The sequence below is a fragment of the Chrysemys picta genome, chromosome 3, assembly GCF_011386835.1.
Source record: "Chrysemys picta bellii isolate R12L10 chromosome 3, ASM1138683v2, whole genome shotgun sequence".
NCBI classification, from domain to species: domain Eukaryota; kingdom Metazoa; phylum Chordata; order Testudines; family Emydidae; genus Chrysemys; species Chrysemys picta.
The window spans coordinates 61,749,819-61,893,997 of NC_088793.1; the positions used below are offsets into that span (position 1 = coordinate 61,749,819).

General features: G+C 40.3%; 1 protein-coding gene across 1 annotated transcript; it reads right to left on the reverse strand.

Moving 5' to 3' along the window:
* Positions 1-1,028: 1,028 nt before the first annotated feature.
* On the reverse strand, positions 1,029-87,341 carry IMPG1 (interphotoreceptor matrix proteoglycan 1). Its single transcript, XM_065588058.1, has 15 exons — positions 87,080-87,341; positions 68,335-68,553; positions 64,077-64,243; positions 63,811-63,839; positions 59,149-59,216; positions 56,699-56,793; positions 52,344-52,490; positions 48,270-48,328; positions 45,324-45,344; positions 43,572-43,825; positions 42,564-42,640; positions 41,552-42,068; positions 9,683-10,239; positions 8,514-8,733; positions 1,029-1,243 (listed from the first exon to the last, which is right to left on the reverse strand). The coding sequence occupies exons 1-15, from the start codon at positions 87,144-87,146 to the stop codon at positions 1,029-1,031; spliced, it is 2,712 nt and encodes a 903-aa protein (XP_065444130.1). The 5' UTR covers positions 87,147-87,341.
* Between the last annotated feature and the right edge of the window lie 56,838 nt (positions 87,342-144,179).

Here is a 144,179-nt window from a genome sequence, read left to right on the forward strand (position 1 = left end):
ATACAATGTAGTGGATAATTCCTCTACAGTCATGATATGCAGAAGTTGTTCAATGTTCTTATTGTTTGTAGCTGATATTGAATGCTCTAATTAGCATATAATGACCTCTTGAGGTCAGTACTAAGAATGATTGATTGGGCTAATCAGATCTGTACTTGGCTTGTTACAATGGCAGTCAATCAACTGCTGGGTAACACTCAAGGTTCTGGACATCCTGTGTAAGAGCCTCATCGTCTTCGACCTACTGTACAATCTACACTCCTTTTGAACACTAAGGGGAAGTTTGTGTGTCTGGATTGCATGACATTCTCAGTAATTGACCCACACTCCTGAATTTGCTCCTTGTGAAAATATGGTGTCTGGTCACATTTACAAAGAGTTGCAAGAAACATCATACCTTCCCAACCAATGGAATCCCGGCTCGCTTGATTACTTTGAAAGCTGTGGGCAGCAGGGTGTCTGATCATAAAAAGATCTTGACTGTCTCAACATATGCTTTGTAAGGTGGCCAGCTATTACAGTGGTGGATACCGTGTGTATATATGTATGTTTACAATAGTATTTTAAAATGTATTTTATACAACCCAGCCAAAAGTTAATTCCTCACAGATGCACCTATTTTACCAATGGCCAAAAACGTGAACAAATGTTATTTGATTTTCCAAAATGTCAGAATAGTTGCATTTTGAAAATCAAGAAGAACCAAGAAGAATATCATTTCAAGTTACTTGTAACCTAGGTCAATGATGTTTCCTTTCTAATAAAGAACTAGATTGTGATGCCCTTACTGATATTGTGCAGTACTTGACTGCTTAAAAAGTCCCATTGACTTCAGTGGAAATATTCCTTGTGCAAGGTACTTTGTCAATGGAACAATACCTCAATCTAGATCAAAATGTCTATATAATTTTACACGCATCGGCTTGCACTTGATACTCCTGAAAAAGGGTAATCCCAATTGCAACTCTTCATATAACTGATTTTTCAGGAACTATTGTTCAGCAGAATTAATGAGAAATATAATTTGCCTACCTGCAGACAGCTCCTTTTCCTGGAACTAAGTCACATTTTCCGCCGTTAACACAAAGATGTGGCTGCATCTCACATAGACTCCGACATGGCAGTCCATCTCGGCTTGCGTAACCAGGTTTACAAAGGCAGTCTGCCTCTTTTGTCCATTCGTTTGTAATGCACTCTGAAAATTCATCACATGCCATGAATTTGCATGGGTCTGCTCGATCAGCTGTAATAAGATAGAGACATTATTAGTGGATGCGTTGAGGCATTATCCCAGTGTACTTGGCAGAACTTGAGGCTGCTACAGAGAACAAAAGAGATTCACTACAGCCAGGCTCCTTCTATATCAATTGGTGGGACTATATCTCAGCATAAAAGGAAGCTGTACGTTTTTCTTTCCTCAGATAGCACAGAAAATTGCTGTTATATTTTTCTTGCACAATCTGTTTCCTTCCCACATATTCAGAGTCATGTTTTTATGTTTGAACTGTAGAGACTTTTTTGCATGTGGGTGTTCTGATTCTATCATCTTTTACTTTTGGGGAGTGCTAGTACTATATTTGCACATACATACAAAAAATGTGATTCTTGTCACAAGTAGCTTGCAATCTGATTAAGGACAAGTTAAAAACAGCACCATCCCTGTGTATAGTACAGAGTGACACTGCTAGCTAGAAATGGTGGCATTCTCTAGGGGAGAGCCATGTGTGAATGTCTTTGTGGAAGTAAGGTGGTTTACCTTTTAGGACAATCTTCTTTCATGAGGTGTATGAAACCATCATAACTTGCTGGTTTTCTGGGTTTGGGAAGGAGGCTGCTATGAGACACTGTATTGGGGAAGTTGAAGGTCTATTGATGCTAGAAGAAAGGACCAAGCCAGGACTGCAGCCTGAAGCCATATTTCCTCCTCCCAAGCACCTCTAATTCTCCTGTGGACTGCCTTACCCTGCTTCCTCCTCTTGCCAGGTTTCAGTCCCCGCCTCACACCAAAAATCAGCAGGGGACTCGGCATGAGTCTTCCTAGCATGATGAGGCTGTTAGATGGAAGCAGTGGGGAGGAAGGCTATATCCAATGTACATGTTTTTTGGTAGGAGTATCATTTGGTACCTGGACGGAAGTATGGGAGAGGATGAGGGAGATGAGAGCCATGCTAAATCCTTAGGCCTGAGGATACAATTAATGAGTAGCAAATTATTTCAACCGTGCGCATTAGTGTGGGAAAGGCCTGGGGATAAGTGTGCAGAGAATGTTGGGAGGGGCAAAAGGAGGAAATGAGAGCAGAGATATAGGCATGGGTGGAGTGACAGGGCCTCAAAGGTGCATATGAGAAGCCTGAACTGTTAAACGGAGCTGAGAAAATGCAGCCTTTACCATAGCTGTAGAGATAAGCATGGGTCTATTATATAAAGATTAACTATCAACAGCTCTTAAAATGTCAAAATGATGTTATCTCTGCAATAATGGGCCTTAAGATTTGCCTTTCTAGGGAAAATAAACATTAGTTTCAAAAGCGGATTCATGTTGGACATCCTACCTATTAACTATAAACCCGCTGGCTGAGATTTTCAAAGCCTTTAGAGGATATGGATGACCAGTGCCATCAATTGCAATGAGAACTGAACACTGAGTCCTCCCTGGTGGCACTGAAAATCTCAGCCATGCTTGAGGGTGCTCATATCTGCCTATACAAAGAGTGAAATGGATTGAATGATCAATAGGTCTCTTTCAGCTCTAACCTTCTATACAATTCCATGATTAGCTTCTCCTTCAAATTTAAAGACTAGGGAGGCTGTTTTAAATCTATCTTTGGTACTCATAAGATGATGTCACTTTGGCATCCACTTTGTTATTGGAATGAAGAACTTTGAATTTTACTAAGTTTGAAGCCACAAAAAAAAAAAATTGTGTCAGCAATAATAAAGTAAATATCTGTAATGGCTGACTGACAAATCCCTGTCTAAATGTAATAGAAAAAATTCTTTACTGTATTAATAATTATTTTTGAATGAAAATTAAAAAAAACATTCTGTAGCAAAGCAATAAGTTTGTAAATCAAAAATTGTTAGCTCTTATTTTACAGAAAGGAAGTGAAATAACTTAAACAGGTTTTAGCCCGGAGTGGTATTCTATATCAATGTTCACAGAGAAACAGTTTCTCTTTAAAAAAACCACCACCACCACAACAATAAAAAGCCTATTAGCTACAGAATCATACATAGAAACAAAAAATATTAGCTGGATCCACTGAAATGTGTCATCCTGCCTCCCCCCAGCATTTTACAAGGCTAGTTATTGCCTAGATGACTCTCACTAGTGTCTATCTTCGCTTGCTTATAAGTAAAAATAAAGTAAATCAGTACATACAATTGTCAAGATAAATTGAAACTTTGATTACATATTTTTGGGAAAAAAGTGTGTGTGTAATAGAAATAGAATTAGAATTATGCTTAGATTCATAGATTTTAGGGCCAGAAAGACCATTAGATTATCTTGTTTGACCTCTTGTGCATTGCAGGCCTTTGAACTTCATCCAGTTACTCCTGTAGTGTGCCCAATAACTTGCATTTGATTAAAGCATATCTTCCACAACGGCATCCAGTCTTAATCTGAAGACTGCAAGAAATGGAGAATCCACCACTGCCATTAAAATCATTCCCAATGACACTGTACCGCTGCTGTGAAATTTATTCACTCTTCTACACAAAAGGTGGGGCATGTATTCAGTATGCTTTTTTAAACCATTAAAATTGACTTTTACAATGTGCAAGAAGATTGCTTTTTGTGCTCATGTAATGAATACCAGTCATGAAATCTGTTCACTAGCCATGAAATAAGGATTTACCATTCTTTCTGTTGGCTAAGGACAAAGTAGAGTTGATAATTTTAAAAGTAGTAAGTGAACCTATCTTTCAAGGTGGTGATCAGACTCTCGACTGATTCAGGTTGGAATCATGTTGATGCTACTTGGGCCTTAGAAGAACATTCTTTACAGATAGTGGGTGGTCCATTTCCATGGCTAATGAGTTGGGGAATCTGTTTATGTACAACTTATGAATTCTGCTTGTTATGAAAGTGTTGTATCTTGGAATGCCTCTATCTGGATGTGGGATCCCTTATTTTCTGACAGACCTGTAGCACATACCTACCACATAAGGGACAATGGTTGGTTACTAAAATAGTTGCCTATTCAGGTGGAAACCTTGAGACAAAAGATTGGCTTTTACCGAGGAGAACTTCTTTATCAGTTTTCAGAGTGGTATCCATGTTAGTCTATATCAGCAAAAAGAATGAGGAGTACTTGTGGCACCTTAGAGACTAACCAATTTATTTGAGCATAAGCTTTCGTGGGCTAAAATCCACTTCATTGGATGCATGCAGTAGAAAATACAGTAGGAAGATATATATATACACAGAGAACATGAAAAAATGGATGTTGCCATACCAACTCTAACAAGACTAATTAAGGTGGGCTATTATCAGCAGGAGAAAAAAAAACTTTTGTAGTGATAATCAGGATGGCCCATTTTCCAACAGTTGACAAGGTGATGTGAGTAGCAGTAGGGGAAAAATAAACATGGGGAAATAGTTTTTACTTTGTGTAATGACCCATCCACTCCCAGTCTTTATTCAAGCCTAATTTAATGGTGTCCAGTTTGCAAATTAATTCCAATTCTGCAGTTTCTCATTGGAGTAATTTTTTTGAAGTTTTTTTGTTGGAGAATTGCGACTTTTAGGTCTGTAATTGAGTGACCAGGGAGGTTGAAGTGTTCTTTGACTGGTTTTTTAAGTTATAATTTTTGACATCTGATTTGTGTCCATTTATTCTTTTGTGTAGAGACTGTCCAGTTTGGCCAATGTACATGGCAGAGGGGCATTGCTTGCACATAATGGCATATATCACATTGGTAGAAGTACAGGTGAATGAGCCTCTCATGGTGTGGCTGATGTGATTAGGTCCTATGATGGTGTCCCTTGAATAGATATGAGGACAGAGTTGGCAACAGGCTTTGTTGCAAGGATAGGTTCCTGGGTTAACGTTATTGTTGTGTGGTGTGTGGTTGCTGGTGAGTATTTGCTTCATGTTTGGGGGCTGTCTGTAAGCAAGGACTGACCTGTCTCCCAAGACCTGTGAGAGTGATGGATCGTCCTTCAGGATAGGTTGTAGATCCTTGATGATGCGCTGGAGAGGTTTTAGTTGGGGGCTGAAGGGGATGACTAGTGGGGTTCTGTTACTTACTCCAGGACAGGCCCAACTAAGAATGTGACTTCTGGGTATTCTTCTGGCTCTGTCAATCTGTTTCTTCACTTCAGAAGGTGGGTATTGAAGTTTTAAGAATACTTGATAGAGATCTTGTAGGTGTTTGCCTCTGTCTGATGGATTGTAGCAAACACAGTTGTATCTTAGAGCTTGGCTGTAGACAATGGATCGTGTGATGTGGTCCGGATGAAAGCTGGAGGCATGTATAGGTGAGTATAGCGGTCAGTAGGTTACCAGAAACAAATACTCACCAGCAACCACATACCACACAACAAAAACACTACAGACGTCAAGAATTATAACATTCAAAAACCAGTCAGAGAACATTTCAGCCTCCCTGGTCACTGAATTACAGACCTAAAAGTCGCAATTCTCCAACAAAAAAACTTCAAAAACTGATTTCAACGAGAAACTGCAGAATTGGAATTAATTTGCAAACCGGACATCATTAAATTAGGCTTGAATAAAGACTGGAGTGGATGGGTCATTACACAAAGTAAAAACTATTTCCCCATGTTTATTTTTCCCTACTACTACTTACACCACCTTGTCAACTGTTGGAAAATGGGCCATCCTGATTATCACTACAAAAGTTTTTTTCTCCTGCTGATAATAGCCCACCTTAATTGATTAGTCTAATTTATAGTTGGTATGGCAACACCCATTTTTTCATGTTCTCTGTGTGTGTGTGTGTGTATATATATGTGTGTGTATATACATCTTCCTACTGTATTTTCCACTGCATGCATCCGATGAAGTGGATTTTAGCCCACGAAAGCTTATGCTCAAATAAATTGGTTAGTCTCTAAGGTGCCACAAGTACTCATTCTTTTTGGTTTATCAGAGGAGAGGTTGCTTGGCAGCATTGTGTCTTGGTAAGGATGTATTATCAGCTGTTAAGGCGAATCAGGAAGTCACCTGAAAAATAGTGCTGGAGTTTATAAAAGAAAGGTCCATTTTAGAGAGAGAGAGAGAGAGATGGAACACAGGAAGTTTGAAGCAGAAAAGAAGGAAATGGGAAGCAGTGGGATCTAATTTAACTGTGGATCAACCAAGATAAGGGAAAGTTAGCTAATCTAGAGAGGGAAAGAGGCTCCATGTTTCTAAACTGAGCTTCAGGAGAAGGATTCCAGGCATCCCAGAGGTCTCTGTCCAAGCCCAAAGAACTCTCCAGAATGGTGAGGTAACTGAGGGAGGGAAAATGCATGCCTTTTGTCTAGAGCTGTGTATTTCTCATGCTGTTAAGTAAAGGGTAAATTGTGTTTAGAGTCCTGTGCAAAGTCTGTGTGCTTTCACTGTCATGTACCCTTGAAGAGGAAGACCAGAAGACGAACCAGAAAGCAAACAACTTCAGTGGGATTCTGGGGAATGTGCAAGAGCTGCTGGGGATGTGTGGGGGATATGGCACTAGTTTCAGGGCCTAGGCAATTGGGCTGCGGGGTTCACATTGTCAAGAGGGGTGTCAGATTTGAAGGCCACACGTGGAGTGAGTGCCTAGAGGCCCAAAGCCAGGGACAATACCTGAACTCTGTCGAGCCCCAGCAAACTAAGGGTTCGTGGAGTTGTTTGGATCCCCTCACAGCAGTCTGGTGAATGTTAAGCAGAGGGAACCTGACATCATGCATTTAAATATTTGTGCAATCCTGTTTTTGCTTTCTTGCTGGAATCAGTACCACTTTGTGATTTATACATGGAAATGGTGAGTACTGCAGGTAATTCATTTCCCTCAGCTGCATCTCTTTGCAGTCTTTAAAGTCAATATTTACTCTTACCTTGCCTTTTCCATATCTCCATGGAGAGCTTTCCCTTTCTCATTTTATTTCCCTACATGTTCATCTCTTGGGCTCAGATGCATGTGCTTGAAAAGATACAATTTGTATTAGCATCGCTTTTGTAATTGTTGTAGTGAGAACGGGCTGACTGCATTGTGTTGGGCATTCATGTTGGATTACATTTGACTGTCTCCCTAGTTATCAGTTCACATTGCTGTTTCCGCATTATTAAAGGAATGCATTCTTTAAAGTGTAAATGATGCCGTATGGAGAATCCTGGGAGAACATTCGGTTAGAGACAATTCTGCTTTCTGAGTCAGATACTGTCTTTTTCTTCTCTTGTTCTTTACCATTAAGGCTAGTGTCATGAAAGCAGGCTACAGCTGAGGTCTTCTGCGCCTCCTACTTATTCCCCTGTTTATTTTAGCTTGTTAAATGAACCTATTTTTCCTGAGGCATCAGTGGATATTTTAACTAAAAAATTTTCAGTGGGGGTTCTGAGAGATCGTGATAGAGCTGTTCATTTAATTAGTTCATTGATTAAAATATTAATTTCTACATCAGTTTCATGTCCTCTTGTAAGTTCCCCATTTTAGCTATAACATTTTAGTTTAATGGAAGTGATTTTTTATTGTGATGTCAAAGGCCAGCATGTCAAAGGCCAAGGGAACGAGGCTATAGCTAAGTTTTACTCAGTGTGTACATCAGCGCTGTAATTTTCAGGAGTTTGAAGCTATCACTTTTTAGCTGTTAGAGTTAGTCATAAAGCATTCTTCTGAGTTATACTGGGTCATTATTTTCCTGTAATGCTGTGTCATTTTCCTTAATATCATTCTGACTGGACAATGTGACCATTGCAATTTGTTGCCATATTTTCACTTTGGTTTGATGATTTAAAAATACTTGCAGGTATTTGTCAGGTGTTTTGGCTGCCTTTTGCAGAAGGCTGAGATTTCTTTTAATATTTAGTTGTGGTACACCATTGTTTCCACTAGATGGGTCTCATTTTCACAAATGAAAGGGGATTTACTTCAAAAAGATTTAAACATGTTTCAAACCTGTAGATTTTTTGAGGTGATTTCAATTTCTATGGGAAAGTAGTAGAGAATTATGATGCTAAATGAGGAATGAATATGTCAGGAAACAGCGTCAGGGAGAGAGCTAGTTTATGAGATGGAATGTGTTCCAATCACTGCTGATGACTTTAAAAGTGTGTTGATAGCCTGATAAACATTATCATAATTGGGAAAGTTTCTAAGTATCCCCAAGTTATTTCTGGTTGCCATAATTTCCTACTAAAATGAAAGATCAAGGGCAGTCTGATTACTGGAAGCCCAATATTAATAATCTTTAAAATAGAATTTTTTTTTTTCAGTTGTGTTGGGTAACCATCAATTGTATCAATGCTCTGAAAGGTCAGCTGTATATATTTTTTGTTTTTACATTTTTAGTAACATAATCTTACCTGGCTCAATATCAAGAGAGTAGCTGTCAATTTCCAAATTCAGGCGCTGGGCTGCAGCATCACAAAAGTCTTCCAAAACACAGTGCACAGCTTCTGTGATATTGTATGGAACTGTCTTAGCAAACTTCATTTTGCTATTGACAATCACACTTCCATTTCTGAAGTTAAGTATTTCCAATTGCTTAAATCCTGTAAGGTTGGATTGAAGATATGGAAGCAGCTGCAAAACAGGAAGTTGTTTTACTTTAATTCCCCTATCAATGCCTACCTGCTATTAATTTCACTTATACTCACTTTTCATTATCAAGTACCTGAATCACCCACTTATTTCTCTGGCTTTAATACTAGTGCTTAACTACCAAGTCCAGTTTTCGATTTGCCTTGATTAGTCTCTCTATTTGCATCTTTCTCAATAGTGTACTGAGATGGATGGACGCTAGTTTTCCGGTAATGAAACAGTGTTTGGGGAATTTATGGGTCTGAATAAAGAAAAATCACCTCACTAAAAAGCCAACTTCAATTATTTTCAAAGGGTTCCATCCAGGCAAGTGAGAGCACGATATAATAAGCATGTTACTGTTGTCCAATGGTCCAACAGTATCTCTGGGGAAAATCTATATCTAATCACCTTCTCTTTGATAACTCATGATGTATTTTAAAAGGATTGATAATAAATCCAGCATAAGGATTAAATTCTTAGATATAATCAGTGTTACCATACCACTGAAGTGGAGCTAAGAAAAATCTAATTAAAATTACTTGCCAAGAATGTGTGTGGTTTCTTGCATAGGTAAATATTTCTCTCTCTCTTTCTTTTTTTTTTACATGTATACTCCTTCATAAATCACTGCTACCTGTTACACAGCCAGCATCTCAGACTAAAAAAAAAAAAAAAGTTACTTGTTATAGTAGTTCAAGGTGTTTTATTAAACTGGAGGACGGGGCCCTATACTGTGCTCTACTTCATACAGTTGTGTTTTCCAGCTTCTCCTTAGCTTACTGATCTGGTCAGAATAAATCAGTTTTCTAGATGAATGCCCCTAGTAGCTTGTCTCTTTTTATTGCTTCTGCTAATCTGGGGAGCAATAATATAAGCTAACAAGGAAAATATTTTTTTCTTTAATCTGTGCTCAAATTCTGTACGTCACAGACAATCTGTTTTTACTCACCAGCTGCATGAATTGTTGCTCTAGTGCCCTGTATTCCAGAGAACTCCTGTTGAAGAGGTCATCAGAAAAATGCATGTTGGTTACTCTCAGGCTGAAGAAAACCACTAGCTCTTTGCCTTTGGTTGCAGTTGTCATGGAGCTAGTGGTTACATACTTCAATGTAGGAGCTGGGGTGGCTTCTGCTGGCTGGCTCTCCGACCCAGAAATATATCCACTGCCATACTCCACTTCATCCATCGTTACTGTGGTCATCGTGTTGACTCTATCCAGTTCTGCAGCAATATCCTGCACTCCTGTTTCGAAGCCAGTAGGGATGCTGCTCTCAGCTGCTGGTGAACCTGTTACTTCAAAGGTCTGGTCTATAATAATGGAGTGGCTGTGAGGTGGACTAGTCACTGCTGGCAGTAGTTTGATTTGGTCAATGGGTAATGTGGCTATGATGACTTCTTCAGGCAGGGAGGTGGAGTGGTCACTTGAATCAATAAAGAAAGGTAAAGTTCTGTCTGTCGATAAAATATCATCACCTGACGATTCTGGTGGATCTATGATCTTTACAGCTGCAAAGGGTGGGGGGGAGGCAAGTATTTAATTTTGAAAAATATACATAATGAAATATTTATATAGCATTTCAAGTGAGACATTTTTAAGGAGAATATACTCATCATCAGAACATGACAGTCTTATTATGACCGCTTTCTGATGAATCAGGCCTGGTCTACACTGTGGGGGAGGATCGATCTAAGTTATGCAACTTCAGCTACGTGAATAACATAGCTAAAGTCGACGTACTTAGATCTACTTAGCGCGTGTCTTCACTGTGGTAAGTCGACGGCTGACGCTCCCCCATCGACTCCGCCTGTGCCTCTCGCCCTTGTGGAGAACCGGAGTTGACGGGAGAGCGCTCGGCGGTTGATTTATCGCATCTAGATTAGATGCGATAAATCAACCCCCGCTGGATCGATAGCTGCCCCTCGATCCAGCCGGTAATGTAGACAAGCCCTTAGTAAGAAAATGGAGGAAAATGCTCAGTCCACATGGTTACGTGCTGAGCTTTGTGTGTGCTTTAAGTTATAATTACACTTTATAAGTCTTTCCCTAACTTTTGCTAAAGTGCCGTGTGGTTTTGATGTACATAATCACACTGTCAGTTTATATTGACTGAAAGTGTAGGTTGCAGCTTTGACTTGTCTGCTTGGATCAGTGCAGGGGTTGAGTCATTCCTGGCCACTCCCCCTTTGTGAAAGATTAAAGATGGTATTTGCCACTGACCTCAAAATGTGGTTGTACAAACCTGTGCAGCCTCCTCAGATACAATCAGATACAAAAGATTGTCGACTTTGGTAAATATACTATTTAAAAAACAAACAAAACCCTCCTAAAGAATCATTTGCTACATTTAAAACACCCATTTGCCCCAGATTATAGGATTCCTTCAGAGGCCTGCTGGAGCTCAGAGGCAGTCTAGGAATGTACACCTCTACCCCGATATAATGCTGTCCTCAGGAGCCAAAAAATCTTACTGCGTTATAGGTGAAACTGTGTTATATTGAACTTGCTGTGATCCGCCGGAGTGCGCAGCCCCGCCCCCTCCCCCCTGAGCACTGCTTTACTGCGTTATATCCAAATTCGTGTTATATCGGGTCACGTTATATCAGAGTAGAGGTGTAGTTGAAATTCAAATCTTTAGCATGGAGAAATGAGACTGTTTGAATTCAGACAATCAGCTAACTTACTATAGTAAGATAACAGAAAATGACAGATTTCAACTTCAGACTAAAGAGGGCAACTTCTCTCTTTTCCAGTGATGTCCTCGTTAGGGGGCTGTAAGGGGCTCCTAGTCAAAACTCCTGACTTAACTTGGCAGGAAAGTCCATCTTTGGACACTACTTTATTATCCCTGCCAGACATCACTTACCCTGGCAGTTTATAAAAATACTTCTGAAGAGCAAATATTTCCCCTTAGAATGGACTGGATTGGGGGTAGAGGAAAAAAAGAGGTATTTTCAAAATATTACCTAGTACAGTTATCCATAAACCCTCCATACTATCTCTCCTCTCTTCAAATAACACAAGTCGTAAGTCTGTGCTTATCCGATCTGTATGGTTAGGAGCAAATATGCATTTCCAGCAGTGAGAACCTTAGTATAAATTAGTTGCCTCATCTCTTGATAATGGCTACAGCAGACCTTTTCTGTTAAATGGGAAAGTAAAGAAATATGCTAATCCCTCACCCGTCCTATCTGCAGATAAATCCTGTCAATCAGAGTCTCTCCAAGTCTAAAGGGAATGCTTTTTCCTTTAGTGAGCCCATTGTTAAAATATTGCTGCCACTCACAGTTCTTTTAATTACCAATGAGAATTCTTTCAGACATTAGCTTAAAGCTAGTTTGCCTTGGTGGGGAGATACAAAAATGTCCAAGTCCTCTTTCCTTTAGGATGATCAGACATTCAAAATAGATGCCCTGTACCAAAATCTGCCCTCAACTTTTTGTGCAGTTCAAAACTTCAGAATTAGGCCCTGGAAAAAAAAGATTAATCTTCCTGTCATAGTTGCCACCTTGTACAAGGTTGGGAAACTAACTGGTACAGATTTTCTTTCATTCATCATTTTGAGAGTGCAATGGTGTACAGTTCCTTCTTGGGTAGAGCAGAGTCTGTTAACAGCCTTATGGCAGCTGCTTCTGCCTACACAGTCACTACATCAGCTTACTCCACTGCAAACTGCTTGAATACCAGTATGAAAGGCACTATGCAAAAATCGTATTCCAATATTGCTTTAGGCAGGCATTGAGTAACAGGACTGTATATTATATTTCTGTAATTTGCTGATGATTACCTTGGAAAATACAAATACTAGACAAATGTTTGTTAAATATTTGAGTTTACTATGACAGTAACATTGTATCCCAAAGCATATCACAGTGCCCTGGTAGCTTTGCAAGAAACAGTCACTCAGAAACAAACACTTGGCTTGCTACAGCAAAGGCAATTGGAGAGAGGCCACACACATACTATAATTTACTCCCCTTCTAGAAGTAGCAGAATCAGAAGTTTGGGGAGGAAGCAACAACAGATAGCAAGGGCATTGGAAGGTGGCTGAATGTATCTCTTGCCCTTCTGAAGATGGGGTTATTAGTTTTATACTACAGTGGTGGGCATTCTATAAATAGGACACATAGAGGGTGATAGGAGGCTGCTTGTGGCTCATTCGTCTCTTTCTTCCCTGTTACAAGCCCGGCAAACCTTCCCGATCAATTCTGCTGCCTTCTCCCGCATAAGTGCAGAGCCCTTTTCTTTGAGCACCTTATTATTTTGGACAGAAGCACCCTTAGTCACAACAGCATTTTAGATAAGGTGATTTTCCTAATTAATAGGTAAACATTGATTCTGTTTGCTGGTTGAATGATTAGGGACAGGTTCTGATCTCATTTACTTCAGGAGTGAACTCATAGAAAACAGTGGAGCTACCTGGGTATAAAACCTGGCCAAGTGAGGTGAGGTTAACTGGATCTGAATTGAGCATTAAAAGCTCAGCGCAATGATTCTAGGAAGCTGAACAGGTTGTATGGAAAGCAGCATTATATCCTGGTGACATTGTATAGCTAGATATTAAAATCAGTCAGAACACCAGTTTGCTTACATTACACAACTGCATTTTGACATATCACCCACCCAATGGCTTCTTCGGAGTGACTTTTATATAAAATACACACTATGCAATGTTCAACACTAAAAGGAAGTCAGAGCATTGGCACTTGGGGAAAAGAAAACAGTGCTGTTAAATCCGTGAGTGACACTACTGGATTGCTGGATTCTATGAAGCTATAAAAACACCACTGAATGAAATGTAGAGGCGGAGGGCCTATTTACTCTAAGGCCACTTTACAGATCCCTGAAAGTGCAAAGGGGCTGTAAAATGAGTCAATTTATATTTTCTTCCACACAGGAGTGTGGTCATGAGATACAATTTGCACTGCTGAAAATGAAGGATCTATCGTCCTATTAGGGCCAAAAGAGAAATATCACGACACTGGATGAAACTGAAGCCATTCAGTTACATTAATGGTGTATGCGATGTCCACAGTAAATGCTGTACTACAGTATGGGGCCTTAACACTTGATTAAAATCCTCAAGTGCTGCCACAATAGAAACAATGAACAACACTACAGTTGCATACACAATTAGTTTGTCAGTACAAAGATTTCCTCCTATGCCATTCAGCATTAAAACTGGGGTCTATACTGCAAATACCATCAAATCAGAAACTGAGTATGTATCTCTCATAAACTGAAGTTGCAGAAATGTTTGTAAATACAAACATAATGAACTCCCTCTGCCCTTATCCAAGTAAATTGGTTTTTGATTAGCACAAACAAGTAGAGCTGTGTATCTGACAGTCAATAGGCACATATGGTAAAAGACTCTTCTTAGTTGTAATATATGTGTGTGTATAAATTTAATAAAATTGAATTACAGGAGCTTTAAACTCTATATCCCCATTTTATTGACAGCTGTAGCAATAAATCATTCCTATCTCCTCACTTTTATGCTTTGTTGTGACACTGGTCAATCAGGGAATGGGCAGAGTTTTATATAAAATAAACCTAACCATGTCCTGTGATAAATAAGTCCTCTCTTTTATTGAGGGCACAAACAGCTGTTAGATTGACAGTGAGTAAGACAAGATTGCAGTGAGGTACAAGTGTGCTCAGAAATGGGTTTTAGTTTGGTGGAGATTAGTGTTTGATGAACAATTTTTTTAGGAAAATCACCAACCCTCTGGAGCATCCCTGTCCCAAAATGATAAATTAAAATGGAATATTTATGAGCTTGAGTTTGGCAGATTGTGAAATTGTGATGGTATTTGTAAGACAGATAGTTTTAAGTGACTAATCTGAATTCACACAGTGAATTTTAGGTAGCGCCTTGAACACAATACAATTCTGATGCCCAGCTCTGTGTGTTAGCAACAATGCATCTATATTGCTATAGTAATAACTCAAACACTACTACTTGTGAAGATGAGTACTATTTCTTTATATCAGGAATCTAGGCAGAAGAGGGTTTGGGAGAAATGCTAAGCAGAAACTCTGCAGTGAAGCAGAGGGAGAATGAGTAGATTTAGGGATAATATTGCTTACCTTATTCTAATAAAGTACCTTATTCAGCGTGAGAAGAAAGTGACTCTGTTATTCTCAAACATTGTCCCACGACAGCATATTGTTGTTGTCAGACTGTTATTGTGGAAGACTATAGTATTTTTAAAAGCACTTCCTGTGACGTCGGTGATTCCATCTGCCCTCTAACTGTAACAATAACACTCCCTAACAATTGGTGCTGTACTGATAAAATAGTTTGATATTATGACTCCAGAGTTCTATCCTGTGCAACTACTCTCCTTATAACCCTCATTAACCAAAATGTGCTAGGTGCTATACATACATATAGAAAGACCCTGCTTTGAAGAACCTATGTTCTGAAAGATATAAAGCAGATGAAAGGTGAGGAGGAAATGGGACGCAACACCCAAGCAAAGCAATCAGGGTGATAGCTGGCAGATGTATTGCTAGTTCTCCATCTCTCTTGGTTTTAACTGGGCTTTCCAGATTTGTAGGATACTTTCGTACCTTAAATGCATGTTGAGCCGAAGGACATAGGCCAAAGGTGTTGGGTCTAGTTTTCAAAGATGCTGAGCTCCCACATTTCCAACTGAAATCAGTGGGAGCTGCAGATCACCAGTACACACATCTGAAAAGTCAGAGCCAAGATTCAATCTTAAGAGGGTCTGGGTTACTATTATGTCCTTATTATTGGAAATAGTTTTCTAGCTTATATGAACATTTATTCCAATATTACAAACATCTTTAAAAGTCACTCTCCAGGTGAATTTACCAGGTACCTACAAAGAGAAGTTGTAACCGTTGTCAGCATCAGAGTAATCAATTTACATGATAAACTAGGGTCTAGGGAACAGAGGCCTCAGTTCTCAGCTAGTCCATCCGTGGCTGAGAGCCTGAATAGAGGGCAGCAGGGAGGCAAAGTTGGGTTTGAGACGACATTGTGCTTCCTGTGGTCTGGGGACATTTGGGGCTGGTGCACAACCACCAGTGTAGGTTAGCAGAGCCTCAGGTCTACTCTAACCCCCCTAAGCCTCGATACATAGACCATTTTTGTGCCCTTTACACTAGCAGACCGATATAAAGGGTCCTTACTGCAACGGAGAAGCAGTCCCAGAATCTTTGAATTGTGCTGAGCCTTGTGACTAAGTCTTTATTTTCTTTTGTGTTTTGAATAAGCATGAGTCCTATAACACAAGATAGCGTTCCAAAAGACCCTCCATTAAAATCGGTAGAAAAATGAGCTTCAACCATTTTATGGCAAGCTGTATGGCTCAGCTTCTGTTTGCTCACTGTTCATAACTGATTTTTGATCAAATGATCCTTCTGAGTTAATAATGCATGAATGAAATAGGTAGATGTTTTGGATCCAAAAACCTTTGCCTTTGGAAATTTCCCATTGTTTTTCTGTGTTTTTACTAGACTGGTGAACTATTTACTAGATAAATGATCAAGGATACAGAACCATGCTGATAACATTTTTTCAAAAACACTGTTTCTAAAGCTTTGGCAGTGTATGAAAAAGTGAAACTTTTGCATTTTATTTTGGGTTTTCCCAGATGAAGAATGGAAACCACCACCATGCAATCATTTTGAGACCTTTAAAAGCATAAAAGCATATGGAGACATAGGGCTTGTCTATATGAGGGGTTAGTGCACGGCAAGCTAGGGTTTGAATCTACATTGCACTAGCTTGCTGCATAGTCCTGCCTGGGAGGAAGTCAAAGTACACTATGGAACTTTTAGTGCTGTAGCAATGTCCACCTGGGATGTCACCGTGTGGCAAGCTAGTGCGGCTGCAGATTCAGACCCTGGCTTGCTGCTCACTAATATCCTGTGTAGACAAGCCCACAGATGTTCTTAGTTCCAGCATGCTACTGCATTTCAACAATTAACAACACAGGCTGTAATGTTGGCAGCTGGGTAGTGCAGCACTGCCAACTTCAAGAGATCAAAAATCATGTCCGGTCCTAACATATCCTGAGATTTAAAAAATATCAAATCTGTCTTTTGACCCTTTTAACCCCCCTCTACTCTCCTGGTAAGGGCAGTGTGACAATTTTAGGCTGGATGTCCCCTCAAAAGTATTACTTCAAAAATGGAGAGGTGGGTGGAGGGAAGACATCCCTGCTAGTGGGGAAAAGGAAGAGTAGTTGTGTTACATTCTTGTACATAAGTACAAGTACTTAGCTGCAGGGCCGGCTCTGGCCTTTTGGCCGCCCTAAGCCAAAAAAAAAAAAAAAAAAAAAAAAAAAAAACACAGGGCGGCCACAACGGAAAAGCAAAAACAAAAAACCTGTGGCGCGGCCAGAGCGCAGGTGCAGGGGAACCAGCTGGGGGAGGGAGTGGGGAGCAGGGGAGGGAGCGGGCGGGAGAGAGAGAGAGAAGGGGGCGGCCAGGGCTACAGCAGGGGCGCTGCCATGCGGCACCTCCCACTGCGCCGCCTCCTGCCGCGAGGGCTCCGCTCCGGTCGGCGGGGAGGGAAGGAAGAGGACTGCCCTGCAGGGCACTCTGGTTCTCCGCGGCGCCGCCCCCTACAGGGCGGCCGGAGCGGGACAAGAACTATAAATAAATAAATAAAGCGGCCGTGCCATCCTAGGATTGGGCAGAATGCCGCCTCGAACAATCTGCCACCCCAAGCACCAGCTTGCTCAGCTGGTGCCTGGAGCCGGCCCTGCTTAGCTGAGAGATCTATAATTTGATAAAATTAAAATATGATGGAAAAACCTAATTCACACACACATTAAGTAGATTTGGAACGTGAACAATGAACGTTAAAGAAACACAAAGCACGCTATGTACCAAGCTTTCCAATTATTTTTCAATAAAGATTTATGTAAGCTGCAAAGATCTTTACATGCAAGAATATCTTTACAACATCAATCACCTTTCAGTGCAGTAATTATTTATAATCCCTAAATATTTTTAAATAATCAATGCAGTCACATTCAAAGTGTTTCAAACATAATTTTAAATCATTCATCTTTATATATTTTGAGAACTACATAATTATATATATTATCTAGTAATTACAAGACATTTAGGGTTTTTTTTTAAAAACCCTCAATTGTTGAAATAACTAAAAATAATTCATTTGTTTTAAATTTTAATTATTTTTCCCTCTTGCAGCCCTCTGACTTCTCTCCTTCCCAGAACCTGGCAGCACCCACCAACAGTTCAGTGTCCCACACCCCATCAGTCTCCGGCCACCCCTGCTTCATCTTGGTATCTCCTAGGTTTCTTCATCTCCCCTCTCCCAGGCCTGGGGGGCTGCATTGGGGTTCCCTCTCATCTCCTTTTCCAAGGTTGAGGGGACACTGGGAGAGCCAAAGGCACTGCCCTGTTTGCCTTTCTCACAGGAAAGTAGGGTGAGGAAGGAGCGGAGCTCCGTTGGGTTGCTGGGTGCTTTGCACCGCCTGTAAAAACACCGCAAAGGGAAGGGAGGGATTCTGCCGGCAGGGCTGAACTCTGCAAGGGGGCTGGAGCGTCTCACATCATGGGGAGAGGGGCTCCAAAACCCTCCAAAATTCCATGAGAGCTGGCAATACTGCTATTGGAAATGGAAAACTAAATAGCAGGAAACAAGATTCGATTTTTAAAAAATGCTCCCAAACTAACCCTCAGGCTAAAGGGTTGAACAATAGCATAGAATCAAAAGTGCTACCAGTCCAAAAAAACAGCTCCAGGTTTCAATCACTATTTAATCTCCCAAGATATTCATGGAGGTCTGCAAATGTTTGTTGTACTGTTACATGGACAAAATCAGACTGTCTGACACTTAATGTGTGTGGGGATAATATTATGTCTAAAGCTAAACTGCTGTTGGCATACATGTCTAAACATTACATTAAAAGAGGCCATTTCCTGAACACTCTGCAATATTAAATCGCTGTAAGAGTGATTTTCTAGACAGAGGGTTTATTCCTCAACAGGGAAAACAAATCATGTGGGTTTGAGTCACCAAAAAGAATCCTGGCTGTGATCGTAAGGTGTTTATTTTAGTTATAAAATGAGACGATCTTTTTGTAATTATTAAAAAAAAAAAATCAACCCCCCAACCTCATTCTCTAAGAACAAGGAATTATTTTCCTTACAGGATATAATAGTCTTGGAAAGCTCTTCCAGTGTTACCTCATCTGCATTTTTTTGCTAGAAAAAACGTTTTAGCTGAAAAATTTTACACAGCTCTAATCTCGAATCTTAAACAATCTTAGGTCTCCTGGCCTTTCCTACTAGGGTTACCACTTGTCCTGAAATTTTCAGGGCAGTCCCAATTTTCACAGGTCTGTTTTGCATTCTACAACCCTAGCCCAGGACTATTCAATGGTATGTAGTTGCTAACTGTTATTTAACAAGGCCTGAATTTATTTTGGGAGTCCTCATGCATTGCAGTTGTGCGCTGTCATTATGTTACCTGTGCAGATGCAAGTGACAGTGTTACACTGCCTTGGCCAAATGTGTGGGTGAATTTTAGATACACAAGCCTCCTCTGCCAAATTTCAAGTCAATGTTTCAAAGCGTGGAGGTGGGAGAGCTTTTCAAAGAAAAGGCTGTTAGAATTTTTTAATGTGGGCAAAACAACATTTTCTTCTAGCCCTGTTCTCAGGAATGGCTGAACAATTTGCGCTGATTCCCCCCCCCCCCCAAAATGTAGCCTGAGGCAACACTCAATACAGAAAATGTCAGCCCAAATTGTTAAAATCTGTCAAAGTTATAAGCCCTTGAAAACTGGGTCTTTTAATGGGAAGTGCCAGCAACCTTAATAATTGGTGATGCTACTAGTACAGTCTATAATACATACTACAGACTAGAGAAAATTTACTCTCTAAGGGTATGTCTTCACTGGAGTGGGAGAATTAATTTCCATCTCAAGGAGACATACAGTAGGTCTGATTGACCTAGCGTGCTAAAAGTATAAGTGTAGCTGCAGCAGTAGGGCTGGCTAGCTACCTTGTGTACATACCTAGTGTTTTGAATGGATATGTATTTGGGGAAGCTAGCCACTTCTGTAGCTCGTGCTGACATGGCTACACGTATACTTTTAGCATGCTAGCTTGATCTGAGCTAGCATGGCTATATCTCCTTGACCTAGGAATTACTTGTCCAGCTTGAAATGTAGCCACACCTTAGCTAGGAGGGCTATTTTCGTCACATACATGAAGCAATACGACATCTAAATTCAAACCACAAGATCTTTAGTTGTATTTATTAAAGCCCCATATTCAGTGTGCTGACCAGTGAGCACCCCAGTACTGGGATGCAGCTCCTTGGGTAACCATAAGCTCAAATGCACACTGCAGTACTTGGGTATGCCATAATTTTCATGGAAATAACACACGTTAATTTCATGTGACCCTCCTTCCATTGTGTGCTCCTGCCCCATAGCATTTCTAACTGTTCCTTCAGTAACCCCTGTTGTGTCTGTCTTGGCAATCTTGTCCACTTAGAAATTCTAGTCACTACAGTTTTCTGAAGGACTTGGTTCCTGTGATCTTTATTCTGAATTCATTTTTCTTCAATTTGCATTCTCACATGCCTTGTCTCATAATTTCTTATGGTCTAAAAATACTAATTCAACTTTGTATTTTCTATTTCATTAAGGACTTTATATACCTCAATTAGATATTTGCCTGTGGCTTTTTCCTTCAAGGCATTTGACGCTTCTGTTTATATATAAAAGCCCTGCTCTTTTCACTTATAGTTCCTTACCTCCTTCTCCACTGCCTTCTTTTATGCTGAATTCTTTCAAGTGCTACTACTAAGAACATGTTTTTTTAAATGAGGGTTTGGTGAAGAAATAGTGTCTTTAAGATAAAAACACAGACAAGGGACTGTGTAGGACATTTTATGTATCTGATTGTGTCATACTATATATAAAATATCTTTATGCACCTTTACTAACTTCATACATTTGTGGGACTTGCAGGTTGAATTTTAGGTCTTGCAGGTCTTTGGCACTATCAAGTTTCTTCAATGTAAGCACAGTTCTATGGAGTAACCTGTTTGAAAATATGTACATATCCCTGAATGAGGTGGAAAAGAGGTTTGTGGGGGTCACTATTTATGAGGAGGTGTTCAAAGGTCTCCCCAATGTCTCTGTGCAGTGCTGCTTGACTCCATTTCACAATTAATCTCTTCAATGGGGGAAGACACTGCAGGGTAAAAAATGCCAAGGGGTTGACACTGGGCCTGATCCAGCATCCATTAAAATCAACAGGAATCTTTCCATTAACTTCAAAGGGCTTTAAATCAGGCCGGCTGTGATGATATTTCCAGAAATGCTGCATTTTGAAGGCAGGACTCTCAAAATGAATTCACTAACCCAGCTGTTTGGTACTACCCATTTGCCAGAGTATATTCTGAGCATAGTGATGAGAAAGACATCACTTCCCTTCCCTCCCACCTGTCTTATTAACTAATACTATAAACTGCCTAAAATAGTTACCTCTAATTAGAGGATCATCAAGCAAGTGCAGTGTGGGGCTATTGTCCCTGCGTTTTATGAGAATACCAAAATGGGATGAGCCTAATTAGAAACCCGACATGACAGGAAGTCAGTGGTGGGTCATGAAACCTACAGTATAGTCATGTGAAAAAAGGTCAGGGTTATTGTTCAGTGAACCCATAACTCACTTATTATTCAACTCTCAAAATAAAATAAGACCTTAGTTTTCAAGTGTTGTAAAACTCAGTCCTACAGGTAACATGTCAGCAGGTTGTTAGAAGGGATGAACTGCTTGAGTCCAGAATAATCCTGAGGGTACGGAGTCAGTAAGGATATGTACAATGAAAACAGATTGTAAAATTACTTTGATAGCTGCATTAGGTGCTACTTTCAGTGGTTTATTAAAACCATAATTTTGTATTCAAATTCTGCATTAAAGAGAACAATGTGCTATTTGTATTTATCAGTATTAAATTCCATCTCAAACAAGCCACAAACATGTCAAACAAGAAGGTCTGGATGACATCAGTGTTTAAATGAATGAAGGCAATGGAGAGACAGAAAAATTGAGACGCATTTTCAATATGAAGGTACTTTAAAAAAGAAACTGAATCAATGATGAGCAATGAGAAGCTTACTCATAACCATAATATCGGGTGTAGGACTCACCACTCCAATTCCCATTGAAGACTGATATGCAATCAAAGCTGGAAAGTTCAAATATGTTGACATGCCAAAGTGTTTAAAATGAAGGATGTTCTCAATATAACCAAAAACTTTTCTTTAAAATTTCAGGTGTTCTGTAATGTGTAGCTAAGTACACTAAATGCTGCTGAATTGTGACTGTGGATACTATATTTTATTCTGGAGCTTTCTAAAGCATGGCATAAGTAAGGGATTGGAGTATCATTTTTGTGTGGATTAGGTGGGAACAATTTTAAATTAAATTCTGAAAAGCCTCATAAACAATGCATATACTCTAGAACTGAGGAAGTGATTTGAAATGAAACTCTAAGTAGGAAGCTTAAAACCCTAGAATCCTTTTCTTCTTTTCTCTACTAATAGAGCAACATGACAAATCCTCTTGCAGATAATGGTAAAGACCAACATAATACTCGGACACGCAGCTCTTTGGTATCAGAGTTTATTAGTCTGTGCAATGACAAAAACAATGCAAAAGTCCCATGCGATAAAATATTCTTGTAAGAATATGGTGCCTCATTTCCTAAAACCAAAACCAAACATAAAATTGAAGATTTTAAAAAGGAAAACTGAATATGATCAACTCTGAGGTGCCCCAACCTCTCCAGCATTTCTGTACTTACAAGGGAAAATAATGGAAATAGACTAAACATAGGTTCTCAGCTCAAGCAGATGCCTATATTTGGAAAGCACTGAAAGAACATATATTTTATATTCCTAACCTAATATGCCTCTGAAATGATGGATGCAATCATCTTATTTTTCATATTCCTGACACTACTAGAAAGTGTGTAAGAGAGAAATTGAAGGGTCTGTCAAACGTGGGGGCCCTACTGTTTTGGGGAAATATCTGTTGTGTGTGGATACCAAATACTTCAATTTGGCCAGCTTGATAAACATTATAGCCCAGATCCTCAAAGGTATTTAGGAGTCTATTAATTCCTCAAAGGTATTTAGGACTGGGGCACCTAAATACCTTTGATGATTTGGGCCAAGGTGGGCAAATTACTGGTAAACTCCAAATGCTTTTTGCCACTCTTGCAAAGCAAAGCAACACAGATATTTTTGGCCTTAACTGGCCAGTTAAATTAGGTTTATGGATGCTTTGCATCACCAGAGCAGTTTAAAATAGTCAAGGCATAACAGGTGAATCTGGCCCTAAATGCCAGGACTCAGGCAGGTCAGATGCTGGTAAAAATGGCTACAATCAAACACGGTACAAGTAGGCACAGTATGAGTTCCTCACATTTCTGCCAATTAATCCATATCCTTCTTGACCTACATAGCTCCACTTTTGAGCATGTCCTTCAAAGGGACAGCTAGTCATATTGAATTATGTCTGATTCTGAGATGCGGATCAATTTGTCTAATGGGGAGAATAGAATGAGACCATCAAACTCACTTTTCTAGTGATCCAAGCCAGGTTAGGCCAAGGTCTACACAGATGAAAGGCTCATAAATAGGGCTGTCAAATGATTTAAAAAATCAATCACAATTAAAAAAAATCATGATTAATTGCACAATTAAAAAATGAACTGTGATTAATTGTACTGTTAAACAGTAACAAAATACCATTTATTTAAATATTTTGGATGTTTTCAACATTTTCAAATACATTGATTTCAATTACAACACAGAACACAAAGTGTACACTGCTCACTTCATATTTATTTTTTATTACAAATATTTGCACTGAAAAAAACGAGAGAGTATTTTTCAATTCACCTAATAAAGCTACTGTAGTGCAATATCTTTATAATGCAAGTTGAACTTATAAATGTAGAATTATGTACCAAAAAACTGCATTCAAAAATAAAACAATGTAAAACTATAGAACCTACAAGTCCACTCAGTCCTGCTTCTTGTTTAGCCAATTGCGCGAACAAGTTTATTTACTTTTGCAGGAGATAATGCTGCCTGCTTCTTGTTCACAATGTCATCCAAAAGTGAGAACATGTGTTCAAATGGCACTTCTGTAGCAGGCATTGCAAGATATTGACGTGCCAGATACACTAAAGATTCATAGTCCCTTCATGCTTCAACCACCATTCCAGAGAACAAGCATCCATGCTGATGACGGGTTCTGCTTGATTACTATCCAAAGCAGTATGGACCGACGCATGTTCATTTTCATCATCTGTGTTAGATGCCACTAGCAGAAGGTTGATTTCTTTTTTGGTGGTTCGGGTTCTGTAGTTTCCGCATTGGAGTATTGCTCTTTTAAGACTTCTGAAAGCATGCTCCAAACCTCGTCCCTCTCAGATTTTGGAAGGCACTTCGACCTTGGGTTGAGTACTGTCGCTATCTTTAAAAATCTCAGATTGGTGCCCTCTTTGTGTTTGTCAAATCTGCAGTGCAAGTGTTCTTAAAACGAACAACATGTGCTGGGTCATCATCGGAGACTACCATAACATGAAATGTATGGCAGAATGTGGGTAAAACAGAAGAGGAGACATACAATTCTCCCCCAAGGAGTTCAATCAGAAATTTAATTAACGCTTTTTTTTTTTAACGAGCATCATCAGGATGGAAGCACATCCTCTGGCACGGTGGCCAAAGCATGAAGGTGCATATGGTAAACATTCGTATCTGGCACATAAATACTTTGCAATGCCGGCTACAAAAGTGCCATGTGAACACCTGTTCTCACTTTCAGGTGATATTGTAAATAAGAAGCAGGCAGCATTATGTCCTTTATGCATTATATAAACAAACTTGTTTGTCTTAGTCAGGGCCGGCTCCAGGCACCAGCCCACCAAGCTTGTGCTTGGGGCGGCACCTGGAGGGGGGTGGCGCGGCGCTCCGGCCCCCGGGGAGAGTGGGGCCACGGCCGGGCTCGCGGCCCTCCCCCCGGCGCTCTGGCCGCCCTCCCCCCCGGCGCCCTCCCCCCGGCCGCCGGGGGGAGAGCGGCGAGCCCTGGCCGGGGCTCGCCGCCCTGCCCCCTGTGCTCTGGCCGCCGGGGGGAGAGCGGAGCCCCGGCCGGGGAGAGCGGAGCCCCGGCCGGGGCTCGCCGCCCTCCTCCCAGGGCTCCGGCCGCCCTCCCCGCCGGCGCTCTCCCCCCGGCCGGGGCTCACCGCCCTCCTCCCAGGGCTCCGGCCGCCCAACCCCCCCCCCCCCCCCCCCCCCCCCCCCCCGGGACGGCAAAAAAGCCAGAGCCGGCCCTGGTCTTAGTGATTGGCTGAACAAGACCTAGGACTGAGTAGACTTGTAGGCTCTAAAGTTTTACATTGTTTTGTTTTTGAGCGCAGTTATGTAACAAAACTAAATTTATAAGTTGCATTTTCATGATAAAAAGATTGCATTACAGTACTTGTATGAGGTGAATTGAAAAATACTATTTTTATCATTTTTACAGTGCAAATATTTGTAATAAAAATGATATAAAGTGAGCAGTGTACACTTTGTATTCTGTGTTGTAATTGAAATCAATATATTTGAAAATGTAGAGAAACATCCAAAAATATTTAATAAATGTCAATTAGTATTCTATGGTTTAACAGTGCAATTAAAGCTGCGATTAACCATGATTAATTTTTTAATCGTGATTAATTTTTTGAGTTAATTGCATGAGTTAACTGCGATCAATTGACAGTCCTACTCACAAACCAAGTCCTGTACAGCTACATTCTTTGCTCCCCCAAGCTACATAAACAGCTAGTATAAAGTATTGGATTCCAAGATGAAATTTCTGGTGGAAACATTTTCAGTTCCTAAAAATCTTTTCATTAGGAGGGCAAAATTGAGGAACTGAATTCCTCTAGTCTGCTCACAAATATGAGATAGTTTGACTTGGTTACAAACTAGAAAACGAATAGCCAACTGCATAATAATATTCCCCATTTACTTAATTACCCATTCAGTTTCCAGTTATAGCCATGCCAACAGTCAGAAGCATCCTCTGTTTGAAACTCCTGTTGGTGCAATTTGCATGGCAGCTTCCAATTACTTACAGAGTACGTGGTAATGAAGAAAATATATTCTTTTCTGTCACCAACTCAGTTACTGGTCAATGGCTCCAATGTTCCAGTCTGCAAAGGAATAGCATAGCTTTAATCAGACAAAAAATCCTTTGAATGAAGGGGGGAAATTGAAATGAAAGTTAAATCTGTTAATGCAACTAAGTGAGCAAGAAACTAATTTTTATAATGATTTCTGCAGAAAGGCTTCCATTAATCAAATGCCATACTGACACACAAAATGATGTCATTGCTTTAGGGGGCTAAAAAGTTAGACTTCTACCTGCTAGGAGAAAAGCCCTGAAGAATAATAGACCAGAGCATTAGAAAGGGAATTATCTCTTTCTTGTAGACCATTGGCATCATTACTTGTAATAGTGCTTAATCCTTTCATGAATTTACTTTTCCATGAACTACTGGAAATTGAACAGTGTCACACTGAGAAGTAGTGTTAAGAATTTAATAGAATAACCTGCAGTATGTTCAAACAATAGTCAGGGCCAATTTTTTTAATGTGCATGAACAGACTCAGATGTGCAAGAACAAATGTCTATATGTATATGCATCAAGAGTTGCACGTGTATTTTGGATTTTTCATAAGTGCAAATGAGTCCACACAATTTAGTATAAACACTATTGAAAATTTGGCCCTGTGTGTCTGTTTAAATTGACTGATGCCATAATATTTAAAACAACAGTGTCAATACTATCCTTAAAGGATACAGCTATGCCAATCCACTCTTAAAAATGTCTGGCTTTATCTTATAAATCTAACCCCTACTATTGAAAGGACAATGAACCCTCTAAAAAGTGAGGTGCAGTAATTTTTAAAATCAAATTTTCAGTTCCATACACATTCCTGCAAGCCAGAATTTCTAACAAAGATAGCACATAGGACAGGATATTTTTACTGGAAGAGGGAAGAGTAATCTTCGAGGTCCCTTAACAGTGTCCCTTTAACCAGTAAGTAACTATAAGTGTTGTAGGGATCTCTGAGCAGTTTGTTACTATATACTGTGTGAGCTTCAATAACCAGACAAATACAGGCTGGTGAGGGACACAATTTCATCCGCAACTCTTTCATTTTCAGACTTAAAATAAATCTTAACCATTTCTTTCAAGGTATCATTTTAATGTTACTACTTTGTTTCCTAACTCTTTAATTAAAAGAAATCTTGCAGTATGGGCTATTGTGAAAATGGCTTTTTGGGGGCAATTTTTAAAATATGTAGTGTTAGTCTATTCTATAAAGATGAGTGGGCAAACCTTTTGGCCCGAGGGCCACATTGGGGTATGGAAATTGTATGGCAGGCCTTGAATGTTCATGAAATTGGGAGTTGGGGTGCGGGCTCTGGGGTGGGGCCAGATATTAGGAGTTCAGGGTGCAGGAGGGGGCTCTGGGCTGAGGCAGGGGGTTGGGGTGTGTGTGGGGGGTGAGGGCTCCAGCTGGGGGATCGGGCTCTGGGGTGGGACTGGGGATGAGGAGTTGGGCGTGCAGGACGGTGCTCTGGACTGGGCCGAGGGGTTTGGAGGGCAGTAGGGGGATCAGGGCTGGGGCAGGGGGTTGGGACACGTGTGGGGGTCAGGGGTGCAGGCTCTGGGTGGCGTTTACCTCAAGCAGCTCCCAGAAGCAGCGGCATGTCTCCCCTCCAGCTCCTACGTGGAGACCCACAGCCAGGCAGCTCTGCACGCTGCCCTGTCCGCAGGCGCTTGGGGCAGGGTCAGCTGCAAAGCCCTCTGACTGCCCCTAAGCATAGGAGCTGGAGAGGGGGCATGCTGCTGCTTCCGGGAGCCGCGTGGAGTGGGGCAAGCACCTGACCTCCCCCCCCGGCTGGCGTGCCAAAGCGGGGCAAGCCCCACGCCCCAGCAGGAACTGGAGGGCCGAATGCGGCCCCTGGGCCATAGTTTGCCCATGCCTGTATAAAGACATTCTGAAAGAATTTCTCTTTTATTTTTAACTTTCTTATGTCCCTAAGGACAGCTTGTTAATAGTTAGTTTATAAATACATTTTTGGGTGTGTCACATATTAAACATTTGCTTTTGAAATAGGTTTTTAAACTATCAAACAGGTTTTTGCATTTTCAGATTCCATTTGGCACATTTTGGGCTCAAACATGTGGAACTGCATGTGATGTTTATGGTAACGGTGGACTAGCAGATTTTTTGTCTGGGCAGGTAACTTTTCTTGATATGTGTTGAACAGTTTTTTATGCTGCATAGAGTAATATCAACAAGTCTATTTTCACAATAGCCCATGCTGCTATTATTCTAATATGTATTCTCCAACATGAGTTACATCTAAAGTATAATATTTTACCTGCTTTGATAACATATATGTGTTGAATATTTTTGACACACATGCACAAAAAAGGTGATGAATCATATTTGAAAGAAGTAAAGCTTAATCTTACATTAATGTAACCCTTAATTGGAGAGAGTGGGTAATTTAAATCTTGAAATGTGTCTATGCAGCTCTCTCTGTCCCCCTCATACTTCTTGTGAAGAATGCCCAAATGCAACTGACTTTCTTCATGTTGATTTTTAGTTTAACACTTTAAGCATGATTTGAAGATGTGATATTGATTATTTTATTATATCTTTGTTTTTCTATTTAGGTTCTTCTAGTGTGCCCATCATAGTCATAGCTGAGCACCAGATTAAATTACATTTGTCCATATGCTATTCACATAGATACTGTAATATCTACGGTGCTTTCTGATTTTGAGTCCTCCTTTTTGACTTCTGCCAAAACAATAATCTTAGTATGTATTTTCCACCCAGCCCCCTTTAAAACATTTCTGGTCAAGAAGTATAGAGCATCCTGTCCTCAGCCTTTTTTGTGGAATTTCTGTGGTCATATTACAGGCCTGCTGGTCACTTTACATCCACTCTCACTATCAGTTTAAAGATAATTGTCAGACTAATCAAAGTCATAGATAATGCTTGAAAAAGTTACATAGCTAGACTTACCTTTTTACTCCTTGGAGTACTGGATGAGGTAATGCCCACATAACGAGTGTTCTTAGAACTTCTGAAGCAGCCAGTGATAATGAGAAACAGTAAAAGGGTGTGCAGAGAATTTGATGGAAAAAACATTAAGAGAAGCTTGTCAGTTTCTGATCAAAGAGAATTCATGAAAACCAAAAGAGAGAGTAATGAAAATAGAAGAATTCTTACCCTTTAAAACTGGTGCTCTGGGGAAAGGAAAAAATGTCCTCGGTGTCAAGTACATAATATGGACTGAATTCCAATCCCTGTGAAACATCTGGAGCAGTTCTTGTAAGAAATAAAAAATGGGGTTTTCTTTGCAATTTGAGTTTAAGATCCGGCCAAGTGGAATGTCATGTTAAAGGTGACATTTTACAATAATGGACCTTCGGGCCACCGGGAATGAACATGAGGCAGAAAGAATATCAGAAATACAGTAATGCCCAGCTCTTCCAGACATCCAGCATCTGATCACTGTCAAATATTAGCTCAAAAGGATGAGCAGGAGATTGTTTTAACTGCAGCAGGAATGTGGTGTGCAAAGGATCCATGCTGCCTTACCTGAGTGCAGGGTTGGGAGAGCACCAGAGCAGGCTTGGAGGCACAGAACCTATAAAAAGAACTTATAACAGAAGGGTGTTTTGAGTTGGATCCAACAAGGTACTTAAGCATACCTAACTTTAGATCAAAATAGGATTACTCCGGTGCCCGAGTCCCTTGCTGAACCAGGACTATATCGGTAAGAGACTGGATGGAAGTAGAGAAGTTGTGGTGTGTCCTAAGTAATAGTGAATGTCAGATTCATAACTATAATAAAAGTTGAACCAAAAAGGGGGAAAACCAGAGTGTTAAATTGCAGGAGAGCCAGTTATGAGAAAATGTTGTTGTGTCAATGGATTTAAAGGGAGGAATACAGAAATTCAAAGGGAAAGGAAGTTTAATAGAACTAGTTAACAGATGACACAGCAGCCTTACCTCCAAAAACTCCTACAGGGCTTATCAAACTTTACCAAGTATTTCCATTACTTGCAGGGTGGAAAGCCAGCAGCTTATATATATCCGACTCAGCAATTTTATATGTCTTTCAAACTTTCTATCATCAACAACATACTCTTTAATAATATCCATGGGATAAAATTAAATAGACATTTTAATCTTTGAAATGTAAGTACACTCCTATAAGAACTGTGTAATTCACAGAAGAGAAGAATCCCGAGAACACTGGGAATTTTGCTGTAACTGGTAGCAGCTGTCAAAAAGGAGAAAGCTTTTTAAATGTGCCCACTAGGAAATCTCTCAACAACCTCAATGGAAATACTTTCAAAATCTGTGTTCTCTGAAGCATCCAGCACACTTTGGGGTATTTTAATAAATAAGTGATAATATATACCACCATGTATTGCCACTAACATAGGCCTAGTCTACTCTGAAAAATTAGACTGACCTAACCAAGTTGCACAGGGCTAACCCCCATTGTAGATGCAGCTATGTTGATGGGAGAATTATTCTGTTGCCCTAGATATTGCCTCTCGGAGAGGTGGATTAACTACATTGATGGAAAAAACCCATCGCTGCTGTAGTGTAGGCATACAGATAGTGTGTCTACTTCCTTAGCCATCACCATTCCATAAATACTGTATTTCTCATATATTACTCCATTACACAATTGATTATGAAGTCTTTTTGTACAGTCTTGCAATGGGCATGACTATGTGCCCCTGTATACACCTGGATACAAGCAAGTGCTAAAGTAATGGATCTTGTGTTTGGGGGAAATGACTTTGTCAGTTTAATAAGGTTATTTGATTTTTGAGAACTGTTAGGATCTAACACATCTGCCCAATAAATAACTTCCTTTAGCATACTATGGATAAAGAGCTCACTTCCACAGGGTGTTGAGCACCTCCAAATACCACTGAACACTGTACCTCACAGGATCAGACCCACAGAGAATATTGCTGTAGAGATGGCAAAAACCACATCTGTCCTCAATTAACAATCAGTGCTATGTTTGCCTGCAGAAAATAACATAAGTAGTTAAAAATCAACTGAATGAAAAATTTAGCAGCGTTCCAAGTAATCTGGGAAGAATTTGTGAGAGAAAATTACATTGGAAATTAAACAATTTCCTTTTCTGTTGTTCTTCCTTAACCTCATAGTCATTATGATGTTGAAAGACACTATAGACATAGTGGATTATAATGGAATAGGTATGTAATGTTCCTTAGCAATATTTAAAAGTATGGAATCAAAATTCCCATTGAGTTCACAAGGACAAGCCTAATGAGAATAAAAACAAATGACTAACGTATTTTTTAAAGATATAATGGAAAAGAATTCAGTGAAGTAGATTGAAGGCCCTCTAAGGGATAGCAAGAATAATTACAGATAGAAGAAAATTAAACATTCTTTGCATATTTTCACAGTGGAGTAGTAGAAATGATCATACGTTTCCATGGGAGGAAGAAAGGGATAAATGAAGGCCAGTGGAATCCCACTTCAATTTATAAAGGAAGTGGAGGGGAGGAGAGGGAAGGGGAAGAGAAAAGTATGTTTTAACTTCCTTAAAGGAAGGTAAATTCCATATAGCATACATAGAAGAATCTATCCATCCAGGGATGTTACATAATATGTACTTACCCCTGCCTCAATTTTGGGCCTAAAACAATTTTATGCCATGTCTTGTTTAAGAAGAAGTCTAAGGAAGGACTAGAAAACAGCAGATTTCTAAGCATGAATGGTAACACTAATTGGGAACAAGATATGGGAACACTAACTGTAGCATATTACAGATAGTTAGCCTGAATTTTTATGAAAAGAAACATGCCAAATTGCTTGAGAGGAAGGAATTCCCCCCAGGTCAGACTAGCAATGACCTTCAGGGTTTTTTGCCTTCCTCTGCAGCATGTGGGTGCCAGTCACTTGCCAGGATTACCTGGGTATATTTCATTTAATAAATTCTCTGCCATTTCAGGGCCCCGAGTACTGGTCCCTCCCATTCTCTGTGTGTGGTACACAGTAGTTTAGTCTTCTATGGGCTGTAATACTTTGGTCTAATTTTGGTTGTTAGGTTTAGTGTGCGGGTGCTGGAGGTCTGTGATATACAGGAGGTCAGATTAGATGATTAGGTGATCCGTTCTGGCTGTAAACTCTGACTTTATAATGCTACAGAATGTTTTTTTTGTTTTTTTGTTTTTAGGAATTCTGAGAGTTAAGGGTAGAAAGAAGTATGTACTTAGACTTTAGCAATGCTTTTGATAGATTGCTACAGAAACCAAATCAGCTTCAATTTTTCCCCATTATCCTCTGATATCAGTGAGTGATTTTCAGTAGTTGGAGAGTGATCTGTCATTTTTAGTCCTTTTCCAGTAAGCTACTGCATTCTAGTTTCAAAAACTACACACCGCTAATAAAGACTGTTGTATATTGCAGCTCTAGCAGACTGAGTTTGCACATGTGCAAAAAAAGTACACATCTGCACATCTCCAAGTGGAGCAAAAAGTAAACTAGCTCCTCCCAGCAAACTCCTTATGGCAAGCTACAGCCCCTCCTCTTTTTGGAGCCATCATGAAGAAAAGGAATATTCTCCCTACTCTTTTCCTCCTCTCTGATTGAGTTGTGGGGTTTGAGGGACTCCTTTCTCCCTATATTTCCCTTAGGTTGTAATGAGGTGATTCTTAAGTCCCTCTCCTTCACCTGGCAGCTAGAAGGGATAGCTCATCTTTCTTGCTCCTTTTTCTCTTCTGACAGCAGGGAAGAAGGAGTTGTCTTTCTCCCTTTCCAAAAAGCTGGTAGCCCTTGTCTCTTAACTTGGTGACTCTCACATCTCTGGGTGGATTCATTAGATACTTTGTTCCTCAGTCTGCCTCATGCATGAGTATCAGGCAGGTATGGCACTGCCTAGTTTCAGACAGAACACCAAATATCAGAGTGCTGAGGTAGAAGATCCTGTACTGAGAGAAGAACAGGAGTACTTGTGGCACCTTAGAGACTAACAAATTTATTAGAGCATAAGCTTTTGTGGACTACAGCCCACTTCTTCGGATGCATATACTGAGAGAGCCATTTCATCCTACACTGTAATTGGGGGGCTGGGGATTCAGCCAAACAAATGGTACTCTGGGGCGAGAAACAGGTCCCTTGGTGAAACTCAGTTAGGTGATAACTGTGATTAAGCATAATTAACACATTCTTCATGGTCTGTGATCTGGAAATGACTGAAGTGAAACAAATAAATAATGCCCTTCTGCTGAGGTAGCCAATAGAGAGGTAACCAAGAGGGAGCTGTGTGGCTACAGTATTTTTCATTTATTTAGAAAAATGCAATGTTCAGCAATCATGTGGCTTGGTGACACCACGTCTACAACCAGTGAGTGAATGACAATGAGATAAATGGAGCATTTTCATCTATGAAAGGTATAATTTCATGCCAATGCTTGTTTATTAAAGGGAAACTGTACTGTTTTTGATCAGCCCTGCAATCTGAAAGATGTGATGTGCTACTCTGCATTAATAAGATGTGCAAATGTATTTGAAAATAAAGTTATTAATGACAATTGTCATCAAAAACATTATTTTCAAGTACAATGCACAGATCATTCAGGCAGAGAAGTGTTTCTTATTCCTTAAAATTTTCAGACTGCTGTGCTGATCAAAAAGTGTGTGGTTTTCTTTTGTTTCAGAACTCCATGTGTGAGAAAGAAGACTGCAGAATGAGAATAAAGTGTACAATATGTGAGAGAGACTTGCAGCAGTTCACAGCATGTAGCATGCCTGCCAATGAAATTAAAAGCATAATACAATTTTTGACTGTGGCAAGAAATTACCATTTCAGTCAACAATTATTTTCATTTGCAGCTACATTATCTACAAATAAATAAACCCTCATGCTTCAGAACATAAGCCAACAATTAACCACCTGCAACTCGAGGGACTGATCATGTTATTGCATTCTACAACTATCTAGTATGATACTTTCCTTTGCAACATCTGGTTCTGATTGCAGTACTTGATCTGTTAGTCTAATCTTGAATGGCAGTCACTCTGGTCCTATTCCTCTCCTAATGCTAGTCTCATTTTCTATGTGGTTCTTTAGTGTGTCCAGAAAGGAAATGGCAGGGAAGGCCATTTTGGATTAGGCGATTAGGAAGAGGGAAATGTAGACACCACATACTATACATGGATATGTCCTCACACAAATCTCTACCGTGGATTCTTTTCATCTGAGAGGCCCATAGACATGAAATTTATTTTTTTTAAAGTAAAAATAACGTATTAACCACTCTTCTAAGTCCCCTGGTGTAACTTATTATTTTTGTTTTATAATGACCAAACATGCGCTAGGTGGTTTAGGTAAAAAGACAAAGTCACTGCTCTGAAAACTTAACAATCACATCTTATCATACTTGTCTTTTAGTTCCTCAGGACAGGGAATGTATCTGTAGCTCATCCTGTAGAGCAGGTGTCAGGGTCCCCCCCACTCTGAACTCTGGGGTACAGATGTGGGGACCCACATAAAAGACCCCCTAAGCTTATATTTTAGCAGCTTAGGTTAAAACTTCTCTATTTCTAAGGCACTAATTTCTTAGCCCTGGTCTACACTACGAGTTTAGGTCAAATTTAGCAGTGTTAGATCGATTTAACCCTGCATCCTCCACACAATGAAGCCATTTTTGTCGACTTAAAGTGCTCTTAAAATTGATTTCTGTACTTCTCCCCTGACGAGGGGATTAGTGCTGAAATTGACCCTGCTGGGTCCAATTTGGGGTAGTGGCTCTGGATAGCACTCTCAACTCAGATGCACTGGCCAGGTAGACAGGAAAAGCCCCGTGAACTTTTGAATTTCATTTCCTGTTTGGCCAGCGTAGTGAGCTGATCAGCACAGGTGACCATGCAGAGCTCATCAGCACATGTGACCATGGAGTCCCAGAATCGCAAAAGAGCTCCAGCATGGACCGAATGGGAGGTTCCTGTATGGGGAGACGAATCCGTGCTATCCGAACTCCATTCCAAAAGACGAAATGCCGGAATATTTGAAAAAAACTCCAAGGGCATGAAGGACAGAGGTTATACCAGGGACCTGCAGCAGTGCCGCGTGAAGCCTACCAAAGAACCAGAGAGGCAAACGGCCACTCCGGGTCAGAGCCCCAGACATGCCGCTTCTATGATGTGTTGTCAGATGCTACCGGTGTGGTGCTCTGCTTTCTCCTGTGTTGATATCACTCGGCTGCGTGCGTGTGTTCCCTCTGTGTGCTGTCCCAGCTCTGCAGATAGCTGACACAGCAAACCCGACGAGAACCCCCAATGACCACAGACTCTAGTAAGGTACGAAGGCACCTCGTCCAGGTTTATTGCGACCTTGGACACAATTGCAGTTCCCTGTAGGTTTCTTAGCCTAATTCAGGGCATACTCTGAGAAAGTGCCTCTTGGCAATGGACTCAGCTCAGTCGGTGGCAGGACTTTCCACTGCCTCCTTGGCTGGACAAAGACACCACCCCAGGGATACATTCTTATACACAGGTACAAACAAGTTACACATCACTCCTGACGTATTGAGGTGCAACCCCTCTACGTAGCAAGGTACAACCCCTCTATGTAGCAAGGTGCCGCCTCTCACCTTGTACATGTTGGTTCGATCAAAACAACTCTATCCATCATTTTACCCTTTTGCCCCTGTCATTGGGATGGGTCGGCCTGTTCCATGTTATCTGTGGAATGTTCCAGTATAGTGTATGTTCTGATATCTGGTGTCCAGTACCTTTTAGGTAGGTCTCTTTTTGCAGCATCAGCCCTTTCCTTGCCAGCTTCTGTGAGCAGGGCCTGCCTCTGGCTCACAGCTTAACTTTGCTTTATGTTAGCAAAGTCTTGACCATTACTTTAGTTCAGGCCTTAGGCCTCATACCAGGCCTCTGATACCAAGGTTTATATCTCAGGGCCTCCTCTTACTACATGATGGAGCTGTATGCCATTCTAGGGGGTGCCCCTACAACTACCCACCCCTGTGCTTCCCTCCTCGCCCACCCCTCCTGGGCTACCTTGGCAGTTATCCCCCCATTTGTGTGATGAATTAATAAAGAATGCATGAATTTGAAACAATGACTTTATTGCCTCTGCAAGTGGAGATCAAAGGGGGAGGGGAAGATGGTTGGCTTACAGGGAAGTAGAGTGAACCAAGGGGTGCGGGTTTTCATGAAGAAGAAACAAACAGAACTTTCACACCGTAGCCTGGCCAGTCATGAAACTGGTTTTCAAAGCTTCTCTGATGCACAGCGCGCCCTGCTGTGCTCTTCTAACCGCCCTGGTGTCTGGCTGTGCATAATCAGTGGCCAGGCGATTTGCCTCAACCTCCCACCCCACCATAAAGGTCTCCCCATTACTCTCTTAGATATTTGTGGATCACACAGCAAGCAGTAATAACGATGGAAATATTGGTTTCGCTGAGGTCTAACCAAGTCAGTAAACTGCGCCAGCGAGCTTTTAAACGTCCAAAGGCACATTCTACCACCATTATGCACTTGCTCAGCCTATAGTTGAACTGCTCCTTACTACTGTCCAGGCTTCATGAGCCATGGGAGCAAGGGGTAGGCTGGGGTAGGTGCGATAGCGCGGTGCTGCTGACAGGGAGAGCAGCCTGAGGCAGAAGCCTCCAGCTGGCATGATATTCCAGGCAGGACTGAATCTCCATTAGATGAAACTTAAAGAAGAGAATGACCTGGAGTCATTCCCATTTTTGTCCAGGTGTCCCCAACCAACCTAACTGAGGTCGGCCAGGCGCACCCATGGGACGACGACGACGACGGCTAGCAGTTGTATTGTATTGTCTGCCGTCAGCAAGGCAAGGCAAGGGGATGCTGCTGTGTAGCACTGCCAGCAGCCCCCAGAAGACATATGGTGACAGTGAGCTGAGCGGGCTCCATGCTTGCCATGGTATGTCTTCAGCATGGCTAACCCAGGAAAAAAAGGCGAGAAACAATTTTTTGCTGTTGCTTTCATGGAGGGAGGGGGGCCTGACGACATGTACCCAGAACCACCCGCAACGATGGTTTTGCCCCATCAGGCATTGAGAGCTCAACCCAGAATTCCAATGGGCAGTGGAGACTGCAGGAACTGTGGGATAGCTACCACAGTGCAACGCTCCAAAAGTCGATGCTAGCCTCGGTACTGTGGACGCGCTCAGCCGACTTAATGCGCTTAGTGGGGACACACACAATCGACTGTATGAAATCGATTTCTAAAAAATCGACTTCTATTAAATTGACCTAATTTCGTAGTATAGACATACCCTTAGAATGATATTGCTGTCACCACAAAGTGATTTACACAAAATATTCAGGGAAGGGTCACTTGGAATCCCTATCCCCCCAAAATATCCCCCCAAGCCCCTTCACCCCCTTTCCTGGGGAGGCTTGAGAATAAACTACCAACCAGTTGCCTTAGCAATGTGAGCACAGACCAGACCCTTTGTCTTCAGGACACTGAAATCAATCAGGTTCTTAAAAGAAGAACTTTAGTTATAAAGAAAAAAGTAATAGAATCACACCTGCAAAACCAGGATGGAAGGTAACTCTCAGTTTCTGTGGTTTTAAATGGATTATTCTAGGTATATTTTTCAGATGATATTGTACCTGCTTGGCTTCTCCATCCGTACGGAGGGGAACAATACACGTAACAACAAACAAAGCCTCCCCCCTTCACAGATTTAAAAGTATCTTCTTTTCTCATTGATCCTTCTGGTCAGGTGCCAGCTAGGTTATTTGAACTGCTTAACCCTTTACAGGTAAGGCAATTCTGTACAGCTGGCAAGGATGCATAAAGGTTGCTACCCTTCCCCTTATATTCATGACAGCAGGGATTCTCAACTTTTTTCTTTGAGGCCCACCCAACATGCTATAAAAACTCCACAGCCCACTTGTGCCACAATAACTGGTTTTCTGCATATAAAAGCCAAAGCCGGCATTAGGGGATAGCAAGCAGGGCAGTTGCCTGAGACCCCATGCCATAGGGGCCCCCTCAAAGCTAAATTTGGCTTCAGCCTTGAGTGGTGGGGCTCAGGGCCCTGGACTTCAGCCCCATGTGGTGGGCTTCGGCTTTCTGCCCCGGGTCCCAGCAAGTCTAACACTGGCCCTGCTTGGTGGACCCCCTGAAACCTGCTCATGGCCTCCCGGGGGCCTTGAACCCCTGGTTGAGAACCACTACTGTAGAGCACTGAGTACTCTGAAGCTTAGATATACATTTAAATTGACCATACTTACCAGAGGTACAAATTTAGAAACGCTGTCCACAACTACATTTACACACACATGGTAGATCCATTTGTCCCAGAAACTTTCCTCCGACAAACATCACACCTTATATGTGGTGCAAATCCTAACAATACCTACCAACCAGAATGTAACAAAATACAAAGAAGGAGTCTTAGAAGATCATTGGGAGATCAGACTGCCTATTCAAGCACTGTGTATGATGGAGTCAGTTTAAAAATGCCTTTTCTGTTGTGCTTACAGAATTTGCAAGCGCTGGGGAAAGGCATTGAATTCAGCTCCTGGGTCCCCCTAGCAGCCCCTGGGTCCCTCTAGCTCCAGAGAGAGCTATTTGAAATGGCACTAGACAAAACACTTGAGAATATTGCTGAAAGACCAATCCCATGTTGGGTGCTGGTTCCAGATCATAAATTTGGGTGGCCCACTTTAATTTGCCATAGCTGCACATATCTTCATTCACTTAATTACTTCTCCATGCTCAACAATGGCTGCTGGAAGGTTTCACCCTCAGGAACTGTCTAACTTGGAGAGATTTTTAACCTTTCAGGGCTCCCTGCTTTCCAAGGTTTTTTTCTGAGGCTTGTAAATGGTGCTACGGGGGGGCCAGGATGGTTCTCCTGAATGGAGACAGTATTGATCTGTTTCACTGATTCCTGGCTTGCTCCTTCCCCTGCCTCCTCCCGCTGCTAGTGCTTGCCCCAGGGTCATCCTGGAAGCAGTAGGGGATGGTTGGCTAAAAAAAGCCAAGAAAGCTATATTCTGGGCTCAGAGGCTGACTGGTTGGCTAGCAGTGAGGGCAGGAGCCTCTGCTCACTGGCAAACTGGGTAGGCTGTTTGGTTTTATTTGGAGACAAAGAGGGGAAGAGACAGGGAAGAAATTATAGTGCCAGCCTTATCTCTTATTTGTAGTCATCTGTTTTAGAAATGCATGCAGCAGAACCTTGATTTTACCAGCACCGATCTTACAAATGACCAATTATACAAACCAATTTTCCCAACAGAAAAAAAAATCACTTAACAAAAGTGAGGTCAATGAAGAACAACTTGACGTCTCTTCATATCCTGGTGCCTTCAATGCACTGGAAATTACTTTGCAGTGATTTGAAGGACAAGAAGAAAGCGATACAGTGCCTCGTACTGTGACTTATGCACTGTACCTACTGTAACTGTGAGTTGTTCAGTTTTATAAACTTTTTGATTTTATGAATTCTTCAATCCTCAATTAGTATTAAAATAGGGGTTGCACTGTATATGGTGCTCTAGAATACTGACTGGACGCCTCTGTGCTCCTCGGAATTTTGTTCATGCATTATTTCAGACTCCACAGATGAAATACTGGGTTGGTTCAAGTTAATGGGAGTTTTGGTATTAATATGGAGCCAGAATTTCACACCACATGTATTTTTTTTTATCTGTAGATTTGTATTGCTTATTCATAGAGACTGTCATATAAGAACATAAGAACAGCCATACTGGGTCATCCAGCCAATGCCAGGCGCGCCAGAGGGAGTGAACCTAACAGGTAATGGATCAAGTGATCTCTCTCCTGCCATCCATTTCCACCCTCTGACAAACAGAGGTTAGGGACACCATTCCTTACCCATCCTGGCTAATAGCCATTAATGGACTTAACCTCCAGGAATTTATCCAGTTCTCTTTTAAACGCTGTTATAGTCCTAGCCTTCACAACCTCTTCAGGCAAGGAGTTCTACAGGTTGACTGTGTGCTGTGTGAAGAACTTCCTTTTATTTGTTTTAAATCTGCTGCCCATTAATTTCATTAGCCCCTAGTTCTTATATTATGAGAACAAGTAAATAACTTTTCCTTATTCACTTTCTCCATACCACTCATGATTTTATATACCTCTATCATATCCCCCCCAAGTCTCCTCTTTTCCAAGCTGAAAAGTCCTAGCCTCTTTAATCTCTCCTCATATGGGACCCGTTCCAAACCCCTAATCATTTTAGTTGCCCTTTTCTGAACTTAAAGAGCTTACAGAAGATCCTGTGGACTTCTGCATACTCTGATGCATCAGAGTTCTGTAAATCAAATTACCAAACAGAGAGAATGGAATAGATGACTAAAGAAAAGGAACAGGAGTACTTGTGGCACCTTAGAGACTAACAAATTTATTTGAGCATAAGCTTTCGTGGGCTAAAACCCACTTCATTGGATGCATGCAGTGGAAAATACAGTAGGAAGATATATATACACAGAGAACATGAAACAATGGGTGTTACCATACACACTGTAAGGAGAGTGATCAGTTATGGTGAGCTATTTACAACAAAAAAACCCCTTCAAAAACAGATTCCAATGAGAGACTGCTGAATTGGAATTAATTTGCAAACTTGACACCATTAAATTAGGCTTGAATAAAGACTAGGAGTGGATAGGTCATTACACAAAGTAAAACTATTTCTCCATGTTTATTCCCCCCCCCACACACAGTTCCTCACACCTTCTTGTCAACTGCTGGAAAAGGGACATTTTGATTACCACTACAAAAAGTTTTTTTTCTCTCCTGCTGGTAATAGCTCACCTTAAGTGATCACTCTCCTTACAGTGTGTATGGTAACACCCATTGTTTCATGTCTTCTGTGTGTGTGTGTGTGTGTGTGTGTGTGTGTGTGTGTGTGTATATATATATATATCTTCTTACTATATTTTCCACTGCATGCATCCGATGAAGTGGGTTTTAGCCCACGAAAGCTTATGCTCAAATAAATTTGTTAGTCTCTAAGGTGCCACAAGTACTCCTGTTCTTTTTTGAGGATACAGACTAACATGGCTGCCACTCTGAAACCTGTAAAGAAAAGGAGTTGTTTTTTAAAACCTTGGAATCCTCAATCAGATTATTAGAAAATCCATACTCTTTCAAATTATTATTTATTTGTATTGTTGTAGTGCCCAGGACCCCATTGTACTAGGTGCTTGTGGTGTTCCTATTTTGGGATAAATTCTGTTATTGTACTTATTACAGACTTCAGCCTGAGGTGCCTGTAGTTTATGTGGGTAATTTAATCTCCATTGTTGAATACTGGAACTGTTCTTATTTATGGTTGGTCTGGGATTTTATTTGGCATTTCTTTGATTTCCTTGGGTTTGTGAAATCCTACCCTAATCCCCTATATAAATCCCGCCTCACCCTTAAGTACTTGTGGTTTTTACTTGCTTTACTAACCCTGAAGTCAAGCTAAAAGACACATTTGCTCAGAGTGGATGTCAAAAAATTCTAACTCATATTTTCACTCTTGATGATGTAAGGATATTCATTCAGCTGCAACTCAAAATGTAAATTTAAGCAAATATTTAGTCTACTTACTAAATTGTAGATATGTGGCACGATAGCTGGGTGTCTCTTATTTCTCTTCATGTATAGATGTTTTATAACCTACCTTGTCCAGATAGACTGTCCTGGCTGACTCCCAGATCTGTGCTAACGCTCTGCTCTTTCTTCCTTTCAGCTTCACTCTTCTGATCGCTGGGTTGCAGAAAGTTAGGTGGTGTAGTATAAGCTGCCAGTGTGACAACCTGCTCAGCTGGGACTTCAGATTCCCTTGTGCTTAAATCATTGCTGGCTGACTCATCTGCTGGAGGAGGTAAATCAGAATCCTCTGATTTTAAAGAGCCATCGGTGCTATCCAGAGTACTGAAAGGCACTGTAGAGCTTTGATGGTCAATAATAATGTTCATGTCTTCAGTTTCCTTTAAAGATTCTGATTCTTGTTCTTTAGCCCATTCGCTTGAGGGTTTGGCAGGAAATGCAGGTTTAGATGAAATAAAATTTTCACTGATATCTCCACTTAGCATAGTGCTTCCAGTGGTATATTCACTAATCAAATCGTCTCCTGTCTGCTCCACCATTGCTGGACTAGGGTAACCTAGTGGGAGTTCAGCACTCAAACCATCATCCTGAAAATCAAATTCAGAGAACATTTACAGGGTGTAGCTTTCATTAGTAGAGAGTCTGATACAATGTAGCCACAAAGTCTTGCAACCATTGGCTCAATTATATAGTTATTAAATATGGACCGATGCTTGTCATATGTGAACGTGATCCTAAATAAAATATATAACTGTCCACTGCTTTAAAATCAATTGAGCAAAGGTCACATTTTATTACACCATGAGCGTTGTTCTATCTCACTCACTGAGATGTATAGTTTAGATGATGGTTCCCCCAATAACTTGTAATTCCTATAAATGTCAGAGGAAACCAGGCAATGTCTTCCACATGTAAATACTGCAATCAATTACTTTTTGCTTTTGCAAAATAACACATACTACTCATACTGGCTGCATTTATTATAAGGATTCTATTTATTTTTAGCATCAGTTTGTGTGTGGGGGGGAATTTTAGATTATTTCAGTTTCCCTTTGAGAGAGAGAGAAGCAGAATTAGCTTACCGACTCAGTGCCTGCTGGAGCAATGGTGACCACTGATTTGATATCATTGTCTGAGTCACTAGATGGTTTAATAGCTTCTGCAAAACAAAACAAAAGGCAAGGTATGTTTTTCAATAAAGCTGCATATTGAAGATAATGGCACACTGAATGCTGATCAAAGTGCATAACCTCTATAATAGAGATAAAAACTGATGGAAACAAAATGATCCATTTGACTATGCATTACATAGTCAGTGGAAAGGAGATACTGTAGAATTTTCCTATTGGTTAAAACCAGTTTAAGCACAAACTATTCAATGTATCCACATGAGCCATGCTGACTTGTGTAATGAATACCGCAGGGTTGCCCTACGCCCACACCATTGTAATTCTAAATCTAGTGCTTTCTTGGGTTTGTACCCAAGTTCTCAGTGGAGCTACTGGTTGAAATATTTCACAAAAAGAGGGTGGTTTTGGTTGTTGAAGAAGGCCATATTTTTTTTAAAAATAAAATGTAATATTTTAAAAATTGGTTGACATTATTAAAATTTTCTATTTTCAAGAAATTTTCCATGACACTTTTTATCGATAGTTTAGACTATTTTTAAATTAATACAGGAATTTCATTTTGGCACACTTCATTTAGACCCATGAACCCTTTAGAAGCCTTGCAGTTCACATCCTAACAGGTTAATTATACCAAATGGAAATAAGCTGGAAGGGAAGGGAAAAAAATCTTATTTAAACCTCATATTGGATATTAGGAAAAACTTTTTCATTACGAGGGTGGTGAAGCAGTGGAATGGGTTACCTAGGGAGGTGGTGGAATCTCCTTCCTTGGAGGTTTTTAAGGTCACGCTTGACAAAGCCCTGGCTGGTATGATTTAGTTGGGAATTGGTCCTGCTTTGAGCGGGGGGTTGGACTAGATGACCTCCTGAGGTACCTTCCAACCCTGATATTCTATGATTCTCATAAATTAACAAGAGAGAGATTTAGATGTATGCACTTATCAGCATATATGTACTGACCATTAGTAAACTGAAGTGTTCCAAGGTCCATTATCAAGGACTGGTCTTCCTGTAGTGCCATGGCAACCAGCTGCTGAAGGTCTGTTACTGTGAATTTAATTCCTGGTATCTCCTCCTCTTCCTTTGAACTAAGAGGGCTTTTTTCATTTTCAACTTTATTGGAGCCAATAGTTGAGATATCATCCCCAGTGCCTTTTACTTCTGAGCTGTCTCTCTCAAAATTCACAACGTACCGTGCTACAGTGCTGCTTGACCTGCAGTGCAAGAATGCAATGATCAGCTACAACAAAATCAGTTATATGCCAAGCAAACGTTTTAAAAAGGATTCTTATAGCCCCCAATATGCCAAAATTGTTCTATAAAAGTAATGTAATTATACTTCTAACCTAATTATCTATCTAACTGAGTTGTTACCTCCAAATTACTTTTTCCACCACTGAGATTTTAAAAATTAAATTTAAAAATTCCATGCACACAAACACTGGATTTATTAACCAAAAAAATCCATTGTTCAAAGAAAATGTAAGAACTGGCAAATATAATCCAATTAAAGCTTAACCGGTGAACTGCATGGCTCGTGGGATTGGTAATAGAACATTAAGTCTTTCACTCCTAGGTCATTAGCTCAAATACAGTCATAAACCCATGCTGGCAGTGACAAAAAGTCATAACCATCTGTTGACTACAATAGCCTATGTGAAATGAGTTGGTGAACTCATTTCAGTTTATAGTGGTGAGATTCCCAAACTCCCATCCCAATAGGTAATATTGTTAGCTGTCTTAGAAGAGCAGCTAAGGACTTAATATGCATGGAAAACAAAAGTAGCTTTTCACAATTTAAGTTAGTTCTTCCAGGTCATGGGTGAGTCATGTAGATTGGGCTATCTTGGAGAAACCTGCAGTATTGTTCCTGTTCAATAGCTAAACAGAAGATGTGATCTGCAGGACTATTAATCTGTCACTTTTTTCATAAGCGGTAAATACACAGGTTTTTTTACACAAGTAACAAACATTAATTCTAAAAACAGAAATTGTGAAACAGCTTTCCACAATGATGAATAACTGAAGGGAGAGGAATTGGCCTCTTATCTGGGATGTGCTATGAATTTACATTTATACTACATGTTAAAAATCCAGTAAAAGGAGTAGGCCATTTTTGTTGTAAATGAGATGTAAATAATAAATCTTATTCTCCAGCAGCATTCTTAGGCTGTAAGAAAATATTCTACATTCTATATTATATTACCAGTTAAGTATGAGAGCCAGTTTGCCTCTGATCAAATCATTCTCAGAGATATAGCTGGCCTTTTTTGTTCAACTTCTGTTTCAACTGGGAACTGAAGTAGCAAATTAATCCTACGTACTTACTGAAGGGACTGTGTATGTGGAAACAGACCTAGCAAGCAGCTGTCATGCCAAAAATACTCCTTTAAACATAATTTAAAGTATGACATTTCCCATTTTCTACTTAAACCTTATGTTGGATAGAGGTATCTTTAACTGTTCAAATCAATGTTATGTTGCTTATCTAGTAGTTATTTAGTCTAAAGAATTTTTGTCCCTCTTCACAGATAGGATGTTACACTTTGATTAAATGAGCCTTTAAAATGCAAGTGGAAGCCATGCTTCTTGTTTACCACAGAGTCTGTATCTGAACAAAAGACAAATTAATTCACTTTGCCACATTAATAAATAAAGTGTTTTATCAAATTATTCACTACATTTATTTTTAAAAAAATGCAGCTGAATTACCCATCTTTTTCCATATTCCGGCTTCATTTCATCACACAAGATAGGACATGATAATGGATTGCAAAAGAGAAAGAAAAGATCCATGTAAACTGTTAAGCCAGGCAGTCATATATCACATTTATCTCAGGACAATTTATCTTTTACCTATCCTTTGTCATCTTTATTTCAATGTGAAAAATGTCAGCCTGCTGTCCATCTTCACACATTTTCCCCTCCAAATGATGGGCATCTTTCTGCTCTGTCTGAGTATGTGAGCAGGAATTTTACTGTACTCTATTGCTCAAAGATTTGAACTCCCAGTCCTTTACAAATGACACAATTTGTGGTGCTGTCTTCCTAATCTGCACCTCCCCAGTGGAGTTCAATACTACAGAGAAGCTGGGACCGAGCCTGTGACTGGCTGCTATCCAAATCTAAGCCTCAGAAGTAACCTGACCTATTACCTACCATGTACAGTTCTGAAGGACATGTCTTATGTTGACATTCTATAATTTAATGACCGACATAACACTCCGCTGTTCTTGTTTCCGCGATGAATCCTCTAGTCCAGCCATAATGAAGCCCTTAAGCTGCCACCCACACCCACCCACCCACCCCTGTACCCAACAGAGCAGCAACCCCTGCTGCAGACCCCACAAAACAATTTTCTTGCCAGTCAAGGATGAATGAGCGGGGAAACCCTAGTGGAGCAAATCAGAGCTGATCTCTAATTCTCATGAGGTGACATCATTACTAAGTGGTCCAATGTACTCCCTAACTCTTCTAAACTGGTGAATATGCTGGCTTCTCAACCCTACCAGCCCCTATTGACTGAGAATAAGATACCAGGACAGGTACTGATCTCAGGTTACTTGAGGCATGGAATGTTGGCACTGTGTAGGTAGTATACCTGGTATAATGAAAGGACTAACACGTATTACAGTGATTTCTTATTCTAGGTACAGGAAAACTTAGTCGTGTCTTACATGGCAGTAATTTTTATTAAATGCTGACTTTTTAATGGTGACCACTGTCCCTGAGGCAGCAGAGAAGTGTGAAGCAGTTAAATCTCTTAAAGCATCTCAACTTTAATGCAGGCAGAATCTTCAACCTGTACTCTATTTCCATGAAGATTGAAGAGAGCAAAGGCCAAGTCTAAAGCAGCATCTCTATTAACATAACTTGCTGCCTAGGATTCTTCACCATAACTTGAGCTTTGGTCTCTACCCACAGGAGATGTGCCCCTTTGGCATTCATTAGAAGTAGGGTGAGGCCTCAGGAGAAGTTTTAAATAGCAGGAGATTCTCTGTAACTGAGTTTGCTATGATAAAGTTCCCCTGTAATATAACACATCTGCTTAAAATTAGTCTCTTCTCCAGTTTAATTGATGCAGCTGCATGCTTTTTAGCAAAAGCTTGTGCATACTTAGGATAGTGTCCCCTCAATTTTTATTCCTGCTTCATTCAACTGACTTTACATAAAATGCTGCAAAGTGGCACACTGAAAATGAACAGAAATGTCTTCGCTTCTGTAAAGATTAAAAATAAAATCACCTTGATGACATTCAATTTACATGATGAAGCTAGAAAAATCATTAGTACCTGGAAGCCAAAATCACATATGATCCAAAAAAGCAAACAAACTTCCTAATTCTGAACAGATTCTCAAGTCCTGTTGCTGCAGACCATGATTCTCACTGTAGCAACAGAACAGATTGCGAATGTGTCAGAAGAGTGCCTATTGGACTCCAGGCATCTTTATATTGGTTGCCCTTCCTTGTAAGATAAAATAATTCCCTGGTCAAACTAAGGTAATTTTGATAAGGTGCTGAATGTTTTTTCCTGACTGTTCTGCCATAACCACCGTTTCTTTTCATTTTTTTTTGTCTATCAAAAAGTTTAACAATTTACTTCAATTCTGTTTTGCCTTTTCTTTTCCAGTAATTCTGTGGAGAGGAAAACTAGAAATGAGTGAGTAACTCTGTAAGAATAGGGTATGATGGGACCATTCTTCAAAGTATTAAAAGGTGTTACTCAAAGGAAATTAGTCTGGGGGAGGTGTTGATAGAGGAAGGACCTGTATGAACTTCAGGATTCCAGACCTAGGTTGGGAGACCAAGTTTTGGCCTTTGCATTTGATCCCCACCTCGCAAATTATTTTGTAGTTTTTATTAACATTTGTAAATTGGGGGGGGGGGAAGGTAAGTGTACATGTTTATATTTTTATGCTATGAGCTACAGATTGTTGATGATTGTGAGACAATTGAACTTTAAAACTGCTGCAGATTCTTTATTAATAAGCTACAAGACAGCTTGGAGTAATAGTAAATGTACGTGGAAGTTTAGAAATTCAAGATTGTATTTAAAAAAACAAGTGAGACTCTTTGGATAGGGTGGAACAAACCTATTGCAAAAAAAATCACAGATTGTATGAAAATATCATAAAAGTACTCAGTACAATAGAGTGGCTTACAGCAACTGCCCTGCCTGGTACAGAACCCTCTCGAGTAACAGCCTAATTACCTTTCCTGCTGTAACCTTCTGTTGCTGAGACATTTTTCTGTGAGCTATAAGGGGCACATGATTAATGCACAAAACAATAGTCTGAAGAGACAGGCACACTCCCAGAACCCTTTTCTTTCCTTAAATAGTTTGAGATATGTTAACACAAGACTGCTGGCAAATAAACAGATGGCAGGTGATGTGCATATTAATGGGTCCCTGAAATAGCATTTCTGTTTTCCAGAAGGAATCAGAAATTCTTTTTCCTTTTCTTTTTTTTTTAATAATCTGAAGGTCTCAATCTCATTTGGAAGTATTTGTCTATGCTGGTCTCCATTCTTACTACAAAAGCTAATTTATGTTTACAGCCACATACTTTCTACAACAAAATTACTTGTAATAGTCCTTTTGGTGATGGGGAGGGAATCCTAGCAGTAAATAGAATGAGTCTTGTTTTCTTACTTACCTAAATCCTAACACATGAATTTCTTTGAATCCTGGAAGTTTCTCAAATATCTTTTGCATCTATAGAAAAGCATAAACTCATTAAATCCATGTAAATTCCGCTGTTAGAGACCTTACCTAAATGTGAACAACAGCTGTCAATGGGCACAGTTTGAATGCGTGAAATATAAAATTTAGGATTTCAGAAAATGCTTAGGACATTGTACCATTTGTATTTGTATTGATATGTTTTGTTGTTCAACTTATACATGACTTGGCTTTGTAAATGTTGTCTGTACTACCTGATGAGCAGAAAGCAATATAAAATACTGCTTTTTCAGTGAGAGTAGTTGTGTAAATTAGTGGTAGCCAAGTTCATAATAGAGCAAGTCAAAGAGTATTCATTGAACCAAATATTTGATTTATTTTGGCTGCTTTTTGTTTACGAATTATTTGCAAACCAGTCCCGTTAGTTGTAAATTATTAATTATTCAAAAGCATTCACTGAATTTAGCAGATTGTGGGCTGTTTGCAAACTGCTTTGATCCCTTTGACTGTTTTCTATTCATTGTGTTTGGGTGGTCACACAGTATACTTTCTGCTTCCTAAATGGATAACTGAAACTCTTTAATGTGAGAACAGGCAATAATGAAGAGCAAATAATGGATAAAAAAACATGTATATGATATGAATTTGTCAAGCTGTAGAGGTTTATCTACATGAATATCTGGTGGTAACAAATAACGATCACCACAAATCACACTGAACTGAATTCATGAATGCCTTAACAAATCTGTGTTTTCTCAGTTATGGTAACATTTACACAATACATTAAATGATATATTGTATGTACCTATATTATGTAAATTGGGTAAACTCCTGGTTTAAACACACATTTCAAAGAACTATCTGAATAACAGCCTGGTTTTGAAAAAGGCTGAGGACATCAGCCAGGGTGATGAATGCTCCCATTCTGCTAATGAAGCCCTTGGGAGTTCAAGGAACTCAGCACTACAAAGACACTGAACAGCACATTAAGGAATCAGGTCCTAATACATCAGCACATCATTTACAAGGTACATGAATTAGTGTAACCAAATAGGTCTTTTCCATCTCTTCTTAGTATGATTCTGCATAAATCCTGCTGAAATTGCAGCACTCTTCCCATTCATGGGTGGGTGGGAATTGGGCTTTGACAATCAGGGAATAGGCCCTCTTGTGGGTCCTGGTCTGTGTGTGTGCGCACGCGCGGATTGAGGCACCCCTTTCTTTATCCATGATATCCCTCTTGGTGGATGGGTCTTGAGCAAATTTTCTTCACCACACCAATGGCCTTCAAAATGGTACCCTCCATTGAGGTGAAGGGGGAGGTGACCTTAAAAGACTCGACCTGAGTATTTAGGTTCTCATTTGTTGCCCACCCTTCCCCTCTTGAGTTTCTCTTGGCTAATTGCTGTGATTTGTCAGTTGCTGGCAGATTTCTTGTTTGCCCCTTGGTTCCCCCAGCATCCTGGTGGTGATATGAAGGATTTTTCGTTCATTGAAGAAATGGCACAGTTGGTGTAGATTTCCTCAGCGCACACAGGAGATCTGACATAGGATTCTTTGAGAGATTTGATTAATTGTCACAATTTTTTGTAGGTATCCAGTGCAGGTTAAGGAAGGTGGCCAGTGTGCCATCCCAGTCCCAGAGTTGGCTACGTGGCATCTACTTAGAAGTCTTTCTTTGCATTACTGGGGGAGTGGAGGATTTCATATCTAGTGCAGAGAATGGCACCTCTTATCTAGAACTCATCCCTCACACGAGGAAAGAGCAAGAGAGATCTAGAAACCACCTCAATCTTGATCTTGGATTGTCTTGATGTGGGGGGTGGAAGAGTAGGTGTAGCCTCATACTAATGATTATCAAATTGCCATGAGGACATGGAGTGCAATGTAAGGCACTGGACTTGCCCTGCTGGTTACTTGTTAGCAAGGACTCTTTGAGGTCCTTCCTTGGTTATGTTTGTATTATAATTAATGAAACTGCAGCATTACTTTCATCGTATGTGTGGTGTCTTATTTCCTGCTTTCTCCAAGCTAAAGTTAGTTTGTCTACATAAACATATATGAACTTTATTTTCATCCAATTTTATACAAATCTGTTAGTGTTCACATTTGTGCCACAAACATCTACAATGACTTAAATCTCCTTTGCTATGTTTTGGGCTATGTTATGAGCTCATGGATGTTTGGGTGCCAACAGTGCGCGCCCCCCCCCCACCTAAAAAGAGCTGAATTAGAATTTGTGGATGAGGTTTCTGAGCTGGTTGAGTTCACACTGCTGGTTCTAACCCGCTTACCCTCACTCCACTAATGCACTTCTAAATCTATCTGGTGATAAGATCACCCTTTGCCTCCCCAGTGGACTATCTTTGGAGAAAGGCATGCCAGCTGTCTCATATGGTGCCAGCATGTGAACTGTTTTACTGTTCAGTACTGCATGTCAGAAACATAGCTTCATACCCTTTAAAATGGTAAGATGAAGTTTCACAAAAAGGAAGATACTTTAATAATCAAACCCCCTTTTTTCTTTTTCTTTCATATGAAAATACTGTAGAAACTCCTAAACAAAGCCACCAAAAGACACAGATATTAGGTAGCCCCCGTATATGTGCTGCAAAGAAAAGTCTGCAAGCAACCTTTACTAATGAGATACACTTAGATATCTTGGGAGAAGCAGCTGTTCATTAGCTCTGTCAATACTCCCTTTGCAGTTTCATTGTATCTGTGATTGATTAAGAATGAGTATATCTGAGGAGAATGCACAAAGGAACACTGGAGAAACTGGCACTAACTTTTGGTTAATTTTACTAAGGAAGCCTCCTGGAGACCATCTCATCATTACGTGCTAACTATGAAATTGCTAATTAAAGATGCAGTTAGCATTATTAATGATATAAATATGCCACTGCTGCTCCAGTTCACAGTAAAATAACTAGAAGAGGCTGTGTGCTTTCAGTCCCTTGGCTGCTTGCTCTGAAAACTAGTTCAGACAACAGTAGCTAATTTCTTTCAACATTTGTATTAAATTGCTCATTAGGTTTATTGTGAAAATTAAATTACTACAAAGCACTGTCCATTAATTCCTGATTAGGCCCAAATGACTTTCCTAATGTTGAAGTGGAGCGAATACTCTGCTGATTGGTTATCTGCAGCTATGCTACTGAACAGATGCCGGAATTCTTGTTAGACTGATAGATGAACAGATATTCCAAGCAAGCGATGTCTATGCTTGGGGGGAAAGTGCAACAGGCAATGACAATAGGAGTTGTCTGTTTCAAATGAGGGCAGTTCCTATTATTTATATTGCAGTAGCACCTACAGCCATCAACCAGAGCAGGCCCTTATTGTGCTTGGGACTGTACAAACATAGATGACAGTCCATGCCCTGAAGACCTTATTATCTAAACCTTGGGAAAGACTTTATGCTTTGAAACAAAGTATTCAAAGCTCATGGGCAGATTTTCAGCGGTTATAAATTTGTCATAGCTCCATTGATTCCATGGAACTATGACAATCTACACATAGCTAAGGACCTGCCTGTTTACTATATGCTTGTACGTGCTTAGTTTTGGCCAGGGCTCATATGAACTGCTGAATGTAAAGAATAATGCCAATATGTCATCCTACTAATACTACTATAATACTAATAATTTTGTAATTCAAGGGCATCCATGTTTGTGGCAGGAAAGTAAAACCTTCTGTGGCAGTCTTTTCTTCAACAATTCTTGTTGCACTAATTTGATATTGGCCTGAAGTTTAGGAAGCATTTTGTATTGATTAAGAGACCATGAAGTACAGCAGAATCTATTGAATTCTTGTGTTAATGCCCCATGGTAATCTGCAGCAATTCCATGGAAACCTACATTATAGTAAGATATTACTGTTCTTTAATAAGACAGTGCTCTGTAATATGGTACTTGGCAAGAGTAAACCTTTGAGAGGTCTCCAATGTATGTGATGCTTTATTTTTAACATTGTGAATATGATACAGTTGTTTCTTATTATAAACAAATGTCAGTTACATTCTTTAGCATTGGGTCAACCCTCTTACCTGATGTTGAAATTTCCCTGCTAGTTCCTGGTACTGTGGGGAGTTGGGATCATTCAGCTCTGTTGTGTACTCCTGATTGATGAGAGTGACACTGAATTCGACCATCTGCTCCACCGGGAGTTCTGGGACTGTATTAGTGACCTCTGGCTCCAGCCCCTGGGACAAAGGGAGAGGAAATGAGCTTCATGGAGGGAAAATAAGAAGACAAAGTAATTTCTTTAAATACTTTAGTACCTTTAATGGGTACAAAGACGTTTTACTCTTGCTACAGAAGAGGTTTCTCAAATATATCTTATAAAAAGGATTTTTAATTATTATTTTTTTATGTTTACTCCACAAAGTACTTTCAGGGAGAACAACAGAACAAGAAAGAACAAAAGCGATGTCTGCATCAGAAAGCATGCTATGTTTTGCCTATGAATCAGGCTCAAAATGGCAGCTGCCTCTAGACTAGGGAAGGGGGCTTTACTCCATTTAAAGCAAAAAAAAAGTCTTAGTACTGGGCCTGATTCTTCCCCACTTACAAAAGTTTTTCTTCACTGTGTCTTAAGGGAGTTATTTCTGGTTTACACCATTGTATGTGATAAGAGAATCAGGCATTCTGTTACAAAATTAATGGTGTTATACATTTTTTTCGAGATCCCACCATCATTAGAGTGCAATATAGATCTGTATCTTCCCTTTTTCCTCTCCCCACTTTTTTGGCAATTTATCTGACATCTGCGTAAGGATCAGATAAAGCTTTTTGTGGAAACAAGATAGGTTTGAACCTTGCTGTGTTTCAGCTTGCCCATGTAGTTGCCTTTAGCACTTCATACAAACATTCTGCTTTTGTTTACCACTGTATAACCTTATTCACAATTAGGTTCAAAGGCAGCATTGCCAACTCTTTTGATTTTATTGCAACTCTAGCAATTTTGGGATTTTTTTTATCTGTCTTAAGAAAACATGGTGAAAGGCACCTACTTATGAATTTTCCCTCATTCAGAATGTCCACCGTCTCCTATAACTGTCAATGGGGCTGAAGCCAGCCATTTCCCTGCAGGCTATCTGCAAGAAGTGAGGCTGCCCTTCCACTATTTTCAGTAAGATTGAAAACATATCCCCAGGCAAAATGGCTGCCATGCTGATTCATGGGGCTAGATAGGCTACAGGGACAGTGAGGGGCAGCGGACACACTGTGAAGGGTGACCGGGGAGAGTGAGGGGGAGCAGGGCACTGGGAGGAGCAGAAGTTTAGTGATTGCAGGGGAGAGGGGATGGGGGGGGGGTAGGAGGCAGGTTGCAGTGGACAGTGATGCAGTGGGAAATGGAGGGGATAGACTGTCAGCATCCTCAGCCTAGGGATAGTGGTGGGTAAGGGGAATCCCCTCTGAGCAGCCAGGGGAGGTGGTGTAGCTAACTCTCATGAATTGATCACAAGTCATGGGATTTTGGTGCCTGCAGGAAGAGCTGTCGAGATAACATGATATGCTCCTCCAATCCTGTGATTTTTTTTCAGTGCTGGGCATGTGGGCAGTGCTCTGTGAGAGATCCTTTAGGCTAAGGACATAGACCTGCCCTGCACCTGATGCCTGCCTTCAGGTATGGCCCTAGAGCAGAGAGAGGGGCAATGGGAGGCAGTGAAGAGGGGAGTCAGGGAAAAGCTGCTGCTAGGTTCTGGGCCCTAGACCGAGCAGCAACACTTCCATTCTTCCACTGCCTTAGGACTTCTCCTTTACTTGGGATCCAGATAGAGGAAAAGCCCTGGGAGACAGCAAGGCAGGTGAGGGCGGGAGTCAAGAAAGAAATAGGAAGTGAAGGCCGTTCCCTTTTCTTATTGGTGAGGAGAAGGCCAGTGGAGTTTCCATCTGAGCAGCCAGGAAGAGGCATGTATTTTGTGTGCATTAAAAATGGATTTTTCAATCTGAAATTATTATACACCCACAACCACAACAGTAAAGGAGAGTTAAAAAGTCAAAGACAGATAAAAACCGTGGTTTATAAGGCAAATCTCATGATTTTTTGGGGATCTCATCACTTTTGCTCTCTTTAGAGAATCCAACACTTTTTTTTATCTCTCGAGGTTGGCAAAACTGCAGAGGTGCAAATGAGAACAGAATTTGGGCTACTGTTTTTAATTTGTTTTTAGACACCTTAATACTATTATTTTAAACACAATACTTCATTAACCAGCTAAAGTGCACTGCCTGTTGTGGAGGCAGGAGGAGGGAAACCACTTTTGGCCCTTTCAGAAAGAATTTTGAACTTAGCCCATATTTAGTATTATTTATTCATATATTTTTAAGGCTAGAAGAGTCCATTATGATCACCTAGTCTGACCTGCATAACACAGGCCATAGAATTTCACCCTGTAATTCCTATATCAAGCCTACTAACTTGTGCCTGAATTGGAGCATGCAGGTCAATGGACTTATGTGCTTTTAAAAACTGCATCCGCAAACGTTAAAGATTTCAAGAAATGGAGAATCCACCATCTCCCTTGGTAAATTGTTCAAATTGTTAATTTACAACTTGGTATTATAGCTGTTGCTCCTGGATACCTTTGGAATACAGTCATCTCCAAGGTCAGTGAAAAGATTCCAACCTTCTTCCGTTTCAAATCCTTCTTCAAGACTCCTGTGGTAATCAGTAACACTGACCCATATCAGTACAATATTCCATTGCCAAGCCAATTGTATTTGAAAATAAATGCTGTAAAATAGTACTGTCTTCTCTGTTTCCCAGTGGGTTTTCTATATCTGCCTGTTAAAAATGTAAGAAACGTGGAGCAAGGACCATCTTGCCATCATCTTTGTCTTGTACAGTATTGAACATATTGTTAATGCTTAAAAAATGCTACCTTTTTTATACTGCTCAAGGACATTCCAGCCCTTGTGCAAGGCTGAAAAGGCTTTTGCCTTGTGTACAAGAGGATATTACAGGAAGTATATAAATCAAAAGAGATATGACCCAAAAGAACTGCAGGCTGATCTGCCTTAGTCCCACAGACAGGTGGGTTTTCTTTTTCCACTGTCAACTAGGTTGGCATTGGGCTGCTGGAGAGAGTTGTCCCAGAACTGAGCACCTGGGTTTTGGTAGCTGCCAGGAACAAGCAGAATAAGAGATTTTCTCTATTATGATAATGACAGAGGAGAAAGAGACAAAAGGAGCACTTTACATACAATCAAGGATAAGTAAAACCAAGATAAGTATGTCTGTGCCAGCATATTCTGCAGTGGCACAGCACGTGCGGTGGTGTTGTGCAATTATTCGTCAAGATGCTTCAGTTTTAGATTAACATATGCTGTATCCATACAAAAGTCTGTAGTTTTAATGGCTTGTCAGAAAGGGAGGTGGATGATTCTGTGTCCTTCTACAAGTGCAGAACCAAAGAATACATAATTTTTTATCACCTACTACCGTTGCTCTTGGAGGCAGTTCCATGAGGGGGCTACTACCAAGGACTTGGGAGAATGGAGAGAGAGCCTACAACATGGAAAAGTTAATTTATTTTGAAGTGTACTTGAGGCTCTGGATTACTAGAAACAAATGACTTTTGCCCAGCTCTTTCCCCTCCCCAGATAATAAAGAGTTAAGGGCCAGATTTTTAAAGGTACTTAGGAGCTTCACTTTAACAAGGCACCTAACTATCTTTAAAAAGCTGGCCCTAAATGAATTAAAACTTTTTTGTCTGCTTTTCCCCGGTGAATTAAATGTTATTGGGAGTGGGGATAGAAAAGAAACAATCAGTTGCAATTTCCCTGATTTCACTGCATAAGTAGAATGAAAAGCCTATGCAGATGAGTTTTGAAAAGCCAGTCACAGTTTTTTTCCAGTGGTGTATAGAGATATTTTTCTCAGAAACGGGGGACTTTTTGCATCCCCGAACCTCTGAAGCCCTTTGCCTGTTTGCTCTGGAGAGATGTTGGGGAAGATTTCTGTGTCACACTTGGTTGCCAAGAAGGTAAAAAGGCCAGATGGAGTGGCGATACTCTTGCCTGTTCCACTGTGCAGTACAGAGCTCAGAGTGTGAATTTTCACTGCTTTTACATAAAACAGTGGGATTACAAAATTGTGTAATTAGGCCTAAAATCCTTGATTCAAAGAAAAAGAGGGAGAACTATGCTTCAAAGACTATTATAATGTCTGTATATTTTCCACACTCATGAGCAGGAACCATTATTCATGATTAGTGTATAGAAGAGAGGCTAATAAAACCCTTGAATCTTAATTGAAGTGAATAGAAAAAAGCACTAGTGGCTTTGAACTGCAGAGTTCTGTAAACAACATTTATTTATTTATTTATTTATTTGCCATGTTAGTTTAAAGAAGAGAGGTCAATCAATAGTAAATAGGATATTAGACCGTCCTCACCTTCACAGGAGTCTTTGTGTCATTGACAATTTCGTTGCGTAGTGTGCCATTAGGAGCTGATGCATATGGAGGCGGAGATACGTTAGGGGCACCTGCTGGGATTTAAAATAAAAAGGAAGTGAGAAAGGAACATTCATTAGCAAAATGGCAAAAATAAGTCACCTTTCTCTGTTGCTTAGCTATCAAATGACAGAAAATGCACTTCCTAATTTCGTGTGTGTGTGTGTGTGTGTGTGGAAGTTGAAGTGTGGAAATGAATTAAGGCAGGACTGAAAGTCCTTTTCCTGTGTATAAAATATGGCCTTTCATTAATATCATAAAAGTCAATAGGGTTGAATATGAGTAACTGTAAGCAGAGTTTAACTCTGAATTTAACTCTGCAAACTACTAAGCCAGAGAGCTGAAGCTGAGGGCCAAAGAGGGCTTAAGGCAAGGGACAGCAGAGGACTTGGAGATACATATATAATGACATACAATACACATTCTGCTAAATGTCCTTACTACATGGTAAATTAATGTATATTTTTGATTTTGCAGTTGCAATCTTTGTTTCTATGACTGTATCACAGGGTGACACTGGCTTTTTAAGAGGGAAGAATCCAGTGCACCTGTGTCTGGTAAGCTGCCCCCAACTGGCATAAAAGGGGGCACGTGGGCCCTAGAGGGGAGAGAGATCAGCAGGTGAGAACTTTCCAAGAACAAGGAGAATATAGAAGGTCCCTGAAGGAAGTAGTAGATTGTTCCTGGGGGAGGGCCAAAGGCAGTAGAGCAATTTGCTTTCTAACCTTCATAAGACAGGGCCAGAGGGCTGGAGAGGGCTGAAGGCAGGACCGGCTCCAGGGTTTTTGCCGCCCCAAGCAGTCCAAAAAAAAAAAAAAAAGTTGCGATCTGCGGCACTTCTGCCGCGACTCTACTGCCGCCGTTTCTTCGGCGGCAATTCGGCGGCAGGTCCTTCCCCCCAAGAGGGAGTGAGGGACCCGCTGCCAAATTGCCGCGGAAGAGCCGGACGTGTCGCCCCCTTCCATGTGCAGCTCCAAGCACAAGTTTGCTAGGGGCTGGTGCCTGGAGCCAGTTCTGGCTGAAGGCCAGGAAGCAGCAGAGTTGCATGCTCACTTGTATGCCAGAGAGTTGAAGCTGAAGGCCAAAGATAGCTTAAGGCAAGGGAGCAGTGCCTGCTGATGTCTCCTCGCTGGAGAGCTGGAGTTAGGGGAACAGTGGAAGGGGCCTGCCTCTTGGTCTGTCTGAGATCTGAGGGGTTAATGGAACAGGGGAAGTGGTGGATAGTAAGGATGAACTGCCAGAAGAGAGGCAGTTCTGCTGGGAAGAGCAGGCTTGCAATCCAGCTGGAAGGGTGGGGGTGGTTGTCCTGGGAGAAGGACAAGTGAAGACCCACAAAGGGCCCAGGTGTGGCAGAAGATGCTGGAGTGTGATGTGATGTGTGTGTGTGTGGGAAAATAGGGGGTGTCAAAGGACAACGTGGTGGAATTTTATGGACTACATGCACTGGGGGTGATGAATGGACTGTTTTGGGTCTTTTGTTATGGACTATATTACACAGTTTTTAGAGCAGGGGTGTTATTGAGGCAGAGAGCACCTGGTGTGGAGTTACTGGGGCGTCTGAAGGAGGGAAACTGAGGCAGCACACTTATTCTGCTGCAGCATGTTGCTGGAGGGTGCTCCATATGACAGACTAATATCTTTTTAGGAGTCAATTTAAAGTAACAAGAGGCTTTGGGGGGAAAACTTGAATTTTCTCATTAGAAGCAAATTCATTTGTAATATTAGAAACACTTTGGTTGAAGTCACTTTTAAGAAGTTTCTAGAATACATAAATCAATAAAGAAAATATATTGATTGATCACTTACTGCACTAAGCTGCTAATATTTACAGTTTTAATTTCAATATTTTACCAAAATTTAAACAAAACTACTTTTCAAGGCTTACACACTGCTAATATTCTTTCTTGCCACACTTTTTAAATAAAAGCTTGAATGAATATGCTGAGATCAGTATGACTTTCTGGCTAACCACTTGAAAATAAAGAATTATATTGGAATATCCTAATCTGCTGATTTTGGCTAACAAAATGCAACAGCTCAAACTCCAAACATTTATTTTATAAGTGAAACAAAATTAGCACTGTGACATCTTATTGGCTGCAAATCAAACTAGAAAAGGTTAAGTTTGTTAAATTGCACCCTCGGAATCGAAAATAATGGGAAAAACCAAGTTAGAGTAATAGGTTTTTTTGTCTGAATGTCAAGGTACGCTACACAGAAATCCTAATGTACTCGGTATAGATCATTTTGCTAAAAACTTTTTTTGGGGGGGGTTGTACCTAACTGAACATTTTTACTTTTGTTGCTGTCACCAAATTACAGCCTTCTAAATTCCAACAGTAATTGTTTCTAACAATTTTGTGCTCATGGGCGAGCAGTTTCAATTTTACCTGTAGAAAGGGAAGAAATGTCCTCAAGCTTTTTGCCGCCTGTCTTCTCCGTAGATATTTCATCTTTCCTATTAATCAAACAGAAAGGAATGATTTCATGGGCAGCATGAATGTGGTGTCATTATCAGCAGGAATAAATGAAATTTTTGCTTCTACATTAAAAACAGTTTTAAATGAAGGAAGTTATTTTTAATGTAATATTTTGATTCCAGCTTTCTAAAAAAAGCAGTGGAGCCATCAATTGCTTTTTTATTTGGGAACTTGTAGAACTTATATTTGTCCTTTTTTCAGCATAAGATACCTTCTTTCACTAAGAAACTATTATGTGATATATGCATATACCATGTTGTTGTCTGAATACCACACCGGACATGAGCTTGCTTGTGTAATTTCATTAATTCTATGAATAATCATAGAGAGAGTGGGCCTTGTAAAATGGGATAATAGCGCATAGTTAGATTATACATACAATAGCTGTTTAGGGCCTGTTTCTTTGCTGACTGAAGTCAATGAAAGTTTTGCCTTTGACTTAAGTCAAGAATTCGATTGGGCACCAAGACAATAACTCTCTGTGTGTGAATATTTTCTAAACCAAATATTTTCTCCCTTGCTGGTCATGACATGAAGCACGGTCCGAGCATCTCTTTAGAAGTCTCATCTTTTAATCTTGGAGCCACTGGACTCTACTATACTATGCCTCTTATTTTTTTCATGTCTAATTAAGAAGGGGAGGGGGGTTAGTGAGAACCAGTTGTCAGATCACTGGCAGCCAGATGGCTGTCATTGATTCCCTTTAAACTAGATCTTAAACCAGATCTCATGATCAAAACTTTGCTAAATTATAGGAAAGTTTGGATTCAGATCTGGATCCAGACATCATAGGCCTGTCTACGATAGGCCTAAAACCAGATATCTCAAAACTTTGAGAAAGTTTAGATTCAAATCCAGATTTGAATTTTGCAGCTCTGGCCCCATCTTTTCTTCAAACACAGGAATGGCACCTCGATGGCGCACCAGATCTGTGCCTGACCAGAGCTTATGAGCACAAGGTCCTGACTGAATCTAGCTCTGCCAGCTGGCTGCCTGAATTATAGTTATTGCTTTTTACCAATGGTCTATCTTACATTATTGGTATTTAAAATAATTTCTGGTGACATGGAGGCAGTTTTTTGCACTACCAAACTGGACATCTATTCAATAGTAGTCTCTTTCCCCAAGCTAGCTATAATTAGACTGGAAAGAGGAGTAAATGCCTCACATATGCTTTGAATTTCTGGTACTCTTTTAACTAAAAAAGAAGTATGACATCCTATGCTAGCGATATGTCCAATCCCCCTTGGCTAGAAGGATGGTGGCTGTGATGTCATGTCACAACACTATTGAATACACCAAATGGAGGGAAAATAGTTTTTACTGAGGAAATGCCTATGGGTGGAGTGTTCAGGTGAAAATTGATCTGAGTGAGTGAAAATACATTGCATATGCAAAGTATTTTGTTAATGATGACAACACTAAGCTCTTAGTATATGCAGCCAAGGCAGGTGATGCTGCACATGCACAAATAGCTAACTTAGTAACTTAGCTATACCGTGAAACATTTAGAGCAGGTAGACAGTGGATCCTTTACCTCATTCTCTGAATATCGTGTATGGTGGGAACTGAATATAATACCATATATTTTTAGATATGAATGTGTATCATATCTGTGCTTGGCAGAGTCCATAAAAGGTATATGAAATCATTCCGCCAAACGATTCAGTAGTAAAGAATAAGTTTAATAGCATAGAGCCATGGCCACCTACATTTTCAGCTAAAATTGTTCAGTTAAAATACAAATAACTTATTGTTATCTGCCTCATTCTCTGAACTGCATATAAGGAAAGTAGTGCTGTGCGTGGAAATTAGCTTCATAATTAGCCACTTCAGCCCTTGTGTACTGAATGGCTGCTGACTGAAGACTCCACTTTGGAGTGATGTTAATGGGAATTTAATCAGGCCTTAAATTATTAAAATACATACCTAAGAAAGCAGAAAACTCAGAATAGCCAAATCAAAGTCGCTAAGGACATTGTGACAATGATAACAATGTAGTTCATAACAATGAAAAATATTACAAGTTGCTACCCATGATTATCTAGAGTTGTACAAACAATTGTATGAAATTATATTATAGTAATTTGACAAACAGATAATTACATAATTAAGACTGTACCATAATATATACGTACAAGGGGGCAGAATTAAGCATGCAATTTTAATTTTGTCATTTTCAGCCTTTTGAGGGTTTTACCCTGTAGTCCTGATGTTCTCTTAACACAGGACCTGAACTTCTAATTTGTTATACTGGTGTTATGTGACTGTAAGTCCATTAACTTTAATGGAATTTCAGTGGATTAAAACTGTTATAGTGAAGCAGAGAATTGGGTACCTAGAGTTTTTCAATATGAATAAATATTATAAATAAATAAATTATATACAATAGTAGTGATATGCCTGAAATTGACATATAAATTTCTAAGTTTGTACTGAGGAGTTTTAAGCAAGGTTTGACCCTTTTCTCATTTTTCTACATGTTTTTTTAGTATTCATGCACCATACATAATTTTCTAGGAGTTTATCCCATCGAATTTTGGGGATGGTTTGTTGTCTGCCAAGCATCTATCATTACAACTCTTAGGACTGTAATAATCTACCAACGTATTTTTAAGCTGCATGGAAAGAAGCTGGGGTGGAGGTTATCTTTTCAGAATATAGCGTAATACATCTTCTTTCTGTGGCTTCTAGTGAACTATGAACAATTTTGTATCCTGGCAGAAAGAGCTTCAACTCACTGAAGTATGCAAAACAATAATTTAAATTGCTTCTTAAACTAAAAAAAGTCACTTTTGGAATAAATCTTCTTATTGAAACATGCCATTTCTTTTACATACGTTTATTGTGTGTGTGTATGTATCTCTACTAAAATATATACCCTTCATAAAGAATATGCATACACAAGGAGTAAAATCTTAGCCCCATTTCAAGTCAATATGAATTTTGCCATTGACTTCAATGTGACCAGGATTTCACCCGAGGCATGTTCATATGTATACAGCACATACGTGGTCTGGAAATCTACACAGAGACCGCAAATAACATTAGTGAAAAATTAAACAGTTGAACAGTTAAAATCACAAAAAAATAAAAATTGCAAAGCTTAAGATTCCAACAGCAATGTGAACTCACCAGCTATGTATATCTTTTATATTTTATGCAATATATTTTTATGACAACAAGTAATATATTAAACTACACATGAACTCAGAAAAATAGAAATGGAAAATGCTACATATATTCAACATGACTGAGTTACTGTTTCTGTGTTAGAATCTTAGGTTTTACATATCCTGGTTTGTATTTAAAAGGCAATGACTGCATAACTTCAATGCCATGTTAAAGGGAGAACCGTAATTTAAAAATATTACTTCTATTGTTACAAATGACATCATAAGGATACAATAATTTTAAAGTGATTCAAGAAGAAACATTTTCCAGTTTGCTTTCCTTTGCATTTAACTGCACTTTTCATATAATAAGTTAATTAATCATTGCCATCATGTTATTTATCTGCATCTTTCACATAGCAATAGGAAGAGAAAAACTTTTTAAAAATAGGAAAATTTGATTATTGAAAATCTCTAAGATTGGCAGGGGGATTTGAATAGGTTTAGCATGAAAAATCGCTTGTCAGTTTCAAAAAATAAATTTACTTTAAGTCGATGGTGTTCCTTTAATATAGTTTTTACATTTTAATTTCTGTGTGTGTGGGTGGTTAATTAAAAAGAAAATCAAAGCAAACACTTGTGCTTAATAAAGTTGGTCTGCAGATGGTCCGAAATGATGACCCATTTAACTGAGATCATTGGGATGGGGATGGACTATGTTTCTCCAACTGCTATATTTAGGGCTTGTCTACCATTGGGAATTTACCAAAATAGCTATTCTAGAAGAGGATTAAGCTAAATCTGAAAAAGGCACTATTATTCTGAAATAGCTATTTCCGTAAATTTCCCAGTGTAGACAAGTCCTTAATGCCTACGTAGAGACAATTTTCTGCATGGTAGGATTTACAGGATAGCTGAACATGAGTTAACCCTGAGATAAGCATATCTTCATTATGGGGAAGCTTAATTTTTTAAATTAGAGCACAGGATTTGCACTTTCTTGTAGAATGCATCAAAAGTGATTAGAACCCCTACAATCATGGAATACCTGACTTTTTCCCACACCAATGATTTCTCCTTTTCTTTGTCTTCTTTTTATTTACCATTAAGGTATTGCAGAGAATTTTGTGGTATGTATGTGTGTTAGTCATACTCTCTCATGACACCTATTCTAGCAGAGGCTTTGGTCTCGACTGAACCTCGTGGTCACACTAAACTAGGAGAATTTTTCATGATGTTGCAAAGTGAACAGGTATTAGCTAAGCCTTTTGCACAGCCTTAATTATATGGGGGTCTATTATTGTACAGTACACATAGCTGTCTCACATATACTACACACAGTGCACACCAGGGTTCTGTCCATGCATGCACTCTCTCACACCCACATAAATCTGCACATACCTTTTTCAAAAAAGGCAGTAGCATCAACTGGTGAGTACTCTACTTTTGCTTTACTTACCTTTCCTGGAAGGGTCTATGTTTTACTCGCTGCAAAAAGATTAAAAAAAAAAGTTTTTACTAGTGGGTGTATTCAGTCAAACACGAGAAGCCTGTTAGTCCTTCTGTTTACTTTATTGTTAACACCACTTTTTTTCACCCAGTGAATGTTGATTTTTTGCAGTGCACCCTCCCTTGTCTATGTTATCCCTTACCCTTATGCATGACATTTAACGGGTGGAATCTGGGAAATCTTAACATTTCTAAAGAAAGTTCAATCGTTCTTACCCGTTGGATTATCTCCAGATGTTCCTGGGAGTTGCTGAAGTTTTTGCCAATGTCAAATATGCAGAAGGTTTCTCGCTGGCAGGCATTGACCCAGTTCTGATATTCATTTGTATCAGGAATCCGATCCAGAAAGATCCGAAAGGCTTCCCATACAGCTTCCTGGCAGACTGAAGAAGCAGAACAGGGTCAGGGATGGATGTACTAAACCATACAGAAAACTTCCAGGCCAACTTCCACATACTCTTAAAGCAAGAGCTAATTTTCTGTTGCATTTTGGATTTTTTGTTTTCATTCAGTGCTTTTAAACAGAAGATTTTTTTTTTTTGCCGTTTTCAGGTTATTTGAGTTGACATTTATTTGTCTTCACACTGAAGGACTGAGCCTTTGAGTGCTAGCAAGCACTTTCTTGCTACAACATGTACGCCTTGCATGAACAATGAAAGAAAACAGACATAAGGAAACATATTAACAATGGAGAAAGCATAAATTCACAAGTGGCCTTGTAAATAACATGTAGTTAGTAGATAAAGAAATAGTAAGAAGAGTAGTGTGTGATAAGCTTGCAGCTGAAACTTTGCTTATTAATATATTTTGCAGCTTGTGGACGGTTCAGGATCTGTACAGGGATTGGTTACAAAAATTAGTAAGGCAATTATGTAGTGTGATACAAGGTAAAATGTAATGCACATGCATTAGTGTGTTTTAGAATAGGTATATAATCTGATTTATTATTATGTGCTTTGGAGATGTGGTAAACCCCTAAACCCAGCCTGCTGCATTTGAGTTTAAGCACCTCAGCGTAGTGTTGCTGTATGCCAATAAAAAAAATACAGACTCAGTGATGGATGGATCCTCTTAACTGTCTCTAGCAATTAATGCTATGGTGTGAGGTGTCTCTCCCCCCACCAACCTGATATTCAGCAGAAGACGTGCATCTATTTATCTAGACTATTTACTCTCTCCTTATACAAGAAAGCCATGACATTTAATTGTAATATTTTATAAACTAGTTTATATTTGGGGCTGGTTCCACACATTTTTATTTATTTTATAGTATCCACGAGTCTGCTATGCACTTCACAAGCAACACATAGAAGTAAGGTCCCTGCCCCAAGGAGCTTGCATATTAAATGGCGGACAAGTGAGGATCATAACATGCACCAGGGAAAGAGGAGGAAGCAGATGGTTTATACGAATATGACAGCAAGGTTACTCAGACATACATTTTATTGGTTTAATTTCTGGGCATGACTTTTTTAGGTAATGCTACAGAAGTGAGTTTTTAGAGGTGATTTGAATGAACTGTGGGTGAAGGTCTGGTGAAAAGATTTTGAAAGTGCCCCAAAACACAGAAGAAGATATGGAACATATAAGTGTGTGATGGAACAGGGTCCCATTCTGTTAGCATTTCTACCCAGCAAACACCTACAACTTTTGATTGTATTCTTCTATCTTGTAAGATGAAGTTGGGGGCCCAACTGTTCATGGATCCACAAAGATAATCACCTGATCCACACCCTTATTAGCTACTGGCACCTCAACTCCATTGACAAGTGCCCCAATCCCTGCACAGATGCCAGCCCGTCCTCTTGCCCAAAATGTTCTGCATGGGTTACAGAGATCAGGCATCTCTCACTTTGCAAAGTGTCCCATTAAACTTACAACTGATTCTGGTAATACATACTCTGGTCTGAGAGCATCTATCTTTGTTATGTGACTGATGTGGCAATTAATATTTAAAGGATCACATATCTTAAACATTATATATCATCTCTAATGTTGCTTGAAATACAAAATAGTTCTGAGATTTATGAACACAGTGGCTATTGCACTGTTATTTTTCTTTCTCTGAACTTCCTCCCTCCCTGTTTCGGGATGATTGCTTCATTCATTATTTGTTGGATGAATCCATTGTTCATTACTTTCAGTGTCACCAAATCCAGCTAAATTTTTGGCTTTGTGAAAAGATGGTGCTCACACAGAATGAAAGCTCACACTACTTAAAATCTATATTTCAAGTCTGCCCTTCAGAGGAAAATGAATTCAAACATTTTCAAAATGTAGCATACTTTTAGCACAGAACTTCTCCACAATTTAAAAGCTGTATCCTTCAGCAATTCCAGAGCTATTTTTGAATATATTATAACTGTAAGATGGAGCTTTCACTTTTAATATTTGATAATTTCAGTAACTGCAGGTGAGAATTACCTACAGTATCTAAAACCTCAGGGTCTCTAAAATTAATAGTCAGTGATAAAAATGGCTATTCTCAAAGCTAGTATAGGCATGCACTGTGCAAACATGCTCTCACTGCTGTGCCAATACACCTCAATAATAAGTTGTGAAACATCTGCCCTCCCAGCGCTGAGCCTCTCCTCTGACTAGAGATGGTCACATTAACAGTGAATAATTTACCTAATTAAAATAGTCTTTTTTTCTGTCCATGAATTGCCATTGTGCAGGTTGTCCTTTTGACTGATTTGTTCCTTATTTGCAATCATTTGGAGCTATGTTCTGCCACATTTTACTCACATTGAATAGTACCTTTTTTCTGAGCAGCACCTGTGGATTAATGTATTACTTAGTGAGAGTTAGGGGTGACAGAATCTGGCCCTGAATGAGTAGTTTACTAATGAGCATTCATTATTTACCATTCACACTATGTGGTTGGTCCCTTAAGTCACACCTGGTCGTTCCCGTGCTCCTTCATTGGAGGACCTACATTTTCTGAAGAGGAACCTTTTTTTTTCTATTTGCAGATCATTTGTAAACCCCGCCCCACCCCTCTCTTTATTTTTACTGTGTGATTCAAAGCCCATGGAACTGGATGGGAATCTCTCCATTTACTTCAATGAACTTTGGATCAGGCTCTTAGTGTGTTCATTCTGTTATGTGGATAAATGTTCAATATGAACAACTAAGCTAAAGCCACTCAACCCGGTTTAATTTGTAGTCTACAACAAAGTACATTTGGGATTAAGATTTGAACCAAGGTCTTCAGAGGTGGTTGTGTTATTTGCATACACACAGTTCTGCTCCAGCAGGAAAATAGTGCTTACAAATCACTTGCATTTATTTTAGCTAGCAAATACATAAATGGCAGAATGGCTATTTATAGTGACAAAATGGTTTTTAAAACTGTAAATTCTCCAGGGCAGAAACTGTGTCTAGCTCTGTGTTTGGAGAGTACCTAGAACATTTTGGACACTATCACAAGCCAATCAACAATACCACACAGTGGAACCCAGTTTATCTGATATATTTGGGACTGGGACCAGATCGGATATTCAAACATTCGGCTAATCAGGAGAACTGGGAAAGAGCTTTCCATCCCTTATTTTAAGTTGGGGGGGAGCGGGCTATCAGTCCCAGGCGGGGCTGACAGCCGCAGCCCCATCTGCCCTGGGCTGACCGCCCGAGCCCCACCACTGTCAGCCTTGGGTGGCTGGTGGTTTGGGTAATGTGAAGAGCTGGGTAATGAACTGGAGGCTCAGATAAACTAGGTTCTACTGCAGTTTAAGTGTTTGTTTATGACCAGACTAGTGTTTCTAGCATTTGTACTGTGTTGGAGGGAGTGAGGAGAGGAGCACTTGTGAGCAGTGGTGGAAGGAGGGATTAAACCTGTGGCATCTGCTGTGTCTTTTTAAAAGGTGGCCTTTCTCCACAGGTTAGTGCACCCATTATGTGGTTTTTATCATTGGCTAAACAAGAACACATTGTAAGTTCTTTGGAGGTTATGATAGCAACTTAGTATCTCTTGTTTACATCACAGCATTATAATTTTGATAATTGCTCATACCTTGTGCCACCACTGTACTGTGATGTACCGGTAACTTTTCACCAGTCTAACAAAAGAGTAAGGCCTGGTCCACACTAACCCCCACTTCGAACTAAGATACGCAACTTCAGCTATGTGAATAACGTAGCTGAAGTCGAAGTACCTTAGTTCAAACTTACCGCGGGTCCAGACGCGGCAGGCAGGCTCTCCCATCGACTCCGCGTACTCCTCTCGCGGAGCAGGAGTACTGGCGTCGACGGTGAGCACTTCCGGGATCGATTTATCGCGTCTAGACAAGATGCGATAAATCGATCCCAGAAGATCGATTGTTTACCGCCGGAGGTAAGTATAGATCTACCCCAAGTGCCAAGTTTTCTGCCCAGTACTAGAGAACAACGAAGTGCCAAAGGGCTCTTGTTGGGTTTCTTAAATTAAAGGAAAGATTCACAAAAAGAGAATGTGGTGCAATCATCATCTCACCTCTTAACCGATAATAAGCTTGATGGCTGGCTAAAATCTGCTTCACTGATTCTTGTGGACAGACTTTCACACCAGTTGGGAAAATAGATGACCTCTTTGTTCGATGCTTTGCCATATCAAATATCCTTCTGATGGTTGACACTCTGGACCTCTTTGTTGTTCTTTCTGTTTTGTCTGCAAGCTGTTTGGCTTCATTACGATTTATTTTATTAGGGATTTCTGTAAGGGGTAAAATAATAGAGAGAGACATAAATAAACAAACACACAGTATGTAGGCTTTCTGTATGTACTATAGGTTTTGGTCTATTTTCAATACGTTATCTTAAACACCAAACACTAGTATCAGAAGGGTAGCCGTGTTAGTCTGAATCTGTAAAAAGCAACAGAGGGTCCTGTGGCACCTTTAAGACTAACAGAAGTATTGGAGCATAAACTTTCATGGGTGAATGCCCACTTCATCAGACGCAAGTAATGGAAATTTCCAGAGGCAGGCATAAAACACTAGGGTTCTCAAATACCTACATTACTGTGAACATGTCAACAAACAGGCTGATATACTGTGCTGATATGGGTACGGTCTTGTGATCAGATCATAAAACTGGGAGTCCGGATATCTGATTTCTATTCTCCACTCTGACTAGCTCACTGTGTGACCTTGAGAACACATAGGGTAAAATTTTCTAAAGCACCTAAGGCCCAGATCCACAAAGGTAGTTAGGGGCTTAACTCAATGGGAGTTAGGTGCCTGAATAGCTTTGAGGATCTGGGCCCAAGTGACTTAGTAGCCTAAGTCCCATTTCCAAAAGTGATGTAGGCACGTGAAGCCATATTTTTAAAGGTATTTAGGTGCCTAATTCATCTTGATTTAAGTGCCTAGTTATTTTGAAAATCCCAGTAGGCACCTTTAGGCACCTAAATACCTTTACAAATCTAGCCTTTAGGAACCTAAGTTTCACTGAAAGTCACTTCAGGTGCTTTTGCAAATTTGACCCGTAATTTCTGTGTGCCTCAATTTCCTCATGAAAAAATGAGGATGGACATTGCTTGCTGTACTTACTTAAGGTTTCATAATCATTTAGATCCTTGGATGGAAGGCACTATAGAGGTGATAAGAGCCTTTGTAGTGAATTGTAGCTGTTAACATAAAGTCATGTCATTATTAACGCAGTGTTGTATTATGGAGAATAACATCTATAAGGAATGGCAATGCTTCCAGGGTGACAAAATACCCTCAATTTATCTGCAGGTTAGCAAATACCTCTATATTCTGAATGGGAGTTCTTCAGGACATATTTGTCCCATTTCTACATTACACCCAACATGTTATCACACAACACAGCAGTTCAAGTTTGATTTTAAAAAGTTTAACAGAGTAAAAATAAGGTGTAAGCTATACATTTCAGTGAGCTGACAAAGTAGCCTTTTGATGAAGATAATGAAGAAGCCCTTGGGTGAAGCAATCAGTGTAGTTTAGATTCTATTCTTTAATGCTGCATAAATTATAATGTTGATGTTAAAATGGACTTTTAAGGATACTTTGATGCATTTTCATAGGCCTGATATATGCTTTAGTCATAAATGTAAATAAAATAAATTGTTAGTTGAAAGAACTGCCTTGAAAAGGAAGGGGTGAATTCTGTAGATAATTGGAAAACTTTTTGAGGCACAAAATAAGAGGGTGACATCATGTGCATGTAGCCTGGATGCTGATGAATTGGCTGCAAACAACAATTGCATTTAGAAAATGTTCAAACTTTCTAAATGGAGGAGAAAGGTGATGAACCAAGAGAACACATTTACAAGAAAATAAGACAATTGGAAAATTAAGAGTAAAACAAATCAAGTCTATTTTCCTGTGAATTTGAAGAAATTGCCTAAAACAAATAATACAAATTAGGCAGGGTGCTCATGATGGAAACCATGTATTTGGTGTTTGTTAATACTATTTCAAACCAGGAGGTACGGCAGCACCTTCCAGTACTTTGGTTCCAACACCACTGAAATTATGTCAGTTGTTTTTAGACGGATAAAGAGAAAATAAGGACGATAACATCACTTCGACAATTTGGAACTCAGTGAATTACAGTCTTGCAGAAAAATGGGGAGGAAATGTATAGGAAATGAGTAGCAGAAACACTGGATATGACAAAAAGGGATGGAAAATCTGGAGATGGAAGAGGCTTTCCTCATATACATGGCTATTGTTGAGTTCTTAATTAACATCTGAATCAGCATCAAATTCTCCATGTCTAGAAATTGTGGAACTTGGTTTTTACAGTTTATAGTAATAATTATAGTTAACATGTGTGATAAGTAGTAGTCTTGTGTGTGTGTGAGAAGCATTGACCATTTGGTGACAATGAGTACCATACAGTGGCTGGATATTTACAAAGTGAAACCAATACACAATTGTTTTTGCCTTTTAAATCACACTGCAGGTTGCATGGCAGCAACTTTTAGACTTGCCTAAGTAGAACTGCCTAATCATCTGCAAGGTATATGAAAATGAGGATACAGTTATATAACATTTGTCATATCAAATCACTGCAGTTCACTTATCATGTAAATATTTGTATCAATGTGTTATTGACATGTGCCACCGCAAATGAGCAAAAAGATGGAAAATATTCTGAAGAAATGACTGGGGTAAGACAGAGAGGGATAGATTAGTGCTTCTGATATATTTTGTGTGTCCTTGGATTCACCACAGCTTATGAATGAAGTAATGTTTCCATATTCAGGGTGCAAACCAATAATAAACAGTCATATTTTAATGGTGCCCAGTTATGATCTATAAAGGTGAGACAACATAAAGGATTTTGCTCCATGCAAATACTGTCAAGAGCTACCAGAAACCATAATGGGCCAAATACTGATGTATCCTATGCACCACCTGTGGCAGTAGCAGCAGTGGAAATCTCATGCAGGAAGATTCCATCCCAGTAAGATCTCCAAGGCAGGTCTGTGCAAGCTCCTCTGCAAGGAGGAAATATGCTGAATGAGGCCAAAAGCCCACACAGAGAAGAAAGCCAGGAGGCTATGGTTTCTGCTTCACCCCACATACTGTATTTGTGGTTATGGCCCAGCTGCACAGGCCATCTGACTAGTTGGGACTGAGGATTTTGTCGCTAAGCCCATGATAGCTTTTGTATGAAGCAAAGAGCTTTCATGAAGGATTTGCTTCTCCAAGATTTGACCCTGTGGCATTAGCTTGAATTAAGAACCATTCTATTTACAAGACTATTATGATAGAATAGTGACTGCAGCTCATGGCACCTATGCTAAGATTGGGATTTAGGCTGCTGGATCAGGGACATTGTACTTACATGTATTCACCCTCCTGACCCACCTTCAATAGCCCATGCTCTGCTTGCGTGTTCAGGGCAGGAGTAATCTTCCTCTGCTATAGCTACTCCAACCACAATCTCCCTTTTCCACATACAGGGGCACAGTGGGACCTGAATGGGGCAGAGAGCTTTGCATGGGCTGTGCATACCTGGATGAATGCCACCCTATTTGCATCTCATAGGTGACCTATTCCTTTTTGTACACGACTCCTACTATATGAACTTGTGAGCTCACTGTCTTGTCAAACCTCTATAAACCTTGATTTAGAAAACCCACTGTCTCTTCATAATGTTTCCCAGAGTTTACTGAATGCTAATTGAAGAGCAAACTCTCTGTGGATAGAAATGTTCATTTAGACCCCTGTCCTCCCTCTGCTTTAGTGGAAACTGTCAATTATACACCTGAGAAATTTTCACCAAAGGGCACAAGCATCTTAAATGGCTTAAACATTTTCCATGTTTGAAAATGTCATTGGATTATGCAGCTTGTTTTTGTGTGCATCTTTGTCTCCTCCTGTTGAATAAAAATATACACATATATAAATCCTTTGCCAGGTGGTGATGTACCTATAGGCTGTAGTCTACCCTATCTCTTCCCCCCCCCATCCCCTTTATATCTGATTAGACGCGGATCATCCAATTTTATATAGTGTATTTATTAAGCCCAATACCCAGAACACTTTTTGAAGAAACCACATCCCAAAGAATCCCAGGAATATGGGAATTTATTTTAATTTAAAGCAAAGAATTTTTTTAGGAGGGATATTTTTCACTGTTGTGTGTATACATAAGACATTTGCCCTGCACAATTCTTTTGCCCTTTTGTTTAGACCTGTTAATTGGCAAAGGCATTTGTACCAGTTTTACCTTCAGGAGATGTATGGAAAATGGTTTTTATTTCGTCATGATAATTCTAGTTCAGGAAAGCAGACATCGGCCACAGTATGGTGACTTTTTAATAATAAACTTTAGGTGTTTATGTAGTGCTTTACAAATGTTTAACTAACTAATCCTCACTAACTACCCTATGAAGGAGATGGGTATAATTCACCGCATTTTCCAGATGGCATAATTGAGGAAGACAGGCAAAGTGGCTTTACCAGGGCCAAGGCAGGAGTTCGTTTCAGTGCAGATATTAAAATCAGGAATCCCTGTTCCCCCAGTCCTGATCTCAGACATTTACAACCAGGGCCGGCTCCAGACACCAGAGAAGGAAACAGGTGCCTGGGGCGGCCAATAGAAACGGGCGGCAGTCCGTCCGTTGTTGGGGCGGCACATCCGGGTCTGCGGCGTCAATTCGGCGGCGGGTCCTTCAGTGCCTCGCTTCCTCATCGGCAGCACTTTGGTGGCAGCTCGATCGCGCCACTCAATCGGGCTTTTCTTTTCTTTTTTTTTCTTTCTTCTTCGCAGCTTGGGGTGGCAAAAAAGCTGGAGCTGGCCCTGTTTACAACACAGGTTCTCAAACTATACTAGTCCTGAACAGGAAAATCAGAATCTTTTGTTTCAAAAGTGTTGAAACAAAACCTTTTGGTAATTTTGATTTTTTTTCCAAAAATTTTTGGGGTTGGGAAATTTGTCAAACTGACCTTTTTCTGTGAAAAAGTTTGTTTCAACAAATCAGCATTTTCTGACAAAATAATATTTTATCAAAAATTTCTCGACCAGCTCTATTAATTTACAGGTTGGTAAAAGGAGAGTACTGTATGTGGCTATTTAACAGGACTCCTAGAAAAAAAGAAATTTAAAAACTTCATGGAGTAGGTCAGTGGGATTTTTTTCTTTTCTAAAGAGAGGAGCAGGGAGGTTGCATCCCTGGTCCCTTTCCCATTATTACAGTGGATGTCCTTTTATTTATATATATATATATATATATATATCCTTATTTCTGACTGCCAATACTACCTGTTTCTCCTAGTTCTCATTTTTTCTTTTTCAGGTCTGCAAAATATACCCACATGACTGCATTATGCTTCTGGGTTAATTCAGAATATGACATTTAGTTTGACTAGGTGCCAGAAAGTTGATTATATGCAAAGAGAAGAGTTTCAAAATCGTGAATGCTTGAATAGAAAAGTAAAGGGTGTCATCAGGACAAAAATGTTAAAGTTTGAATAATTCAGGAGGAAAAGAAAAGAACTGCCTGAAATCAACCCAAAGTTTGAAATCAATTAAAAAAAAAAGCAAGTTAGTCTCTGTAATATAAGAGCATGTTCTCCAAGTGTAGAGAGGAAGGCTTGATTGATAAATGAGGCATACTGCTTTAATAGTAAATTAATTACTAAATAAAACCCAAGACTCATTCAAGGAAGAAAACAGTAACTGGTAACAAAGAAACTGACCAGAAATTACCAACTGGGTTATTTCAGCAGCTTTCCTATCGATGTGTTTAGGTCACCCAAAAGCAAGAATTAAGTGTACAGCAAGTAAAACAGTATACTATTTGATATTTAAATCTGTAAATGTAGGCAAGGATAAGGACATATAATTAAAAATAGATCAGCAGCTCTCTAGAAGTGATCGATTAGTATAAAGTGAAGAAAGAATCCAACATATGAGCAGTAGAGCATATAAGGTGCAATTGGTACAAATAAAAGGACAAGTGTTGGACGTCTTATTCAGAACCATATTCCCATTCATTAGTGGGAGCAATCACGAACCAAAACTGGTGGTACCTGCCAGTGGTGGGCAGGGCCTCTGCAGCACACTCTTCAGTGTGTCCTGATACCATGGCAGTCCCTCCACCCCAGTTCCATGGGGATGGGGTTGATGGGGGGACAAGCAACAGGACTGAACAGGGCCAGAATTAAGGCAATGCAGGTCCCTACCCATGCAACTCAGCCGCCCACTCGGAGCAGCAGTGTCAGCAGGGCTGGTCTTACCATGAGGTGAACTGAGGCGGCCGCCTCAGGTGCCAAACTGGGGGAGGGGGGTGCCATTAAGACCCAGAGTGTAGAAAACTGTGTCTGCTGCTGGTGCATAGATGCACAGAGACAGAGTGCTGTGCTGGAGGAAGGAGTGCACAAGAGATGTAACAGGCTGGCAGGAGAAAAGGTGAGAGGGAATAACAGAAAGCAGCAGGAGCTGCAAGGAGAGAGAGGAGGAGGAGCCTCTTATGTACTTCTCTAGCACCCCCAGGAGCCTGGACTGATTAACACCAGCTTCTCAGGGAGCTTCCTGTTTCCTGCTGCTTCCCTGAACCCACTTGAGAACAGGCAGTCAACTGAAGTAGCAGGAGCCAGTTAGGCCCTTAAGATGCTGATATCTTCCCTCACTCAGGCCCTGCTACCAGCCTGCTTATTTTTTCCTTCAATTGAATCTTGAGAGCCACTATAGCTGGCACAGAACAGCAGTCACGAGTGAAAGAAGAAAATCCCCCTCTGGGGCAGTATTCAGAAAAAGAAAGGAAGTGAAGGAAGCTTTTCTATCTAAGCAGGAAGGAGTTTTCCTGAGATACATAGACACAAATGTTCACTGTGAGCTTTCCGACCCCAGTGAGGATGTGAGTGGTGAGGAGATGCCTGATCTTCCAGTTAGTCAGAGTGCAGGTGACCTGGCAGCTACTGCAGCATCCATATCTCCATCTCAAATGGATGTAACCATGCACATTCCTAAGAAAAGTGCAGATCAGAGAAGAGTGTGGTGGAGGCGCAGAAACAGCTGCTCCTGAGTTTAGTTCCTTAAATCTAGATGATCCAGGACTGTGGACCCACTTGAGCAGTAGCTTGAGGGACTTCCTTGTACTGCATGGGCCACAGCAAGTGAAAAACTTCATGTTCCCCAAAGACAATGAAAATAGAAGTTTCCATCCAACACATTACTGGCGTGAAATCCCCAATGGTGACAAAGTGGAGAGGCCATGGCTTATGTACTCAAAAACCCAGAATGCTGCATACTGTTTTTGTTGCAAACTCTTCCAGTCTAATGTTCCAGCCACATTGGGTTCTACAGGAACAAAGGATTAGAAAAATCTGGCTAGAAATCTGGTGTGCCATGAGAAGGCAGCAAATCACCAGAGAGCATTCCATAGGTGGAAAGAGCTTGAGATGAGACTAAGGTTAAAGACCACCCTAGATGATCAGCATCAAGAGAAGATTGCATCAGAGTCTCTTTACTGGCAAACTGTTCTGAAAAGGCTCATTGACATTGTGAGAATGCTTGCTACCCAAAACCTAGCACTGCATGGCACTTCAGATCAGCTGTATGTGCCAAACAATGGAAACTTCCTTAAAATTATGGAGCTGATAGCTGAGTTTGATGCTGTATTCCAGGAGAATCTAAGAAGAGTCACCATCCAAGAAATGTACACACACCACTACCTTGGAAAAACAATTCAAAATAAGATCATGCAGTTACTGGCAACAAAAGTCAAACAGAAGATTGTGGCAGATCTGAAGTCAGCAAGATATTACTCTGTTATTCTGGACTGCACACCTGATATCAGCCATATGGAACAAATTACTTTAATGGTGTGTTTTGTAACAACAACAGAACCTAGTGAAAATGTCCCTGCAATGCTGACTGTCAAAGAGCATTTTCTAGAATTTATTGCCATTGAAGATACTACAGGAGCTGGTATGACAAATGTGCTTCTTAAAAAGCTGGCAGATATGGGAATTGCGATAGCTGACATGAGAGGTCAGGGCTATGATAATGGTGCCAACATGAGAGTCAAAAACAGGAGTGTAGACACGGATCTGAGAGTTAAACCCTCAAGCTTTTTTTGTCCCATGCAGTTCTCATTCATTGAACTTGGTGGTCAATGATGCATCAACAGCTTCTAGTGATGCTGCTGAATTTTTTAATGTAATTCAAAGTATCTATGTATTTTTCTCTGCATCAACTCATTGGTGGCAAATTTTGAAGCAACATCTGAGAACGTCCTCTCCGACACTGAATCCACTGAGTGCCACATGATGGGACAGTTGAGTGGAGGCCATAAAGCCTATCAAACACCAAATTGGGAAGATAGATGATGCCATAGTTGCCATTATGGAGGATAATGCTATGACAGGAACTGTTCTTGGGAGAACAGTGGCAGAGAGAAATGGAATCACCAGGAACATACATAACTTCAAATTTCTGTCTGGCTTAGTGTTGTGACATGACATACTGTTTGAAATAAATGAAAGCAAAGTCATACCTACAGTCTTACCAATCAGATGAGGGATTTCAAAACGTTCTGAAGAGTGCACAGAAGTTGGCAGAGGAACTTCACACTGAAGCTATTTTCTCACCCATTCAAGAATACAAGAGTCACCGAAGAAGAAGACATTTTGATTACGAGGCACGGGATAATCCCATAAGAGACCCCAAACAACAATTCAAAGTTGAATTCTTTAACCAGGCGCTAGATTGTGCAATACAGTCAGTTGAAGAATGTTTCATGCAGCTCAAGGAACACAGCAGTTTATTTGGGATGTTGTATGATATTCCCAAGCTCTTCACTATACCTGAAGAAGGCCTGCACCAGCAATGCTGGGCACTAGAGACAGTGCTGACACATGATGACATGTGTGATATTGATGCGAGTGATTTAGGTGATAAACTGAAAGCCCTTTCAAGATACATTTCAGCAGGATCAACTCCAAAGGCTGTTCTGGAATATATGTGATGACAAATAAGATGACCACCCTCTTTCCAAATGCTTTTTGCGCATATTTCTAATACTTCCTGTAACAGTTGCCAGTGGAGAACGCAGTTTCTTCAAGTTGAAATTAATAAAAACACATCTATGCTCCACAATGACACAGGAGAGGCTGGTCGGCCTTGCAACCATCTCAATAGAACACGAGCTGGCCCAGACTGTGGACCTTCAGGAAGCAGTTCAAATCTTTGCAACCACGAAGGCATGGAAAGCAACACTTTAATTATTCAAACAGATAAAAATGCCAGTGTTTACTATGCAGACAAGGAAAGTTAAATTTGCTGTTCAGGCATTTAAAAGTTAAGAATTACTTAACATTTTTGAACAAGGCATTTTAAGTTGTTAGTTCTCCTTTATTGGGGTAGGTAGTAGAGCAGTACCATGAGAGCAGCAGAACAGGAAGAAAGCAGAATTGAGACCTTTCAAAGTTTTTGGCCCAAGCGAGGGGTGGGGGCGTCATTTGAGCTCTCCGCCTCAGGTGCCAAAATGTTGTGGGCCGGCCTTGAGTGTCAGGGCCCCCCTCATCTGCCCAGCATGGATCTTCTTCTTTCCCTTAGGAGTGACAGCACGGGTCTCCTCCTTTTGGGAAACTGGGAACAAAAGGTGTGTCAGAAGGGGTCTCCCAGTCCTTTATCACAGCATTTGGGGGGGTGTTTATTTGCTCTGGCTGATGGACTGAGCCCACAAAAACACAGTATTTTCCTTGGGTCTATTGGCAGGGCTCCCAGAGTGAAATGTATGGTGCTGTTTATGCTTCTTGGTGCTATTGTTTTGGACTGTCTGCTAACTCACTCAGATAACCTATATTGGCTACACTCAGGTCACATTTCCAAACTTTTGCTGAGAAACATGAGGGATAAAAACTGACCTTTAAAAAAAGATTTAAAGTGAGAGTCTGAAGTAATCACCAGATTCCAGGATCTGGGACCATGGGCACAGACCTATAGTACATATGCTTTAATCTAACCCTGCGCTGGAGAATGGCCACTGTTTGCTACAGGGTATTTCCACAAACCTGCAGTGATTGCCTCATGGTAGATAATTTTGATCCTGTCTCAACTTCCCTTGCCAATTTTCCCCTCCCCCCAAAAAACAAAACACTCTAAGCAGGTTGGGGGGCAGTAGCCAACACAGAGATCATGGCCCAATAAATCTTATCATAGAATCATAGAACCATAGGTTTAGAAGAGATCCAATACCTTGCCCAAGATGTAGGATTTGTTGTGTCTAAACCAGGGGTTCTCAAACTTCATTGCACCGCAGTCCCCTTCTGACAACAAAAATTACTACATAATCCAGGAGGAGGGACCGAAGCCTGAGCCCCACCACCCTGGATGAGGGGACCAAAGCCCAAGCCTCACTGCCCCAGGCTGGGAGGCCAAAACCAAATGCCAAGGCTTCAGCCACAGGCAGGGGGCCTGTAACTTGAGCCCCACCACCCAGGGTTGAAGCCCTCGGGCTTCAGCCCTGGGCGGTGGGGCTCAGGCTTCAGCCCCAGACTGCACCAAGTCTAAGACAGCCCTGGTGACCCCATTAAAATGCAGTTGTGACCCACTTTGCAGTCATGACCCACAGTTTGAGAACCACTGGTCTAAACCATCCAAGACAGATGGCTATCCAGCCTCTTTTTGGTTAAGAGAGTACAGTATGGAGCCACAATCTTTAGAATGTTCCAGAATCCATGAGATTTCTGTCCTTGAGAACCCAGGAAAGCTGTAGTTTTGGTCTGTCATCTCTAGCTGCTCCATAGGATGATTGGGTGGCTTTCATTATTTACTTAGGCAAAATTCCCATCAAAATCTGGAGGAATTGTCTTACTGTAATACAATATTCAAATGAGACAATGTACTGCTGAGGCCATTTTCCTTGTATGAATGAATGACTGATCCAATTTCATAATTAGTAAAGAAAAATCCTGAGAGTCAAGAACATGTATTAAAATAAAACAATAGAAGAGTTTTTGATGATTTATTTCCAAATATGAAGTTTACAAAATGACAGTCATAAAGCTCTTGATTAGAAAAAAAAATTATTTGCAAAACACAGTTTTTTGTTTTGTTTTGTTTTTTGTTTTTTTTTAGAGCAATGGCTTTAAAATGGATAAGCAAAGGGATAGTGAACTAAGTAAGGGCAACTTGATTCTTCTCCCCCAGGAACCTCTTTGGATTAGCATTGCAGTACCAGACATCACTGTTTTCACTCAACAGTGCACAAGTTGTTTTGGAATTTCAGTGAATGGGAAGGAGTTCATTTCCTTAACTGAGTATCCCTAAGGAACTTGACCACTGACATACTGCTCCCCTTCCCAAATTTTTGTTCTCCTTGCTTGCCCACACAGATGTCCTTGGTTTTCTGACATCCTAAACCAGATGAAGAGAGGGAGAGATGGAAACTCAAACACCAATCACTGAAAACAAACACTGAAGCAGACAGACTGAAACAGAATTTCTCCAAGCCTATTCTGAGGGTGTATAACAGGTCAAGAGAACCTTCTTCTCAGAATCCATAGCACCTGCCAAATCCCAACCTAAGGAGCTAGTCAGGGTGGAAAACTGCTTCATTAACACTGACTGTCTACAGTCGACAGCCAAGTCTACGCAGCATCATGCTCAGTGAAGAACAATCCTCCTACTTTGCTGTAAAAGATCACACATGTTTGGGAAGGTTCCTCTTGTTGCACAGATCCAAGCCTATACACTGACCAACAAACATCTCATCTTCAGTCCGAGTTCACACATTCACTCTACAGGAAGTATTGGTCACGTTGAAGAAATCTTGACTTAAGACCAGTGAATCTGGACCCTGCCCTTCCTGCCTGGTAAAAGAGAATCATGAGTTAGTGGGTCTTTCCTGACAGAAATAACCAATGCCTCATTCAGGACAGGAATCTTCCCTTCCTCCTTCAACCAAGTGCAACCAGCACTGAAGAAATGCATCCTGGGTGCAGCAAATCTATTCAAGCCCTGCCCAGTATAAAACCTTCCATTCCTGAGCGAGTTCTTAGAGAAACTAGCCAAAGGCTTCCTATGAGCTCATCTAGCTGAAGCCAATACCCAGGATCCAGCACAATCTGGTTTCAGGTCAGGACATGGGCCAGAAACAGCATTAATGTCATTGGTGAATGATTTCCTGATGTTAGTGGATAGAGGACAGACATCCATTCTCATTCTCCTGGACCTCTCTGCAGGATTTGATACTGTTGACCCTGAGGATGCTGCTGCCCCACCTGAGAGAGGTGGCAAGGGTCCTAGCGAATGCTCTATAATGATTCGAGTCCTTCCCTGAGGGATGCACCCAAAGGACAGTGAAGAGACACTCCACCTCTTCCATTAGGCTCCTCATTTAAAGAGTGCTTTTAGTATCAATTCTCCATACCAGTGGCTCTTGACCTTTACAGACAACTGTACCCTTTTCAAGAGTCTGATTTGTCTTGTGTACCCCCAAGTTACACCTCACTTAAAAACTTACAAAATCAGACATAAAAACACACAACTGTCACAGCAAACTATTACTGAAAATTGCTTACTTTCTCATTTTTACCATATAATTATAAAATGAACCAATTGGAATATAAATATTGTTCTTACATTTCAGTGTGTAGTATACAGAGAAGTATAAACAAATCACTATGAAGTTTTAGTTTGTACTGACTTTGCTATTGCTTTTTATGTAGCTTGTTGTAAAACTAGGCAAATATTTAGATCAGATGAGTACCCCCTGGAAGACCCCTGAGAACCCCAAAGGGTACATGTACTCCTGGTTGAGAACCATTGCTCTATTCAATGCTATTCAGCATGTACATGCAGCCACTAGGAGAACTGTGAGACAACATGGGGTCAAATGCCACCAATTTGCAGATGACATCCAACTTTATCTATCCTTTGATATGTACAAGCACCGCCAAGGTAGTTCATTGCTTGGGGAAGATCAACTAATGGGTGAAGAGAGCAGCTGGTTGAAGCTGAAGTAAGATGATGGTTATGCTGGTTGGCAGAAGAAAGCACTTTTAGGAGTCTGAAGCCATGGTGTCTAAAAGATCACCTAAAGCTCTGGGATAAGGATACCAGTCCTTAGGCAAATGGAACTGTCCACTGCAAAGGTAAAGCTTACCTGTGCAGGAAATAGAGCTTTCTCAGCCCATGAATCTGCAGTGAACTTCTACAGGAGCTAAGAACCACAACAAACCTCACTACATTTTGTTCCACTTTAAGGTTCTTGACATAGCCTTTCTAAGAGAAAGGAAGGATGGTGCAGAGTTTAGGATGATAGATTGGGACATGGAGTCTTACATTCAGTTCTTTGCTCTGCCACAGCCTTTCAGTGTGACCTTGGGTAAATCACTTATTCTCTCTGTGCCTCAGTTCCCTTTTGGTAAAGTGGGGATAACAGTACTTCCCTAATACATTAAAGTCTGTGAAGCACAAATGGGTACCTCAACTGCATTAGGTATAAGCACTTAGCAATTTTGTGAAAATGTAGGAATGCTCTTTGGTGATTCTCAATATGGTGTTTAGATCTGGCACTGTCTGTCCCATAATTGTGGTGGAACCCTTCACTGTAGGGGTCACTCTGAGTAGCTGACCTAGCCTCTCCACCTAGGGAAAGAGAAAAGAAGCCCCCTTTTTAAGTGTCACCTAACTTATACTTAAGGGTCATTAAGAGGCAATGCCAAAGTGAACAGCCTTAATGGCTCTAGCCTGCTCTCCTGGGGAGTACTGAAACATGTCTGAACAGAATGGGTTGGACTGAGGGACCCATGGACCCTTAGGAGGATCTGGGCTTGCTAGGAGAATGTAAGTTGATTCTGTTCTGTTCCTTTAATGTAAGAGGAAAATCTGTCTAACTTAGCCTGCAGTGAAACGTAAGAGTAGGTGAAACTAAAGATGTGTCAGATCTTTGTTGTTGTGGAATCCCTTCTTCTCTAATGCTTTGTTCCCACTATTTAATTTAAAAAATTGCTTTAATAAGGGCATTTATTGGTCAATATCACAGGTTCCTGAAGGTGCCTGAATCCCAGTCTGGCCTGCAAGGTGGTAAGTGATATTGGGCCCTAGTCTAAGATGCCAAGATTCCACCCCAAGACAGATAAGGCCTGAAGCTGGGAATGGGCAACAGGGGATGTCACCAGAAGCAGAACAGAGAACTGCCAGAAGCTGGGAACGGGTGACAGGGACGGATCATTTGATGATTACCTGTTCTGTTCATTCCCTGTGGGACACCTGGCATTGGCCACTGTCAGAAGACTGGATACTGGGCTAGATGGACCTTTAATCTGACCCAGTATGGCCATACTTACGTTCTTATGTAAGGGGAAGAGGCCTTCAGAGAGGGTGCCCTTAGAGAGACCAGAAAAGGGGTAGAGACACAGCTAGTCCTGTGTTCATGACAAACATGTACATATAATTTAGGGTGGAAAAAAAATTAAACCCCATAACAAATACACCAGAATGCATATACAGTGTTTCTCCTGAGAAAAGGATGAGAGCACATGAACCACACGTGACAGAAGTTAGTCTGGTTACTTAATGTCTGACTAGAAGGTGCTAAGATACCATAGTTACGAGGGCACTGTAAGAACTTGTGCAGAACATACTAAACCCAAATATGGCTTTCTAGCATGTGGAGAGTAATTTGGGTAAAAGTCCCTTCACTGTGGCCTTTAACTTAGATCCTTCAAGGGGAGACAGCCTTTTATTGGTAATGAATATCTTGTTCTTAGAGTCATCTCTATTGTTTTTCTCTTAAAAGCTATCTTGTCTAAGTATTTATAATGCACCAATCACCATAGTATCTGTGTGCAAACCTATAATACATGTGCTACTCCTGTTTAATATTCACTGATAACACTAATATTTTATTAATATATTTAACTTTGGAGTTAAGTCAAGGAATACTAAATATTAAAAACCATTCCTAATTAATTCACTATTTTTGCATTCAAAGTAACCTGAATTTTATTTTTTCAGTTGTTTATAAATATAAACAGGGAAGCTACCATCCTTAATTCAGCAAGATGAATTTTTATTTCATAAACTGTGGAATAATTCTGAGGAGTAAATCTGGCATTCCCATGTTTTGTTTCTTTGAATTTTTTTAATGATTCTCCCCCCCCCCTTCCTTTGGCATAGATTTGTTTAACCCTTTTCTCAATGGCAATTACAGTAACAAAAATCTGCAACAGTTACTGTTGAATTGGCACAGCTCAATGGGAAGGGATAAGTCAGAATGAATTAAAATGATTTCACAGAGCACACAGAAAGCCATTGTCTCCTAAAGAATGACTGTGAGTGAATGGCGAATACTTGTCTACTTAAAAACTGCCTTAAACTTAGCAGCCTTGAGCACTGTTATGTAGCTTGCATATATTCTTTCTGACTGAAAGCAGGGTACAAAAGTACATAATTTCAATACATAATTTTAGGAGATCCTGCTTTAACTCAAAGCCTGTCAACATTTTCATTGGTGAATTTGTATCTTCAGTGGTTTGTAACTCATATTCATTCTAGGTTGAAATGAAGCACACACTTTGTGTTGGGTTTTTCTTCTGTGTTAAAAAAGGTTTGTGCCAGCTTAGTGGTAGGGTAAGACATAAAATGTGAGTTCAAGTTCAGTCTTTGGATCCTCCCAAGACTAACAAGTTCTGGAGCATTGTTGAAGCTCTGTCTACTCAACCCATGAAGTCCCCTTGTATTCTTCTCTAGAAACCCCCTTTGACATGTGTAGCCTTCTTGGTTGTTGAAGATCTCACAGCAAAATTAGATGGGTAGGGAGAAAACAGAATAGCTCAGAAAACTAACTCCATTTTTTTGGCCATCTTGAAAATAACAATTTGAGTTTGACAGTTCTGTGATGGGGGGAAAAATCAGCAATTGATTAATCCATGAACTAGTTTAGAGACTATTAGTGTTCTGAAGATTTTTTTTTTTTTAAAGGAAAAAAAAGTTAATTTGCATTTGAGCCTTCAATGTCCTAAGAATGCTTAGTTTCTTCAACTATACATGTATAGCAGTTGCAGTGTAGAGTATACTGGAAGGGCCATGAAAGTTCTGAACACATCTAGATTATTTCTGCTATCCACTAACACCCACTACTTGAATTTAAGTAGTTAGGGTGAGATTTTTAAAGGTATTTAGGTGCCTAAAGATGCAGATAGTCAAGTAGTGAGATTTTCCTAAGCACCTGAATCCCCTTGATTAGGCACCTAAATACGTTTGAGGTTCTGGGCCCTCGGGACTTCTGAGAATCACATGAGCCACCTGTCTGCATCATTGAACACCTAAATACCTTTGAAGTCAATGCATGTATATTTGAGAGCAGAATTTAATTTTAAAAAGGTTTTACTATACAATATTAATAATGAATATGTATGAGAACAAAAATAATCCCAATATGTGTGTAGACATACATTATAAACATTGGGGGCGGGGGATTTTTCCAATGATTATTAAAAATGAATGTATATAACAAACTACTGCCCGATAAACCAACAAAAGCCAGGAAATTCCTATAATCTTTGTCCCTAAGTATTGCAATAATATTTGATCAAACTGTTGTTTGCTGCTATTTATTTTGAAGAATTAAAAATAGTAGAGATGAAAAAAAATCTATTTAATCATTTAGTCCTTTCCTTCTTTAGGTGCAAGATGATCCCTAGATATTATCTAGCGTGTCTTCCACAGGTATTATGAAATGTTCCAGTAATGGGATTTCTATTAAATCTCTTGTAGAAAACTCTCACAAACCAGTCTGGCACTTTGTTAGGAAGTTTCCCCTAATATTTAGCCTAAACTTCTCTTTGTAAAATGCCATCCAATTATACCGTTATCAGATGTATTGCAATATCTAGGTACAAGAAATAAGCCAGAATATTCAGCTTTACTTTTCATTTAATTTCTTTCTAGTTTTATAATCACAATTGTACGCATTATTGATACCATCATTAGTGCATTAATAATAACACAGAATAAGTTTCATCTTATAATTTTGTAAATGCATGCCTTAAATACAAAGGCAATGCAGCTTGGTAAATCTTTTTTTCATTGGATTTATATATTCACTCTCACTCATCCCCTTTCTGACATACTTCCAAATGTTAAGTGATTCATTGCAATTATTTATGTGAAGTGAAATGGTAAAGCGGCATCATATGAATTAACTGCAACTGGTGCTAGCACTTAGCTGACCCATTATGTTTTGCCAAGGTAAAACATCCTCAGTACTTGGATGCACTAAATGTTCTCCATAGCTGTATGTCTATATTTCAGTGAGATAAACCAATTATTTAAAAAAACAACAATCTGCAAACAGAAAAATGGTAATAGTCTTTGCTGCACAAATAAAGTTTTCTAAATGTTAACAGCAGACTAAAGAATGCTGGGGCTCTCTCTTCCTCTACAAACATTTAAATACAGATGGAAATGCTCTTTTTCTGTTACTGCCTGATCTCTGCATTTAACTAACATGACTAGGACTGAAAGAAAGTAAAATGTGTTAGGCCATTTATGAATCCCTTAGGCAAAGTGTAAAGCAATAGCAACCTGGGATTTTAATTAGATGACATAAATGTCAAAGACAGACAGAAAAGTTAGTAAGCAATCTAAAAAATAACATAAAACAAAGACATAAAAACCCCAAACCAAAAATGAAATAAAACAAACAAACAAAACCTGGATAATTATGGAATAAACATGGGGTTACCTGCAGTGTACACTTTAGCTGCCGGGTAGTCCCAGATATCTAATAATAAAGTTGCGGCCTGATTAAACCCACATCAAATGTCCCCATCCTTCTTTCGGTATAGTCAGACAAACAAAAAACCCAACAACCTTTTGTGATAAGAATAAAATCTGATGTTTTTTTCCCTGTATGTAAATGAACAAGGGGAAAAACACATCTTCATGTTTTTGTTTTTGTTCTTGTTCATGCTGAAAAATTGAAGAAAGACTTGTGAACTTTTCAATATGTCTAAAGGAACAATTGTTAGTTGCTTCACTGAATACAGAATAGTTGTCTCTGTTCTGTCTCGCTTTTATTTTTCCTAAAGGCTTACAAATCAGTGCTTCCTTTTATTTTCTGTAGGAATCTATTCATTGAAACAGATTTTAAATTTGTTACATGCCAGAAAAAAATACTATTATGATTTTTTTTTACATTTTTCACTAAATACTTAAGTCAGCAGATGTATTCTTTTTCATTTTTCTTTTATAATGTTTATATTTTTCTGCTTGTTCTGCTGTACACATTTATCAGTAACATAGTCCTTATTTGTATTGCTATTTTCTGTTTTTTTGGCAGTATTGTTTCCACCTACAATATTGTGTATATACTAGGAATCTTTTAAGTTGGCCATGACAATGCCCAGTAAAGCCAAAAATACACTTTGTTGCTTTCTTTTCAGTTCAGTAACAACGAATTCTCATTAAGAGTACAATCATTTTCTTATGCATTCACTTCAGCTATTTTGCCCCTTCTATGTAATTTGTAATTGTTCTTCATCTAGAAACATAAATAAGTAAATAAACTAAAGTGCATCTTTTACAGAGAGTTTAATGCTGAGTAAACCTACATGATACAAGTTAAGTCAACATTTTCTTAGGGTAGCCTGTCAAGTTAACAATATCACTAACCTAGATTTTTATAGCACCCAATTCTAGGCAGTGACTTTTATAGCTAGGGAAAACAACTTGACCTTTCCAAAGATTTTTCAACTACGACACAAAATAAATAAATAAAATCATTTTACATGTGAACTTACCTTTGCTTCCTTGAACTTGGAGAGCAAGACAAATGACCAGAAATATTAATCCAGTTTTCAAATGCATGCTGGCAATTCAGAACATTCAAGGATTGTCATGCAGGAAATATGACTAGTTTAGACTGGCTAACAGATTTCTTTTTAAGAACTAAAATCCCCAAACTGCCTCGTATTCCTACTTTTTTAAGGAAGTGCCCAACAGTTTGAATTGTTTTGAATCTCAGGCAAAGAGTGAAACAGGTGCCAGAGCACAGTTACTGAACAAACCCCTCAAACACACACACTAGTAGTTCAGGAGACTGAAAGGGGGACTGGAGTGGTAAACTCCTAAATGTGACAAGAGTGACGAAGTTTAAAAAAAAAGCCCAACAGTGTCTGTTTCTGGAATAATCTGTTTATCTACTGCTCAGACATAATCCCTCTTATGGTCCAGCTGGAAGAGCTGTCTTCATCTTATTAACCTTCTGGAGTGGCATCTGTCAGCCCCAGAAGACTTCAGTAGCACCATGATAAACAGAAGCCTCTTCTAGTGGCCATTACCTGTAAATTTTGGTCATTTGGACATTCCAGTAATATGGCATGTCAGCAGAGGTATTGCGAAATGATGGCGATTGTATTATTTCTTAAATGTATGACCATAACAAATGGTGAACTTCCTTTGAAGAAGATGACTAATTGCTTGCCTGAAAGAACTGTGACTGTATGGAGCTTTTCAGCAGTGTTTGACTTGGGAGCTCTTCTCCTTTCTCACACCACAAAGTTTGCTTTTGCAATAGTTCTATCAGAGCTCTGATGATGGACAATCCATTCTGTTACACTGGTAAAATGCCATGACTCAGCAGTAAATTGTTGTAGCAATCAGGACTGGAACAATCTGATTCCAAATGAGGAATGGGGGAGGAGGGAGGTGGTTATAGGGAGAGGAATAAAAAAGGGGAGGAGGGAAATAGCATTTCTAGCTCTAGCTCTATCAGGCCAATGAGTGAACAAACTGTTACAAGCAGTTCTTTTACAGTTATATAAATAAATATTCCCATTTCATAACATTTGGTAGGCCCTTTGTTATATTTATGTCCTATATTTGCTACATTATTTTCAAAAGCATCTTGTAAAGTTTTGTTAATCAGGGAGGGCTGCCAGGTGAGCATTTGCAGCTGTCTGTCCTATTTAGAGATTTATGTGGTGACTGTACTGTACAAACAGAGGCTATTTGCTGGCAGCAAGAATCCTTCTAGCTCTGCATGTACAAGTTGCTTTAAGAACAACCTTCATCTGAACCTGGTCAGTGTTCTATTTTTACCTGGGATTTAAACAATGGCAAAAGAAAACAAAGATCACCCTCTTCTAAATACTTGGAGCAATTAGTACAGGGACACTGCTGGGACCAAAATTTGACCTACTTTTCTTTTTCCCTTTATCTGTTTTCAAAACCCCATAGTAACTTTTTATGTTGTTTTCAGAACAAAAGTTTCAACTGCCTTCTTAAAACAAAGAAATCCATGCCATCAGCACAGCCAAAATGAAGGATGATCTGGATTTATACTGAAGGACTTTTGCATGGAAGAACATAATTAACCTTTACACGAATATTAAACCTCTCATATCTGGATTGAGATGCTTTTCAAACTATAATCAAACCTATCAAGCACACTTAAGAGCCAGCTAAGTTTTAGCAAACCTTACTTAAAAGGTGAATTAAATGACATATAGGGGAAAAGAGTCAAATATTCAAAAATATCATCTGATTTTGGTTGCCTCAATTATTTCCTAACTTTTGTAATTGAGGGGGATTTTTCTGAGGTGCTGGGTACTAAGAACTCCCATTGACTTTCAATGAGATTAGGCCCTTATGTGCTTAATTCACTTTTGAAAATGGGACTTAGCGGCCTAAATCAGTTAGACCCAGATTTGAAAAGCTATTTAGGTGTTGCTGCACTCACCGTTGCAATACCTAACTAGTTTAGGAATCCGAATCTTTTTCTCAAAGGGGATTTAAGCATTGAGGAATAAATTTCATTAATAGTCAATAGGATTTAGATGCCTAAATTCCTTTTGAAAAAGAGATTTGGGTTCCTAAATCACTTAGGCTGTGCAGCACTGAATGTAGCAATACCCAAACAGCTTTAAAAATCTGGATCCAGGTGTCTAATTGAAGAAACCAATTTTAGAGGGCACTTTTGAAAGTGTGGGCCAAAGAGATTGGCCGAAGATCACACTATGAGTCATTAGCAGAGCTAGGGACCTAGAATCAGGAGTCTTTCCTCCTTCCCCCATTAGATAACAATCCCTTCATGAATAATGGAAGAATACATGTTTAGTAATGAAATATATTTTACTTTCAAGGTTTTACAGCCATGGATAGAGAATGGATTTTAAAAGAAAGAAAACACTTAAACTAGCACATTTAATTTAAAAGAATGTTGTTAAAGGAAAATATTAGGCTATGCAGCAAGTTTGTGACTAAAAATTATGCTGCTGGGATCTGAGTATAGTGAGATGATCTGTAAATCATGAATATTTCAAGTTGTTTTCTGTCAAGGCTAGTACCTTTTACATATTTCCTTTTAATTAAAAAACTTTGTAACTGACCTTGATAACTGCTACAGTCCAAGCAAACAATAATGATAAACACTCATTATAGCTAAAGCAATACTATCAAGGGACCATTCCATCTCTAAGTACTGCTGTGTTTAATTATGGGTCACTGTTAATTAATCTGGAAGTGATTCTTCTAGCTGGTTTGCTGTCAACAACAATTATACATTCTTAAAGAAGCAAAATCTTTTTTTGATTCTGGCTGAAATTCAATAATGCATTAAAAATATGCCAGGGAGACATGGAAAGGGCAGTACTGCAAGCTGAAGTATCCATTCAGCCAAGATAAGTGCACATAAATGGGTAAAGTAGAGCTATTAATGGTTAGTGCAATGAATCAGTGCATATATCTGAAAGAATACACTAGTTGGGCTGTTTAAAGTAAAACTTCCAACTGACAAAAGACTGTTTCCTTCCTTTTCTTTCACAAAAACGGTGTTTTAGGAAAACCTTACATCAGGCACAGGAGAAGTTTTGATATGAGACCAGTCCTTTAGCGCGAACCATAGCTCGTCTCTGTACAGTGAGCATACATTTTTAAGTGGAACGCCTGGAGACATTTTTCACCTTTAAATTCTCTGATCCTACAAATCAATAAAGCACATACACAGTCTTTCTATGGGTGGGTTGTTTTCATAAACAAGCCTTATCCTAACTGGAGTTAGAATTTTGTAAGTAGTAAATAAAGAGTTTGCAGTATATCTGAAACTACCTGAGCCAGGAAGGGGTAAGTTTAAATTTGAGAAACTGCATGCTCCATCCCATGAGCATGATAACAGCGGGAAAGCAGCAGTACTGCTCTGCTGGAAGTAAGCAAGGGGAAAACAAACTCCTTTCTAAGGCTGGGTCTACACTACCCGCCTGAATCGGCGGGTAGGAATCGACCTCTCGGGGATCGATTTATCCGAATCGACGCTCTTACTCCACCAGCGGAGGTGGGAGTAAGCGCCGTCGACGGGAAGCCGCAGAGGTCGATTTTGCCGCCGTCCTCACAGCGGGGTAAGTCGGCTGCGATACGTCGAATTCAGCTACGCTATTCACGTAGCTGAATTTGCGTATCTTAAATCGACCCCCCCCCCGTAGTGTAGATGTAGCCTAAGTGATCTAATAATTGTTCTGATGACTCTGCTCTTTAATGTTTTGACACTGATTTGTATAGGAGCAGAACCTAAATATACTGAGACATTTCTGCTGGTGATTTGGCCAATTAGATTCTTTTCCTTTTTAATGCTATATCACTTCAGAGAGCTGTACCACAGTTCTGGAAGCATATATTAGTATTACATTATTTAAACTGAATGGGAGGAGACCATATCCTCAGTAATATTTTGTGCAGTGAGATTCGGGATGGCTCTAAGAAAGCAGGGTCACCTTTTATGCGGTACCACAACGTGTGCAAAAATGACACAACGTTTGTCAGCATCAAGGTGAAAAGCTGGGAGGAGTGCAAAGAATCCCATCCAATTTGGAGGGAATATCTGGCAAAGGGTGCAGCTCAACAGGAAGCGGCTTTGATCCAGAGGATGGAAGCAAAGCGAGAGAGAAGAAAGCAGCGTGTTGTAATCTTGGACTCTAACTCAGACAACATATGGATCTGTGAAATTTGTAACAAGCTGTGTCGTGCTCGAATTGGACTTGTCAGCCATAAGCGGATTCTTCAAGCACCTGATTAGACCTTTTACGCGTATACCATGATCCAGTTTGGATGGACGGTTGTTGATGATGCTAATGATTTACATTGAGCAGGGAGAGAAGAGGAATTAAAAATGGAACTGCAGGAGTAGCACCAGACTTGTCACAGCTGCTCACAAGACTAAAAATTCATGAAAAGCTTCTGCAGGAGCAAAGAGACCAATGAGAAGTGGAAATGGACTAGTTGGTTATTTTCTTCCTGTCCCTCTATTAATATTATCACTATTAAGTAAAATTTACATTTCATTATTTACGTTTTGCTTTCTGCTTGCCAAAGCCTAGTTCCTGGCACTAAGTGCTTGCTGGTTTAACTCCTTCACCACAATGATCATCCATTGTTTTTGCACTTCCTCTAGCCTTTTCCATTAGATAGTATTTCCTTGTACTTTTGTCTCTCTACTATCATTCAGCCATCACAGTTTTCTTCTCCTTTCCACTAATAATTAACAGCCATTTCTTGTTTGCCCTCTCTTTCTTCCTTTTAATCCCTCCTTAAAATCTATTTCTTCCAGAAACTTTCCATACTTTGTTCTCACCAAAAATCTCCCCATTACAATACTTGCCTGCTCCGTGTCTGGTTCTTATTGGATGCTTTAGATAATCTTTGGGATGCAGAACTTGTTAAAACTTTGTATAAAGATCCAACTAAATAAATGGTGATATATAAATAAATTTAATAATAATGGAGACATCACATTGTCCTTTAACTCAGACTAATCTCCCACTGAAGTCAATTTGGGTTGATAATAATAATTACTCCCCTAATATTGAGTTATGAAGCAAGCTGAATTTTTCCTTTGGTGCCTCTCTCCACTAAGGCTACATCTACACTACAGGGGGGGGGTCGATTTAAGATACGCAAATTCAGCTACGTGAATAGTGTAGCTGAATTCGCTGTATCGCAGCCGACTTACCCCGCTGTGAGGAAGGCGGCAAAATCGACCTCTGCGGCTTCCCGTCGACGGCGCTTACTCCCGCCTCCGCTGGTGGAGTAAGAGCGTCGATTCGGGGATCGATTGTCGCGTCCCAATGGGACGCGATAAATCGATCCCCGAGAGGTCGATTTCTACCCACCGATTCAGGCGGGTAGTGTAGACCCAGCCTAAGACAAGGACTTCTGGTGGAGTTCAGTTCTGCAGCTACAGAAAATGCTGTGAAATTCTGGACTGGCCAGATAGTTTGAGGACAGCAGCAAAAGTTAGTTCAATGCAGCTCTGCATCTCCTTATATGTATAAAAGCAGCAGAGCTTTTAATACTCATTTTAAATCAGAATGAAACAATAATAATGCCCCTGAAAGTCTTCTGAGTCAAACTTCTTTGCTGTAGTGCTATTACTAGCCATCTTGAGGATAATGTGATATTATTACTAACATGATATCGGCACCATTCACTCTTATTTATAACAGAAAAAGATTGTCACATGGATACATTTACACTATGAGCGAGTTACAGGTGCCTCATTGGCATTGACTTCTTGACCAATCTTCCTCATTTTCTATTTACAGTGGAATTGTTAAAAAGGTTGATGAATTTAGATGCACCTAAATGTGACAGGCAGATAAGAGTATGAGAGAGGCATGGTTCTGAGTGTATCTCTGTAAATATACCTCAGCCCTGATGGGCTACATCCTTCTTTCTTTCAATCTGGCCTCTTGTGAACAAAGATTGCTGATGTTGTCATATTACATGGTGTTTTTGTGATGTACCAAATGTCTACATAGGATATAAAATGGTTATTTATGATGGGCAGGAAAATGCCAAACTAGCCACTAGGTTGTAGTCAGTGGAGATATACAGTAGTCTATCTGCTAATCCAGATTATTTTGTACTTGCCTATATACTCATGCACAATTTTCTGTTATTCCAAAAGCTGTTTAAGCATCTAACACACAGAGCTCTAATGAACTGGAACTTGCTTCTTCATCTGCTGATTTGACAAGTTGTTTTCTTCTTGCAGCTCAGAAAGGATTATTCTAGTAGTAGTAGACGGATATAGTGTCCACAGAATGTTTATGACATGTGTAGCACGTGTGACGGGATCCCCGGGGTGCAGCCTGGGACTGTGGAACTGCTGTGCCCCCTTAACTCTTCAGCCTTGGCTGTCTCTCACAAATGTTTTGCTAGTGACAAGCAGCAAACCCCTCCAGGTTCTTTTATCACTCAGCACAACCACAACCCTGGGGTGCAGAGTGTCACAGCACGTTACTTTGATTGCTGTAGTTATCAATTCTGCAGAATTCAGCAGTAATTAAGGTGTAGCTGTGTGCAAAGCCAGGCATATATAGACTCCATCTTTCATGATGCATGTTGTCTAATTAGACATATGAAACATGGGACTAACTGATAGCTCAGCTTCCTTCTATAGCAATGGGGGGGGGGGGGGGGGAGGAAGGGATGGTAGTGGTAAGACGAAGGGAAAGAAGTGAAGTATTCAGTTCTGTTGAGTGTTGGGTATGCTTGTATGCTTGATGGAAGAAAACTTTTCTCCCCAAGTCACTACCATCCCTGTCAGGTACCTGGCATTATATTGTGTCAGCCCTGTATTTGCAAACACAACACCTGCTTAGTCTTGTCTCCAGGTGCCTCCATGTTATATCTATCCATAGTCCTGGTTCATTAAACTGTGTTTTCCTTCATAGGCAGGTTTTATCAGATGATGGTGACTGTGACCTCCTGTGCACAGAACTGATACCATAGGCAGGATAATTTGGTCCAAGAAATGGTCTTGTACAAACACAGGAAACGCTCCTGTATCATGAGGCATGGTGGCCTTATTACTGAAGAAGTTCTCTGTTGTGGAAGGAGAAGAATTTACTGCACAAAGCCCATTCAGCAAAAAACGGTCATGTTAGCTGTGTGTCTGCCCTTGGGAATTTATAAGTAGAGGACCAAGAACACATGGCTGATGTATCACTGCAAAATAAGTCAGTTGAATTTTCACACTTTGTTTTCTGTTATGAGTTGCAAACTGAAAGTCACAATGAAAATGGGAATGTAATATCTGTACACCTGCAGACTTGGCTTCTTTATTCTGCGTACTGCTGTATTAACAGTTCCTTACGCTCAGGCTTTTATTTTCAGAAGTCAGGTTCCGTTTGTGGGTCCAGCTAATGGGAAGCAGATCTCTTTTGGGTCAGGCCATAGCCTCAGTGCCCTCCAACTCCTCCCTTACTATACACCTTGTGGTATTACTGAATGTATACCAAGAAGATGTTATTTGTGTTTTACTTTTCCAGAGTTTCTTGACAAACCATAGGGAAGTTTGAGGAGGTCAGCTTGAGATTGCATTTAATTACCTCTTCATTTAATGCTTGAGAATGCTTGGGGAAGTGTTTAGGCAATTTAAGTACTGTTGCTGTCTATAATATCAGTCTCTCTGCTTCAGTTACTTTCAGTTGTGAATCAATCATTTTGGACTCTTAGAGAAATTCTGCTACATACCTTTTCTGGGAAAGATTTTTGAGAAGAAGGTTCCAAGTCACAATTACTGTCTGCCCATCTAAATGAGTTTGGTTTGTTTTGTTAATAGGTTCCGGTCTGTTTTCTATTCATTTCACAGCATCCGTATGCCCTTGTGTAGGTAATACCCTGTGTTTATCTGAAGACCAAAGTTCTCCCCCCCCCACACTGCTGCTGTTGGATGCCTCTGTGGAATCTAACACTGTTAACCTTGAAATTTTGTTACCACTATTAAAATGCATTATTTGTCTATTCACCATGACATTACCATAATTCAAATAATTGCTTTGTCCCCTGTATATTTAGTCCTGCTTACTACTACTTTTTTCTTCTTTTTCTTTTCTTCTCCAGTTCCTCCAAGGATCTGTCCTGGTGTGTCCTCCATACTTTCTTTTGGGAAACATTATTCATGCTTATGCAACCTGATGACTGTCAGATATTGTCAGCTGTGGCAGAACCTATTATAAGAGCTCTTATTTGTGTTGCTCACTTGGCACTTCCAATATCAAGGATCAGATATTGATAAAGCTTAAGTGAAATGTCTATTGAATGAATTCTTACTGAGTGCCCATTCCAGCAGAATATTGTTTTACCTTTTTGGCAGTTTTCTTTGATGAGTGATGTATGTTGCCTGTTTTCATATTTTAAACTTCGTTCACTGCTCAGATGAACCAGACTGGAAAGATGCAATATTATTTTAGCAGGGTTATGACCTATGCTCTTCCAAAGAGATATTGAGATTCTTATACTTTAATTTATTATTGTTCATATGTGTAGATTCCCTAGCTGCTTCCTGAAGTATTGGAGCTTTTCTGGTCTGTTCACCAGGGAATGATATACATTACTTTCATAGTGTGTGAGCTGCATTGGCCTCCTGCTACAGAGACAGACGGACACATTTTTCACTTCCAGCTGTGTGCAGCCTCAATCCACTCTATTTAAGAGTTCTTAGCTCATTCTCCTCAGAGGGTCCATTCAGCTCTGAGCAGCTGCTCAGTTTTTAGAGTTAAGCTACACTGATTTTTGTCTTGAGTCAATAGCCAAAATTTAAGACATTCTTGGAAAATACTTCATAATGCATTTCATATTTTTTTCCTCATGCATTTCATAGTTTATTCCATTACATCCACCTGTATAGATCTCTGAAATGCTAACAGCTATCTCAGTTTGATTAATTGATGAATCCAACACATTCAGACGCAAATACAGAGCTGAAAGGTGTAAATATCAAGGAGGGAGAATAATTGTTTAGCATGCTGTAAGGAGCATAAGTAGACATAATAAAATGAAATTAAATGAAGAATGGGAAGCTTAGATTGAATAAAAGGAAACATTTCACTGTAGAACAATCTCTCCAAGAGTGTGGTGGAATCCCCACTCCTTGAGTCTTTTAAAATTATGATGATGTTATAATATGTAATTGTTTATATTTTAAGTATTATAGCAATGCCTAGAGGCCTTAACAGAAATCAGGGATACACCATGCTAGGCACTCTACAGATACACAGTAAGAGGCAGTTCCTGCCCAAAAGAGAATATACAAGACTGGTCCAAGCCCGAGGACAGGGCTTCCCAAATGTTTTCATAGTGTGAACCACCAATTAAAGGACAGATCATGTTCCGGTGAAATTCTCTTCAATTAAAGGTATGGAGAAGTGGAACTGCACAACACCTTTCAGCAAACACAGCAATTCCTCAGGCAGGGTGGGTGGGGCAAGGAATTTTTCATGTCTGAATGGGTTATAGTGAGGGAATGGGGGTGAGCAAAACTCACAAACTGCCTCTATCTCACACAAAATCTGTTGTTCCACATCCCCCACAAAACTCATTTCATTCCCCCACTCCATCCCCTACATCAACAAACTAATTTCACTCTCCCACAATCCATTTCCACTTTATCACAAAATCAATGTATTTTATCCACCTTTTCACCAAGATTTTATTTACACAAATACCATTCGATGATCCTTTAACCTCCATGTATCCTGCTATCTGGTGGTCCCACTTGCCCTAGACTCTGCCTCCTTCCCCTCACCCTACTTCTTCCCAGATTCTACGCTTCAGCTCTCCAGCCTTCTCCTCACCCCCAGCTCCATCCGCTCAAGCCTGCTCCCAAACTTCACTCTGCTTCTGCCCACAGTGTTCTCAGTGACTTCCTACTCCCAGCCTAAGGTGCACTCTGAATCCCATTACTGCTGTCATGAAGCCCACTGGTTCTGCTGCTGATGGGGGGTTAGATGAGGGGGAAGGGAAAGGTTGGTCACTTTCTTTGGGTGGCAGCTCCAGGGTAAGGAAGAAAGGAAGTGGCAACTCCTTTTATACAGCAGCACCCTGCTGACAGCTGCTTCTTCCTTTAAGAGTGGAAGCCGTGTTAGTCTGTATCAGCAAAAAGAATGAGGAGTACTTGTGGCACCTTAGAGACTCACAAATTTATTTGAGCATGCCCCGAGCTATTGCCTCTGACAAGATGCCCCGAGCATGCTCAAATAAATTTGTTAGTCTCTAAGATGACACAAGTACTCCTCGTTCTTTTTCTTTTAATAGGCATCTTGTCAGAGGCAATAGCAGTATCACCAGTCCCATGATTCCAAAATTCACTAGAGAAAAAAAACAAAAAGTCCAACTAAACATCCAAACAACTCTGTGTGTGTGTGTGTGTGAGAGAGAGAGAGAGAGAGAGAGAGAGAGAGAAATAAAATAAACATGTGTTTTGGTGTCTGATGTTTGCTGTCTGATCTCCTCATAGAAAACAACCAGGTCCCATTGGTGTGTGATTTTTTTTAACCTTGAGGATGGCAAACTTTCCCTTCTGACCCCTCAAGCTGTCCACAATTTTGCTAAACTTCTTCTGGTACAGTGCACCTCGCCTAACAGACTTTAATGCCCTAGAAGGCTCCAGAAGCAACCCCTGCCTCCAGCCTACAGGTGAAGATGGTCTGCTGGACGCAGGAAGCCACTAGAGATGTCACAGAATCAGAAGCCTGCCTTAGGTATGTTCCTCTGGTGGAGATACACAAAGCAGCAACTTGGAGTTCCATGCATACTTTCACTCCTTGGATTTAGCATTGCGCTCCGATGCCCAGTTTGGAAGAGAGGTGTTACTGTCCATATTTAGTTAAGATCTCCTCTCCATGCATCCGCCTGATGGAACACATTTTGCTAATCTCCCACAAGTGGGAATACAAAGATGAAAGAGAGGTTACAAGTCAGAAACTCTGCAAATTGGAAGAAGGCTGCTGAGGAGGTTGGCGTGTGCACTCCTTTAATACAGAGTAAAGCTATGACATCACCCTTATGCAAGAATGCTACAGTACCCCCCAGCAGATATGGATTTTCAAGGCAGTTCCTTTGAGTGTGAATACACAGAGGCAACCCTCAAAGAACAGTAGCTACTGGTAAGTAAACTCTCTTTGCACACAGAGCCATCACAAGGCCTCTGCACCCTGTATGTATGATAGAGTTTATAACACAGAACAGATATATGTGGCGTATAGGCTCTCTGCACGGGGTGAATTTCACTGTTGGCAATAGAGAATCTGATGCAGAAATGGAGAAAATACAGTAGAGAAAAAGATTGGAGGGGGTAATAGTGAAAATTAAGTGAATAAGAGCATGATATATTCTGCTGCTGCAAAAAGTAAAATACTATATTGGGACATATAAAGAGAGAAGTAATGAGTGGAAGACCAAAGAAACCATTTTTTTTCTCTGTGCAGCCATATTGCCACATAGTACCAAATAGACTCATAGATTTTGAGGCCAGAACAGACAATTAAGACCTCCTGCACATCACAGGCCCCATCCACCTGCCCCACCCACCCCCGTAGTAGATATATAATCCCTGGTTAAGTTACTGAAGTCCTCAAATCTTGATTTAAAGACTTCAAGTTACAGCGAATCCACATGCACCTTTCCATACTTTGCTTTAAAACAAACTGATTAATTTGAGACAATATCAAAAAGCATGAAAGGTTTAGGTAAGGTGACCTATGGAAGGTGGGAAAAAGGCCTGCATTAGTATCTGAAATAATATAAGTAATTGTAAAGCTCTAACTGAAAGAAAAAATGGGGCAGTGAAATGCAGGTATATTGAGGCATAAAGACATACAAATAGAGAAGTTAAAAACAAGACTAAACTATCACCCACATGATAACAGGGAAGGTCAATTGGACAATGGACTAATGTGCCACATGACTTTGTTAAGGCAGTCAGGGAAATAATGGATTTCTGCAGAAATCTATCAGTACTCTACTATCTCCATGGAAGAGCCTGGGCTAGATGACCTCAAATTTCCAATCTTAATACCTTAAACATCTGTGGAAGGAACCATTGTCAATATGAATACCAGCTTTGAAAGTGAGTTGAAATGGACTCTGTGTTCCTTTTTTAATTTTTTTTGAATGTAGAAAGAGACTTCTTTTCTGTGACAATATGACAGTCTGATCAAATTTTCATCATTTGTAATAGCTCCGCCGTATCAGTATTCATTTTTGCTAATGCAGTAACAAAAAGTTTTATCACATCTGTTACACAAAGATTCCCACTAACAAATGTAACAGAGAGTCAATAATATGGGTAAATGTTTAAAATACATTAGAATTCCCCGAACAGCATTTTTGACATTGATTTCCTGTCATGCCTAAGAACCTCTGCCTACAAAAGCAAATTCTACAGAAAAGTTTTTGAATAACATCTCACTATTTAATTTGTAAAAGCTATAATGAATATATGTGTATTTCATGTCTTGTGAGGATGGACTAGACAAAAGGAGAATTTAATATGAGATGAAAGCTGATAGCACATAACTGGTCTAGTTGAAAACTGATTACTTGGCAGGGCTGATGCTTGTCTGCAGTGCAAACTATCAGCTACCACCATTAGGATGGCACAGAGTCATTTGTTATAAAACAAAGCTGTCTAGCTCCTTATTGAATGTTACAAAGCATACCAGGAAGGATGGAAGGATTTTCTATAACACATATTCCTTCATTACTCCAAAATTAGGTCTTTACTCACAATGGAGAAGAAATATGTTTTCAAGCAATATTTGATTTTATTGCAGGAAATCAATTCATATCACATAAATGTAAATGTTGGTAAATTACTCTACATGCTTATTTTTTTGTTTTTGGTTCACTTATATTGTTTTCTATATACAGTTATATGCTTCAGAATAGCTGTTGGTTAATGCATTTTGTAAGAGTAACTCTGAAAAATCCCATATGCAATTTGGTCATTTTCTTATATAGTGACCAAATGTGAGATCAGATACGTCTTTTGAAAACTTGGGGGCAGGGAGGAGGGGGGGATGGTGAAGGGGTGGCAATATGACTTCTGGTGTAACAGAAAACAGATTCTTTTCCCAGAAAATTACCCAGGATAAGTATCTTATATTTGCATTAGCAGTGTCTCTGCTCATAACCCTCTTAGCAGACTGGATTTGTGCTTTTTCAGTGAAAGTGATTTAAATTTCAGTACATAGATTAGCTTTATTCTGATTCCCATAAACACACAAGAGACGGAGAGCTAAAACCAGAAGTGGTTTGTAAATAGATATTACAAGAGTACTCTTAATAAATGGCCCGTATCCTACAAACATGCACTAGATTAATTTTACTCACCTGAGTAGTCCCATTGAAGCCCATGGGTCTACTCATGTGAGTAAAATTTAGTATGTGCATAAATGTTTGCCGGATTAGGAACTTAGTATGGATTTGTCACAAACCTTAAATGCAAGTCATTTTCTGGGGTTCTCTTATTCAATTTACCAAACTCATGATTTTTCATTAGAGAATATCAAATACAACTTGGACAGAGAAATATCTCAGAAAGATAAATGTATGGATAGGGTGTTTAAGTACATAAAACACTGGGACAAATGATCAAATCTTTATGCATCAACTTGCATACCTAAAAAGGGTTTTAGAATCTCAAAGATATTCTCAAAACGGCTGGGCAAGGAATTAAATGCATACAGCTTTTTGAAAGGAGGGTACACATTTAGGATACCTGATGATATTTTACATTGTGCCAAAACTGTTTTTTAAAAAAGGGGTAGCTGGTTTGTAGCATTTCACTCAGACAGTGAAGGTAATGAAAAAAGCAGAAAGTAAATTTTATTTAAAATCTTATTACTGAAATATTTGTTCAGAGGGGGAAAAACCTACAGTCTCATTTAATACATGAAGCAGTGTCAGAGAAATAATAGGAATACACATCTTTGGTAAATTGCAGAGATTAAATTTCCATTAAAATGCCATTATTTCTTTCAGTGTAACAGGAAAGTAATTAGAATAGTTGCTACAGTAGTTTCTTTTGTTACATTTACTGAGACTTCACTGGGCAGAGAAAACCTTTGATATCAGGGGCTTCTGTGCCACTGAATATGCATGTTTTACCTCATCATATAAAGAGATCAGGTAAAATTCATGTGGCAGCTGGTAAAGCTTTAGGGTGTGTTCAGATATTGTGGATCATTAGTTCAGTTTCCCAAGCAAAAGGATACGAACAAGCACATTTATTCCCTTCTGTTTTTGCAGGGGAGTATTTTTCATTTTCACAAATGCAGAATGGAAAATATTGTATGACAGCGGACATTGCACATTACCTCATTTATTGGTGCAATATGAAAATACTGCACTACTGCTGATATCTGTTAGTAGCCATTTTTAAAATAAAATCTTGCCATTATATTCTATGCTAGTTGTGCATGGACCACTCCCCTTAATTCTATGGTCTCACAGAATGAGTGTAGAATATTGTATGCATTGTAGTTTATGAATGTCCACAGTTTTCTTATGCTTCCTATGTAATCTGTTGCAGATATATGTGGGAAACATTTTCTATTTATAATATTGTTGAGACCAAACAAATGAGAAATAGCAAACTTGTCATGTATTAGTAGGAAACCTGGGCATGACAACATATTACCCAACAGAATTTACCTTGTCATTCAGGAGAATACTGACTGAACAACCTGGTGACAAAGGCAGTAAAGTTCAGTGGAAGCACTCAATCAGGACAGACCAAGAGGATATCAAGAAATTAATGATAAGTGGGCACAAAAATCCAGCATGGCAATTATTTCCAGTTGATTGAATTAGTCTTCTAACATCAGAAAAGCTGAGTCAGTCTATTAAGGAACAGTTTGACGTTAGTATACAGGGTTGATCCTGTCCTACCTTATGTGGTATATGTTGATATATATCTTGAATAATGAGTTGGTGTTATATGGCTATGTAATCATTTGGCTGTCATGAAATGTGGAGCAAGAGATCTTCTTAAACAAGAGGCATTTGTTAAACAGAAGAGTAACCAATTATAAACACTTCAAAAAGACTTTCCAGCAACAATCCCAGCTCAGCTCTCTGTTGTTTATCAGAGACCACATCTTGTATGGAACCCTGTACAGCACACACAGACATCTAGTGATTGAATTATATACTGCAAGTAAACCCATCATATCAGCTACTTCAGGCTGGAAAACAAGAATTCCATTTCATAAAAAATGTCAAGATTTCACAATTTGTTTTTGTTTGCATCAGAACAAAAACTAAACCTTTTGAATTTTTTTCATGAAGAGGGAGAACAACATATCCCAGAGCAGCCAATAGCAAAGTAGTTAGACCACGCATGAGGAAGGTGGGAGACTCAGCCTCAAGTCTCAAATTCCCAACCAGCTCTACTCAGAGCACAAAGTATAAGTAATGCCCACAGGAGAGTTCATATTTACCATGCTGGGATGGAGTGAGGGAGATGTGACTTATCATAAAATTATCTCACACCGGTGTAAATAATAATACTGCTGTACACACTCCAAATAAAATTTAACATAAAGACCCTGGAATAAGGCAGTTTTATGGAAAAGTAGATGAAGTAATCTCCTTTTATGTAACATTTATTAAAAACTAACAAAAACAAATCAGTGTAGTGTAGATTTGTCCAAAGAAACAGAAACACCAGCTTCAGTCACAGGCAACAGGTTTGTTGATCTGAGTAGCAGCAGCAAAGCCACTTGTAGCTGCTCAATTTTGCCCTCACCAGGAGGTGACCCTACAATCAATAGGACTTGTTAGAAAGAATTTTAGATAATACTGATACTTTTAAAACAAAAATGACAGAGTGCCTATCATGGTTGGCTTAACTTTAATATATTTCCTGGGATTTATATGACTCCTTTGGCTACAAAAAATATTCCCTGACAGATCATCATCTCTCTGTTGGAAATGTCAGTTGACTCTGGGGACATCATACTTTCTAGGCCTGCCAGTTACTTTTAAATCATTGCTGTAATGTTTTCCTATACCATTTCTCTCGAGGAGTGAAACCAAAATCCTGTCTTTGAACATTTTCTCTCTCTCGCTCGCTTTCTCTCTCTAATAAGCTGGATGTTCAGGTATCTTCTTCTGCTCAGCAATTCTCAGAGCATAAATTGTATCTTATTTTTCCAGAAAAGATGGAGGGTATAGTAAGTATCTTTACATAACACTATAAAATAACTTTTCTCTTGGGTGCAGACAGATTGCCTGCATTCACTAGCGATGATCCGATCCAGATGCCTTTGTCATACATCCTCTCTGTCAGTTTTATCCACTTGTGGAAGGATGTGAAATTTTGGGAGTTATGCACATTTCATAGCTGTAGACACAGAAAGCAGGTGTGTTGTGAAAATATTTTTCTGTTCTGGCTTAAACCTACTTATCAGTATGTCTAAAAGTTTAATGGTTAAAAGTCAAGAATTAGAGTAAACAAATAATAGCAACCCAACATTTCACCTAAAATGGCAATTTCCTTCTTATATATAATAAACCAGTACGTGTTTGCTACAGACATAGATGGGAACCACTGTGGTGTACTAGTCTCCTATTTAAAAAGTTTTAAAAGGCCAAATTATTGTAAACTGGTACGGCTCCTTTAACTTCAGTGGAGCTAAACCATTGTACATCACCACAGATTCTGGCCCAATACAATTATACAAAAACAAGAATGGCTATAGTGGCCTCTGGGAGGCAATATGATTATTCAGATGCATTATATTTTATTGGCCAGACCTTGAGGAACTCCTTGAGGAACGTTGACAACTGAGCAACTTTATAGACTCATAAACTCATACATATTAAGGCATGAAGGGACCGTTGTCATCATCTAGTCTGACCTTCTGCATATTGCAGGCCACAGAATCTCATCCACTCCTGTAATAGGCCCATAACCTCTGGCTTAATTACTGAAGTCCTCAAATCATGGTTTAAAGACTTCAAGTTACACAGAATCCACCATTTACTCTGGTTTAAACCAGCAAGTGACCCGTGCCCCATGCTGCAGAGGAAGGTAAAAAAAACTCTGCCAATCTGACCTGGAGGAAATTCCTTTCTGACCCAAATATGGTGATCAGTTGAATTCTGAGCATGTGGGCAAGACCCGCCAGGCAGGCACCTGGGAAAAAAATTCTCTCTAGTAACTTGGAGCCCTCCCCATCTACTGTGCCATCTCTGGTCATTGTGGATTTTTGCTGCTAGCAGTCACAGATGGGCCACATGCCACTGTAGGCAATCTCATCATACCATCCCCCCAATACAATTATCAAGCTCAGCCATGAAACAAGTTAGGTTTTTTGTCCCCACTGCTCCCCTTGGAAGTAGAGTTGCCAACTGTCTAATCTCACAAACCCAAACGCCCTTGCCCCACCCACTACCCCACCCCTTCCCCGAGGCAACACCCCTTCTCCAAGGCCCCAGCCCCTCCCTCCATCGCTCGCTCTCCCCCACCATCACTCACTTTCACCGGGCTGGGGGGTGGGGTGCAGGAGGGAGTGCAGGCTCTGGGAGGGTGTTTGGGTGCAGGAGGAGGATCTGGGCTGGGGCAGTTCCCAGCCAATGGGAGCTGCAGAGTTGGCACTCAGGGATGGGGCAGCGTGCTGAGACCCCAGCCTCCCCGCCAGGGGCTGCAGGGACATGCCGGTTGCTTTCAGGAGCGGAGCCAGGGCAGGCAGGGAACCTGCCTTAGCCCCACTGCGCCCCTGGACCTTTAGTGCCTAAAATCTCCCAGCTTGGCTTCAGTAGCCTCAGGAGATAGATCCTGATTCTGGGAGACTCCCAGCGAAACAGGGAAGGTTGGTAACCCTAGCTGGAAGACTATTTCAGAATTTCACTCATAAGAACGTAAGGATGGCCATATTGGGTCAGACCAAAGGTCCGTCTAGCCCAGTATCCTGTCTTCCGACAGTGGGCAATGCCAGGTGCACCCGAGGGAATGAACAGAGCAGGTAATCATCAAGTGATCCATTCCCAGCTTCTGTCAAACAGAGGCTAGGGACACCATCCTGCCATTGATGGATCGATCCTCCATGAATTTATCTAGTTCTTTTTTGAACGTTGTTAGTCTTGGCCTTCACAACATCCTCTGGCAAGGAGTCCTACAGCTTGACTGTGCATTGTGTGAAAAAACACTTACTTTTTTTTTGGTTTTAAACTTGCTGCCTATTAATTTCATTTGGTGGCCCCTAGTTATTGTGCTATAAGAAGGAGTAAATAACACTTCCTTATTTACTTTCTCCACACCAGTCATGATTTTATAGACTTCTATAATATCCCCCCTTAGTCGCCTCTTTTCCAAGCTGAAAAGTCCCCTCATACTGCAGCCGTTCCATGCCCCTATTCATTTTTGTTGCTCTTTTCTGAACCATTTCCAAGTCCGATATCTTTTTCGAAATGGGGCAATAACCTCTGGTGGGAGGGATAGCTCAGCGGTTTGAGCATTGCCCTGCTAAACCCAGGTTTGTTAGTTCAATCCTTGAGGGGGACATTTAGGGAACTGGGGTAAAAATCTGTCTGGGGATTGGTCCCGCATTGAGCAGGGGGTTGGACTGGATGACCTCCAGAGGTCCCTTCCAACGCTGATATTCTATGATCTGCACACAGTATTCAAGATGTGGGAATACCATGGATTTATATAAAGGCAATATGATATTTTCCGTCTTATCATCTACCCCTTTCTTAATGATTCCCAACATTCTGTTAGCTTTTTTGACTGCCACTGCACATTGAGTGGATGTTTTCAGAGAACTATCCACAATGACTCCAAGATCTCTTTCTTGAGTGGTCACAGCTAATTTAGACCCCATTCATTTTATATGTATAGTTTGGATTATGTTTTCCAATGTGCATTACTTTGCATTTATCAACATTAAATTTCCTCTGCCATTTGGTTGCCCAGTCACCCAGTTTTCGAGAGATCCTTTTGTAGCTCTTTGCAGTCTGCCTGGGACTTAACTATCTTAAGCAGTTTTGTATCATCTGCCAATTTTGCCACCTCACTGTTTACCCCCTTTTCCTGATCATTTATGAATATGTCGAATAGGATTGGTCCCAGTACAGACCCCTGGGGGACATCACTATTTTCTTCTCTCCATTCTGAAAACTGACCATTTATTCCTACCCTTTGTATCCTATCTTTTAACCAGTTACCAATCCATGAGAGAACCTTCCCTCTTATCCCATGGCAGCTTACTTTGCTTAAGAGCCTTTGGTGAGGGACCTTGTCAAAGGCCTTTGGAAAATCTAAATACACTATATCCACTGGATCCCCCTTGTCCACATGCTTGTTGACTCCCTCAAAGAATTCTACTAGATTGGTGAGGCATGATTTCCCTTTACAAAAACCATGTTGACTATTCCCCAACAAATTATGTTCAACTATGTGTCTGACAATACTGTTCTTTACTATAGTTTCAACCAATTTGCCCGGTACTGAAGTCAGGCTTACTGGCCAGTAATTGCCAGGGTCATCTCTGGAGCCCTTTTAAAAAATTGGCGTCACATTAGCTATCCTCCAGTCATTTGGTACAGAAGCTAATTTAAATGATAGGTTACACATGACAGTTAGTATTTCTGCAATTTCACATTTGAGTTCCTCCAGAACTCTTGGGTGAATACCATCTGGTCCTGGAGATTTATTACTGTTTAATTTATCAATTTGTTCTAAAATGTCCTCTAATGACACCTCAATCTGGGACAGTTCCTCAGATCTGTCACCTAAAAAGAATGGCTCAGGTTTGCGAATCTCCCTCACATCCTCAGCTGTGAAGACCAATGCAAAGAATTCATTTAGTTTCTCCGCAATGGCCTTATCATCCTTGAATGCTCCTTTAACATGTCAATTGTCCAGTGGTCCCACTGATTGTTTAGCAGGCTTCCTGCTTCTGATGTACCTAAACATTTTTTTGCTATTACTTTTTGAGTCTTTGGCTAGCTGTTCTTCACATTCTTTTATGGCCTTCCTAATTATATTTTTACACTTCATTTGCCAGAGTTTATGCTCCTTTCTATTTTCCTCATTAGGATTTAACTTCCACTTATTAAAGGATGCCTTTGTGCCTCTCACTGTTTCTTTTACTTTGTTGTTTAGCTATGGTAGCTCTTTTTTGGTTCTCTTACTATATTTTTAATTTGGGGTATACATTTAAGTTGAGCCTGTATTATGGTATCTTTAAAAAGTTTCCATGCAGCTTGCAGGGATTTTACTTTTGGTGCTGTACCTTTTAATTTCTGTTTAACTAATCTCCTCATTTTTGTAAAGTTTCCCTTTCTGAAATTAAAGGCTACAGTGTTGGGCCACTGTGGTGTTTTCCCTGCCACAGGGATGTTAAATTTAATTATATTATGGTCACTATTACCAAGCGGTCCAGCTATATTCACCTCTTGGACCTGATCCTGTGCTCCTCTTAGGACTAAATCAAGAATTGCCTCTCTTCTTGTGGGTTCCAGGATTAGCTGCTCCAAGAAGCAATCATTTAAGGTGTCAAGAAACTTTATCTCTGCATCCCTTCCTGAGGTGATATGTACCCAGTCAATATGGGGATTGTTGAAATCCCCCATTATTATTGAGTTTTTTATTTTAATAGCCTCTCTAATCTCCCTGAGCATTTCACAGTCACTATCACCATCCTGGTCAGGTGGTCTGTAATATATCCCTACTGCTATAATTATTCAAGCATGGAATTACTATCCATAGAGATTCTGTGTTGCAGTTTGATTCATTTAAGATTTTTACTTAATTTGATACTCCCCCACCAGTACTCCTCTGATGGTTAGAAACCTTCATCAAATTTCAAGCCTAAAATTGTTAATGGCCAGTTTATATCCATTTGTTCTTGTGTCAGCGTTGGTGCTTAACTTAAATCACTCCTCTGTCTCCCTGGTATTTATCCCTCTGATGTATTTATAGAGAGCAATCTCCTCTCCGCCTTTTCTTGGTTAGGCTAAACAAGCCAAGCTCTTTGAGTCTCCTCCCTAAGAATCTGACCTTGCACTTTGCGCTATTAAATTTCACCCCATTTCTATTACTCCCGTTTTCAAGGCCCTCCAGATGTTCTTGTGTGATACCCTGGTCCTCCTCCATATTGGCAATACCTCCCAAATTTGTGTCATCCACAAATTTTATTAACACACTCCACTTTTTGTGCAAGAACATGAATGAAAATATTCAATAAGTTTGGTCCCAGGATTGATTCCTGAGGAACTCCACCAGAAACTTCCCTCCTGCGTACTGGTGAATGAAATTCATTGTTGATATATGCAAGGCAACGAACAATAGATTCAATAATTCGAACTAATTTGGCCCGTGGTCCTGGGCCACGACTAATTGGGGGCCCCTGGAAAAATGGGTGCCTTTGTGACCCAACCTGCTCCACCTGCCTACCCATCCGGCGCTCCTGCTGGGGAGTAGGGTCGGGGCGCGGGGGCTTGCCTCGCTCCACCTGCCTGGCACTCCTGCCAGGGAGTGGGGTCTGGGTGCGGGGGCTTGCCTTTCTCTGCCCACCCAGTGGTCTTGTTGGGATGTGGGGGTTGCCCCACTCCACCGGCCCGGTGCTCTTGGTGGGGAGCGGGGTCAGGTGCTGGGGCTTCCCCCCACTCCCTGGCAGGACTGCTGGGTGGGCAAAGTGTGGCAAGCTCCCGCGCCCTGACCCTGCTCCCTGGCAGGAGCACTGGGGAACGATGGGGGTGGGACTGCCGGTGGAAGTGGTGGGGATGGGCCCCCACTTGCTCCAGCCCAGGGTCCCACAAAAATGTAATCTGCCTCTGCATGCTGGTTACCTTCTGCTGATCTGAAGAAGAGCTCTGTGAAGCTCGAAAGATTGTCCCTTCCACTAGCAAAAACTGTTCTGATAAAAGATATCACTTCACCTACCTTGTCTTTCTAAATATGCATATGTTAATTATATGTCATTGACTGTAGTGTCACTCTAAAAAGTGACTATGGAAAAACAGAAGTTTCTTATTTCTGACTGTTCTCTCTGTGTATTCAGACTCTCAGCTACTTGTCTTTGTTACTGAAATAAGTTTCTACTATTTTTTATTCCTTCAGAGCCAACATGACCAACAAGGAGCTGTGTTTTTTTTACTAAGTTCCAATCATCTTTGCCTGTACAAACCTATTGAAGATAGTGCTACTGCATGGGTGTCACTGGGGGCTTAATTTACCTTGCAGAACCTTTATTATTGATGATGATGAATAAGAAGTGAAAAACTTGTATGGCTGGCAGATCCCAAGGTGAGTTTCCAAGGCTGACAATTGAGGGGGGAGGGATATTTGTATTTGTAAATAGATCTTGAAAACTACTGACACATCATAGATGTGGAGCTCAACTATGGCATTTTTACTCAAGCTTTTGGAGTAGAAATGAATTTTTAATAGACACAAGACTTTGGAAGTATTATTTTTGCCACTAGAGGGCTCCAATTTTTCTTCATTAGTTCAAAAGAGATAGTGGAAGAATGAAAGATTTTTTTTTTTTAAATTGAAGGGATGAAAATTGTAAACCTATCTGAGTATAAATTAATTCCCAGTTGAATATAACAATGTTAAAATGAAAAGAGTGACCATTACCTTAGACCAAGATCTTGGATTTACAGCTTCATGAAAATGAGACTTAGTTATATAGCACTTCTTAAATAAAAATGCTAAAGAAAAACTGAAAAATAAGAGTTTTCCTGCATTTGAGCTATACAGTGTCTCCTCTATGTAATGCACCATAAATGATGGTACTAGAGTGATTACGTCTATACAAAGCCACACAAAGAATAGCTTCTAGCATTTGTTTTCAGCTAGTGCCCCATCAGAGATACTAGGATTTTATCAATGTTATTGCTTTCATTTGGGAAATCGGACAGGTTTAGAATCAGAAGGAATGTTTTTTAAAAAGTGATATTTTTACTGTAGGTCACATTTTGGGCCAGTCAACAATCATAGTACCTCTTTAAGTATTAACATCAATTGTAGAACAAGTAGTTGTCTTCTACCCATCTTAAATCCTTTGTGCAGTAATGCCCTGCATGACTACAACTCCTTCCATTCTCAAAGTACTTTACAGATATTAACAAATTAAGTCCCCCAACATCCCTGTGAAATAACCAATTATTATAGCTATTCTGCTGGGAGGGAAATTGTTATATTCTTGGAGCCAGCAGAGAAGGAGATAGACACAAGAGACACAGTGGGAGCTGATGAAAACAAAGCTGCCTGCTCTGGTGGCTTCATTGTTCTGGCTGCAACTGAAACTAACACAAGAGTGAGGCTTTGCAGTGGGGAGGGAAGAAAGCACAGAGCCCCCCTGAACATTTAAAGGGACAGGACATCACAGAAGTTTCAATGACCTGCTCAAGGTCACACAGGAATATTGCAGAGGTAGAGTGATCAGATATAAGGTAATCCAAACTAAACACAGTATTCCAAGTGAATGCATACCAGTGAGTTACATCAAAGCATTATAATGTTTTCAGAATTATTTTCTAGTCTATTCTGCATACTTCCTAAGAGTTAAAGTTTTTGACTGCCACTGCACACAGAGCAAAGGTTTCCATTGAGATATGTAACTGGTTGGACTCACCGCCGCAGCGCCTCCTGCTGATTTTTCCGGGAATTAGCTCTGTCCAGCTCTGAAGTGCCCTTTGCAAGTGGGGTTTCACCCATTGTTTGCTCTGCTGTTTCCTCTGTGGGGGCCTGCGTCACACCCGGATCGTGACATCCTCTTCAGGGCACTGTCCTCCGTCTGTGCCCCACTTCCATTGTCTTCCCCCTTCCAGGGGAGCCGTCAGTCCTTCGCCTGACTTCTTGCCGCAGTGGCGAACTAGAGCCCATAGTCTAGTCCCTCGCTCAGGGCAAGCTACAGTCCTTTGGCTCAAACCTGCACTCAGGTGGAGCTGCAGAGAGTCAATCAGGCTAGCCTCTGATTCAGAGCGGGGCAGTAAACAAAGTCTCTCGGTTTCACCTGTACTCAGGTGGTGCTGCAGGCAGTTAACAAGCCCAGGCTCTGGTTCAGAGTGGGGTGGGAAACAAAGTCATTCAGTTCCAACTTGCATTTAGGTGGGGCTGCTCTCAATTAATGAGCCCAAGCTCTGGTTCAGAGCTGGGCAGGAAACAGAGTCTCTCAGCTTGGGCCTGTACCCAAAGTCAGTTACCTCAGGCTTTCCTTCAGCCAGCCTGAGGGAGGGGGAAACTGGCACTGACCTCTTGGGTGGCAGGGGGAACGCAGGCCCTCCCACTCCACTGCATCCCAACTCAGGGCCCTAAGAGTGGCGTAGGGGTCTGCCACCACGTCAGCAGTGATCCAAGCCGCAACACGCTGACTCACCCTCTGCCAGCGTTGCAGCCAGATGGCGTCTACTACTCCTGGGCCACTTCCACACTTCCCCTCCATGGGTACCTGCTGGTCCGGTGAGGTAAGGTGATCTGCGGGGGCCTTAGTTGCCAGCAGAAGCTCTCTCGGGGTTGAACCAGACGGCGGTCCGGGCTAGCTGTCTGTCTTCTGCGGGGTCCAGTCATCCAGGGGTCTGGGTGGTCTGGGCTAGTCATCTGCTTCCTGTGGGGCTGGGTCATCCAGGTGGCCTGGGCCAGTCGTCTGCTTCCCCTGGGGTCGGGTCAGGTCAGTCCAGGTCCAGGACAGTCATCTGCACTCTGCAGGCCTACTGCCGTCTCCCAGTGTGAGAGCTTAGGGGAAGCGTCTGTCCCCTCCAGTGGCTGGGCCCCCACTGAGCTTCCAGGCCCCACCTTTATACTTCCGGCCCCGCCCCTTGTCTTATGGGGGGTAGAGCTATGGGTTAGGACTCCACCCATGAGGGAGTGAAGCCACCCTCTCCCTCTGTGTCTGGGGAGGGCCAGTCCACCTCACTACAAGATGCCAACAATAAGCCTCTGATCTTTTTGTTGAGTGACTACCATTATTCTTTTAGAACCCAGAAATGTGTATAAGGAATTCACACAGGCTATAGGAGACTGTTACGCAAAATGCATCAGTAGAGTCCTAAGTGCATGTACAGTTACATAAAAATATATGCATATTTCAAAGTGAGCTCTAGACTTATTAAAATCCTTCACCCTGCAAAACCATCCAAACAATTATAGGAGTTGAAATGTGCCCTAAAGTTAAACAAACTCAGGCTCTGTCAGACAAAGGCAGGAAACAGAATTCCAGAGTCAGGGGCCTGTCACAAAAACATGTTTTGGGGGTGTCTGGAGGGAAATATATAACAATCCAGGTCTCTGTTATATGCATGATGATTCTGTTTGATTGCAAAAACAGAAAAGTACTAACAAAATATCGGTGTAGTATGCACATACAAACCAATGCCCTGTTTGTAAGCTCATCAGTAATGAGTGTCCTTTCAATGCAAAAGAATGGTGATACCGTATTACTTCCTAATGGAATCTGTAACTTCCATAACACTACATGCTGCATTGGTTTTACACATTACAGATTTCAGATGATACAAGATAGTGCATTGTCTACATTGCCTCTAGGAACTGTGTCCTCATGGAAGCTAGTGAATTTGTACGCTGCCGCTGGATTACAGGACTTGTTATTAGTTGCCAGCGTTTACGTTAACATTGCCTTTTCCAAATGCATGCTGCTTTATATGCTAGTGCAAAATGCGAAAAACAATTTAAATTACATCATATAGTATTGATTTTCATTTGAAAATGCATATAAAACAATGGGCCCCCAATGTTTAATATTCAGTTAAATTGATTCAAAACCTAAACCACCCTGGTTTTGCCCATTTCTAATTTAATGTACAAAAAACAGTTCTGCTGTTGAAGATTAATTTTTCAGCCCTGTAACATCATGCTGTTTGTGTCTGTACTTGTTTGTTCTCCAGATTAGTGAGTTTATAGCAATGGCTTCTTAGCAAAGCCAAAGCAGAAACTTTCTCTATCATTACAAACAGTGGTTTAGCTCAGTAGCAAGACAACAGCCCAGATTTGGTTAGATTTGTATAATGAATACAGTAGCTCCATCACAGTTTAAAGTACTTTAATTGTAAGGTCTCATTTTCCAAGGATTTATAACACAATTTATAAAATTATTCATATTTTTGTCTACATTTTTCTAGCTTTGGGTTATTTATTTATTTGTTTTAAACAGTCAACAATTAGCTCAAAATGTGGAATAAATCCCTTTGGCTTTTTTTTTAAAGGCCCACATAAAGCATTAACATTATCCATGGTGAATATTTTCATGACTTTGCACAGTGTGTTTTTGCAGGAGTTGTTCCAGGCTGTTGTATTCACAATATTCATTATTAAACAAAAATTCTAGCCAAAAACCTAAATACCTGAAAGTCACCATTCTAGTAACCCATTTTTGAAATACAGATTGTTTTTCTTGATGGGCACTGAGAATTGAAATAAATTATACCTACCCTTGGAAAAACTTGCAGGAGGTGAAAAAGCTCCAGGCATTATACCACCATTTTGTGGCTTTGCTTAAAGGCCAGTGCTATGATCTTCAGACTGTGAAGACCCCAAGTAGTTTTGGTCCCAATCCTCAGGACATCTGTGTTAAATGCTAGCCTCTCCAGGCTGCTCCATGACCCCTCCACCCAACTTGTAGCATTCAGGATCTGTGCTGCCATTGGCTCTTTCTGTTCCATGCTATGTCACTGCAAGAAGGCCAAAAGGCATGAAGTGGAAGTTTCCTAACCATGCAGGAAAACTCTTATTTTTCCGTTTTTCTTTAGCATTTTTATTTAAGAAGTGCTATATAACTAAGTCTCATTTTCATGAAGCTGTAAATCCAAGGGAGCTGCAGATAGGGGAGTTTGAGTGGGAGAGCAAGAGATCCTGCTGCTGAACAGGCTACTGAGTGAGAGTACTAGCTGTTGGTGTGAATGAGTTTGCTCGACTGTTTGAATTTTAATTGTGATTTCAGGTGACTTCAGTTTCAGTTACAGCTTCTGTGGCAGTTGGGATTGAGTGCCTGACCTTGTTCCCTTGATTGCCTTTGATTGGCTTTCCCCAGTGTGACTCACGAGGGGGTAGGACTGACCTAGGCAAGCAGGCTTTAAAAGCCAGAGGCAGAGCGACCAGGGGAGCAAAGTGGACAGGGGGCTGCAGACAGGGGAGTTTGAGAGGGAGTCCTACGATGGTTAGGAAGACCTGCAACACCTGTGCCAGCACTGCTTCTGTCTCCTCCTTCTGCGCCTATAGCCAGACAGAGCGCCTGAGCATGGATGCTTCTACCCAGATCCTGGTGTGGTTTTGCAGAGACTGTGATTTGCAATTCCCACTTACTGACATCCAGGCTGGGGGGACCAACCAATGTGAAAGGTGCCTGCTGGTGGAATCTCTCAGGCAGCAGGTGGGAGAGCTACAGGAGGAGGTGGCTAGGTTGAGGAGCATCCGAATCCACGAGCAATTCCTGGATGGTGTCGATGCGGAGACAGCTGAAGTAGCTGTCCCAGTACACAGCACTGCTGACACACCACTGGTGGAGGAGGAGATGGCTCAGGGCGGACACTGGCAGCTGGTTACTTCTGGCAGCGGACAGTGCACCCCCTCCCCCCCGAACCCCTGCCCCGCCGTTATGCTCTTTTTGATACAGAAGAGAAGGAATCACCCCCTACAGTAGAGGAGGAGAAGCCTCGTACCCCTAAGGCTGGGAGATCTGCTGCCACCACTGCGAATAGGAAACGTAGGGTAGTGGTGGTCGGAGACTCTCTTCTGAGGGGGACGGAGGCGCCCATCTGTCACCTGGACATTTCATCTCGGGAGATATACTGCCTGCCGGGGGCCCGTATCCAAGATGTTACGGAGGCATTGTCGAGGATTATCCAGCCCTCTGACTACTACCCCATGCTACTCATCCATGTGGGCACAAATGATACTGCAAGGTGTGACACTGAGCAGATCAAGAGTGACTACAGGGTTCTGGGAGTACGGGTGAAGGAGTTTGGAGTGCAGGTGATATTCTCTTTGATTCTTCCTGTCAAAGGCAGAGACAGGTGCATCGTGGAGGTGAATGCCTGGCTGTGAAGATGGTGTCGCCAGGAAGGCTTTGGCTTCTCGACCATGGAATGCTATTCGAGGAAGGACTGCTAGGCAGAGATGGCGTTCACCTTTTTGAGGAGACCCTATTTGGACACAGACTGGCTAACCTAATGAGGAGGGCTTTAAACTAGGTTCGACGGGGACCGGTGTGCACAGTCCACAGGTAAGTGGGGAACATGGAGACCTGGAAGATGGGTCGGAAATAGGAGGGAGCGAGGGTTATAATGGCAGAGAGAAAGAAGGGTCAGGGCAAAACTGGGAGGCAAGATCAAATCAGTATCTTAGATGCCTATATACAAATGCGAGAAGTATGGGTAATAAGCAGGAAGAACTGGAAGTGCTAATAAATAAATGCAACTATGACATTGTTGGCATCACCGAAACTTGGTGGGATAATACACATGATTGGAATGTTGGTGTGGATGGGTACAGCTTGCTCAGGAAGGACAGACAGGGGAAAAAGGGAGGAGGTGTTGCCTTATATATTAAAAAATACATACTTGAACTGAGGTGGAGATGGACATAGGAGACGAAAGTGTTGAGTCTCTCTGGGTTAGGATAAAAGGGGTAAAAAACAAGGGAGATGTCATGCTAGGAGTCTACTACAGGCCACCTAACCAGGTGGAAGAGGTGGATGAGGCTTTTTTTAAACAACTAACAAAATCATCCAAAGCCCAAGATTTGGTGGTGATGGGGGACTTTAACTATCCAGATATATGTTGGGAAAATAATACAGCGCAGCACAAACTATCCAATAAGTTATTGGACTGCATTGCAGACAACTTTTTATTTCAGAAGGTTGAAAAAGCTACGAGGGGGGAAGCTGTTCTAGATTTGATTTTAACAAATAGGGAGGAACTCGTTGAGAATTTGAAAGTAGAAGGCAGCTTGGGTGAAAGTGATCATGAAATCATAGAGTTCGCAATTCTAAGGAAGGGTAGAAGGGAGTACAGCAAAACAGAGACAATGTATTTCAGGAAGGTGGATTTTGGTTAGCTCAGAGAGCTGATAGGTAAGGTCCCATGGGAATCAAGACTGAGGGCAAAAACAACTGAGGAGAGTTGGCAGTTTTTCAAAGGGACACCATTAAGGGCCCAAAAGCAAGTTATTTCGCTGAGTAGGAAAGATGGCAAAAGACCTCCTTGGCTTAACCATGAGATCTTGCATGATCTAAAAAAATAAAAAGGAGTCATATAAAAAATGGAAACTAGGACAGATTACCAAGGATGAATATAGGCAAACAACACAGGAACGCAGGGGCAAGATTAGAAAGGCAAAGGCAAAAAATGAGCTCAAACTAGCTACAGGAATAAAAGGCAACAAGAAGACTTTTTATCAATACATTAGAAGCAAGAGGAAGACCAAGGACAGGGTAGGCCCACTGCTCAGTGAGGAGGGAGAAACAGTAACAGGAAACTTGGAAATGGCAGAGATGCTTAATGACTTCTTTGTTTCGGTCTTCACCGAGAAGTCTGAAGGAATGCCTAACATAGTGAATGCTAATCGGAAGGGGGTAGGTTTAGAAGATAAAATAAAAAAAGAACAAGTTAAAAATCATTTAGAAAAGTTAGATGCCTGCAAGTCACCAGGACCTGATGAAATGCATCCTAGAATACTCAAGGAGCTAATAGAGGAGATATTTGAGCCTCTAGCTATTATCTTTGGAAAATCATGAGAGATGGGAGAGATTCCAGAAGACTGGAAAAGGGCAAATACAGTGCTCATCTATAAAAAGGGAATAAAAACAACCCAGGAAATTACAAACCAGTTAGTTAAACTTCTGTGCCAGGGAAGATGATGGAGCAAGTAATTAAGGAAATCATCTGCAAACATTTGGAAGGTAGTAAGGTGATAGGGAATAGCCAGCATGGATTTGTAAAGAACAAATCATGTCAAACCAATCTGATAGCTTTCTTTGATAGGATAACCTGTCTTGTGGATAAGGGAGAAGCAGTGGATGTGGTATATTGAGACTTTAGTAAAAGGCATTTGATATGGTCTCGCATGATATTCTTATCGATAAACTAGGCAAATACAACTTAGATGGGGCTACTACTATAAGATGGGTGCATAACTGGCTGGATAACCATACTCAGAGAGAAGTTATTAATGGTTCCCAATCCTGCTGGAAAGGTATAACAAGTGGGGTTCCGCAGGGGATGGTTTTAGGACTGGCTTTGTTCAATATCTTCATCAACGACTTAAATATTGGCATAGAAAGTATGCTGATTAAGTTTGCGGATGATAACAAACTGGGAGGGATTGCAACTGCTTTGGAGGATAGGGTCATAATTCAAAATGATCTGGACAAATTGGAGAAATGGGCTGAGTTAAACAGGATGAAGTTTAACAAAGACAAATGCAAAGTGCTCCACTTAGGAAGGAACAATCAGTTTCACACATGCAGAATGGGAAGAGACTGTCTAGGAAGGAGTACGGCAGAAAGGGATCTAGGCGTTATAGTGGACCACAAGCTAAATATGAGTCAAAGTGTGATGCTGTTGCAAAAAAAGCAAACGTGATTCTGGGATGCATTAACAGGTGTGTTGTGAACAAGACATGAGAAGTCATTCTTCTGCTCTACTCTGCGCTGGTTAGGCCTCAACTGGAGTATTGTGTCCAGTTCTGGGCACCGCATTTCAAGAAAGATATGGAGAAATTGGAGAGGGTCCAGAGAAGAGCAACAAGAATGATTAAAGGTCTTGAGAACATAAAAGAATTGGGTTTGTTTAGTTTGGAAAAGAGAAGACTGAGAGGGGACATGATAGCAGTTTTCAGGTATCTAAAAGGGTGTCATAAGGAGGAGGGAGAAAACTTGTTCACCTTAGTCTCTAAGGATAGAACAAGAAGCAATGGGCTTAAACTGCAGCAAGGGAGGTTTAGATTGGACATTAGGAAAAAGTTCCTAACTGTCAGGGTGGTTAAACACTGGAATAAATTGCCTAGGGAGGTTGTGGAATCTCCATCTCTGGAGATATTTAAGAGTAGATTAGATAAATGTCTATCAGGGATGGTCTAGACAGTATTTGGTCCTGCCATGAGGGCAGGGGACTGGACTCGATGACCTCTCGAGGTCCCTTCCAGTCCTAGAATCTATGAATAAGTTATACTAATGTCCATCTATATACTACAGTAGATTACCAGTGAGGTATCTCTGTTACCCCCAAGTCTCTAGAGCTCAAGTAAGTTGTGTTCCTGTAGAGAGGTGGAGGGGAATCATACAGATTAGGCCTTTGTCTCTCTTGTGCAGTCTTTAAACCCTTTCATCCCCTAGTGGAGGAACATTTAACTAAACATATTTACAGTACTAAAGTGACTAGATCAGCAATTCAGGACTGGATCACACAGTGACTGAATCCTTCATGCACTTTCCATAGTACCTAGTTGCATTTCTTTATTACATAAATTAGTAATTCAAATGTTTGCTATTAAACTTCAACTTTCCAGATATGATCATCTGGGTCCAGTCAAAAAACAAATAAATGTTTGTATGTGTCAAAATTTGCAGATTATGCAACATGCCCAAAGTCATGTGGCAAGTTAATGTCAGAACTGATCTTAGAATCCAGATCTCTTAGCTTCCAGTCCTGTACTAGTTCAACAGGTTAGTACTTATCACCTTTTTTGACATGAGACTAGAGCTGGTCAAAAAAAGTTTTCCAATAGAAAATGCAATTTAGTCTAAATCAAAATGTTTTGTGGGAACGTGTTGATGTTGATGACATGTTCAGTGGGATAAAGTCAAAATGATTTATTTTGTTTTGTTTCAGTAATGTCAGAATGTTTAATTTCTACTTTATCATTTAAATTCATATTGTTTTGACTTATGAAATTTTTAGTTTTAATATTGATCTTATATTTACTATTTTAGACAGGTATATAAAATTACAATAATACATATACAAATATTATACTTATCAAAACAAAATGTTTCAATGATTCTGAATTGAAATTTTTCAGAATTTCCTTCCCCCATGAAATTCTGAAATCTCAACTTTTTGTTTTGATTTGAACAAAAATAAATGTCAGAATGTTGGAATTTCCTGGGGGAGGGAAATTCTATTTTCTGACAGGTTTCAGAGTAGCAGCCGTGTTAGTCTGTATCCGCAAAAAGAAGAACAGGAGTACTTGTGCCACAAGTACTCCTGTTCTTCTATTTTCTGACTAGCTCTGTTGGGGATCAGAACTACCCACAGTTTCTGACTGGTGCTTGGTGGCCATTTGCTGTGGGAAGAGTTGCTTATACGTCCCCCCCCATCCCCACCCCTCTCCATTAACATTACACTGGGCTCATGTGCAGCATTGCTTTAAAAGGGTCTGGAGCTGAGTTGTCTGTCTGCAAAGCCCAGGGAGCACTACTCCCCCTGCTCTGGAGCTTAGTGTTGTTGGGTGGGGCAGATGGGGAGTGTGACAGCTGCAGTAGAATTGGGTTGTGGACAGGACAGGTTGCTGCAGCAGCAGTAGGAACAAGACCCTCATTCCATCAGGTCCTAGCACTATCCTATTTGATTCCCCTTTCCCTTCAACCGGTAGGGTGTGACCCAATGTGTGCTCCTTAAGAACTCCCTGAAGATGTCACGCTCTGCCATATCTTGAATTATGACATCCTGTGACTTTCAGGGAGCACTACTACTTCCTTTGTTGGAGACATATTCCAAATTCACTAGAGTGAATTTTAGTGTTATAGTGGTAGTACAGGTTATTTCATGCTTCACTCTGGATACTTTTCAGTTTCTTGAAAATGTAAGGAAGGAAAAAACGAATGTGTTGGACACTGCAAAATCTTTTAAAAGGAATTGACAAAATCTTTCTCATTTAATTTTGATGACAGTAACTGAATTAGTTAAACTATCTCTACTACTTTAAGCCCTTCATCATTATCCAAACCTAATTAAATCCCTAATTAGTCAATTAGATATTGCTCTTATCCAAGTGTTATAGACATCTCAGAGATGAGCTCTATTTAAATATTTTCTCACTAAGTCACCTAGTCTTCAACCAACACAATTTTAAATGCTCACTGTGCTATAGTTCTTCTGAGAATAGACGGTGATCTTACCTTCTCAAAATATATTAATGTATATCAGTGATTAGCTGAAGACTTTTTTTGTTCTCACCATAGTTCAAGATAGATGTGCTACAGGTTTAATGCTTGAGCAGCACAAATTGCAAATACAATTGGACTCTTAATATGCAGTATGCTTAGGAACTGGAAGCATGCAATGTGCTTTCTGGTTTACTACATTCAAGATTCCCCCTATGCATGAGTATGGCTTTAGAAGCTTTTTGCTAGTGTAAGTCTGAGAACACATGTCTGAATAGGTCAAGTTCATTGTATGAAACCTAGGTGGAGTATATCTTCTGTAGATTTTGTTGGGGCAGCATGGATTAGCATTCATGTCGCACTCCCCATCAGTACACAGCCCAAGCTGTGGAAGCTAATGATCCAACCAGCGGACCAAATTCGGTGATGAATCCTGGTCACGTGCCACCTGAGGCACATTGTGCATATGGTAAGAAGTGGATTTTGTTGCTGCTGCTGCTCTTTTAAATTGAATCTCTTTTAGCTTGATAGACTTGGTGACCTTAGTATTAGAAAGTGTCTGACTTTGTGTCTTATCCCTATCTGGGAACACATTACTATTTTCCTGTTGCTGTTATGAGTTAAGATTGTAGGTAAATAAACTTCCTTGATAATATTTGGGAAATAAACACTCAACAGTCTGGGATTATTTATTCTTAGTTTAATTTAATTTGTGTGCATTTATTTAGAATTCATAGACCGAAGCCTCAGGGGACCTGAGCTTCTGCAGCACCCAGTAGCCTCATATCAAGACCGCACAGGATTTGGCCCAGTAGTGCCTCATGTTGTCTGGACTGTGTCTATCCCTTTAAGACATTATTAGTTTTACAATCTGGTATAGCTGAGAAGTAATTACAGGAAATACTATGGCTTTGAAGAAGTGTTTAGACATTGGTCTCAGTTGGGATGCTTGTTACCTGCTGGGGAAGGGTTTAGACTGAACTGCTGGTATGCTTAAGCAATAATTTCTCTTGGAAGTAATTTATCTCAGTATGTTGAGGTAAACCTCTCATCTGTAAGATCTATAAAAGAAAATTACATTTTTTCTTGTAATTAGAGTTTCCCAATAGTATGTAAGCAGATTATTTGTATATTATCGATTATTTTAATACCATGGCTGGAAAATTCATTATGTAAATATTGTCCTAGTAAAAGTAGATGCGATTTTAATAACACCTTGAAATTGTTTCCAGTCCCTTGCAAAAATCTTGCCTGATGGCAGTGTACTTTCTTACATTATATATTTTCTAGTGACTAAAGGTAAGTGGAAACATCTTCCTGATAAAGCTGGCAGAATACTGGCAGTTAGGGGGGAGAAGGAGTACTTGTACACATTTTTGTGAATTTTGCATTGACTGTTAATTTAAACGTTGTCTTGCATTTTCCTTGTTTTTTGCAAACAGGGTGTACGTGAAGGTTTCCTCATATGAATATTTGTGGAAAGTGAATTTTAGGCCAGTGGAATCAATTGGTTTCACTGAGAATGTAAATTTGTTTTAAATGAAAGAAATGAGCCTCTGTAAAGAATGTGAGACTACATAGAAAGACTTTGCACAAGGGAACAGCTTGGAATCATATTCTTATCACAAAAGGTGAGGGGGTCATCCATGATAAAGTGTTCGATGTTGCACCCGATGCAGGTAATACTTCTATGAAATTTCATATGAGTTGCCCCTGTGTCTGGACTGTAGGGTTTGGCCCTAACTCATAAAGTAAGAACAATCTTTTTATCTTACCGAAAAAAGTATTGATTGCTGTGAAATCTCTGGTTCCTCTGAACTTACTTCTGGACTAGACATTTCAAAAACCTTTCTGATTTTGATTTGAATAGCTATGAGCTAGATGAGCAAAAAATACTAAGTATCAACTATGTAATTAAACACTCAAATATTCCCCCAATTAAACATTCCTTGGGATGTCCTATGTTCATTGTTATAGAGAGGGATTCAGATGACAAGAACCCTCTCTCAGCTGTGCTGGGGACTTTTCTATATAAAGAAATCCCATCTCACTTAAGCTGACATTTTGAAATGTACTCTCATTTCTTTCTCAGACTTGGGTCAAGAATCTTTTGCTTTCAGGTCTTTATGGAACAGACAAAATGTGCTCAGAGTTTGTGCCATCTAGTTCTGACACATTTTCAATAGTACATGCTTTTCACACAATAAGTCATTCAAGTTTACCTTCAAGATATGTATCTATAGTTACCATCCTTTTCTGCAGGGCCTATGTCTCACAAAGGTTCATAGTCTTGGGCAGACTACAATCTACTGTTAAATATACAGAGCCACACCTATAACAGGTTAACCTAGTCTTTTTTCAGACATATGAAGAATATTTGCTGATGACAATTTGGATGAATTAGTCTGGGAAAGTAAATCCATGGCTGTGGGACTGGAATATTGTCCAAAGTCCTGTCAGAGATATAGACTTTACTTTCTGAGCACTGGTTCACACAAGCATGACCTCTTTCAGCTTACTTTAAATAACACATTACTCTTCAGTTCATGATTTAATACATTTGTGAAATAACCTTTTCTCACAAGAGTTTGTAAGAATGAACACAATAGCCAGAGGTCAGCTTCAGCCAAAGCGTTGGTGATTGGTTTGCTGAAACCATATTAAATGTCATCAGCAGTCCAGCTCTGCCACACGCTTTTTCTTAGCTACCTGATAAGGCAGAGTTGCTTTTCATGGTTAGACTTTCAGGTTGTGTCACTTTTGCTAAGTTCTGCCACTTTCTCTTGTTCAGCAGAGATTCTGGTGTTGAAATCTTATATTTCACAAGGACTTTTTCTGTCTGAGTAGGACTAATAAGTAAGTGGAGCAGTGTGAACGAAAGACAGAAACGGTTACATGATCCAGCACTCTAAAACATTGCCAGTTGTGCCTGCTCTTCCTTCTTATTAGCCTCAGCCCCTTGATTATTCAAACCCGATGATTTTATGACATTCCTACTATTATTGTTATGTATTCACTGAGTGCCGACAGAGTGCTCAGTTTGTACAAACATAAAGTTACAGTTATTGACTCAAATAGCTCACTATCTAAATCAATACCAGAGACATGGGCGACAGGTCCTATCTTGAAACATCTCCCTTTAGGAGGGAAGGAAATTCAGTGGGGTTCTTATTTGCGTGTTCTTGACCAAAATAGTTTAGATTTAGGCCTGAGTTTGAGGTACATTTTTATGGGGCTTATTCACCCACCCCTAGTTGCTGTGTTATACAGCTAGAGCTAAATTAAAAAATCAACTTAGGCATGGAGACCCTGATACTAACTTTAGGAGCCTAGAAAATCATTGTGTAACTTTAGCGCCCTCGTGGCCAAGATGGAGTCTGCTCTGCAGGCAGCTCTGGCCAAGAGAAGGCGTGTGCAGGAATGCAGCAGGAGAAATCCCTTCCACCCCAGGGGCACCTGTTCCAAACCCCCGAGAGTGAACACACACATCCACAGGGAAAGTACAGTGGATATAACAAGGGAAATATTTATTTACAGAGGGATAAGAGGAGAAAAACAACAAGGGGAAATATAGGGGGAGCAGTAAAACAGGGCTGCATCCAAGCCAAGGCCCCACAGGCCCAGTGGTAGCACAGTCTGGAAGGGCAGACACCGAGCAATGTATCTGCACACAGAGTTCAGAAGTCCTGAGCAAAGTTCCAGTCCAGTGGTGAGTCTTGGGTGCTCCTGGTCGTCTTCGGCGCCAGTGAACCCTCCCCCAACAAACCCCTCCAGTGCCCTCTTCTGCCGCTCTCTGCAAAGCCACACAGAGCGACCACCTCCCCACTTAACTAGCTAGCAGTCTCCCTCCTTATTCCCAATGCAGAGTCGTGATGCCATATGCAGATGTTTTATTATTTAGTTAGGTGCCCAAACCATCAACATGGTTTTCACAAGTCAAGATTATTTCATCATCATGACTGTGAAATATAAATTGAATGAGCTTTTCTCTCAGAGTGCAAGCTACATTGGTGAGACTGGAGAATGTAAAGTGAACTTAACTGCAGTACTTCTGATGGTTGGTCTCCTACTATTGTAGAGTATTAATTCAATATTACATTAAAGAAAAAGAATCCATTATAGAATTCAAGTATAGTAAGAGACCTTTTACCTTGGATTAAATGCAGATGTATTTTAAATTAAATCCACTAGGAGATTCTTTTATGCATTGTGACAACATTTTCATATTCATTCAGGAGTGCTGGAGCAATTTGTATAGTGGGGGTGCTGAGAGCCATTGAACCAAATAAACCATTTATATGATGGAAATGACTTCAAGCCAGGGGTTGCAGCAGCACCCCCAGAACCCTACTTCCAGCACCAATGTGATGTACCTATGAAATAAGAGAACTGACTTGTCATCAAGGAAACTTGGCTGATCTTGGCTTCCCTCTTTGTGGAAAGTAATCCATTGAATATAAAAGGACAAAACTAAATGGTTAATAAGATACTGTATTTGCAGTTAGCTAAGTTTTCAAAGCATGTATTCTTATTTCTTTCTCTACTGATTATGAGGAAAACTCCCAGTACGTTTTAAAAACATTTGCTGAATCACATCACTGGTAGTGTATGATCATTGGGGAACATTAAGGAGGCTATGCTTTCTGACTCCACCTACCCAGAGGAGCTAAGCCCTACATAGCTCTGCTAATGTTGTACAACAATGAAATTGCTGCATGTTGTATTGTTACTAATGAGCAAGCAATAAGTCTGAGACAAAGGGAATTAGTTGATGTGTATACAGACTAACTACAAGGGAAGTAAATATCCCAAAAGAAAATCAAAGCTTGTAGACCAAACTATAAGAGAAGCTGTGTGTATGGAATCATTCTCTGAAAAGCGTTTTTAGTCCAGTGAGACAAATGGAAGGAAACTGTGGAGGCTGCAGATTTCCTGCTGTAGTGGCTTCTGTTACAAATTGAATTAGCAGAAGGGAATAGAAGTCCACTGAAATGTATGACTGCAAAATGACAGCAGCAAATGGGGATAATTCTTGTAAGGCAAGCCTGCCACCCACACTTTTAAAGTGATGCCATCCACATTGCAAAACCAGCAAAAACTTATTTAAATATTCGGAACGATGTGAATACATGTTTAAGAATGCGGATACTCTAGACTGGTGTATGCAGGGTGTGACGAAGCGGGATTTTCCTCCTTATGATGTTGTACACAAGCCTATGTGAGTCTTACTATTTTGCATAAATACTGTGTGTGCCTCAGTTTCCCTGTGTATTGCACCAATGCTTAGGTGGTGGGAATAAGGATGTGTGACTTTTGCTGAGATCCTCGGGGCTAGGTGAGGTGGCTCCAGCTGCTTGCACATAGGCAATGGCCAATGCCCTTCATAACCTGAAACCCAGGAGGGGGATGCGACCAGGTGACACTTTGCCTGAGAAGTGAGACAAAGACCAGGAGGAGGAGCAATAAGTGTTTGGAGATTGGGTCGCTGGAAACTGGGCAGTCTGCTTTTGGGACTCAGAGAGGAGGGAGTCCAGGGCATCTGGCTCGGGGTACCCCCAAGATGGACTTTGCTGAAAGTCACTGATTTCTATGCTAACAAGCTCTGTTCTATGCTGTGGTCCTGTTGACTAACAAACCTTCTGTTTTACAACGCTGGTTGAGAGTCACTGCTGACTGTGGAGTTGGGGTGCAGGACCCCTGGGTTCCCCAGGAGCCCCATTGAGGTGGACTCACTGTGGAAAGCACATGGTGAGAACAGGGATGCTGAATGCTCTGATGTCAGACCCAGGAAGGCTGAAGCTGTGTAAACTTCTTGCCTTGGCGACAGTATGCTCAGAGAGAGGAGGCGTGCTACCCCAGAGCAGTTCCAGAACATCGCCCTGACGACTCCGTAACACAGGGCTGCCCAGAGAGCGGAAGCAAAAGGAGCAGTTTGTCCCAGGCCCTCCATTTGATATGGCCACCAAAATGACAGAGAGGCAGCTGGGCCAAATTTGAGTGAGTGCGGTTGCAACCTGGTGCATGGAGTCACTGTGCCACTCAGATTTGGCATTTATTATTATTTCTCTAAGTTGCCAAGGAGAAGGCACTTCAAGACACATGGTTTCGGGGAAATCTGGGGACTGGGAATGTGTTGGGGTGATCTTGCTGGCTGTAACCAAGGTTGGTAGAAGCTGCTGTGTGACTGGTGTGTTGCTGGCAGGCTGCTAGGATCAGAGCCAGCAGTATTGGAACAATTTTTATAGTGGGAGTGCTGAAAACCGTTGAACAAAACTGTAAACTCTGTATATGATGGAAACCACTTCAGAGCTGCTGGACCAGGGCTGCAGCTATACGTAGACACTCAGGGTGTGACTTATAGGCTGGTTGCGAGCATCCCACATTGGAAGCTATAGCAGCAAAGCATTGTGAGGCATTCAGGGTTATAGGGCAGGCGGTGACACAACCCTTCACTGGTCTGGATTTGTACCTCCAAACTCCAGAACGTAACAGAGCGGTTAGTTTCAGATTTTGCTCTAGGCCCCACAAAAACCTCTGTGCGGCCGTGGCCTGACACTCTCAGAGGTCATATATGTACACTCACATCCTGACTGACATCCATAACCTTATTGACTTCAATGAGATTATATATGTACGTTTTGTCACTGACTTCAGTAAGGGGGAATTGGGAGTCTGTTATGAACAGCAATAAAGGAAGTGAACATTTCTTCATCTGAATCACAGGCTCATCTTTATCCTTCATGTAAAACACTGATAATGCAGTTACATCAGGGATGAATTATGCAAATAATTGCCCCAGGTAGGAAAAAATCTTCTCCCTGAATCTGAATAATATTTCCTCTCCCTTCCCACACCTTTACAGTCCTGATGTGTTACAATTGATTTAGATTTAACATTCCTTTTCATTCTGTGGGGCATCACACACATTAAATCAAATCTCGCAGTCCCTGAATTAACCCCTGAGTTCATAAGAACTCCATTTACAGTACGGTAAACAAACAATTGAAATGAAGATTGTTTCTGCAGAAGGAATATATCAGACTAATATTTTAGTGCTATCTGTAAATACAGATACATGTGAATATTCACAGTAAGAGGACAGGGAGTCTTGTTTAATGTTTAAAGCAGGAGGCTGGAAATGAGGGATCCTTCTATTCCTGGTTCTGCCATTGTTTCTCTGTGTGACCTTGAGCAAATCAAATAATCACTCTGCTCATCAGTTTACCCAGCTGTCAAATGTGAATAATATCAACTTCACAGGGTTACAGGTAGGTTTCTGTAAAATTTGTAAAGCACTGTGAGAACCTAAAAAGCAAGGGCACAGTGTTATTATTTATATAATATTTAAACATAATAAATTAGGAGGATTCAGCTACAGTACATACTGCAATTCTTTTCTATAATTAATGGAAAGGGAAATGCAGCACAGAAAAAAATTCCTCGCATTTAAAAAACAGTGTATTGAATTTTTTTTGTTCTGACCCTTAAGAGGAGAATATATTAAGTTTAATAAATCTTAAAAAAAAAAAGTTAGTTCTTACAGAGCAATAGTTAGAGATAGCACAAGTTGCTCTGAGTAGAATTTAAATAACTGTGATGGCAGGGGAAAATCCTGATTTATTCATGAAGAATTCTTTGTTTTCTTTCATGATTAAATCCTGCCAAAAACAGCACCTGATTTGTACACTCAGCAAATCTCTGTTCCAAGGCCCAACTTCTTTTCTGTGGGTGAGAAGAGCCTGTTATTAGATAGCTTAGATCCAAGCACCTATCTTCAATAACTTTCAACGATATTATGCTGTCAAGAACAATATTTGTTTCTCAATACTGAGAATTCTACAGGTGAGTATCTCACTAATCCTACAAGGTCTTAGGGCTGGTCTACACTAGGGGTGCGGATCGATGTAAGATACGCAACTTCAGCTACGGGAATAGCGTAACTGAAGTTGACGTATCTTATTTCGACTTACCTCGGGTCCTCACTGCGCGGGATCGACGCCCGTGACTCCCCCGTTGACTCCGCTACCGCTGCTCGCTCTGGTGGAGTTCTGGAATTGACAGGAGGGCATTCGGGGATCGATATATCGGGTCTAGACGAGACACGATATATTGATTACTACCCGCTGATTCAGCAGGTAGTCTGGACGTACCCTTAGACAGGTGCTTAATTTTAAGCATGTGACTAGGTGCCATTAAAGTCAATGGCACTATGCAAGTTTTTAACTTTTTGTAGGATTGAAAACTGAAGAAGTATTCTATATAAATTGGATATAATTTTACTCTTTTTTCCTATGTTCCACTGGGTTATTATAAGTTATAGATGAGTTCTTGTTTCAATATGTTGGTATCTCTTTTAGTATGTCTGCATTTTTGTATAATTTTTTTTGTATGTAAAATGCAAGAAAGCTTTTAAACAAACAAAACCTTTTGGGCATCTTAGCATCTTTTTATTAAATTTAAACTAAAATAAAAACAAAAACTATGATTTCAAGGTATTTTTCCATTAGGATTCTGAGGGTAGGTGGAACAAAACAGGCTAGTTCACTGCCACTGTCTGCTCCACCATGTTACCAACGTAGCTTCTGCCACATTCTGTCTTCTCAAAGAAACCCAGATGTCCATATGTAGGTAAGAAAATATGTATGGATATGACACACAGTTCAAGTTGGAATTTGCCCTATGAAGCTGTGATTTAAAAATACTTTTATTTAAAGATTTGCAATGCTGTTGTAGTCATGTTGGTCCCAGGATATGGGAGACACATGGTGGCTGAGGTGATACCTTTTATTGGTTCAACTTCTGCTTGTGAAAGAGACCAGCTTTTGAACTATATAGGGCTTGTTGGGCCCAGAGCTGAAGAAGAGCTCTGTGTAGCTCGAAAGCTTCTGTCTTTCGCCAACAGAAGTTGGCCCAATAAAAGGTATTACCTCAACCACCTTGTCTCTCTTTATTTAAAGGATACAATCAATTTGAAAGCAGTATCAGCTACTACACCTCTCCCTTAACAATATTTGTTGGTTTCCATCACATTTTTCAATAAAAAAAAATACTATTCCCTCCCCTTCTGCTGTATTAAAGACTCACACAAACAGGGGAAACTAATTAAGTCCCCGTTTCTGCAATGAATTCCATGCAAGTGAACCCTCATTGAAGTCAGCTGGACTCTGGGAAGCTCCAAGGGTTAGCGCATATGTAGCTCAGTGCAGGATTATGGCTTAAATGACATACAGGGGAGACAGTGAAACTGTTTATATACAAAGAGATATTGAAAAATTGAATACTAATTTTCTCAAATCTTTCAGTTTTTATGATTGTCATTATTACTTGTAACAATACCAGATACCTCGTTGTGCAGAAGTATTATTTAAGTGGATGGCTTCCCTTTTCAGGAGATAAATTTATATGTGCTCCATCCTGTACCTAGACAGGGCTACGTCCCTTGATTTAGGCAATGATTGATAGGCCACACACAAATGAAAGACTTTTTCATTGCACGCACTCCTGACTGTCTGCCTGCGAACACACCAATAATACTGCATCTGGTGAACTTGCACATCGGGAAATTTTTTTGGGGAATACCTCCTCCAGAAAGGTGCCACAAGTACTCCTGTTCTTCTTCTCCTCCAGAAATAAGCACTACAGAATGTGCCCAATAAACGTGGAATTCCAGGACTATAATATATAATATAATGTATATTGTTTGTCATTAGTTCTTCTGGGGTAGAGGTTAGAGTGCATAGTGACTATAAAAGGACTAATGAATGACGTGTATCTGGGAGATCTTTGACAGTGGGATCATTATGTGACCCTTAGCAGCCCTCTTGGAATGCCTTCATATTGAAACTCTGTGGGGCTAGATATGACCAAAGCAACTCCTTATGCAAGTATATCTACCGTTTGTTTGTATAATCAGTAAAGATATCTCAGTGTGCTCATTGAAACAGAAATATAGGTATAGATCTTCATGACATAAATATATCCGTGAAATTCATAGAATCATGACACAATTCTCACAGATTGGTAAAACTATGGTACCAAAATTCTTTCCTTACCTATTGGTCAGCAGTTACTTGTGTCCAGAGGTACCAAAACTTTATGGGGGAGGAGGTTCTTAAGAGCCTCTCAAATTTGAATTGCTAGACATTTTTATGCAATTATTACATGCTTCCCAGGCTCTGACTGCAGGCCACTAATACGAAAGAGAAAATGTTGGCACAGATTCTGCAAACTATTCCATGCAGGCAGACCTCGGATGATTTCAGAGAGGTTCTGCATGGACTCAGAGGATCCACCCTCATGCAACAGCCCACACATCCTGGCCTCAGGATGAAAAGATTCAAGAGTCCAACTAGCATGGGTATATTTTTTGCCTTTGTCTGAGCCCCTCCATCTCAGTATGCTCAGAATAAGCAGTATTAGTATTAGCTCTCAAATATTTATGTATTCTGAACCATAAATGCATCAGGCTGAAAAAGAATGTAAGCATAATTGTAAAATGTATTATGCATTTTTTGTTAGGCACCCTTATGAAAAAGTTTACATTTGTCTAGAAAACACAAAACATTATATTTTAGCATTGTAATCTCAAAAAATCCCTCTGCTTCTATGTTTTTATTTAGATTATTGGTGTACTTTTAACATTAGTAATCAGTGAGGCAAATGAACAGTGTATAGAATGAAGACATTGATAGCTAATTTATACATTTCCATTGAAGGTCAAATGGTCAATATGCAATTTAGATTTAGAATCCAATTTTTGGGAATTTTATCCACTGTATAAGGGACTTTAGAGAATAAAAGGAGCATTGGTATAAAAAGCAATTTGCTTTGTATTGTAGTCCCCTTGCAACTGTTGAATAAATATATATTTGAATAAGAAACTTCTCCCTCCTGGACAGAACCCAGCACCACTTCGCCACCTGCTTCATCTTGCATAAAAGACATAATCTTCTCTTTATGATATCACAGTCTGCTACCATGGCAATGATTCTGATTCCACAAATGTATCATTGTTGAATCAATTAGGAGCTCTGCAGGATTAATTAGGAGAAGAGGATGGCTGTAAGAAAACCTTGTTTAAAAACAAATAATTAAAACAAGAACTTTAGAAAAATGATAAGAAGTAATTGCATAACAGAATGGAAGAAAGAAGTAGCTAAAAATATGTACTTAATATGTATTAACTTAAAGTGCAATTCATTTCATCAGCATAAAGTTTGACTAATTAGGTATTATGCAAGTGAAGTACATGGGAGAAAGTATGAAATCCATCCCTCCAGCTTGGGGTCAATGTAGAATGCTGCAAACTGCTGTTCCTCCTTTCAAGATCACCACTCCAGCTGATGCACTGCAGCCATCATTCCACCATCTCATTAGCACTTGTGGCTGGATATGTTGTATCTGTGGCTCTTGTGGCCTAACCAGTTAGCACTGCTGCTCTCTGCATGTCTATGTGAAATGGCCTAGAGATCCCATCTGCAAATACCTGCCTGTGTAGCTGTTTTATTGGTGGCTTCCCTCATGCAAGGTTGAAATGGTTTAGAGGACCTCATATGGGCCCTCTAGACGAAGGTGAGTTTCATCTAGATGGTATTTTATATTGATATTAAAAGAAGGATGACATATATGTATTGTGAGGTAATGTTGTTTTGTTACACCAGGCATCATATCCTATGATTACAGCTGGTTGGAAAATTTATTGGGAAAAAGGACAATAATTTTGTGAAAAAAGAACAGGAGTACTTGTGGCCCCTTAGAGACTAACAAATTTATTTGAGCATAAGCTTTCGTGGGCTACAGCCCACATCATCGGATGCATGTAGTGGAAAATACAGTAGGAAGATTCATATATATATACACACAGAGAACATGAAACAATGGGTGTTACTATACACACTATAAGGAGAGTGATCAGTTAAGGTGAGCTTTTATCAGCAGGAGAGAAAAAAAACTGTTTGTAGTGGTAATGAAAATGGCCCATTTCCAGCAATTGACAAGGAGATATGAGGAACTGTGGCGGGAGTGGGGGAATAAGCATGGGGAAATACTTTTACTTTTTGTAATGGTCCATCCACTCCCAGTCTTTGTTCAAGCCTAATTTAATGGTGTCCAATCTGCAAATTAATTCCAATTCAGCAGTCTCTCGTTGGAGCCTGTTTTTGAAGGTTTTTTGGTGTAATATTGCGACTTTTAGGTCTGTAATCAAGTGGCCAGGGAGATTGAAGTGTTCTCCAACTGGTTTTTGAATATTATAATTTTTGACGTCTGATTTGTGTCCATTTATTCTTTTGCGTAGAGACTGTCTGGTTTGGCCAATGTTCATGGCAGAGGGGCATTGCTGGCACATGATTGCATATATCACATTGGTAGATGTGCAGGTGAACGAGCCTCTGATAGTGTGGCTGATGTGATTAGGTCCTATGATGGTATCCCCTGAATAGATATGTGGACAGAGTTGGCAACAGGCTTTGTTGCAAGGATAGGTTCTTGGGTTAGTGTTTTTGTTTGTGGTGTGTGGTTGCTGGTGAGTATTTGCTTCAGGTTTGGGGGCTGTCTGTAAGCAAGGACTGGCCTGTCTCCCAAGACCTGTGAGAGTGATGGATCGTCCTTCAGGATAGGTTGTAGATCCTTGATGATGCGCTGGAGAGGTTTTAGTTGGGGGCTGAAGGTGATGGCTAGTGGCGTTCTGTTACTTTCTTTGTTAGGCCTGTCCTGTAGTAGGTGACTTCTGGGTACTCGTCTGGCTCTGTCAATCTGTTTTTTCACTTCAGCAGGTGGGTATTGTAGTTGTAAGAATGCTTGATAGAGATCTTGTAGGAGTTTGTCTCTGTCTGAGGGGTGGAGAAAATGTGATTGTATCATAGAGCTTGGCTGTAGACAATGGATCGAGTGGTGTGGTCTGGATGAAAGCTGGAGGCATGTAGGTAAGTATAGCAGTCAGTAGGTTTCAGGTATAGGGTGGTGTTTATGTGGCCATCGTTTATTAGTACTGTAGTGTCCAGGAAGTGGATCTCTTGTGTGGACTGGTCCAGACTGAGGTTGATGGACCAGTTGGAGAACACTTCAATCTCACTGGCCACTCGATTACAGACCTAAAAGTCGCAATATTACAACAAAAAAACTTCAAAAACAGACTCCAATGAGAGCCTGCTGAATTGGAATTAATTTGCAAATTGGACACCATTAAATTAGGCTTGAACAAAGACTGGGAGTGGATGGGCCATTACACAAAGTAAAAGTATTTCCCCATGCTTATTCCCCCCTCCCGCCACAGTTCCTCATATCTCTTTGTCAATTGCTGGAAATGGGCCATTTTCATTACAACTACAAACAGTTTTTTTTCTCTCCTGCTGATAAAAGCTCACCTTAACTGATCACTCTCCTTATATATATATATATATATCTTCCTACTGTATTTTCCACTACATGCATCTGATGATGTGGGCTGTAGCCCACGAAAGCTTATGCTCAAATAAATTTGTTAGTCTCTAAGGTGCCACAAGTACTCCTGTTCTTTTTGCGGATATAGACTAACACGGCTGCTACTCTGAAACCAATAATTTTGTGGACATTTTGACACATTTGCTCCCTCTCCTCATTTTCTGACCAGCTCTACTTGCAGTAGAATAATCTTATCCTTTAATTATTTTTTGAGGGGGAACATTGAAAACTTGCCATAGAAATGGCAAATGAAACATGTGGAAGATAAGGAATAGATTTATAGCACAAGGAATAATGCCATGATATGTTTCTGCTACTGCCTTTAATATGATATCAGGGGAAGGATAAGTGTCCCTGAAGTGAAAATTCTGAATCCAGCCACTGTTGGGTTTTTTTTGTTTTTTTAATAACTTAAAACCCAGTAATATGTAGTGATGTCCTTATACTCAGCTGTGACCTCCCAAGTAGCATCACTACTGGCTCTTTTTTCCCTATGACATTTTGGAAAATGTGGCTGAACCACCTGTGTTAAGGAATTCCCTTATATTCAAATCTGACTTTGCCAGACCAGCAAGGTGAAACTAAGGCTTTGCTGTGGGCAGACTGTGAAACAGAGCGCCACCAGATCTCTATCTGACTTCCCCCTCCCCTCTTCTAGGCACTAATCTCTAGTTCCGGACTGCAGTAGTGCGGTCAACATAGTTATAGGATCTTTACATACTTCTGTTTTCCTTCTCAAGAAGATTTACTCATCTGGTGAGAAAGTTTGAGCACCAGAGGCACTGAAAGCCCTCTTAATGTATGTATCTCTGCAGTTCGCAAGGCCATCATGCAAGTGGAAGGGACTTGAGTCACCCTCTAGTGTAGTAAAGGCAGGTGCAGCAATGGCAACACCTGAAAGAGCTCTGGGTTTGGTCCACTACGTGGCTGACCTGGCAGTTCTTAAAACCAGTGAACCCTGGATGAAGAAATATATGAAAGGGAATTAATCCCTCCTTTCTGGTAGGATGAATACTCAGGGCATAACCCTACCCTGCTTTGTCATGGTTGAGCAAGATACACTATTTTTGATGTGATCTCATATCTTTGAGAAATATAGAAAAATGTCTCTTGATAGACAGGTCAGCAGAGAAAACCTCAGTATGACAGCTGCAGACCTCTGCAGACTACTAATATCTATCCTGATAAGGGCCTGGATTAAATGAGTAACACAGGCTTAGAAATCTCAGATATGAGGCCATTTCCATGAAGGATCATATATATCTTCAGTAGTCTGTAAGGAGTTTGTATGGCTGTAGCGTTGTCTACAAGTGAGTTGGGGGCAGAGTCTTTGGAAAAATTTCTTGAGGAGACCCTCAGATTTAAAAAGTGCAAGTTAATAAGTGCCAGTGTTTTTTATTTGTCCTTATTATTTTTAGTTAGACATTGCTAAGATATTACATTCTAAATTTTATTATTTAGACATTATTTTTATATTTTAGACATTATTTTTACTCCATCTTAAATATGTTTGTGATGGTTTGGATCACAGACACCCCCTTGGGGCTGCCAACTGTTGTGCCAAGACTACTTCTGCCCCTGCTTTCCCTGCCAGCTTGGGACCTCAGAGCCCTGCCTGGCTGTGCCAGACATGCTTGCCGGCCACAAACACAGACCCAGGTCTGAATCACGTCCCACAAACTGCAAGCTTAATTGAAAGCAGCTTAAGAAGTGGTCCTGTCTTTAACACTCAGATGCCCAACTGCCAATGGGGTCTAAACCCCAAATAAATCCGTTTTACTCTGTATAAAGCTTATACAGGGTAAACTAATAAATTGTTCACCCTCTATAACACTGATAGTGAGATATGCACAGCTGTTTGCACCTCCCACCCCAGGTATTAATCCATACTCTGGGTTAAATAATAAGTAAAAAGTGATTTCATTAAATACTGAAAGTAGGATTTAAGTGGTTCCAAGTAGTAACAGACAGAACAAAGTGAATTACCAAGCAAAATAAAAAAAACATGCAAGCCTATGCCTAATACAGTGAGAAAACTGAATACAGATAAACCCTCACCCTCAGAGGTGTTCCAGTAAGCTTCCTTTTACAGACTAGCCTCCTTCTAGTCTGGGTTCAGCAATCACTCACACCCCCTGTAGTTACTGACCTTTGTTTCAATTTCTTTCAGGTATCCTTGGGGGTGTCTCCCACAGGCTTAAATAGACTTTCTCTTGTGGGTGGAGATCCTCTCCTCTCTCCTATGCAAAGTGCAGCTCCAAGATAGAGTTTTGGAGTCACATGGGCAAGTCACATGTCCATGCATGACTCAGTTTTTACAGGCAGCAGCCATTGCCCACATGCTATCTTGAATGTCTCCAGGAAGACTTCTTATGTAGATCGAGCCTTCCAAGACCCATTGTTCGTTAAGTGTATCTTGATTGGGCACTTAATTTGCACATTCCTTTCTCAAGAAGCTGACCAAATCCTTTGCTAAAGCTACTTAAAAATCAAGCAAGCACACAGCCAATATTCATAACTTTGAATACAAAAATGATACATGCATACAAATAGGATGAATAGATTCAGTAGATCATAACCTTTACAGAGATATGTTACATGGCATATGTAGCATAAAACATATTCCAGTTATGTCATAAATACATTTATAAGCATATTTCCATAAAGCCTTATGGGGTGCACCGTCACAATGTTCAACTAATATTTTACCAAGAGTTTCCATATTTCAGGGAAATATTACACTGACTGGGGGAAAACTCATCCCTAGTTTAGGTTTACTTCAGTAAAAAGTGTTATTCCAGGGATGAATATATCTGTCTATTTTAGCAACTTATATGACTTATTTGAGCACCTCACGGTCTTTAATGTATTTATCCTCTCAACACCCGATGAGGCAGCGAAGTATTGTTTTGCAGATGGGGAACTGAGAGAGTGAGTCAGCACTTGAGCCATGCAAGAGCACTCCATAACATCATTCCAGCACTTTATTGGGGAGCCAGAATGGCTTTCTGACTCTTCTGATAATTGTAAGTAAAGTAAACAAACCAACCCCCATCATTCCCCTCTTAATTCCAGGTATTCTTGTCAAAGCAGTGTTCTGACCCTTCTTTTTTTTTAGGACTCAAACCTCTAGTGAGTGATTCACCCAAGGTCACACTCAAAGCTTGTGGCAGAGTAGGGAGTTGAACCAAGATTTCACAAGTCCCAGGCTATTACCCTAGCTACTAGACCATCCTTTCTCCCATTGTTTTTACAGCTACCATGAACTTTTTTTCATATATGAATATGGCTCAGAATTGTTAATGGCTCTAACACAATTCATGAAGGTAATATGGGAAATAGGAATACTGGCATGAGGGATACTTATCTCACCTGATGAGGAAACACTGCAAAGGTGAGCGTAGTTAACAAATACCAGCAAATAATATTCCATTTCTTTAAAGTAAAAAGAATTGGCAGTTCCTAAAATCAAAGATAATCTGTTTTTGTACTGAAGGATGATATAATATAAACTTTTCCCAACTGTAAAAGTCCCTCTTAAATATTGACACCCTTTAAGTACTGTATGACTTTGGGGGATATACCCAGAACTGAATATCAAAAGAAACTGCAGCCTAAAATATAATTGGGGTATATGTGGAGTTTCACTTCCTAACTGATGGGAAAAAATCCCATATTTTCATGCAAAGTGTTTGAAAGGTTTTTGATTGAAGTGCTGTTTTACATTGCTGGGAAGGGTTCTATCTTTGTGCTAATGCATGATTACATGGAGAAAGATCATTTCAAATGAACAAAAGAATTAATGTGATTTTTATGTAAGAATTTTTGTGAGTAAAACATGTCTGCATATTTTTACCTACCATCACTGTGGAATTTTAGCAACTGCCACACAAACACTGAAGGAAAAGCTTAGTGCAAAGACAAGAGGCAGCGAGAGAGAGAGACTGAAAGATGAGAGGTCAGCGAGTGGGAGTTGCTCTATAGTAGATCTCCTTTTAGAATCATTTGAGAAAGAGAGGAACCGGGAGCCAGAGGCTCACGTTATCTAGTGATCTCACTATTCAAGTGGAACATCTATGAGCAGTGCACATTTCAAGAATGCTTCCACCCACTACTTTATATCAGTCATCTGTCACTTCTCTAACAGAAAGAATACTCTCTTGGCCCCAGTGCACTTAGTCTGCTCCTTGAGTGTGATCATAATAAGAAGATATGCCTTCAGCAGCTCCCTAAGGCTCAGATTTCCTGCCCCGGCCCCTTTTAATTCACAGTAGGAAACAGGCAGAGATACCAGCTGGTTTAAGTCAGGTTTGTTACAGCGATACAATTTCTCTGCCAATTATTGCGTTGACAGGGCCCAGATGTTCTCTTTAATAATCCAGTCCTCACTTCCATTATAAAGCTTTGCAGTTCATTGGTTTGAAATTGGGCACATAGATTATGGCTTCGGTTGTAAAATTCTGTTTCAGATGAGGAATTACATCGATTTAATGATTTTTGATTTAGAGACTATCAAACATGAAATCCTCAGGGTTTCTGACAACTTTTGTGCAACTCTGAAATAATAAAAAAAGACTTTTTTAAAACAATTGAGTCTCCGTTGGCATATTGTTAAAGTCCAAATACCGGTAAATTAAATCTGTGAGTTTTATGAGGATGGGCAGAGAAAGAGGGAATTGGGGTCTGAGCCTGAACATGGAGTTAAGCAGATGTCTCCAGAAGTGATGTTTTTAACTGCTCAGCAGGGCCGGCTCCAGGCACCAGCTTGGCAAGCTGGTGCTTGGGGCGGCCACTCCGGAGAGGGGCGGCAGGTCCAGCTATTCGGCGGCAATTCGGCGGATGGTCCCTCACTCCCGCAAAGAGTGAAGGACCTTCCGCCGAATGGCCACTGCAGATAGCAATCGTGACTTTTTTTTTTTTTTTTTTTTTGCTGCTTGGGGTGGCCAAAACCCTGGAGCAGGCCCTGCTGCTCAGCATCTTATCTTGGAGGTAATTCATATATTTTGTTGTGATGGTGGTGCTCTCTGGAAAATGAATAGAGTTCCCCATTTCACTATGCACACACCAAACAGCTACCCATTTTATTATTGTTTATTGAACAAGGCCATTGTGCTCAGCAACATTTAATCACACGAGAAGACACAGTCCCAAAGATCTTATGCTGAGATTTTTCATCACTGCCTAGGGGATTGAGACTTCCAATTCCAGTTAAAATTAACAGGATTTGGTAATCCAAATACCTTAGGAAGCATTGAAAATGTCAGCCTCAAATCTAAACTGAACAGATATAGGTCTGATGAACAAGGATAAATTCTTCCCCTCTCCTACCAGTCTCTGACTCCCACAGATACTGAGGATCCCACGCAAAGCAGCACCAGTGTGCAATGTGGGATTTTTGGAGCCCATAGAATGGATATCACAGAAGGAGTCTGGAAATAAGGAAGAGATCCACTTGCTATTGATCCCAGTGGAGCATTAATCTGTGGTGCTGGAAGATAGAGTTGTGGCTGCAGATCATCCAGTTAAGGGAGGGGAGAAAGGATAGACCCTACTTCTCTGGAGATGCCCAACACATTTAGTCAGGCTGTGCACAGGAAAATACAGTTAGATACCAAGTTAATTTCCAGTCTCAAAGTGAGTAGAATTTTCTATGTATCTGTCTCTAGATAGGTGGTAGCATTCCTTGAATTTATGTAGTTAAGGTTTTGATGATAAGGCAGGGATTCCACCACTATGTTATATAGCTTCCCTAAAATTACAGAACATGCTTGTTAGGCAGAGGATGAATTTTCAAATAAATCCATTCATAATTTAATGAAATAAAATTAGTTTTAAAACAGGAAGCAAAAGGACACAAGGAGAACACTCTGGCCACCAAAGTTAAGAATAATAGTTCTTTTAAAATATATTAAGAACAATAAGAATCCTAACACTAGCATTGGTCCATTACTAGCAAGAAATGGTAAAAATGTCAAAAATAATGCCGAAAAGGGGAAAGTGTTCAATACATTTTTCTATTCTGTATTTTGGGAAAAAACAAATGATGTAGTCATATCATGATGAAACACTTTCCATTCCAACAGTAACTCAGGAGGCTATTAAATTGCTGCTACTAAAATTAGACATATTTAAATCAGCATGCCCAAATAACTTGCATCCAAGAGTTTTAAAAGAGCTGGCTGAGGAGCTCATTGAACTGTTAATGTTGATTTTTTGTAATCTTGGAACATGGAGGACATTCCAGAAGACTGGAAGAAAGCTAATGTAAAAAGGTTAAATAGGATGGCCCACATAACTATAGGCTTGTCAGTCTGACATTGATCCTGGGCAAGGTAATGGAGTGGCTCATATGGAACTTGATTGATAAAGAATTAAAGAATGGTAATATAATTAATGCCAATTAACATGGATTTATGGAAAATAGATCCTTCAAACTTAACTTTATATCTTTTTTTGATTAAATTACAAATTTGGTTGTTAAAGGTAGTAGTGTTGATATACTATATTTAGACTTCTATAAGGCATTTTACTTGGTACCACATGACATTTTGATTAAAAATTAGAAAGAAAAAAATTAATATGGTGCACATTAAAAGGATTAAAACCTATGTAACTGATAGGTCTCAAAATATAATTGTAACCAGGGAATCATCATCGAATGGATGTATTTCTAATGCTGTCCCATAGGGATCAGTTCTTGGCCCTACACTATTTAACATTTTTATTAATGACCTGGAAGAAAACATAAAATCTGATAAAGTTTTCAGATGACAAAAAAAATTGGGGGAGTGGTAAATAATTAAGAGGACAGGTCAGTAGCACAGAGCTACCTGGATTGCTTGTTAAGCGGGGTGCAAGCAAATAATATGTATTTTAATATGACTTTATGTAAATATATACATCTAGGAAAAAAGAATGTAGTCCATACTTACAGGATGGGGAACTTTATCCTGGGAAGCAGTGACTGAAAAGAATTTGGGGGTCATGATGGGAAATCAGGTAAACATGATCTCCCAGTGCTATGCTGTGGCCAAAAGAGCTAATGCGATCCTTGAATGCATAAACTAGGAGTAGAGAGGTTATTTTACCTGTGTATTTGTCAATGGTGAGATCGCTGCTGGAATACTGTGCCCAGTTCTGATGCCCACAATTCAAGAAGGATGTTGATACATCGGAGAGGGTTCAGAAAAGAGCCACAAGAATGATTAAAGGGAGTAGAAAACATGCCTTATAGTGATAGACTTAAGAAGCTCAGTCTATTTAGCTTATCAAAGAGAAGGTTAAGGGGTGACTTGATTACAGTCTATAAGTATCTACATGGGGAACAAATATATAACAATGGGCTCTTTGACCTAGCAGAGAAAGGTATAACACAATCCAATGACTGGAAGTTGAAGCTAGACTAATCCAGACTGGAAATAAGGCATAAGTTTTTAACAGTGAGAATAATTAACCATTGGAACAATTTACCAAGGGTCATGCTGGATTCTCCATCAGTGAAAAATTTTAAATCATGACTGGATGTTTTTCTAAAAGCTATGCTCTATGAATTATTTTGGGGAAGCTTTATGGCCTGTATTACACAGGAGGTGAGCCTCGATGATCACTTAAGAATGTCCATACTGGAACAGTCTTTGACAGATCATTCTGGCAGTTGGAGATGTAGGGACAGTCAGAGCATGGGGTTGTGTTCCTGACTGTCTTGGCTAATAACCATGGATGACCTTATCCAATTCCTTTTTTAAACCATTTGTACTTTTGGCCTTTACAACATCCCATTGCAACAAGTTCCACAGACTGACTGTGCTTGTGTAAAGAAATATTTCCTAGTGTATGTTTTAAACCTGCTGCCTATTATTTTAATCAGATAATCCCTAGTTCTTGTATTAGATGAAGGGGTAAATAACACTTCCTTATTCACTTTCTCCGAACCATCAATGCTTTTATAGATCTATATCACATCCCCTGTTAGTTGTCTCTTTTCTAAACTTAACAGTACCAGTCTTTTTAATCTATTCTCGTGCATAAGCTATTCCATCCTCCTAATCATTTTCAATGATTCAATGTCCCTTCCAGCATTGGAATCTATGAATTCCACAAAGAGCTGCCCTCTTTCAAAATGGCCATTAGCTCCCATTGTTCCCAACAGGAGTGAAGCCAAACTGCTTATAACAGCATATCATTCTCCTCTTCACAATCACTTCACCTTAACTTTACTCCACCTGCTCTCAGTAGGGTTGCCAACTATCCAGTCTCCAGGAATTAAAGATTAATCTTTAATTAAAGATTATGTAATCTGATGAAACCTCCAGGAATACATCCAACCAAAGTTGACAACCCTAGATCTCAATACTCACCTCCTTCATTCCCTCCCTCTTTTCCCCTTCCCTACTCCCTTTACTTCCCTCCCTTCTATGTCCCCTCACCTTTCCTTTTTCTTTCTATTTTGTTAATTGCCCTTCTAACAAAACCCTACACAAAGAATTTAAAGACTCCCAACCCCCTCCAGCTCGCCTGAAAAAAATCCATGGAACTAACATGACGTTTGCAAACTATCCATCATTCTGTTTTTCTGCTTGCCGGTTATATCCCTTTCCCTGCCCTTTATTCATCTTGTCTACTTAGATTGTAAATTCTGTGCAGGCAGGATCCTTCTGTTCTGTTTGTACACTGCCTAGCACAAGGAGGGTCCCATATGCAGTGGGCCCATAGGCTCTTGTCAAGGCTGCTTCCCCACTTTGAACTTTAGGGTACAAATGTGGGGGCCTGCATGAAAACTTCTAAGCTTAACTACCAGCTTAGATCTTTCCGCTGCCACCATCCCAAAGCTAATTCCCTTCCCTGGGTAGCCTTGAGAGACCTTCACCAATTCCCTGGTGAATACAGATCCAAACCCCTTGGATCTTAAAACAAGGAGAAATTAACCATCCCCCCTCCTTCCTCCCACCAACTCCTGGTGGATCAAGATCCAACCCCCTTGGATCTAAAAACAAGGAAAAGTCAATCAGGTTCTTAAAAAGAAGGTTTTTAATTAAAGAAAAAGGTAAAAGTCCTCTCTGTAAAATCAGGATGGAAAAATAACTTTACAGGGTAATCAAACTTAAAGCACTCAGAGGACCCCCCTCTAGCCTTAGGTTCAAAGTACAGCAAACAGAGATAAACACTCTAGCAAAAGGTACATTTACAAGTTGAGAAAACAAAGATAAACTAACATGCCTTGCCTGGCTGTTTACTTACAAGTTTGAAATATGAGAGACTTGTTCAGAAAGATTTGGAGAACCTGGATTGATGTCTGGTCCCTCTCGGTCCCAAGAGCGAACGACTTCCCAAACAAAAGCCTTTCCTCCCCCCCCCCCCCAAGATTTGAAAGTATCTTGTCCCCTTATTGGTCCTTTGGGTCAGGAGTCAGCCAGGTTACCTGAGCTTCTTAACCCTTTACAGGTAAAAGGATTTTGGAGTCTCTGGCCAGGAGGGATTTTATAATACTGTACACAGGAGAGCTGTTACCCTTCCATTTATAGTTATGACAGCTCTATTGCTATACAAATGATATATAACAATAACATTCGACATAAGTAACGGTATCACTGTCTGATCCTATATAATATATGTAAAAAGAAATTGGCTACATTAATTATTTGTTTAGAGTTGTTCCTGATTGCATGATTAATTATATAAGGTAAGTAACTAATTTATAAATTAAGTATGTATATAACTTTTTAAATGCATGGATGTAATTATTTACTTTGTACATGAATTCTTTTATCATTTCTAGTGCAATTATTATAATTAATGCTATTTTAAGAGCAAATGAGTTTTAAATTGCAGATGTCTTTGAAGGAATAGAGACTTCATTTAGGAAGAAGGTGGTAATTGAAATAATTGAACCTCACATTGTAGCTGAATTTGCTTCCTGCTTCTTCCTTTTAACAGTCACGATAGACTATGGAATTAATTCCTTTAAACTTTGAGGCTAGATTAGTTTTATATAAGTATCCCTCAGGCAAAGGTAAAAGATGGAAGAAAGGCTAAAACAGGATTTCTGTGTTTTCCCACTAAGTAGCTTCTGTTAAAATTGCCCATTCTGAGATGATTTTTTCGGTATGGTGAAAGGGAGGAGGCAGAATGTGAGGAGGTGTGTAGTGGAGGTCCTCATCACTGGGGCATCCTCTGGCAGCCTGGTTCAGCACCACCATTGCATCTCTGCCTAAGTTAGTGTGGGTTTTAATGAGTCTACTGAGGCTTGTATATTGAACAGTGCCTCTTCTAGGGTCCAGTTTATTCAACCCCCAAAGACAGAACATAATGCAAATAAGCCTCCCTCTCAGCTTCTCTGGCACATACTGGCCTAACTTCCAAACTATCTTTATAGTTTCCCTCCTTAAGGCAGGAGTTTCCCACAGCTTTCCTCCGTGGAGCTGGGCTGTGGTTCAGGCCAGCTGCAGGGTTTAACTGGCTTTTCCTCCAATTGGACCACTCAGTCCTTCCATCCTCAGGTAGCAGCGGCAGCTCCAGGCACCAGCGCTCCAAGCGCATGCCTGGGGCA

Bases quoted from the DNA above. Each gene is read 5' to 3' on its own strand.
- IMPG1 (XM_065588058.1), bottom strand. From the start codon at position 87,146: ATGCATTTGAAAACTGGATTAATATTTCTGGTCATTTGTCTTGCTCTC. The intron at 10,240-41,551 runs GTAGGTTATAAA...CACCCTTTGCAG, and splicing joins GGACAGTCTATCTGGACAAG to CTGTAAAGATCATAGATCCA. The intron at 8,734-9,682 runs GTGAGTAAAAAC...CCTGTTTTGCAG, and splicing joins AGCAACAATTCATGCAGCTG to CTGCTTCCATATCTTCAATC.